The sequence below is a fragment of the Scleropages formosus genome, chromosome 21 (assembly GCF_900964775.1).
Source record: "Scleropages formosus chromosome 21, fSclFor1.1, whole genome shotgun sequence".
NCBI lineage: Eukaryota > Metazoa > Chordata > Actinopteri > Osteoglossiformes > Osteoglossidae > Scleropages > Scleropages formosus.
Window position 1 is genome coordinate 11,981,214 of NC_041826.1, and position 137,598 is coordinate 12,118,811.

The 137,598-nt window shown below is 41.0% G+C and overlaps 12 protein-coding genes and 1 pseudogene across 20 annotated transcripts; 3 read left to right on the top strand and 10 right to left on the bottom strand.

Moving 5' to 3' along the window:
- Positions 1-2,411: 2,411 nt before the first annotated feature.
- On the bottom strand, positions 2,412-4,519 carry hoxb2a (homeobox B2a). Its single transcript, XM_018726369.1, has 2 exons — positions 4,108-4,519; positions 2,412-3,336 (listed from the first exon to the last, which is right to left on the bottom strand). The coding sequence occupies exons 1-2, from the start codon at positions 4,517-4,519 to the stop codon at positions 2,624-2,626; spliced, it is 1,125 nt and encodes a 374-aa protein (XP_018581885.1). The 3' UTR covers positions 2,412-2,623.
- Positions 4,520-7,393: 2,874 nt separating this feature from the next.
- Positions 7,394-15,739, bottom strand: hoxb3a (homeobox B3a). Of its 2 annotated transcripts, none has more exons than XM_018726367.2 (3): positions 15,697-15,739; positions 10,062-10,644; positions 7,394-9,232 (listed from the first exon to the last, which is right to left on the bottom strand). In XM_018726367.2, the coding sequence occupies exons 2-3, from the start codon at positions 10,534-10,536 to the stop codon at positions 8,469-8,471; spliced, it is 1,239 nt and encodes a 412-aa protein (XP_018581883.2). In that variant the 5' UTR covers positions 10,537-10,644; positions 15,697-15,739; the 3' UTR covers positions 7,394-8,468. The 2 variants fall into 2 exon arrangements, with proteins under 2 accessions (XP_018581883.2, XP_018581884.2); XM_018726368.2 differs by lacking the exon at positions 15,697-15,739 and adding an exon at positions 10,751-10,912.
- A 12,169-nt stretch (positions 15,740-27,908) lies between these two features.
- hoxb4a (homeobox B4a) lies at positions 27,909-35,468 on the bottom strand. 3 transcript variants are annotated; one of them, XM_018726096.1, is made up of 4 exons: positions 35,445-35,468; positions 31,638-32,021; positions 30,419-30,787; positions 29,690-30,122 (listed from the first exon to the last, which is right to left on the bottom strand). In XM_018726096.1, the coding sequence occupies exons 1-3, from the start codon at positions 35,461-35,463 to the stop codon at positions 30,468-30,470; spliced, it is 723 nt and encodes a 240-aa protein (XP_018581612.1). In that variant the 5' UTR covers positions 35,464-35,468; the 3' UTR covers positions 29,690-30,122; positions 30,419-30,467. The 3 variants fall into 3 exon arrangements, with proteins under 3 accessions (XP_018581611.1, XP_018581612.1, XP_018581610.1); XM_018726095.1 differs by lacking the exons at positions 29,690-30,122; positions 35,445-35,468 and adding an exon at positions 27,909-28,005 and having other exon boundaries at positions 31,638-33,241; XM_018726094.1 differs by lacking the exon at positions 35,445-35,468 and having other exon boundaries at positions 31,638-33,241.
- An 8,959-nt stretch (positions 35,469-44,427) lies between these two features.
- On the bottom strand, positions 44,428-46,483 carry hoxb5a (homeobox B5a). The gene is made up of 2 exons (XM_018726353.2): positions 45,437-46,483; positions 44,428-44,765 (listed from the first exon to the last, which is right to left on the bottom strand). Exons 1-2 carry the CDS (start codon positions 46,050-46,052, stop codon positions 44,518-44,520), a joined length of 864 nt encoding a protein of 287 aa, XP_018581869.2. The 5' UTR covers positions 46,053-46,483; the 3' UTR covers positions 44,428-44,517.
- Positions 46,484-46,695: 212 nt separating this feature from the next.
- Positions 46,696-55,322, bottom strand: LOC108918799 (homeobox protein Hox-B6a-like). 3 transcript variants are annotated; one of them, XM_018726351.2, is made up of 3 exons: positions 54,876-55,322; positions 49,725-49,971; positions 46,696-48,664 (listed from the first exon to the last, which is right to left on the bottom strand). In XM_018726351.2, exons 1-3 carry the CDS (start codon positions 55,131-55,133, stop codon positions 48,408-48,410), a joined length of 762 nt encoding a protein of 253 aa, XP_018581867.1. In that variant the 5' UTR covers positions 55,134-55,322; the 3' UTR covers positions 46,696-48,407. The 3 variants fall into 3 exon arrangements, with proteins under 3 accessions (XP_018581867.1, XP_018581866.1, XP_018581868.1); XM_018726350.2 differs by having other exon boundaries at positions 49,725-50,100; positions 54,876-55,316; XM_018726352.2 differs by lacking the exon at positions 54,876-55,322 and having other exon boundaries at positions 49,725-52,317.
- A 1,564-nt stretch (positions 55,323-56,886) lies between these two features.
- On the bottom strand, positions 56,887-61,318 carry hoxb7a (homeobox B7a). The gene is made up of 2 exons (XM_018726116.1): positions 60,795-61,318; positions 56,887-57,497 (listed from the first exon to the last, which is right to left on the bottom strand). Exons 1-2 carry the CDS (start codon positions 61,210-61,212, stop codon positions 57,214-57,216), a joined length of 702 nt encoding a protein of 233 aa, XP_018581632.1. The 5' UTR covers positions 61,213-61,318; the 3' UTR covers positions 56,887-57,213.
- Positions 61,319-62,212: 894 nt separating this feature from the next.
- LOC108918649 (homeobox protein Hox-B8a-like) lies at positions 62,213-64,471 on the bottom strand. Of its 2 annotated transcripts, none has more exons than XM_018726115.1 (2): positions 63,687-64,471; positions 62,213-63,088 (listed from the first exon to the last, which is right to left on the bottom strand). In XM_018726115.1, exons 1-2 carry the CDS (start codon positions 64,111-64,113, stop codon positions 62,772-62,774), a joined length of 744 nt encoding a protein of 247 aa, XP_018581631.1. In that variant the 5' UTR covers positions 64,114-64,471; the 3' UTR covers positions 62,213-62,771. The 2 variants fall into 2 exon arrangements, with proteins under 2 accessions (XP_018581631.1, XP_018581630.1); XM_018726114.1 differs by having other exon boundaries at positions 62,213-63,091.
- Positions 64,472-69,629: 5,158 nt separating this feature from the next.
- Positions 69,630-73,857, bottom strand: LOC108918715 (homeobox protein Hox-B9a). The gene is made up of 4 exons (XM_018726196.2): positions 73,806-73,857; positions 73,396-73,489; positions 72,436-73,112; positions 69,630-70,458 (listed from the first exon to the last, which is right to left on the bottom strand). Exons 3-4 carry the CDS (start codon positions 72,950-72,952, stop codon positions 70,223-70,225), a joined length of 753 nt encoding a protein of 250 aa, XP_018581712.1. The 5' UTR covers positions 72,953-73,112; positions 73,396-73,489; positions 73,806-73,857; the 3' UTR covers positions 69,630-70,222.
- A 21,189-nt stretch (positions 73,858-95,046) lies between these two features.
- LOC108918676 (homeobox protein Hox-B13a-like) lies at positions 95,047-96,378 on the bottom strand. The gene is made up of 2 exons (XM_018726156.2): positions 95,709-96,378; positions 95,047-95,294 (listed from the first exon to the last, which is right to left on the bottom strand). Exons 1-2 carry the CDS (start codon positions 96,376-96,378, stop codon positions 95,047-95,049), a joined length of 918 nt encoding a protein of 305 aa, XP_018581672.2.
- Positions 96,379-106,381: 10,003 nt separating this feature from the next.
- On the top strand, positions 106,382-106,560 carry LOC114909306 (uncharacterized; annotated as a pseudogene).
- A 558-nt stretch (positions 106,561-107,118) lies between these two features.
- Positions 107,119-115,831, top strand: calcoco2 (calcium binding and coiled-coil domain 2). Of its 3 annotated transcripts, none has more exons than XM_018726375.2 (14): positions 107,119-107,285; positions 108,151-108,356; positions 110,045-110,147; positions 111,391-111,551; positions 111,649-111,774; positions 111,883-112,074; positions 112,260-112,387; positions 113,135-113,225; positions 113,323-113,475; positions 113,556-113,744; positions 113,912-114,007; positions 114,087-114,264; positions 114,574-114,599; positions 114,900-115,831. In XM_018726375.2, exons 2-14 carry the CDS (start codon positions 108,177-108,179, stop codon positions 115,053-115,055), a joined length of 1,779 nt encoding a protein of 592 aa, XP_018581891.1. In that variant the 5' UTR covers positions 107,119-107,285; positions 108,151-108,176; the 3' UTR covers positions 115,056-115,831. The 3 variants fall into 3 exon arrangements, with proteins under 3 accessions (XP_018581891.1, XP_018581889.1, XP_018581890.1); XM_018726373.2 differs by having other exon boundaries at positions 107,120-107,285; positions 114,897-115,831; XM_018726374.2 differs by having other exon boundaries at positions 107,120-107,285; positions 108,163-108,356; positions 114,897-115,831.
- Positions 115,832-117,432: 1,601 nt separating this feature from the next.
- ube2z (ubiquitin-conjugating enzyme E2Z) lies at positions 117,433-123,135 on the top strand. Its single transcript, XM_018726111.2, has 7 exons — positions 117,433-118,020; positions 119,681-119,753; positions 120,001-120,188; positions 120,774-120,885; positions 121,025-121,137; positions 121,667-121,757; positions 122,226-123,135. Exons 1-7 carry the CDS (start codon positions 117,686-117,688, stop codon positions 122,400-122,402), a joined length of 1,089 nt encoding a protein of 362 aa, XP_018581627.2. The 5' UTR covers positions 117,433-117,685; the 3' UTR covers positions 122,403-123,135.
- A 1,813-nt stretch (positions 123,136-124,948) lies between these two features.
- Positions 124,949-128,776, bottom strand: snf8 (SNF8 subunit of ESCRT-II). The gene is made up of 8 exons (XM_018726198.1): positions 128,534-128,776; positions 128,011-128,061; positions 127,400-127,538; positions 127,056-127,160; positions 126,710-126,782; positions 126,237-126,378; positions 126,056-126,130; positions 124,949-125,863 (listed from the first exon to the last, which is right to left on the bottom strand). Exons 1-8 carry the CDS (start codon positions 128,585-128,587, stop codon positions 125,726-125,728), a joined length of 777 nt encoding a protein of 258 aa, XP_018581714.1. The 5' UTR covers positions 128,588-128,776; the 3' UTR covers positions 124,949-125,725.
- Positions 128,777-137,598: the final 8,822 nt, after the last annotated feature.

A 137,598-nucleotide genomic window follows, 5' to 3' on the forward strand; every position in this document is an offset into this window, starting at 1 on the left:
CAGGAATGTTTAGAAGCATTTGCTTCTTCTCTTAGTTAGACTACCCAACTCAGATCATATATACCATTTCACTTTTGCTATGTACACATTAATTCACAGTCAAAAGTTATATACAGTGATAATAGAATAACAATACCAATGATACAGTGAAATTCCATATTGGATTTGACTAATACTGTTAAATTCATATTGGTATTTTAAATCAAAACTGAAACAGTATATGCAGATTGTTGGTCTAGGTTCTCCATCTTAGTTGTAATCCTCTCTTCTGCTCTTTTTATCAGCTGAAAGCAAACTAAATCTTTTTAAGAAGAAATGTATAGGCATAAGCAGGCCTAAATTATTCTTGTCAGGTCTTGGCAGACATAAGGAAGGCCACTCAGTATAACAATCACATCCTTCCCTTTTAGATTTTTCAGAGTATAGTGCACAGTAGTCAGTCTAAAAGGAATTGAGTTGATCGAACTCTTTGGTCACTTCATTTGGTTTCTTTGGACTTTTATTGATTCAAATCTGTCACTGACAATGGAAAAAGCCTAGGATGTTTCTATTGATAACATGTCAGTGGGTTTATTGGAGTGAAGTTAGCCAATTCCCTCTATCATTAATTAGTCTTCTGCCAATGTTTGAAGGTATTTGCCCCCTACTGAACCTTGTTTTGGTAACCGCTTACCTGCTCTCAGACTCATCTTCATCAAGCACAACAGAGTAACAGGGTAACTGCCAGTTTTTTGCATACTTTTGGGAAGAGGCAATCAGCCTAAACAATTAGTTACTTTATATTTCCAAATCATCATGATGCACCAGGCTAATGAAATTCTTTCCTATCCCATACAGCTTTTCCATTTCTCTTCCAAAAAATCTCCTAATCTTATTCAACATATATTTATGCAGGTGACTCAATATTCTTATCTTTATTGTCTATATGCTATTATGTGCATTTGACAAGCAACATCCCTTTATTGAACATTTAATATTAAAACATATTTTAATTATATATTATGTCTGTGACTTTTCACCTGATTCTCAACGAAGCTCATTCTATTATTAAAATATTATAATGATAACATCACACAGTACACTATCCTGTATAGTAATCTGAAGAAACGATATTAATGTGCAAGCATGTATATATATGGATATATGATGTATGAAATGTGCTTGCAGTCTCAGGTGGTGAGCTAGATTGTTCAATGGGCTGTAAGCACTCTTGAATGCACAGACTGGTGACTGAAGGGCCTTCAGCCTCGTGCAAGTTGCAGGGTTCCATCATGGCGGCTCGCGCCGCTCCCGCCGCCGGCTGTGGTCGCTGCGCCATTTTGCGCGAGACGGCGGCGGCGCATATTGGACGAAACGAGTCCACAGCCACTTTCACTTCGAGCCAAACAGGCACTAGGAACTTAACAAAGATGTACTTTGATTTATTTTCGGTGTCACCGCGGCTGCTTCCTCGACTGACCTCCTTCCCATTCATAAAGTGCTTTGATACATGGGCTGTGCGAGCTCGAACTGGAACGCTTTTTCTCGCGTGGCACGCGGACAGCGGCACTGTTTGCAGCAGAATTATAAACGCCTCCCTAGGATCATTCACTTTTTCCGTGCTTATATTTCGCCTGTAGATATTCGTTTACTTTTAGGTGCTTTATTCGTTCAAGGTTCAGATACTCGCATATACAGCAACAAACATGATCTGAGCCCTTTAAAATGCCATTACACGTTGATTCAGATGATTTTAGTACCGTAGTCAAATATCGTAATGCTTAACTGAATCACAAGAGAGCCAATTAAAGAGAACAAATATTGAAATATAATGAACAGCGTGTTATTAATGAGATTAAAGCCACTATAGCGGAAGTAACAATTTAAGAAACATTACAATAAAAGCTCATTGTCACAGGGCCACACAAGAATACTGTGTCAGCGTGATTGTTTAATTAATAAAAAAAATTAAATCAGAAATTCTGAGGTGTAGGTTGACTTAAGACGAGTGTGAACTACTATTAAATTCTATAAATCTCGTTGGGGATGGCACTGATATAACACTGATGTCTAGTAAACATTTTAATTCGTTGTCTGTAACAAAACACACACTTTCGATATTATAAACGCTTTATTTCGTTCACCTATGAAAATAATGTACAATAAATAATTTCCCCATTTACTATTAAAGAATCTCAATAAATATACTAATTCTAAAACTCGTAGAGAAGGAGGACACCCTTCTTGCAAGAATTTCTAAAAGCAGTTAATACAGCAGTTCCTGAGATTTAAACGATTGAGTTTAGTCTACTGTGACCATTCCCAGTATGTTATCTATTAACAATACCCTAAATTACTTCAAAAACTTAACGATAGAAAATTAAAAAAAAAAAAAAATCATTTCAGTACCTTACATTGGGACAGGTCAGCCCTGATGGGAGAGCAATATAGTAAAATACTATCTTTAATAAACTTTCCGTGCGTTTTAAATCGTACTTTTAATACTGGTACGGAATTACAGTATTTTTTTTTCCTTAAGATAGAGCAAATAAAATAAACAAAAGAGCACAAGAGCAGTAACTGAAGGTGTACTCTAGCTGAGAAAAATGGCTGTAGTGTTCTTGGGGGCTTGGATTACTTTTGGTTAGAACTGCAGATGCTGTAAATCTATGGTGCACAGGGTGCTGGTGAACAAGTCCAAGTCTTCTTCGGAGAAATCCACCGGGCTGTCCAGGGAGCTCCTCAAGCTGGGAGACAGAGCATCACACATCTGCAGACTCGCATCGGACGAATAAAGATTCAAATCGGAGAGCGGGGCCACATCCCGGGGCTCTACCAGCGAGTTCTCGGGCTCACATGGAGCTCCATCGCCCATTGTTGGCAGGGCAGCTGCCGTGGGCGTCGGGTACCGCGGACACCCTGCGCCTTTGTCGGGTGAAGCTGCAGCTTTCTGCCTCAGTGGTTGCGTCTTCTCGAACGTGGGCTGCTTTTTGTCATTCCTTTTGGAATAGGGAGAGGTTTCATTTTCCGACGCCCCACAGCCAGATGCTTCTAGAAGCTGGTGAGAAGAGGGAGAATTCGCATCGCCGCCGTCCGTGGGCTCAAAGCCGCGGTGGTCGCTCTCTTGGCCGTCCTTATAATGCGTGGTCTGCCTCTTGTGCTTCATCCTGCGGTTCTGGAACCACACTTTGACTTGTCTCTCGGTTAGATCCAGCAGAGCCGCGATCTCCACCCTTCGAGGGCGACATAAATATTTGTTGAAGTGGAATTCTTTCTCGAGCTCCAGCAGCTGCGTGTTTGTGTAAGCTGTCCGTAAGCGCCTCGAACTGTTCCCGCTATCTGCTCCACTTGCTGCTTCTGCAAAAAACCACATTTCATTTGTTTATAACAAATAGACTATACTATAAAAAGAACAAAAGGCCACCCCATTGTTTCCAAAAAGTGCTGAATCCAGATTACCTTCCACGTATTTGCATTAATAAATTTAACGTGTAGCAGTTCACCCCGAGATATTTCTTCTCTTTTCCGATAGACGGTCTCCTTCCCTAGTCCATATTTTGCATGTAAACGTTCAAAATGGCCACTAAGTACATTAAGAAAAATGTTAATAAATATATTTTAATCTACAGATGACAGAGTTACAGCATTCAATACACGTTATTCATTTACACCCTAGGTGTTAAACTGTCATTTATAGGCGTGCGTGGATTCAGATCTTTTATGAGGTGTACCAGCGAGACATTCACAAAGCCATTTTAGAGAATAAAGATATATATCTCAATGTTTCAGAAAATAAATATGTGCGATAGCTGCAGCACGAGTGCTACTGAAAGCCAAAAACAATCAATATGTTAGCTCAAGCATAATTACATGAGAAATTCTGCATTGGTAACAAAAAGCTACAGCTTCATTTAGTTTATTTAGACTAATAAAAAAAAATAAATCACGATTTTTTAATTCCCGTCAAACGAATACAATTAAGCGCGAGATGAGCGCGTCCTTCACCGTTTAAAATTGAAATAACCGAATTAGGAAGCTACGACTTATGGTGTGAAATGAGTTTAAAAAAAAAGAATTCAAAAGCAATAATAACAATAATAATAATAATAATGCAAATCGTGCACGGACCTGTTGGAGATTCAAGCCCCGTCACGACGAAGCCAGACGAGGCTGAAGGAGGAGAGGAGGTGGCGGAAGGCTGCCCGTGCTGCTGGAGCTTCTTGGAGGACTTCTTCTCCTTCATCCACGGGAACTCGGGTGCCAGGGAGCCGTTGCCCGGCGGCGGTGGGTGGCCTTGCGGTGGCGGGGTCCGGACCAGGAGGCCATTTGAAATCCGTTTCTGGCTTCTGGGTCGCGCCTGGCTGCTAGAGCAAGGATTCAGGCTGGGGATAGTGTGCTCGAAAGGAGGAGGAATTAATGTCGAGTCCTTGATTGATGAAGTTTGAAATGACTCCAGTACAGCGGGAAAAGACGTCAGGCACTCTGCAAGGGAAGGCTGACTGTTTATGAACCCAATTTCCCTCTCACACTCAAAATTCATCGCTTCTTTTTTATCGCAACACAACTTGGGTAATAAAATAAGATTTTTTTTTAAAAAAAAGTAAAAATTGCGCCACAAGCTGTTTATTTGTGGGCTTTTATAATTGTGTTTAATAGTGATATTACAGGCGTATGGGGACCTTGGTCTACTAAACTGAAGACCAGGGCGAAATTGCAGCCAATTCCTGGTCACATGGTACAAATGGACCAATGGCAATTCGGGGCCTGGTGAAAAAGAAGAGCGTTATTTTCTTAAATTGCCCGAAAATCAGCATATTAAATGTCTCCAGGTTGTTAATTGATTTTATTTTCATAAAGAAAAGATTTTTATAGCGTTTTGATGTGTGGGAAGATGAAGGTGTGATGCTTCCTTCACTGATTGTACACATCTCACCATCCAGTCCTCCAATACTGCACCTATATGGCTGATCGTACAAATCAGACACAATATGGCTAACACGGTATATATGAAGGCAGGTCATTAATCTTACAATTTGTGACAAGACGAACAGGCATTTATAGTAAAAAAAAAATAAGAATTTCATACAGACTGAGCGGTTGTCCCTTCCAGGAAGAGATTAAATCTGTTGCTAAAATAGCCAAACACTGGACCCGTCCGATGTAGTGTGCGATGTTCTGCATTTTCTCTGCTCTTACGTTTCTTAAAAGACCGAACGTAAAACTGGAGATTGCATGGACAGCCAAAACTGCTGTAAGTGCCTAAGTCAGTCTTACCAACCGAGCTCATCATCTTATTCCTTTTTGTATGGTCTCAGTGAATCATCTGTGATTGAGATCGGTACATGATTTATTTGAAGCATTGCAGACTGGCAAGAGCTCTTGTGATTTCAGTTTATATTCAGGTAAAACCTATGGTTTACTTTTAGGACAGCCATAAGCACATTCGAGCTGTGTCTCCCTTGTTCCCAGAAATAATCGTGAACTGTAGATTCATTTTTGTTTTACAACAAATATTAAAACGTATTTTGCATTAAAACGCGTTGTGTGTAATTACAGTTTGCATGAGCAGGTCTGTGAAATTTTAAAAAGAGAAGTCTACTTTGAGATATTTTTAGAAACGAGCTGGTATAATGACAACGATCAATCTTTTTCTGGGCAAAGCGCTTGACAGCCAGAGCAGCAGCCACCCTCAAGAATTTGTCTCCGTTGCTCCTGTCCAAAACAAAGGAAAACCTTTCCCTCGCCTCATGGAGGGAGAGCTTTGTTTCTGCAAAGTAAATGTTCCCCAAGACGGGTAACGAGACACATTAATACATCTCAAGGTAAGTATAGCCGTTTGTTTGTGGGGAATTAAATTAATAAGCTGTACAGTCGCCTGCACAGCTGATGCGTTCGCACAATAATATGGCTAAAAACGAAGAGAAGAAGAAGAAAATGTGTGGGTGTGCACAAAGCTGGCGTTTCAGAGGCACAAAGCAGACGCCAGCCGCTATTCCATTAACCGCGAAACACTGAGAACTTAAGAAATGTAGGGGTTTCTGGGATTTATTCCCATGCGTAGCTCTTATAGTTCTGTCGTTAGATTTATTCCTCGCATATGAAAAATGAGCTATATTTTGGGGGCTTATCCAACGGGCTGTATAAAAGGATCATAAGGAATACAACTGTAAATATCTGAATAATTAAAATACATTTTTTTGTTAGATGACATAATTCAAAATCAAAATGTTTAGGTTTCAATAATCGTTGATTTTATGCCAGAATGCGTGATAACAGGTGTGAAACGGCAGTATTTATCATCTTTTAATAAGTAGGCCTGGTTGTAATTAGTATTGCGACCATCTAAAAAAAAAAAAATCATTGTCTTTGTCTGCAGGTGGACTCAGGAAATTTATTCCCAGTGATTAGGTGCATCTTAGTGATTTGCATTTTGTATACGGAGATTTCCAAGAAATAAAGAATAAAAGAATGCATTTCTCAAAAATATATCTTCAACTATGGCAGTTAATCCTGGAAATTAACAAGCAAATGAGAGGTTTTTGTTTTTGTGGAAAATAAACTGGGCAGGGAAGCATTGCAATAAAAAATAATACATTGCCTGTTTTGCACAAAGAGCGATTCGGTTTGTGTTTCGGTCATGTCCTATTTTATAGAGGCTACCATAGGCTAACCCTCATATTTAAAAGAACTAGCAAGTCGGCGCTGTGATTTACAACAACCCTTAAATTATGGAATTATGTATTGAAATAACACAGCATTTGACTCTAATGGTTACGGCTTGTATTATGTTCAAGAGAATTTGTGTCAACCATATATTTTCTTTGTATATTTCCCTTGCAGACTGCACCACGTGATCACAGACGACCGAAAGGGGGCTTTCAACGCCTGTGGGGGCTGCCTTGACTAAAAGCAGTGCCATGAGGAAAAATACAGCTCATGCTCGCAGGGATTTGAGCTTCAGTTAGCGTGAGAATGAGCGAGTAAAAGCCTGCCTGCGGTAGCCTGTCCGTGTTTTACTGGCACTCCAGTGTGAAGGATTTGGGAAACTATGCCATATATTCTTCTTTGTAATGCTCAAAAGACCAAATGGAACTGCATAACAGAAATTTTTATTCAAGAATTGTTCCACAGACAACTCTTAGCGAGGAAATAAACGTGTCTACCAAGAACAAAGGTTGTCAAACAAAGATTTTGCTAAGTCTCGACTATGCAGTAACAGTCAGCTTGATCCCATCCTCATGCCTCCAGCATAACTCAATACATTAATTTTTATGTACAAGGGTAACATAAACTACTAACTTCTAGAATACAATAACTAAAATAAATGTGCTTACAATAACAAGAACACATCTTTTGTAACAGGTAAATACTAAAAAAGTACATTTTCTTGATATAAATACATAATATTGAGGGGATAAATAATACAAAAAAGAAATATTGGCTATAACAAATAAATATATATTTATGAATGCTCACTCTAACACACATACGAAGACACCCACGATTGAGCTGATTGGGGTCTTCTATTTCAAAATAAGTTTTTTTTCTAACCTTTAAAATGTAAACTCTAAGTGCAACAATGATGCCCAAATGAGAAAGCTTTAGTGAATATCAGGAGGCCTTCACTTTAGCTTAATTTTTTGGACATTTTTGTTCAAATATACCCTGTTTTCACGATAAGTCAAGAGAGGAGAGAGTACTGGATTTTAGAAAATATGGACTTCTGAATCAGCATTGCGTATGTATGTTAACACTAACGACAGAGAAGAAACTTCATACAAAGGGGGAAATAAAAATAATACGTACTTAGAGTTTATAACTCTTGAACACTGTGCTTAAGACAAGGTAAATATTTGTTTTGCGTATCCAATTTTGTTGGAGGTTAACGTATTGTGAACAGCAATGCCACAGTATAAACATGGAGTAACTAGCATTCAGTGATGCTAGGAAATACATGACCTTTCCCTCCTTGTGTTAACACAGCAGAGTTTATGCTTCAGTACACAGTTGGTTAGTTAAGGTGATGGGTTTAGGTAAAGAGGTAATGTGACAGGGAAACTAACCAAAATAATCCAGTGGTTTTCCAGGTGGAGTAGCTATAGAAATTGAAATTAGTGTACTGATTTTTTTTGGGGGAAATCCTCAATGTTTTTACATTGTACATTAACCTAATTAATGGCAAGACAGACATTTTCAATCATTAAAGATGCCTAGCCTCAACAAACTTTTACAGTGAATGACCATCATTGCTGTTTGTACATGTTTCCCTAATTTAGGATTGCTTCATTACTTTGTGTTGGGCCTTAAGAAGATTTAAATAATTACAAATTGGTATGCAACTGAAAATAGCATCAATTTACTTAAAAGTAAAATTATGGCAACATTGCCAAGGTACTTTTTTTATTTTATGTAAAAAAAAAACCACTGGATCATTTATTAAATCCCATTGTAGCGCCCCATGTGTTAGTATTATTTTGTTTCCAAACCTGCTACAGATGCGTTAACTTGGGTGCCTCCTGGATTCTACCCTGAGAAGGATGGTGCGCTGAAAGGTCTGTGTATGTCGGGTGGGAGTCACATGGTCCATGATGTTGGCTGCTTGGCATCTGTGCTGCACCATTGTAGTCAATGTTGTTAGACTGGTGATGTGGCAGGTGATTCAGGCCATATAAAGATGGCCCCGATGTGGGCATTGAATCCACATAGTTGCCTCCAACATACACAGGGCTACCCTGGATATTCGGAGTCCCATAATTACCCCCATTACCCTGTAGACCATGAGGGTCATATTCTGGCGCTGTGTTGCCATACTTCTGCTGGGAGGGGCAAGGTTTCATAGGGTTTTGGTAGGCTGTAGACATGGCATAAGCATTTTGATGAGGTTTATTAAAAGACGGTGGGGAAGGGTCTTCGTAAGTACCACTCATTGAATGCATGGGGTTCATAAAACCAGCTGAGGACTGCATGGGAAGAGGTGGGCTTCCAGTTGGAGATGGCCCCCCAGAGGAGGAGCCCATGCCCTTCAATTTTTGATCCTTTTTGTACTTCATTCTTCGGTTCTGGAACCATATTTTAATCTGTCGTTCGCTAAGGTTGAGCAGATTGGCCATCTCCACGCGGCGTGGCCTGCACAGGTACCGGTTGAAGTGGAACTCCTTCTCGAGCTCCACCAGCTGAGCGCTCGTGTAGGCTGTACGCGCTCTTTTGGAAGCTGCCGAACCCGGAGGGCTTTTCTCACCACTGCAGCTCTCCGCTGGGTGGAAATGAAATAAAACATAATTACTACCTTCAGAAATTGAATGCACTGTTTCCTAATAAACCATGGACTTAACCTCTGTATATTAGGCTTTTTATTTCATAACTGTCATTTATTAAGAGAACTGAGCCCAACACTGACCTGCTGTATACAAATCGCATCAGCCGCCTTGGTGCTGCGCACAGATTTACTTACGAGCATAAAATTAATTGTCTTTAATAAGTAAAGCCAACAGTATAAAACAAATCTTTTAATCCGCTCGGATTTGTTCAGTCTTTATTTCAGAATGCAACGTGCGTTCAATCTATCTATCTATTTATCTGAAATCATTAGCAATTTGGTAAAATCATACGTTTAGAAACACCTTTCAAACAGCGTGAAAGGAGAATAAATGTACTCAAAACCTCAACTATAGCTAGTTGAAGAGCAATAAGTACAGTATTTTAGTATTTTTACACTTGTGACATCTCGTGGCTTTGTGAAGATGGACCTAGTAGCAGCGAAAAAATACGAAGTGACATTTTGCGCTTGATTTATCCACTTTGTACTGACTGGGACATTTTCCTGTGTCCGCCGGTAGCCTGATCTCACAAACAAATCTATTTACGGATCAACTGGCGAGACTGAGCATATTTATAATAATAATAATAATAATAATAATAATAATAATGCTCTTATTACGTGGATCACAATTAATGAGATTATTTTGTGCAGAAGTTCCAAACACGCTCATATCATATGTGCGTGTATTGTCCATATACACCCACATATATGAATATGGATGTGTTGATGTACAGAGAAAAAAGAAGCAAACGAGCACACACACCATTAGCTGCACTTGTGCATGGGGAGCTGTTTTTCTGTTTGGAGTTCTGCCTCGACTCTTTCATCCAGGGGAATATCTGCTTGGTGAGGGCGGGGTTTGAAGGGACACTGGAGGATTTGGTGGGGGCTGCTTTTGCGCTGCCGCCGCCGCCGCCGCCGCTGCTCGCCGGCTGTTGCGTTGTACTGCTGTTAGTGCTATTAGGGGGGTTCTGGGGAGGGGAGACGGGGGCTGTCTGATGATGTTCAGGTGGTAGGCTGTGGCGCATACAGCTCCCATTGATTTCTTTCGTCTTGGCTTGCTGCGGCGCTGCGCTGTTGCCAAGGGACTGCAGCGAGCAAGCGGACCTCTGGTAGTCGCTCTCCAGGTGCCCCGAGGACTGGTAGACCGGTTGTGCGGATTCATAGCCAAACCCATTGGTCTGGTACGAGTAGCCTCCGAAAAGCGTAGAGTTGTCGTAATAGGACGTCTTCTGCATTTCCGTAAAAGATTTCACCAGCTACCAAGGTCCTGACGACCTTCTGGAAGAACATTGGCACCAGAGGTCACGTGACAGTCTCTTCCCAATGGCCTCTTGGAAGCTGACCTGAAAGGTTATAAGAATCACATAAAAAGAGCGGCTCGGGCATAAATCCATCTTCACCACTGAAAAGCGCCGTGACATGAATAGCGCCGTACCAATCCTGGCTTACATTGTCAGCTCGCGAGGAATCTGTTTTATTCCCCTTCCTCCTTGCGCTTGTGTCTCACAAACACGGACATCAGACCAGTACAGCAATCTTCACCAATAAATCTCGGGTAAATGGTGTACAGCAGAGAAATGTTCAAATTTGCATTATCTCCACTCTGACCTTTATCTAATACCCCCCAATAATATTGTCCCGTTTGGATGTTCTATTTAAGATTAGGCCATTACGTTTTAAAAATACCATCATATTGATTTCGAAGAACGTAAGAGTAACTTTTCCAGTACCAAACATTAAATAAAAAAGCAGCACTTGCATTATGTGTTCTTTGAATAGTGAAGGCATCATCATATCGAACAAATGTGAAATGCACAACAATGGCAAAAACACTGTGAAAAGAACATGCCACAATAACACACATCCATACATCCATACACATATAAATCAGCATATATGTGTAATGTGCAGATTTATAAACAGCGTGTCAGAAACAGATGTCAGTTTATACATTAAGATGACAAAATGGAAAAATAATGCAAATGCACCGAATTATAAATAATTAATGAACGCCCAAATAGTTGCGCAATAAACGCTTCCGCCACGCTTTCGTTCTGTTTATATACACGTTGAAAAGTTTTTTGCATGCTTTTTTCCCGTTTTTCCTCCGGATATAAAATTATTTTTGTGTAAGCACAAAACCTGAGCTCAAATCTCTGTTCATTTGTGTCTGAGGTTTGTTTGGACTCCAGTGAAGGAAGACCGAATAATGGAGCCCGTCTTGTACGCACCCAGGCATTTTGATGCATGGGGGTCATTCGGCCAAAGAAGCTACCCTTCCAAAAGTTAACATTTGCTCGCTAGGTGAGGATCGGGTATCTCAGTATCCAGGGCAAGAGGCATCTTTACAATGTCTTCCCTGCACCTGGATTTTATTTGAACCGCACGAAGAGGCAGGGTGTGAACATAAAGTTTGAAAATCACACCGTGGCCTTTTAGGAATGGACTCGAACCATTTGCAGAATGATTCACTATCCTTTAGCCGATAAATATGAAAACTCAAATTAATACGTTGTACTCAGTTTAACTGTCTTTCCTGCTGGTGCAAATTGCAGGGGATGGCGAAAAGAAAACACATTCTTCATTAACCTTTTGATAGTGTTGTATGTATTTAGACCAAGACATCAAAATATAAACAATTAAATAGACAAAAAGTTGCATACATTTCGTGCAAGAACTTTGAAACTTACGACACATTTTATGTCAGACTATAACATATTTTCAATGTTTTAGCGATAATATCAAATGTATCATTATAGTGCCTAGGAAAACAAAAATATTTTACCACATTAAAAAAAACAACTTTCCTTTCAAAAATTTCACATCCAACGATGCCACGTACTCTAAATAAAGCTTAGCTCAAAAGAAACGCACATTTTTCTCATTAAATTAACAGGACTCTGTTAGACTGCGAATATAAATTCGACAATGTGGGCTGACATTTTTTTATAGTCTATGAAATACAAAGAGTACGAAAAAATAATATTGTCAGTGAAATTAAAATAAAGCTACTTATATCTGGTTGCGGGAGATCCCAGAGCTTTTGTATATCAAATCCAAACACGTCACAAATGTCGGTCATTTATCTTTCCTGCAGACGGCTGGAATCCTAATTATTTACTCCAAGGAATTGCAGGGAAAAAAATCGCAGCAGGAATAATAAATGTTAAACAATATCATTTTGCAATTAACCTACACACAGCCATCCTCGGTTTGTTTATTAGCCCAAGGTATCAAAGTTATAGTACATTTCTTTTAACGCAATTATGAAGGTAAAAGAAACACAGTTCGGATGGTCTGCAACAACAACGGCAGCGAGCAGGAAAAGGACAATGACTTTATCTGTGGAACTGCTGAAATTAATACAAGAACATTGCAGAATACCATCTGAAACATGAATGTGTTCTGCATTTTAAGAGCTGGCACTGGCTACCTCAGATTTCATTAGGCAATAAAAATATTGTAATTCTGCACCCATTTTTGCTCCGGGACCATCGTGCAATAAGGTCTGTGGCAAATCGGATGCAAATAAGAGCCCTTCAGAGTACTTAAATAGCACGTGTGAAAGTATTAAACGCAAAAAGCAGGCAAAACGGAAGAAGTGCACAGATGAACATAATCTAATTTATGGTGAGAGCTCAGCTCTATGCGGGACGTGGGAGAACGTGCTCCTTGGCGAACATCAGGCGCTGAAAAGCTGCTAAAAATGATTGCCCAGCTCTACGCAAATAAACGCGGCTATTAGAACGAGTTCGTCGTGCAGAGGTGCAAAGAAAAAGAGAAGGAGTAGCAGCGAGGAAGGAAGCTTAAAGCATTGTGAACTCTTCTTGAACCGCGGTTGGAGTCATATGGTCATAAATCACCGGGACATACACTCCGCCATTCACAAACTGATAGCCTGTTTCAGTCCAGCTTACCTTAGCCTCTGACGAGGAGAGCACGGCCACGCATAATATATTTCCACATCCACATTCGCTGCAATCAATAAGGCAGAGTAATGTCCTCCTTTTTAAAAACGGTGACAAACACACATTCGCTATCTTTAGCGCGGCCGTCCGCTGCCACACCGGGGGCTTTTCTCGTACGGATCGCCTCGGTTTGGAAAGGCGAGATGGTTCAGCATCAGAGATGTGAGAGGAGAGCTCAGGCGCTGAGATCCGGGCTGCCCCGTCCACTGGTACGCCCTGCTCGCTGATAACAATGGCCTCACATTTCCCCCCTTCTTTTCACGGCGCAAATCTTAACAACATAATCCCGGCATAATCCGAAGGAGCCCTGCGAAGAAGCCTCGCTTTTTCGCGTGCACAAGGCTGACGGTTGTGTTGTCAACACAAGGCCTTTGTGCTATTTTAAAACGGCGGGGCTGTTTGGAGCACCGGGCAGGAGTGCTAATCCCCATCAAACAGCGTCACTAGTGAAAAATTATGCTAATTGCAGACGTGGTGGACAGAGGCCTCCGATGGATATGGCAAGGCAGTGATTTTCTGATTCACGTGTTTCACAGTTAAGTGTCAATCTATGCTAATGCTGTTTGGTATGGAGGCAAAGCTTCAAATTGCCCCTCTCCAGTTACATTACTCGCACTGTATTTCCTTTAATGGCCCGCTATTGACTAATGGTAGAAACATGGTACTATCTGTATTGTTTATGTTTCAAGGGATCTCCTTCCACACACAAGCAACTCCTGTCATAATTAATGCTCGGCATCGAGAGGGGAAAAAAAAAGTTTTGGTGAGCACACAACAAGGGACCACAAAGGTGGGGGAGTGGTGTAAACAATGAAGAAACGAAAAATAATTTGTAATATCTCAGAGCTATGGACATGTTGTTAGTCCACGTGTCTTAAAAAAACTGGACTAAAAAGTGATTCGGGAAAGGAGTTGGGTAGTTCAGGGTCAGATCAACATTTCAAAAAAGGTAAATGAGGATGACACCTATGGGGGATTGAAAATAAAAAGAAGGCAAGGAGGCGTTTTAACGTGTTTTGGTGTTCTCTTTAACTTTTCTTATCTCACACGTTTTTTTTCTGCTTTATTATTCAGTGTGCTACCCCTGTCGTTGGGAGCAACGCAAGATTTATGACTTGTACCACGTGTAGCAGCTGTAAACAGCAACTTCCTAAGATGCATTTGGTGTAGGTACTCGAATAGAAAGGATCCCTTCCGACGTAGGAGGAGAACAGGGGAGAAAAATGTAGGTGCTTGCAACTTTTTCCTTCACAAAATTGTTTGGGATTTTGCAGCAATGCCGAAGAAGAAAAAGGCTAAACGTACAACTGAAAAAAATGCTATGTATCCTCAAGTTACCGAAAGTGGACTATTGGGAATGAAGAGCTGGACATTTACAAACATTTACCTATACATTTTACGCAAGGTGTCGTCATCTTGTAGTCCTGCTTATGAGCGCGTTTCTTTACTGCTTCTTGTTGGTCGACTCTTTGGAGTATTTCACTTTTTTTCCACACACACAAGCCTCGCAGGGTGGTCTTATGCTACTACTCTAAATGTGTCGGACCCAGCAGATATTTGAAGACACACCTTTTTGCCTTTGTCGAAAAAGTGATGAAGGACCAACGACGTGTCCCAGTAATTCATTACGTGGACGTAAGCGATACTGAAGTGCATCAAAAGATATTTACTTTTTTAAATCATAAAGCTTCGTGCAGTAGAAGTAGGTGTTTTACTTTTAAAATGCGTAAATGGTGGCAATTTTCTTGTGTGCTTGCGCATGTTTATACGTTTTACGCTCACGGTGATCTCGACCCCCAGTTTGGGGTGCGCAGTTCATCGGAGTTCATTACCTGATCTGTGTTGCAGCTATAACTCATATTCACTATTCCCCTTTCTACTGTGGTACCCTTGATTAAGATACTTACCCTGAATAGCTTCAGTAAGAACACCCTCGTGTATACATGGGTAAACCACTGTACATTGAAACATTGTAAGCCGCCTTGGACAGAGACGTAAGCCAAATAAATAAATGTAAAAGTGACAATTTGCTTTTTGTTTATGTAATATTTACATGGAAAAGTACCTTGAAAATCTTTTTTTTTCCCATTGGTGAAGAATTATCAGGCCTGTAATATACAGCCTAACTATTAATTAAATCTTTTAAATATGTTGTAAGCATTAACTTTTTTTCAGAGGACTGCTATAAAAAGGCTTAAAATAAACGCCTCTGTTAAAGCACACCATTCCGAAGGAAATTACAATAGGTTGCTATTTTACATCAATTTAGAAAAACACAAGAGCATTCATAGAAATGCATTTTGAAAATACATTACACAAAAAGTTATTGCAATGCTACGATAATTCCTCAAATCAACGAATGGATTCACGAAAAATAAATAAATCATGCAGTGAAAGTTGTTTAACAAATATAACTGGCCCACTCACCGCTTACACGTCCTTTATCACCACAAGTGCTTATGCAAGAAAATATCTTGAGTTCTATGACCTAGACGAAAATGGAAAAGATTTAATAAAACGAAATACAGGAAAATTATACCTAATATAAACAAACTCTAAGAAGTCCAAACTATAATTCTCTTGAGCTGTTCCGATAATATTCAATATTGAAACAACATCAAGCAAAAATGTTTTCAGTAAAATGTATTTGAGTTGTATTTGTATTTTTCTCCTGAAGTGTATTGATTCTATCCATACACAGGCCTATTCATTTTGCTCCAGTTCCCTTTTCTCAAAATTCCTTCCATGCGTCTCAAAATATTCAAGAATTAAAATATTTTTGAAGCTCGTCCTACTTTTTTGTATTTGCTTTTTATATTTCACTTGACTTTGAAGCTGGTTGTTTTAATATGCAGCTTAAAACCAAAGCGCAGAACAGAGCTTCAAATAATTTATATATAACAACATAAATTTACTAAATAATTTACAGAAAATTTACTGCTCACGTTTAACGTGAGATTCGAAACACCAACAAATAAAATAAACCAACAATAACTAAAGTACCAGAACGAAAAATATATACTATTTAACTGAAGCAATAAATGTACTAATAAATTAAAATGAATCATTATGCTATGCTTTAGTTTCATAATGATAATATGAATTGGCACAACTAACATTTCTGAGTTTTGAGGAACGCATAATGTCGAACGAAACAAGGGTGTATAATGATGTAAAAACATACCAAATGTAAGGTATACACGAAGAGTATGTATACAACATCATAGGACGTTCCGGATAAAAGTTCTTAACAAGCGTCTTACTTTAGTGTACAAACGCAGAAACTGTGGAGAGTGCGAAAGCCAGCAACACAAATCTCGACCCAATAGATATAAGAAATAAATCTGAATAGTGATAGAATCAAATGGCTGTGGCACTTTGCATACATGCTCTTATTAAACTAAAATAAAACGTTAAACACAGTCGCTTGCTCGGCTCATGACAGCTACCCAAACACATAAATCACACAGAGGATTCCCTGACCTCCTCAGCTCTGCGGCCTACAGTGCTATAAAGTTATTTATTGCCTCCACGCGCCCGCAACCTCACAACCTGATGTGGCTCGACTCGATCCACCTTGTCCAGCTCTAACGCATGTAGGGTTCCTCATGGAGCCCACAGCGCGCGGAAGACCTACCGACTTAGAGCCGAGCTGGGAGAAATAAGTTACCTATAAAGTGTGGGCTGCTACATCCCTGAGCTTGCAGAAGACAGAACAAAGAGAGGGAGACCCTTACGGAGAAAAGCTGATCAGCCAGTTTCTCTCTCTCACACACATACACACACACATACACACACACACACAAAACAGGAGCAAATTAACGGCAGTCAACACTAACTGAAGTACAAGTCAAACCAAAAAGCCACAAGTCTGGAAATGATAGCAAAAAAGCTTGTTTATTTCTGCAAAACTCAAAAGGCCCTGCGCAAACTCTCCAAACACACGTTTAATACATACACGTGATGTAGATTTTTTGTTTGCAAATTCGATTGCGTTTAATGTGGCAATGTGTGAACAAGCAACAGAAGAAATTTCCGAAAACCAGTTTAACTGTTATTTCATTGCTTATTTCCTACATGTTTCGACTTTTTTCAGAAGCGATACACAACCTAGTATATTTTTATGTCATGAGAAATCTAAACAGAAGCATCTCCGAAATATACATGCTCGTTTAAAGCGAGCTCCGTGGTTCAAAAATACAAGGGGAGGTATGCTGTATGACTGGCTCCAGTTGACCATTGCATTGGATAGTAGAAACTCACCAGGTTAATGGTCAATCAAATGAAGTACTTTTGAATGGTGTCCCGACATATTACAAGTATCTGACTGAATCTCAGCCCGCTTCCCCGAGCTTTTAAAGCACCCGCATACTGTCTTCTTTTACATCAGGCGGTTGTGCGACACCCCGATCTCATCCTACTTGGTCTTTCATGGCCAAAGCAGCCGTTAATAGCCGAGTTAGCGACTGGCTGAAACACCGCCGCCAGACAGCAGGGCCCTTTCCGTCCAAATGCCAAAATAACGCGTGGAATTATGAGCTCACGTGACCGCACGCGCCAACCCGTTTTAAAGGCCGTTCTCAAAGGAAGCGCCTCACGTGCGTTTAAACTCCTACGTTTAAACCTTTTTTAACTATTTAGAGTTCTCCCGTTTTCACCCGTGCGGAAGTGTACAATAGCTGATACAGCGTGTTATATTTTGTATTTGGTGTTAGTATGACGTTGCTTTGGATTTTCACTTGGCGTTATTATAACATTTCCGAGTTCCACCCTGCAGAGAACACAAAAACTGTTATGTAGAAGATCAGATGGCATTGCCATCAAATGCCGTTTTTATTTAATAGGTGACCGTCCAGCGCCTTGCAAAGCTCGTGAGTACGAGGGAAGGTGCGGGACGTTTGGCTACAGTCCTGCCTGATAAGACGCATTCCTGCGTTTTTACTGCAGCTCGAGGAACAGAGTGCTGTTCACACCGACGCACACAGCCAGTGTCTTTGAAAATCTGACTTATTTCATACTTGACTAGTTTCAGCAGGATATGTTTCATAGAGCTAGTTCATACTATTTGTGTCCTCGTTAACATGTGTCACCTTGTAAGATTTACCGCAGTCACGAGTAATGGTATACAAAATAGAAAAGTGGAACTTTTCATTTTACTTAATAATCAGTGGTTATATTGCAGCCATCTGCTCCGTGACCTTCTGTTGGTGATATTTATAATAGATTATTTGAATCCGAGAGGAGAAAGTAGAGGAATGCTACTCACAGATTGCTTCTCAAAAGATCAATTGCCCATCAGAGCAGTGGGCATAGACCTTTGATCTTCCATGCTCATCCCACCGAAAAATTCCACAATCCCCTTGTTAGATACTTCTTTGGAAAACGGGGTTAATTTTTAATTGAAGAGTCTGCAACATATGTAATCTTTAACGTGTTCGAAGCGGAAAGAGGCAAAATTGGATGAAAGCGCTCAACTACCCTATGACCTGGGGACGTCGAAAGTGCTGACTCCACTAAACCTTACGCTGAAGGGGAAAAAATAAAATCAAATTTTAAGATGAAATAAAATAAAATAAAACCTTGAAAACTCACAGTCGGGACCTTTAAGGGTATTTCGTTTCGTCACAGGTAACGAGAATGTGTTTTTAGACATTCAAATATCTGAACGGTTTACAGGGCGAGTTAAGACAACCTACTACCTTCAGACACAGAAAGTAGTAGATTTTCGATGTTGCAAAATACGGATATACCATGCTTGATTCACGGTACATATTTCGTGTCTAGATCTCGCCAAATTTTATTGTGCCCTTGCTCAATATTCTCATCAGTCTTTCCATAGTTCTGAACCTCAGATGACTTTACTACGATTTGTACAGCTAATCATTAAATTCAATAAGGAAAAATGGTACATACCTGTGTTAGTTACGTGTTTTAGTTCATTATGTATCCCACATAAATGGCTGCGTTGTCTTCTCCAGTCTATGCTTGAATTTAGAATTTTTAGGAAAGTAATATTTTGGATTGTAGGGACTGGAGTCTGAATTCTAAAAAACAATGAATGTAAATACATGACAAACAGTTAGATTGGTTTACAGTATTTTGTAAGATCGATATCAGCATTAGTATGCACACCAAAACACACCGGTCCTCACGAACTCTGATAACTGTATGACGCAGTGTAACAAACACTGAATTATTAATCCCTTGTTTAATTTTATCTGAATGCAAGTTTTATTCCAAGAATTCAAATACATTTTAAATGCAGTCCCTTACTAAACACAAACTGGGCCACTACACAGCTGTGCAGAGGTTTGTTTACTAAAGAATGAGTTGCGAACAAGCAAGAAAGAGAGAGAGAGCTGGAGAGAGACAGAAGAGAGAGAGACGTAAAGAAAAAAGCGGAGTGAGAGAGGGAGCTGGCTATCCTTTAACCTCTCAATTACCTATTTGAATGGATCTGTCTTAAACCACAAGACAAAAAATTCTGCTTAGTCTCCAGCGCCTACGGATGGCTCGTGCACAGGTCACACAACCTTTAACTAATTGTTCCTTACTTCTGAAACACATAAAGTCCTAATCAGTCTGTTCGGAAAGCCTTACCTGCCTTGCAGCAGTCGAGTGTGTGTCACACACACAAGACAAGGGCTGGCCAATTCTACGAAGCAGCTGCTAAAAGCCACATCGCTTTAAAAAGATCTTTTTTTTTTTTTTTACAACATCTGGATGTCAGTGCAAAAGCTGCAGAGGGGATTACGGAGAAGGTGCATCGTTATTCGACTTCTTCAGCCAAATAAAAATCGCCTACTTGCAGGCAGAGTTCGTCCGAGGCGCAAGAGGAACCGACCGCACACACACACGAACACTCACACTCACTCACATGTATCCAGCGGCGGGGAGCAGAGAAACGGCCTTTTCTGAAAGACTGTTTTCCAGAGAGTAACATTTGGATCGAACAAAGCGGACCGCGAACCCTCCATTGCCGCTTTTCTTCTCTGACAAGTTGGACTTGTGGGTCCGAGACCCTCGGACAAGCCTGCAGAGAGCCTACAGGGCTTCTCCAGCAGCGGCATGAAGGGTCGGCACTGCGCCCATATGGTGGCTGCATCCTACGGAATTGTGAAGGGTCCAAATGGTTGTGTAGGTGTTCTTACGTCCGTTTTTTTTTATTGTATTTTAATGTTAATAAAGACGCTAGAGAGGAAGGTTTCTATGTGTTCATCTAAGAATGAGGCTGCATCTTACCCAATGCAGATTAATTCAAGGTGCATGATTGGTTGGGAAAACCGTGGTTCCATTACGCGTAAAACGACCTCTAAACTAAGCATAAAACTGAAGCAATAATGCAAAGTGCCTTAAATACTTTAAATAATGAAAAAGTTTCGTTAAATGGGCTGTTTGTGAGGGGTGCACTTGGCTTTGGTTATTGTGTGTCGCACTTGTGTGTTGTGTATGTGCAATCCGCACACAAAGACACGCACACACAGCCGCCCACACATACGTGCGCCTCCACAGAGAAGAAAGCGCGACTGACAAATTGTAAGGTGTAAACGCATTTGCAGTTGCTATTTGGTATTTACCTTGACGCGGTTTTAAAAGCTGCTCTATGACCACATGACGATGTGATCCTTTGTTGTATTTACCCAAACATGTCGAGTCAGTTTTGTGACATTATCCAGGCTGCAGCAGATTATTTTTTGATATTTTGTGATTTCATGTTTTTTTGTAAAGATTTATAAAATAAAACTATTTGCAATGTTACTACTAGTATGGCAACATTTTGATTCACAGAGGGAAGAGATCAGTGTTAAATTAAAGCTCAATCTGCTACCCAGTAATACAAAATCGTTATTATTGCTGTTTGTAAATTAAAACTGAAAAAGAGCCGTGTGAAAGTGTCCTCCTCTATAAAACTAAACATTTCTTAACCTTTTCAGGCTTTTTTTACATTGCTTAAGAGACGCTGTCCAGCAAGTAGAACTGCATTCAGTGAACGCTGTTAAATATCCTTCATAATAAAAAGACAATATTACAAAAAAACACAAGTTGCGGTTTAAAAGTTAAAAATGTATTTATGGACTTATACGCCAGCTAAATTGCTATAATTTCATATTATAGCTGAAATGCTCGATATAATAAGCAAATGAAAACGGGAATTTCAAGAAGAAAATTAGACGAAATCTAGACGCGAAATATGCTTGTTTTTCTGGAAGGCCCATGGCTTCCACTTGGCTTTTTTGCACTTAGTCCATGACAATAAACAGCTACACTTACATACACAGAATATAGAACAAGGGACACCACAAAAATAAAAGCATAAACTACGAGCGACTACGACGTGGTGGCTGACCTTAATGTAATTGCCTACGTAAAGCGCAACTTTACAGCCCAATTTTCGAAGTGAATCTATTAAAAAACGCTGATCCTCAGTCAGGTAAAATCTGAGAAAGAGTCAAAACATTCCTAAACACAACAGCACCGACTTCATCCCTGCGATCATGTCGATTGACGTGCAAACAGCGGAATAATCATTGTCTGTACCGTTTGACTGTATTGAACTAAAAGAAACGACAGTGATTACAGCAACAATGAGTATGCTGGTGAGATGATTATTATTATTTTTATTATTGCTATTATCATTGTTGCTGTTGCTGTTGATATCTTCTAACTAAAATTGTTAACATTGTTCAACTGGTATGTGAATTCTGAATCCTATCAAAGTTGCTAGACTCAAACATGGTGTGAATACCACAGAATTTCCTCTGTGTGAAATGATGCTGTCTTTACCATCTATTTTGTGAAATGAGTTCACATAGTTTTTGACAAAGCTCCTGACACTTCTGAGGACAGACAGAATATATATTTTAGCTATGCTGTGCCGTATTGCTGCTCCCATTCTTACATGCAGGAAGTTGAGTGGTTAATGTTATCATCTTATATGGAGGTTTTTACTCAACGTGTAAAAGAGTTGCACTGTTTAAAAGATTTCAAAGTTCCAGCCACCGCCTAGAATTTAAAACAAATGTTCTTATATTGATAGTTGAAGACTCGCAAACACATCTAGGAAATAAATTTCCTAAAGTGTACACAACAAACTACCCTGACTTGAAGAAAGGTCTCAGGCTGTCTTTGTCATCCACTGTAATGAAATAATGCAACATCGTACCCAGCATAGTAAAATTACATCAGAAAGTCATAGTAGGAGAACGATGCTTTCCTCTCTCACCGCCATTTGCACATGGATTCATTAAAAACCCAACGATTTAAGTACACAGCTTGGACTCCTGTTGCTTAGTCACGATACGGAATTCTTTAGTCGGGAAAAACTGAAGCATTCAATAAAAGTGACTATTCCTGCTCTACGCGGCTTCTAACAAAACTCCTCTCGTTGATCTTTTGATCCACCTCCTTAACATTAGTCGTCGAAATTAGTAGTCCTACAGCGGACACGCTTGTTCTAATATCCCAGAATTTGATCTAAAAGAAAAAAGGAAAGAGGAAAAAAATCCACAAAACACACATGGACACTGGCTCCGTTAACAAGACCCGAGGAAGACATTCGGTATTCAGTGTATCTTGCAGTCTAAATTTCTTATAAATCCACTCTCTCCCCCCTCTAAGCCTAATTTTCACGGAAGCTTTATTTCAGATCAAAATAAATCAAAGTCCGGAAAAAAAGCCAGAGAGAGAATATCTGTCTTGGACCCTAAGTTAAACTTCTAAGATTAGATCCTGCTGTTATTCGAGATTTATATGGCAACGAGGCGTTCCCGTTCCCCGAAATTTAAACAAATCTTCCCTTAATTGGTAGTCGCACAAGCTGTAATTCAAGACCTGGAGCCGCAGAGCCTTCATATTAGTCGCTGATCCATTAATGTAAATGGTCCACAGTGATGAACCTGAGCGGCAGAGTGGACTGCACAGGAGAAGCCAGTGAGCAGAGAGGATCAGAGAATCTCTTCCTCATTCCACTGTATCATCGCTTCTGCATCATTTTCTCAGAGAAATGATTTATCGCGGACACGGCTATAAACAACACAACTCTCTCACAAACACACAATGGCAGCCGCGCTGCTGCTGACACACATATCACTATAAATCAAAGCAAGTGTTGGTGAAGAAAGAGAGAGAGGGGAAGAGAGGGGGAATATGAGTGAGGAGCGGAACAGAGCAAAATGTAACGGTACACAACATAACATGTACACATTCATGGATGTGTATGGATATAAACATGAATTTAAACGGTGCGTACATGTGCACTATGCATAGGCTTCCTTTGAACTGTATGCATATAGAGAGTTTTGTATGAATGGTGGCATGTGACTGTGCCAGCCAAGACTAAAACTAAACAATGGAAAAATGAAATGAATACAAAACACGAAACGGCACAAAACGTAAAAGGAAGGTAAGACCACTATGTGCACAACAAAATCAAAGCGAGTAACTCATGTGAATGGACACATCGCACAGCAGGCACTTGCACAGATGCAGCATCTCATCTTTTCGCCATACTTACAATATCCACACGGTGAGACTCTATCCCCTCCAAATTTGTTTTATTGCAGCCTCTCTGTGCCTCTCCCTCTCTTTTTTTCCTCTGCTATAAGCTTGTTTTTAAAAGGACAGTTGAATTTCACGTCAGACACAGGGAGACCATGTCTGCGATTATCCTGACGAATACATATCTATTCTGCAACCTCTGCATTAATTATTTAATGAATCACGTGACTGCAAGGGGGAAGGGGGTCTTCACCGTGCACGCTCGCGGGACCACTCTGACCTAACAGTCGGGTTTACAGCACCAACAAACACTAACGCCTAAGCGTGCAGGCATATTTCTATATTAACACGAATTTATGCAATATTGCAGGAGCATTTCTTTACATGCGTGGGACCCACAGCGGCACCATCAACACAGGAATGATGTCTAGTGTAAAATTAAGCGCTCAGCGACACAGGTTGGGGTTTTTCTGTCAGTTTCTTATGAGAACAACTCAGTTCAGTGGTTGACGTTAAGGAGACGAAATCTGAAAAAGTCCAATTATTTTGTAAAAACATATAAATCAGAGAGCTCTTGTAGTTAGTTTCTGAAGAGACACCTTCCAAATTATGATTTAAAACATGAACATGGTTATAGTATTACTACTGGTTGTAACGCTACTATGGGTTGCGACTACAATTTATAACAATAATAATAACAATAATTTAAGTGCTGAATCGCTAATAACAAATCGGTGAAGCGGTCATCTAACGACAAAGACCAGAATAGTTGTAAAGTATATTTACTTTTTAATTACGAGCGAAATAAAAACAACCCAGCGAAAATAATGCAAGAACAAATAATAACCCGACACTGAGCGCTAAGAAACAATGGAATATACTGTACCGCTCCTTTAGTGTGAGCAGTGAAGCCTTGGCATCCCCGAACAATAGAACTGAGACCGTGTCAAAGAACGTGTCTGGAGGAGAACGAAGGTCAAATAATAGCTGGATGTGCTTTTGCTTCCAAGAATTTGAACAGAAAATGAAGCGCTCACTTTCATACCACCATTTACAGCACGAAACATGAATATTAAAAGGAAGAAGCATGTGGAAAAGATAATATGAATTTAGTATGACTACTAAGAACAAAAATATTATAGCCAGTAATTATTAGAGCTACATAGGCAAATTAAAAACTAACACTTTTTTTACCCAGTCTCGGAAGTAAACGGATTTATGATCATTTTAATTTCGCGCTACTTTGACGTCTAGTATGTATACAAAAGACTAACAAATGATTATAGTAAACACGTAAAACTGTACAAAACACAAAAACGGGCAGCATCTCAATGACTGAAAACACAAAGAACACCGTGTGGATGAAGAACAATAAAAACAGCACCAAAGAAAAAGAATAATTTTTTATTACTCAAAATTGTTTCCGTTCATCAATATGGATGTAGGAATAATATATTTGATAGAATATCAATATAAACGTAAATTTCAAAAAGAAAATATTTTTATTGCTGTTGTTTGTTTTGTTTTATTGTTATATTGAAAATAATAAAAAGCTTTTCAGAACTCGAAAGAAATTTGTAATTATTGCATTTCAGATTAAAGTTTTCTGGAGTGTTACATGACAAAAAAAATGTAGAACGTACTGTATAAAAAGAGGAAACACCGTGAAAAAGTCTCGACAAAATCAGAATGAAGAGAACATACGATAACTACGTTCTGTCACTTATAGAAAAGTATTATTACTGTTATTATTATTATTATTATTATTATTATTATTATTATTATTATTATTATTATTATGTGTGATTAATGAAAATATGATTTTGGCATTAAAGAATAGGTAAATTCAGGTAGCAATAAAGTTACATAAACATTGAACACGGTGCTATGTAAGTTTTTGTAAGCGGTTATGAGATTGATTTACGGTGCCGAACATTAGCGCTTTTATTGGGTTCCATAAATCTGTCCAATCTGGTCTGGAGTGCCGAATCTATTTAAAGGAAAGCCATTTTGCTGGATCTACGATACATACCCAGATTCTTTATTCTTTTAAACAGTTGTAGAAATTACAAGCAGCTTCATCCAGCTGCAGAAGTGTGCTTGAGAGGCTCGCCAACATAAAATCGTCAGAAAGTATTTTCTGATTCGACTCCGTCACTCCGTCTCGTGTAACTCTTCAAATTGCAAATAGTAATAATTTCAGCCGCTGAAATTCTGTTGCGTGTTTCAATGTAAAATTGTGCAACAAACAATGATACAGGATTAAATTTGTTTTTAAATGTTAAGGTCAAAGTTTCGTTAAAACAAATCTTTTTTTTTTGTAATTTCGGATAATTTCTGTCTCTTTTGTCTACTGTGGGAGGTAAAACTAAAACAGTCATAGTATCTCAGTATATATTTACTCCTAACTTGCATGTGATGTCTAAATGAGCGGATATAAAGACGACACTGTGGAAAATGAGCATGTAGAAACGACCTAAAGAGTAGAGGACCTGGCCCAATAAAGGCCACTGTCGCAGCTGGTCCGTCAACCTTCCGGTCTTTTGCCAAGGAAATTATTATGGGTGCTCTGAATCTCAAACACACACACGCCGCAGTGTACTCATCTGTCGAACCGCAGGCGCACGATGACCTCCCCTCTGCAGATTATAGGGGCTGTGATTTAACCAAATGGCAGCTTCATTTTTTCCCAATTAGCGGTGTGATCGAACACAGGCAGCGCAGCGGAGGAGACATACAACTGTAAGGGCAAGTCAGACAGTTCTCTAAACATCTCTGGAAAGGAGGAGTTTCCCACAATGCAAGACACAATTCGAGGCGTCGGCAGTCCATGCGGCCACCCCTCTCCACGCACAGAAATCTATTATGTAAATTAAAGACAGACGTAATCCTGTTCTGAACATTTCTGAGCCGCACCAATTGCTACAGCGTTTAACTAAATAGCATCAGCTGCATGTCACAAAAAGGTGGACTGCTGGACACCTTCGGCCACAGGGCTTGTCACAGCTCCACCATGGTCTGCTGCGGAACAATGAGAACACATTAAAGTGTAACTAGGCATTCTTGCGCAAATGCATCGCATAGTGTTTAAATACTAGTGTACAGAACAAGCGGGAGATGTGTGTGCGTGTGTTTAGCAAGTAGGACAGCACAAACATCTTACACCGGCTCCTCCAGGGTTATGAGGATCGCCGGAGACAGGCCCTGCCCCGGGGTCGCGCAGCGCTGGATGCGCTGTTATGACTAACGGGCTCCTGGTTTATATTGGGAATGTAACACAGAGCGGTGTCCAGTCTGAGAGAGGTCAAGGGTTCCGGGGGTCAGTCTGTGACTTCACAACGGACCTAATCGCTTAGAAAACGTGTCCCTTCGTTGAACCCAGTTCCTTCAGCTCTTGTGTCCATTTCTTACACTGATTTTCTTCTCACCATCACTGCTGTCTTTCTGTATCTGTGCCATAACACACACCTTTTCCAGTTGTGTAATATTTTTTTTTTTCATTCAGCAGATGCTCTTATCGCAGAAAGAAAAAGTATATCAATGAATCTGTGTGAAAGGCCGCACGGAGATTTTTGTGTTCTAAGACAGTTAAGTGTTCCATGGGTAATAATAATAATAATAATAATAATAATAATAATAATACATATTTACCATAGCAGCATTACATCATTTAGTAAATGTCCATCTTTTTCACATTTTCAACACAAGCAATATTTTAGACTTGGGAAGTTTCAAGTTATACTACAATACTTCTTTAGTGCTGTAGTCCTGCTTACAACATGGTCAAACCCAGACGTTGAAATAACGCGCTTCATCCGGTTTCACAACAAATCAAGCAAGATAAACATAACACTGAGCTGAGAAACAAGATTCACTCTGATCCTCCTTAAAGACATACAACAGCAGCACCGCAAAAGTGTTCTATCAAAGCAGTCATAAAACTCGAACAATCAACAACAACAAATGTGTCTTTTGTGCCCGACTGCGAAGGAAGGTCCATAAAGCAATAAAACTCAGCAATTAACCAACACTGGCCATTACCTTTTTCGAAACCATCTTCCTTTCTCTGAAGTCTCCCGCTCCCGTGTGAACTGAAGATGATTTTATTAACAACAAAAAATAAAGTTTTCTCGTCGCAGGGCTTGAAGAGTAAGGAAAAAAGAAGAAAAGGGGGAAGAATCTTCAAGTGTCCTCCAAGAACTCTCCCCCTCCCAGCAGAAGGTCCGTACAGATTTGCTGCTGAATAACAATAGAAGAGAATGAGTATTTAAAGAAAAGAAGTGATTAATGATTTTCTGTATAATTCTCGCATTTTTCTTGGCGTCTGTCTACAAATAATGGCTGTGAACTTTGGGCTCTTTAGAAATCTGTTCTCTCTCATTCATTGGGTTGAGGCTGAAGCTCTGATACGGAGATTAAGAATAGAATTCCTAGGTGCATATTGTATTTGATGCCACACACATTCATTTATTTCACGACCTATGTGATAGTGGACCCATTGTGCCATGATGTGCGTGGAGAACATTCCTGCAGCTGTATGTCCATATGGTTATAAATGGAGGACCGTTATAATAACGCAACGTAATCCGTTGCTTTTGCAGATGTGAGAAATACTTGTACACATCTGAAGCAACCAACGGAATACGCAAGGAAACAGGTTTCTTTGTTTGGAGATGATTATTTGGACTTCAGATATCACAGAACCTTAGACCGACCATATGTGAGATGTTCAGCTAATATCATTTCACATCAACACGATTTACGTGAGCACAGATAAGTCACATATGTTAAACGTTGCATGAATTTTCGCCCAACAATTCTTCCTTAAAAAGTCGGCCAAGAAAAAGAGGAGAGCAGCGGACAAATGGGCTGCCGAAGATGACCATCCCTGTAGCTCGTCTCAGTGATTACAGACACTGGTGTAATAGAAAATCTTCTCTGAACCATAGAGCAATTTTAGAGAAAAATTCTGTTTAAAGTTCTGCACTGCAAATGGAAAGTTATTTTCATCTGTTCTATATTTCCAATACTTGTGTTAAGAAAGAAAATTAAAATTAATACAAGAGCTACTCCTCACAAAAGAAGCCATTTGTCTTCTTGATTATCTATTTGGTTGTCAGGGTTTGAGCTATGGCACCGACCCATTCCTTTGTGAAATAAAAAATAAACACAAAATGTAGAAACAAGGGGGGAAAACAGCCAAATTACATTCATTAATACACTAAATGTTTGCATCTCTGCATCACAAGACCGCACTTGCGAGGACTTAAATAAGTAGAAGGTGGGCTGGAAGAAAGGGCTGTAATTTAAAAAAGAAATTACAAGATTTAACACACCCGAATTACTTTTGACCGTGTGGTATAAATCTGGAAGCAGAAGAAAAGTGATGTTTAAATGCATGCACACCAATGTTAAACTGTTACACATAACAAAAGTGTGTTTCATAAATTTCTAGCCATTGCGTAACTATAATACTTGCAAAACAGGGACAGAGGAAAGAACACAAGGGATAATAACGTTTCAGTATTTCGTTTTATTCATTCTATCTCTATTTACAAATATTACGTCGTAGATACAGAGTATAAGAAATAAAAAGTCGACCTAAAATAGAGGAAAAAAAAAAACTTAAAAAACATTTGCCACATATTTAATGGGAAAGTTGGATTTAAAGGGGGTTAAGAAGCGAACTGCCCACAACGGCACAATGTGAACTTGTCATGTGTCTTTATGTTTTACCCAAATTACGAAAATAAAAAGCCTTTGTATGCAATCATGCATATACCCACCTTTGCTCTTTTTTAATCGAGGACACACATTTACTGTAATAACATTTGGCTTACAAGAAAAAAAATTAAACACTGGAAAATTTCAACGCAAAATATATGGAACGAAAAGGTTCTATTTGACATCCACACGTTTAAGACAAAATGGGACAACAAAACCACATCAGACGTAACAAAAAGTATGTCACTGCGACAAAATGCATCTTTTAATCAAGGGATTTTTGTTTTTACTCTTTTGGGTGAGTTGCATTTTTGCAAATTATGCCGTCTTTCACTTCAGACATTGTGATGAATAATATACCCTCATTCAATTCGTGGTTTGTTTGGAAACCTAAAGCAATAATAAGTTCTCAAAATAACCAACGTTTTCAGTCTTCTTCACGGACGGTGTGCTGTAGTGATCAAGCATTTTATGCAAACTGACAGAAAAATCAAGAATGTTGGTCTTTGAGATTTTAAATAAAGACGGTTAAAGAAGTTTAAAAACGTCATTTATCGCAGAAAGCGGGAATCATTTATTCGGGACAATGTTGGCCGTCGAGGTAATGGCAGGCCCACGGTTCATCCTTTGTACTGCAGAGTAAACATGACAAATGAGGCCGAGTTTGGCATGATTAAAGATGAAACACGGATCCATCTTCACCAAATCTGAAAACCACTATCTACAACCCTCCTCTGTAATGGAGGGGGGAGCAAAAATGAAATGGGAACAAAGAATCAGAGGGGCACAGGAAACAGGTATCCGAACCTTCACAAGTCTTCGTATTTTTATAAATAAAATGCCATTTCATGATTCTTTTTAACTTTCTTCAACGTGATATTGTCTTCATCCAGGAAAAAAAAAAAAAAACACAAAATATAACGCGTACCCTTGGAGAGGCTGAGGTCTAAGTGGTGCGTGGACAGGCGTGCATAGGGCTATAGGCTTGGCGGGGGCCCACTGGTTCGGTTCTGAGAGCTCCCCAGCACCTGGCTGCTGTTTGAGTTTGTGCTACTTGAAGCAGTGGATCTGACTTTGGTGTTGGGCAGCTTGTGGTCTTTTTTCCACTTCATCCGTCGGTTCTGAAACCATATTTTGATCTGACGCTCAGAGAGACACAGGGTGTGGGCAATCTCCACTCTGCGTCTCCGGGTCAAATAGCGGTTGTAGTGGAACTCCTTCTCCAGCTCCAAAACCTGCTGCCTCGTGTAGGCTGTCCGCGAGCGCTTTGGTTCCCCTCCCGAGTAATTTGGGTTCACTGCGTGCACAACAGGAGAGTACAACGTTTCAGTAACACGTTTTATGGTAAAGGCACAATTCACGAAAATACACAGAGCCAAAGATGAATAAATAATGAGCTGGTACACATTTTAACTGCCTCTGAGTGTTTGTGTCTTGAGTGTTATGAAAGCACACGAGGACTGTCTTAAGCACGTGCGCACGAAGCCGGAGGTGTTCGCAGCACTTGATAGGTTACAAGTTGTATGATTTCATAGACCGTACGAACTTCCAAGAAAACCATGAAATGTTTCACACTCGGCGGAAAAGATCGCCATCGGTGACGCCTAAGTGTAATATTGCTCATCAGTCCTGTATTTAACTTTCCGAGAACTGCACAGTTCAAATGCGCACTACTGAAAGTTGTTAGGAAACAATATTTTATTGACACAACCTTTGCTGCTGTTTAAGTGTTTTTTATTGTATTTTTTGTTACCCCACCCCACCCCCCCCCAAAAAAAAAAAACAAGAAAAAGATACCAAAAGACAGAGACTGAGGGTATAACGCACTCGACATTGAGGGATTTCGGAACACGTAAAAGCATTAAAGTTAACATTTGGGTCACCGCAGAAAATGAAAAACAAAAAACACTTCACTAGAGGAAATTATAACGGCCATGCTGCAAAGACTTCAAAGCGCTTGTACAAGGGAGCACAATAAAAATTTATTGAGGATGTAATTATAGTGGCTCGAAAACAAGCGATCGTAAATCTCAGCCAAGGGCTACTTCGCGACGGGAGCAAAGATTTAACACCAGACAGACACTTCTACACACGAGGTGAAATAATCGGGGCGAACACCCGCAGTAATACAAGTTAGAAGCACTTACTGATGTTTACATGGACTTTCTTCATCCAGGGGTAAACCACGGGCTCCTTGCAAGAACTGGACGAAGAAGTGCTTTGGCTCACGGAGTTTTGGACGCAGACGGGCGGAGGACTCGGAGTTACAGAGTCGCAGTGGTGGTTCGTCTCGGGGAGCGGAGTGGGGAGCCCGTTCGCGGGCAGGACGTGACCCCGCGGAGACATGACCACCGTGGGCTCCCCGGGACCCTGGCACGAGGAGTACGGAGGGTCGGCGCAGCCCGAGCGCTGGTGGTACATCGCCTCATGCTGGAAAACAGAGTCTCGCCTCTGGGCGCTGTAGTAGTCTGGAGAATGGCTGGGTAGGTAGTCATTCTGCGAATATTCTTCGCACGGTGGAAACTTCGGGTCTACATAGTTGGAGTTTATCAAGAAGGAACTCATGGCCATTAATTTCTCTGAATTGCACCACAAAAAATACACGAAAAAATTTATTTCTATCCCTTCACTCGTTTTCCTGTTTCATAAAACCCTCCTACCATCTGTCAAGTGAACAAAGTTAAAAGTCCATGTGACACCAAGAGCCAATGGCGTGGATCCCAGCGATTCCCGGATAAGGAAATGGGATTAGACCCAGCGCAGCCGAAGCATCATCTGTGTTGTGTATGGTGTACGATGTTCGATTATCAGCTGCATACTTTTCATATGCCTGCTCGCACACTGTAAACACACGACAGAATCGCACCAATAACAGGGATCATTTTAACGGAGCAGGCAGCAGCAGGGTGCTCCAGGTGCGAGGCTGTGTGAGCTTTGCTCTACTTGCTAGTTCATCATGACATGATCTCGTTCCTCTTTCTTTCCCCTCAATATTTAAACTTGTTTAGAGCAAGCAGGGGAGTCTTCGTCTATCAGTCAAATTTTAATTTGGACAAATTTTGGCTTGCACTCATGAAAATGAATGCGACATGATGATGATGCAATCTTCTGCGGACTTTGAATGTATTTACTAATAGAAGTGAGAGGATAAGACTGAGCGTGTAACAGACAGCCAAACATTGTCAGAGATAAATCTAGCCTTGTTTTGGATCGATAGAAAATTCATCAACTAATTCGGGTTACCAAGCCTCCTAAATCACAGTTAGACCTCTGCATTAAAATGAACCCCTAGCCAATGCTTTATAAGGGCCAAGGTAATGGCGCTCAAAAATTTACACACATTGCATACTAAACCCATGTTAATACTCAAGATCCTGTTAACATTTTGGCTGTCTCTCGGAATGATTTCACATTAGTCAATTCCCGAGCATAAATTTAATTTTAATTAAACAGTATGACTCTATAAAGTGGCGTAGCTATTGATTTCCCAACTTTTTTCCCCAAATCACGACCTGAGTAGAACAATCCAAAAGAGGTTGCCAGACGTGTAAATAATTAACCATCACGTCTTACGAGGTAAAGGGAAGAGTTTTCCTTTACAAACGAGAGGTAAACGTAAAATTCATGTATGAACTTAAAACGAGCACTAATTGAAGCCTGGTGCTGCCATTTTCAACAAGCAACAACTATGAACAGTTTCAAAGGTTGTGTCTCAAATGACGCCTTCACATCTTCACATCTCTGAGGTGGCGATGCGTTTACATCAACTACATACTCCCCTAGGTACGAATTTGTGACCAATTGTCTTTTCACACAAATTCGGATCTACAGGGTATATATAGATGACAGGTATTCTCTGCCACCTGACAGGCACGTGCAGGCACCTCCAGTGCGCACTCTTTCCAGCATATATCTGACATGAATACACTTTCGCCAAAAAAACCTGATCTTCACAACCCCCATTACCGGTCAGAATTCAGACAAACAGTACATCACGTTATGTCATTAAATATTATACATTACATATTTGACAACGTATTAAAATCAAAAGGAACAGTTTTAAATAGAAGCATATCCCTGGTGTTCTGCGTCACGGAATGTGAAATGTGTCAACAATGACTACAGCAAAGCGTAGAAAAATAAAAGTGAAATTATAAGCAACATAAACAAGTTACTTTACAATTTTTGCTGGTAGGTTATTTCTGTTTGAAGTTTTCAGCCCTTCCCCAAGCCTCTGATATCTGGGACTGGGAGGCATAATAAAACAATAAAATATGCAGACCGGAAAAATCAGAGACTTCACATCCTGACACAATTTACGACTTTTTACAGTTTCCTTCTCACTTAAAGCAAGCAACGTGCCCTTTGTCTTATTTAAACGCTCAGAAAAGAGTCACTATTTCATTCTTTTTCAGAATCTCCACCCAGGAAGATGCTGAAAAAAATCATTAGAAATGGCTGGTAAAAGCCTTCTGAAACACTTCAGAATTACGGTAAGGACATTTTCTCTTTCCCATAATTAACAAAATACTTGTAAACCTAGAGTTTTTACCGGCAACATAAGATATGTTAAACTAAAGTACAACAAGAACTCGGTTTATGTAGCTAAGATATTGTATAACAGAATAGTATTAGGGAAATGTAAGATGATCTAGTATTTTAAAAAACATCGTTAATTCAAGTAATCACATTTTTTGCTCAGATTTTATGTACGAAGGTGTGCTACACGATAAATTATAATCCTTCAAAAAAACTGTACTAGTAAATAATGACCTCGACATGAAAGTGTATTATTTCGTCTCATTTTAGAAAAGTGCTTGCATTATTGCTGAGCTTAATGATGCAACTAATTGCTGTAAACTGAAGGTCCGACCATTTTTAAATGAATGAAATGATTTAAACCTTTCAAATCCATGCTGTGAGCTATTATTACTCTTCAATCAAAACATAAATTTATTTGAGAAGTAACAGTTAATTCTTTTTCAATAACACCGATGTTATAGTTTTACTTTTTTCAAACTGTCTTTCCTGACCCCCAGATTAAAGTATTAAACACCTAAGAAATTTCCAATTGTTTACTTTTCTCAGACATTATTTTTATTCTAAAATATATCACCATCTCTCAAAAATAACTACAGTTTCGTCGTTTCGTCTTTATTGTGAGAGAACAAAATAAATGCTTTTTCGTGGCAAACACAAAATAATATTTTTATAGTTAGTTTATTTGCCTTATTCTGAGAATTATGCTAATTGATTTTGAAAACAAAGAGACATTATGAAAATCAAGAGCACCCCTAGCGTTTAAAGGAAAACTACGGCCCGTTACTTCGGACCTTGTCAATATACTTCCAACTATTTTTTCTGGTCTGCAGTTCTTGCCGCTCTCGCTAGGTCTTTTGTTCTGTTTTTTTTTTTCTCTCTCTTAATCGTCATTTGTCAGTATGCTCATCCCGTATTGAAATATTTTAGAATAACCGAAGTAAGCATTTTATCTTTACATTTCAACGTGGCTTTTCTTATTTCAAAGGCAAGGAAAATGCAATTGGTTTATTCCATAGAAACGAGGGAAAACCACACCGCTCTAGCGTATCCAACCCATAATATACCAGCTATAAAGAATCCTCGACTTTCATTCATTCATTCATTCATTCATTCATTCGTTGAATCGTTCATTGCCAGCCTCCTCCGTTATGTACCAAGTGCCATATGGTTTAATACAGTACATTCGTTGAGGAAGAGCGGACAAGTCGTCAGAAATAAATGCTGAAAAAAAATGAAAACGACGACGTGCCTTATATATACAGATCGGTAATTTACTCACTCTAAACTCATTTACATGGGAGAAGATAAACTCCTGTAGGTCTAAGCACGTGGTCAACCCAGGCAAGCACCTGCTAGACCCTTTGGTGAAATGCATTAGGCGAGAGTTACATCTTAATCAAGCTTTTACTTACTTTGCTCTTCCCTTCGCATCCGTGGGCAGCTTTGCACAGTTCACCTGCTTTTGAACCCCATTTCATTTCCTCACACGCACTATGCGGTCCTTCTTCGGTTATTACACCTTCCCATCCTTTCTTTTTTTACCCGTACTGAGCCGTACCCCCTTTTCCGTTTCTCTCGCGCCACAGGTTGAGTCCGTGACCTCTCCGTGATACCTTCCGCACACCGACCACCCTCTTCGCCTCCTAAAAATTTAACACCAGCGCCGCTTTTGCACAGCTCCACGGATGCGGCGCGTGCACGCGAGTACAGTGCAGTGCAGCGATCAGTCGTCGAAGTATGGAGAAGCATAACAAGATGAAAAGAAGATGAAAACGATAAGGACATAACACAGCGAGAGATTACATTCATGAGCCCCGGCGCTTTTAACGGCGCCATTGTCGCTTTAACCTTGTGGCAGAGGCGCACTGAGCGCTCTCTCCCAAGGCGCAGCAGCATCTCCCCCAAGACATCTAAAACACACAATGCTCTACTACTGTTATAAATGTCGCGAACCAGCAGCTCCTCCAAAGCATTGTTGTGAACTCGCAAGTTTTTCGTCTTTCTCTCATACTTTGGCAGTCTTTGTTAAACAGCTAGGCGTGTAAGTCCCGCTACATTTTAATATTTGTTAGACGCTTTGACCTGCGTTTCACCCCGTCTCCGGGTCTCTCCCACTTGCAGCTTCCACGGTAATATATGCATGGCTTGCTTGTCTATATTGAATTGTGGCCAGGTCATTACTTTGAAGAGAAGTGAAGGGGTCCCATTCGATACAGACACAAGAACCCCCAAACCAGCTCGAGCAAGACTTCTTTCTTCGTTGCGTCGCCGTGTTAAATAAATATTTATCAATTAAACTATTCCAGCTAGTTTTAAAAAATCACGTGTGCTCTACTATTACATTTCTGATTTTAATCGGGTTGTGACGCCAACTTGGTGCAGCATAAACAAAGCGATTGTAAACGTAAACGTACGGTTTAATCGCGGTTATGAGACAGGTTTTATCAAGTTTCTCAGATTATCACTTTTTGTTTTTCGTCATGTGTTCTTACGTCTGATTTTGGTTTTCTGCAAAATTGGTATTATTTATACAACAGTAAATCAAGAAAAATTCTGTTGCAGAAAATGTAATTACACTGGTCAGTTTCCCTCTTTTTCTTTTGTTATGAGTACGTAAAATATCTTAAGACTTAACACACAGGATTTTTATAGGACTGTATATTTCTATAACACAAATTATGTGCTCCATTGTTGATACCCCTCAAGTATATGACAGAATAAATGACATACTGGGGATATAACTTTTTTTTAACCGTGAGGTTATTGCACATACTGAAATACATGCGACATTTTGCCAGGCAACAGCACAAGACTCACAGAAATTAATTCAGTGACCTCAGGATGAACCCTGTTCTACACACACGTTTTTCACAACTTCTATACCAGATTTTTTAAAATAGTTTTGCGAAAATCAAAGGAACAATAACTTCATATCACAACTTAGTTTAAATGACTGTTGATTTACACATATTTCGTAAACATTATGTTATTTCAAGTTTCTTCCTACCATTGAGCATCCAGAAAAAAAAGAACGTTGTTAAATTAAAACTAGTATCTCCCATTATAGATAGGTCTGTATTTAACAGAATGTACATTTATGATGAACAGCTTTGAAGATGAATAGAATGAATTAAAACTGATGTTAAATTTACAATCATATGTTCACGTGTAACTATGATTTTAAAACATGTCACATAATTTAACACATGAAGACATGAAATAATTTTAATGTTGTGACACAAAAAAAGACACATCATCTTAGAATAAAATTTCACATTATCCTTGTTATTTCTGACTCTCACCTGATGTAATTTATTCAGTCAGGGTGGATAGTAACACCTGACAACTTATGTTATCCTCATGTCACAATAGGATATTGCAAAAATTTTTAAAACTGAAAAGGACCTTTTAACCCAGACATGTAACTTAACGGAGAAAACCAACATCTCGAAGGGAACTCTTTGGCTCAAATATAACTAACATTTTCTTTAATTTACAGTTGTCTTGGCCATTTCCTGTGACCTTGGTGTATAGTTGTTTCAGCTGAAAGGTAAACATATTTCTGACGGTAACTGTAGATAAGTGTAGAAAAGATACCGAGGGAGGGATCCACCTCAAGAACAGATTAAATTTGTGTGTCTTGAGTTTATCTAATTTGTATCAATTTATTATTTTTTAAAATACTGGCAGCATTTTAATGACCGATAAGGATTAGATCAGTATTTAGAATTCTCTCTAAATAAATAAATACATACCATGTTTGTTTCTAGCATTCGAGATATTCCACAGTCTGTTTTATGTATAGCATAACACATCACCAAATGACTTTAATTCGAATGGAAGAACAGCCTATTTTCAAATACCGAGCTGAAAATTTTTAAATAAAAACAAGAAAATCCTGTCTTTTAATTTTTTCTGGTTATGTATCCAGCAGACAAAGGTCAAGAAATTATGTTTTATTACTGCTGGAACGAAATTTATTTTCATGACCGGTAAATGCATACGGTTAAAGTGGTTTGACTTAGGAAACTTAAGGTCTAACTAAACCCCATGTGCTGTTTGAATGAGATAACCTAATTTTTTGGGGCCCCGCCTCCTTCCAGGACCATCTGAAGCTCTTCCCATTTGGCCACTTTGTCCATTTTTCACTCTCCACGGCAGAGGTTGTTACCATGTGAAGGTTGGCACTGCAGTTCCCCGCTTGCCTCAAAATCATTTCTCTGGTCTGTGCGCACACTGCATCCGACCACCCTCTCTTTCTCTCTCCCTCTTTCTCCTTTTGTTCCTCCTTTTTGCCATTGACATCCAGCAATTGGTCTACAATTCATAGTGGACTGCCGACAGAGTTACGCACGACGTGAACTTTTGACCCTCAACTTCTTGACCTCGCTGGCAGCCGCGCTAACGAGTTCATTTCACGCTCAACGTTTCCAAACGGAGCAGCCGCTCCATTCTGATGTTTTATATTTTATGGGTACGGCGGGGCGCGCAAATATTCCAACATTTTCACAAAAATGAAAAGTGCATTTTGTAACACAGCCACGATGGCAAGTATTTCAGAACTCGATCGACCAAACGGATAGAAAGATATTGCGCCTTTTGTATCGTTAGCCTTTCATGAGACACTTATGGTGGGTTATGCAAATACTAAATGTTAAGTTATATTAGGTACACACAGAGTGAAGTCTGAACGCTCGATGGCAAAAAATAAGAACAAAAGGATGGTGAAGGAGGTGAAGGAACTGACAGACTGCATGTCTGTGAACTTGGCCTAAAGCGGGCTCTGCTGGCCATGAAAGGACATAACATCCTTCAATTTAATCCCTGAAATAAAACTGACAAATTAAAATATCTATATTAATTTTTATTATTGTTCATATGGAAATCATCGTCGGTGTCTATCTTACAGTGCTTCATTGACATAACACAAAAAGTCTATGAAAAACGCGGTAAAATGTTTTAAAAGTTGACTTGAACACCTCGCCAATTTAAATGTTAAATGAACACCAGCGTAAAACGGACAGAAGTATGCGGCACATGTACGTTGGCTCAGCAGTGAACTAATTCCACTGATTATAAATTTGTGCACCAGTTAGATTTAAGAAACAACAATCTCGAACAATCTTAAAGCGGCAGCACGAGCGCATCCTGGTGCAGACACTTGATTTCATATTTGACGTCGTTTTTGTTTCTCTGAAAAATTTTGGGAGATTATTTTTGGAAAAAAAAAAAATCTCTAAGACACGCAGGCAAACCCTGAAAAATAATTTTGAAAATATGCACAAAAAAGAAGATTAACATGTCTAAAATCGGCTTAGCTTCATCAAAATGTTTCCTGACATGTGAATTTTAGGTTTTAATTTATATATTTGATAGTAACATTCATAAGGCAAAAGCATAAGCGTAAAAAGAAGAAACTTCTAAACAGTCCCAAAACGTTGTATATGGATTAATTGTAATAATACTGCTGAATCACAAAAAAAACAAACTGCAGTACAATTAGTACTGAGTATATACGACTGTTTCAATAATAAAGACCAACCCACAGTATAATTTCAAATTTATTTACTTGTACACTATTGATGTTATTTTTTAACACGGCTAATATCAAGAGTTATGTACTGTCACCGTGCTTGTTCTACAATGTAACTCTTTTTAAAGAATAAATACGACTTTCCTGTATGCATTTCAGGATAAAGTTTTATAAATAAAATTAAAATTATCCAGCACACCGACACGCCTCAGAAATCTGTCTGGACTATGCAGATCCGAAAAAGATATGAAAAGTAATTAAATGTGACTTGTTACGTGAAAGATATAAACAGAATAAAAACATTATTTAAAAAATTAGATCAGCAAAATACCTTAATTAGGAGCATGTAAGAACGAAATATATATGTTTATGTGTGTGTGTATATATATATATGTGTGTGTGTGTGTGTGTGTGTGTATATCCGAGACAAACGGCTGATACAGGAAAGAACAAGCTAAATACATGTAGAAAAAAAGTGAATTTTTTTTCAGGTTGTGTTGACATGCAAGGGAAGGCGTAATTGTGTGGGATAAACTCATTGTATTGTACGGAGCCTTCCTTCTCCACGGAATAGAGGCCTTTGCAGCACTCGTCTGCTGACCTCGCCATGATCCCATCCCTATGAATTATTGATGAGATCTGTGCACAGATTACTCCTATCAATATGCAAAACGCATTACACTGTTAAAATGGCAATTTAATCGCTTGGAATCGTTGTGCTGAAAATGTTTAAAACCCGTGTCAGTTTGGCTACACCTAGCTTGATTTTAAAGAGCAAAATAATGATCCCACGTCTAATACGTTGCTATAGTCTTGAAAATTCAAAATAACCATAGAGGTTTGATGCTAGGGAACATGCATCAATAGTGTTCCGCCTAAGTACGAATGTTGTCGTTTTACACACCGCATCTTCCTTTTATTGCGCATTTTTTTCTTTTCAGTTTTCTTGCAGCCCAGATTTTGAGCCTTATTTTGGAATAACTTTGATTCATAATAAGTAAATGTTATGAAATTTCTACCACCTTCAAATTACACATTGATAGTAATTTTCACCTTTATACTACTACATTTTCCACATAGCTGTTTACCAAAATATGAATCTGACAATGTAATGCGTAAGTTTTAAAGGTGTAACATGCAACAGACAAATAGACTTACAATTAATCCCAAAACCTCTAAAGATGAGGGCAAATGGGAGAAAGACTTGGTTAAACTGCACTTTTACACTTTGAGACGTCTGATTTGTAGAGACATTTGTCCTGAAGATCAGGGTGAAGGACTGAAGCTCTCGGTATGAGAGGAAACCGGTGAAAAATGAAATGGAAGTCCTCGCCTTTCTTCAGTCAGAGCTTCGCTTTCCTGTTTACTCCCTTAAACTTCCTTAGTTTATTACACTTGAGAAGAAGAAAAAAATTCGTAGGACACCCTGTTAGATTGCACTACAACCTTACAAGCGACATCAGAGGATGGCTCGAAGCGCACGTCATAAAATACTGAGCACACCTTGAAATTTCAAATTGCTAAACGTTAAAAAACTTGACTGCTATAAAGAAAGATTTTCTTTCAGAAAAAAATATTTACAGGAAACAAACATATCTGGTCACCTTCCACACAGATTACACTGTCCATTAGGTTCTGTGGGAAGTAAATAATCTGCGTTTGCGCTATTTTATTTATATTTTGACGAGTTTAAAATTTATTGTGATGAAGATTATTGCGACCTGCGTTTAGTCAATTAGACATTTTTTCTGAAATCATACCTGTTTTCAAAAGTTTTCAAGTAACATTGTATTTGTCAAGCGGAAAAGCTGTAAAACAAACAAAAAAAATCAGTATAAAATTAAATGTTATTCAAACGATTTCTTAAAATGACAATGCACTCTGTAGGGTCTTTCTTTCTTTTCTTAAATGTGTTTTTCCAATACAGCCGTATTGTATTTCCAAAGAAGTTCAAAACACTCTGATTCCAGAGTATTGAAGTTAGGATACAAAGTTATAAACAATACGTTTGAGCACTAAGAGCCTGGGTTATCTACTTCAAGTTCGAAGCAGGTTCGCTGGGACTGAAGTTTCCTGAAAAAAATAGTTCTTTTGCAAGCTGAATAAGAAAATTTTCCCTAAACCTTTTGTTCCCTAAACTGTTGTATCGCCTCAACTCTGTAGTATGATTTAGCAAGAACAAATTCTAACGTCTAACTCCAAACATATTCTTGTGACATTTTTTTAAACAATTTATACGGCATATATTATTTCATAGCACCAGATTTTCCATTGTCATTCTTTTCAGATTCTTTTCTCTTTTTCAGTATCAAATGTACGTTGCGATCAGGAAATATGAACGACTGGGTATTTCCAGTGTTGGAGATTCTGGATCTGAATGTGTCGGAAAGTGCACAGCTCACACTTCTGAACTTCTGGACTATTAATATTATGCTAAATTGTAATATGTTTAATACAAATATTAGTCAGGGCATGCTCTACGATTTCAGAAGAACTTTATTGTTGTGCTCTTACGTTTCAGCGTTGTGTTATAGGTTAAAGCATCAGAAATCTCAGCACGTTTCCTGGTGAACCTACTGTGACCATCTCTGAAAGCTGCTTTCAAATTAAGTGTAATTCGTTCTGTCCTTGGACTCAGACATGCAATTAAATAATTAGAATGAGTCTATACAATGAAAATCAGCAGTACAGTTAACTTTCTGTCAAGTGCCTACAATGGGAAGTAAAACATTGTGATAAAATCAAATCATATAAAGTCAATCAAATAAATCAATCATATAAAAACAGCATTATATCTGTTAATACAATGATCAAGGACGGACACACAGACAAGCTGAGTACGTGCATACAGAAATGCGCACATTAACAATGAAAACATTGTTTGTAATAAAAAAATGGCTAGAAATGATATAATTGCATGGACTCACCACCACTGCAATCAACTGGGAAGGAGAGTCAATCGGGCTATTAGACGTGACACCACGATTGGTTAGGCTCATCCCGCCTTCCTTCCTCGCCCGAGAAAGAGTCATCAAGAAATTTGGATTGTGGAGGAACTGTTCTTACTTTAAAGTGAAAATGTCCTTTCTCATTAGGCTGCCGCTTTAAAATGTAACCCAGTGGCCGAATCGTATGGTAGCCACCGCAACAACCAAGAGCAGGACAAGTATTGGGACAGGCTTTGCAGTGTCCTCAGCAGTTACTGACCCTTTAGAATCCCTTCGACGCAGTTAAACCGTCACTTTCATTCTAGAATGTGAAATATATAGTACATTGTCAACTCCCCAAAACCATAAAACTAACTTTATGGATCCCACGTGACTTTTGAGAGCCAGTGAGGGGTATCTGTCTATGGCCTGGGTAATTTTTACGATCTTACTTCAAGATAAAACCCTCATCCATTTGACATGTAAATGTCATAGCTACTTTTGGTATAGTTTGGCAAAGCAAAATTGCCAAAGGGACGCAGCGTTCAGGCACACGGCTACAGGTTTCTTGGCAGAACTGCTGATCAGCTCTGAAAAGTAGCATGAGAAGTATCATAAGATTGGTGGGATTATTGGTAAGTTTACAAGTTCAAAGTTTGTTTATTGTGAAGGAGACCTCAACTAGATACGAGCGCAGTTTTAACTGTGACAGTCGTTCAGACTGAGAAGGAAATCCTGTTGAAACCGAAGCGTTTGACAGGAATGGGTGGCGCAAGTGAACTTTTTAGTGTGTCCAGTGTTGTCTGTTTTTACAGTTCTTTCTGTTATTTGTTGTGACTTTGAATATTGGCACGTTTCGGTCAGAGATTTTGTTTTGCCGTGAGAGAGAATTGTGTTCGATTCTGTCCGATTACACCTGCAAACGAAGCTGTTTGTGTGTTTTCAGATAGAGACCTTTTCATGCGATACCTTGAAGTTAAACAGTTTTTTTTTTTTCAAAACACATTAATGTGTACTTTTTCATGGACGCACGCGCACGCACACACACACACACACACACACACACCTAGACACACAAATGCATGAACATATTTGTCTGCGGCACTCAGCTGATACACCACAGTGTTATGAGTCGTGATTTGATGCAGGCGTAGAACAAAAACTGAAGAAACGTGGAGACTCACTACACAAATGAAAACATTAGGTCTAAATCAGAGAAACTTTATTTTTTGTTATTTTCACTTCATGTTAAGCTACAAACAAATACAAAAAGCTTACTGGCAAAATGCTTACAAGCAGTCCGACGTGATAGATGCCATTTTTCACAGAACGTCTGTCATTCACTCCGTCCACTACAAATAGTCTATTGGTCACTATATAAATGTGAAATATGTACATCTGGTGTGGGACATCAGAGTGATCCAGTAATATACAGTTGCCATTTTCACTGAATTTTACACACGTATGTACGGACACAAGAAGCCAGTGCTTACAATTATTTTCTTCTCTTTTTTTCAAAAATAACTGAACGATCTGTTAGCATGGCAAAAATATATTAAATGAACAACAGTATATAACAGCATATAATGTAACCAGGATGTGGAACACAGAACGAAGCTCCTGCAGAAGCACTGACATTACGACTAGTCTAATTTCATTTAACTTCATATTATTGCAAACTTAAAACTATACATTTGTTATAGATCGTAAATAAGTTATAACATTTAAGAGCTCACGTGAAACATGCTAACCTTCAAGAAAGCTTCATCATGGCACTTCACACATAAACTATACTCATAACAATAGCAACAGGCATTGGAGAGCATTCTTCTCGTCCAGATAATATTTACCATTGTAATAAAAACAGCAACAGTTAAACACACGTTATGTGTTAGCAGTACCACAGTGGAATCTTAAGATGTCTAAAACATCAAGGACATACCGAGAGGGGCTGCACTGTACAGTACTCAGAGGAATAGTGTTTTATTTTCTCGTTTACTTCTCATTGTACTCTTTGAGTGATAATCAGGGCTGGAAGGCGCTGCCCGCAGTTGCAAGGCTCATGCTTTTCAGTTTATTGTCTTTCTTCCATTTCATCCTCCGGTTCTGGAACCAGATCTTAATTTGGCGTTCCGAGAGACACAGCGCGTGGGCTATCTCTATCCTCCTCCTGCGGGTTAGATATCTATTGAAATGGAACTCTTTTTCCAGCTCTAGCGTCTGGTAGCGGGTGTATGCAGTTCGGGCCCTTTTCCCATCTGGTCCAGTCATATCTGAATAGCGTGGACAAAACGTAGGGATAACCGTTATTAAAACGCAGACTCATTTTATCACACAGCGCAACCAAAAAAAATGGCCATCTTAGGTACGGCACGCATGCACACACAATGGAACAATTTTGACACAGATCGATGCCTTTACAACACATGTCAGAATTAATGCTGAACGTTGCGGTTCACAAAAGACTGAATTCGGCTTTTTGCGCGTGCGGAAAAACCGAGCTCAGTCAAAGTTGCACCTTCTCGGTAAAACTGCAAGCTCCGCTGTTTTCCATTTTATTATAGCTTCTCTTCTCTCCTCAGCTGCTGTGTGTGTGTGTGTGTGTGTAGCACAGCCCGGAACTTTTTCCTTTACATGTTTCACGCTGCCTCCGCTCCCTCCATTTTACGACTGTTTTTCTTACTCTAAATATAAACAAGTCCTCGCACGTAATAAGGAGAAGTTTCCAAAGGAATTGGAACTTCACAAGTCTGCCCGCTATTGCCCTCTGTTCACCTCCTCTTTCCCTTTGAGTTCCAGAGGCTACGCGTGAAAGATTTATGGTGCTTTTGGGGAACTGCCTCAAATAAACCCTGATCCAGGCTATATAACGTCAGCTCAACACAAAACACTACACCGTTTAAAAAAGAGCAAAGGCAAATTTGCAGAGCGTCGGCATATATACCATGGCTGATATGTAGCTTCCGCATCCAGGGGAATATTTGCGGCGCCTGCCCATCGCCCGATGCTGTGGTCGAGGTCGCCGTGGATTCTTGCTGCTGCTGCTGCTGCTGCTGCTGCTGTTGCTGTTGCTGCTGCTGCTGCTGTGTCCGGGCGATGGGGTTGCTGCTTCTGTTCGTACCCTCCTCAGTCTCGGAAGAAGCGCTCGTTTCGTCTAATTCTGTGAAATGCGCGCTGCTGCTGCTGCCGGTCGTGGTGTTGTTCTGGTCCGAAGGGGAAGCGGAGCTTTTCAGTCCCAGAGTTTCGGTGGTGCTCGCGCAGGGATGGGAGTCGGGAGACGAGAGCGAGCAGCTCGACGGCTGCCTGAACCGAGACTCGGGGGCCGACGGCTGGAACGCCCGGGAGTTGTCACCAACAGCCCCAAAGTGGTTGTTGGCCGTTGAACGATTGACGCTCAAGTCCATTCCATTGTAGCTGTAGCCATAAGAGCCCGAGTGCATGGTGCCGGAGTCCCTGTACGAGCCGCTCATAGCGCTGCTGCTACTTCCATAATTTAGTAACTGGTAGTCGGGGCCATTTGGGTAGCGCCCTGAGAACGAGTTTACAAAGTAAGAGCTCATTTAGCTTATTGTGGAGGGCTTGATTTGTAGATCTCGCTCGTTATAACGCCGTGTTTTCACGATTTATGATGTATTAATGAATTATAGCAATGCACTGTACTTCGTTTTTGCTATGTATGCAGCCAAATATGGGGGGGTGGGGGTGCGTTTGGGAATCACGTGCTTTTGTTGACCAGTCGTAAATTCTCACTGATGACTTCAAGAGGTAATTCATGCTCTGTGGTTACAAATGATGACGAGATGAGAATCGTTAAGCTCGACTCAGTGTGCGCCTTTCCTCGGCAAGGTTGTGCTCCGTGTTGGCAGAGAGCGTCACCTACCGGGAGCTTAATTTATTGCACAGAAGAGAGGATTTCTTTTTCCGTTTTATTCAGGGCTTTTATCTAATTTCCCTTCCTACATTCTGCTTTTCGCCAAACATACCCTTATAGTTAATATTAACCTATGGGTCGTCTTCACACCAAATAATAAGTAATAAACTAACATACTGTACTGCCCATAGTGATGACAGAAATATGCATGGAACAAAAAAGAAAAAATACTGAACCTTTAACAAAAGTAAAAACGCAAAGGCGAATACTGCGATGCTGATTATTATTAATATTATTTAAAATAACCGTTCGTTTTTGGATAATACTGCGGCTTCGTGCATGTAAGCATTTTAGTTATGCTAGAAAGCGGAGGGATTTGGGATCAATAATCAGAACATCAAAACTGATACAATGTAAATACCCATCATTAAGGACGTCTTTTTTATTCTTTTATTTTTTACTCTATGCACCTCAGGTGCGTCGTTACTCTATTCCCATACTGGTTTTACTGAGAAAATCAGCGTTTTTAAGTCTTTATTCTTGCAACAGCAGTGCGTCAAGGAAAGGTTAAGTGCAAAACAAACACATTTTTCGCCACCTTATTGGAAATTGTTGATATTGCTGAAAATTTGCAATTTTGGAGTCATGCTGTAAGTGATTTTTTTTATTATTAAATTAAAAATGCCTTGTTTATACGGGCTTATAACAAACTCTAATCGATTTTTCCCTGGTTGCTTCAGTTTCTGAGCGCTTTCCACCATAATATTCCATTTAATTGCTGTACTTGAAAACGCTTGGCAGCAGGTGAAGGGAGCTGGGCGTTGGTGGGGGAGGGGGCGTCTCATGTGTTAAATGTCAATAAAAATGCGTAACTGCCCACTAACTGCGTAATATGTTAACTTTCGGTATTTGCTCTTTTGTATGGACGTTTCTGAAAATATGTCATAAAGTACTTGAACAAGTGCGATTTGTAGATCCTCAGCAGAGATGCGCCTGATTAATTAAAACAACGCCAGGTTATACTCAAGGACAGACACTCAAGGAATGCGGGCCAGTTCCAACCGAAAATATATCTAGTATGTTCAGCTGTACTAAGTAATGTAGCACAATCGTCCCGGAGGGTTTCTTCTAAACTGTCTAAAATACCGCTTAAAGATATTTTCCGGACCTCCGTTTTGATGGAGCTCCTGTGAGGACGGTTATACCGCCACTCCTGTAAAAAGTTATTGCTTTATATGCTGTTGATGCATGCCTGGATAATGCCTGAATCTTTCTCCATTTTCCGTCACTATGAAACACAAACAGGACTTCTGTGGCATAATCGTGTCAGTACTCAATAAATGAACAGGATGTCAGTGTTGTGATCAGGGGGGCCTTGGTTCGTTTAATAAGACAGAACAGTTTAGTGCTCAACTAACTGCTACTAAAATAAAAAATATATATATATGTATATATTAACTAGACTTGACTGTTTTTATTGGACAGAGCATCGTCTGACAATCATTTTTATGACATTTACAGCACAAGTTGCCTAGCGCTTTAAAATACAAGAAAAACACATTGTGTGATTCCTCTATTAGATACCTTCCGCCACAAATGTACAAACACAATCATGTATAAAGTTAAACGTTAAAATATAAACATTATCATCAGTCTATGTACTTCTGAGTTATCCTCTGACTCGGTTTTACTCCTAAATTTTTCCAGAAACTCAACATGTCGACGCCCGGTATTTAACGTATGAAGGAAAAACGACATTTGAACGTGCAGGAAACCATTTCCCGTAAAGTATGTACAGTTTAAATATGAACATGAATCTGACATGTTTATCAAGTAGTTGTTTGACATGAGACGAGGCACAAACATAGTCATAGTCCAGAAATAGTATTAAAAATCACACTTGGAAAATACGATGGACGCCAGGAATGCTACAACAGAACCACTGAAGGACCACTATACTGGTGCACATTTTTAAGGAGTCGAGTCTGTGTTTTATTCAACTGCACAGTAGTCATGTGTGTGTCTTCTTCTCTTTTCCTATCCCTTATTCCGTCCTCTTTTCTTCTTCCTCCTCGGCCGTGCTCTGTGACGAGTTGATCAGTTTGTTCTCTTTTTTCCACTTCATCCTGCGGTTCTGGAACCAGATCTTTATTTGGCGCTCGGTGAGGCACAGTGCGTGCGCGATCTCGATGCGGCGCCTCCTGGTCAGGTACCTGTTAAAGTGGAACTCTTTCTCCAACTCCAGGGTCTGGTACCGTGTGTAGGTCTGACGACCCCTGCGGCCGGTGCTGCCGAAGCCCCCTGTCAAAAAGCAGAATGAGAAGAATCATTGAGGGCTCCGTTCCCCTGGAAAAGCACAGCCTCAGCTTGTTTCACTTTCTTTTACCACTATCATGCTTCTGGCAAACGGAGCTTCAGATGGAGAAGTTTATGACAAAGACAAATGTGTCCGAAATCATTCAGCGCGTGTGTTTTCAAGCCAAGCGCGACATGAGACGAAGCTTTTTCTCAGACCCAACAAGATAACTGTCTAAATTTTGTGACTCAAAAAAAGAGCCATAATTGAAACACTTTGTAAATAACTATTAATGCACATCGGGTACAGTGGCACAGTAGCAGTGAAGTAACACAACCATGCTACTTCTACTCTTACAACAAATAATAATAATAATAATAATAATAATAATAAGCAGGATTTTTTTTACATTTTAACAGTTTCAGTCCTTCACAGTTTCATGAAAAGAAGGTCACATTACAAATCAAGAGAGATTATGCTGTTGGCAGTCCTTCCTTTGTGAAAAAGGAAAATAGAGACCGTATGGTATTTAAACTGCTTTTACTGCTTGCCCTTAGTACACAGGCAAAACCCTGTCTTTTGCCTGCCTGAGTTTGAAATGACATTTGATTTGCTCTGTTAATTGTAAGCACAATTAATCGGTCATAAATCAGAAAACCTTCGACCAAAAAAACGACAGTATAAACTGGCAAGTGCATTCAGATATACACGCCGTGTGTACTTTGTGTGTGACATAAATGATCGGAAACTTTGCGACGCCATATGGTGGAATGAAAATTCAATTTATATACATCTCTCAGTTTTGCAAGCGCAGTTAACTGGTTAAAAAATGTAAATGCGGCCGTAACCTAATAGTCACTTCTGGGGCGAAATAAAGGTGAGCTGCAGAGGAAAGCCGAGCAACGTTACACTCACTCTGCCTCTAGCTTGAGCGCCGGACATGGTGCTGCCTCACTGCTACTGTATCATGTGCAGCCTGTGCGCAGTTTCTGCACAAGCCACGCGCTGCATGAAAACGACCTGAGAAGCCGGGGAGAGGGAAAAGGAGCGAAGACACGAACTCACCATTGCACGAGTTCATCCTCTGCATCCACGGGTAGACTGGAGCGCTGGACTTGAGCTCCTCGCTGTCAGAGAAAATACTTTTTAAGTGTCCCGAGGAGTCAGACTTGCGCTGCTCCGGGTTCAGGAGGAGAGGGTGCTCGTCCAGGCTGCCGAGCGCACAGGCGGGCTCCTTCTCTCTGTAGAAGCTGCCCGCTGGGTAATCGCACGCACCGGCGGCGGTGCTGGTCCGCCCGTAGCCGCTGCTGCTCTGGTGGTGGTAGTAAGATGGGTAAGACTTGTCTTGGACACCGCTGGCTCCATAGGCAGCTCCAGAATAGTGTCTAATAGGATCCGTGTATCCCGAGGAGTATAACGGTATCTGTCCCAGGAAAGACTCCTGTCCGCCGGGCAGAGTCACGGGGAAAGTTGAGTTTACAAAATAGGAACTCATTGGGAGGGCACGCTTCTTTCCCCCGCTTTATGATTTGTTGTGTTATATATTCCAAGTGGTTTAGCTATTAGTAGTTTATCGGAGATTGGGTTTTAGCTGAAGGGGGGTGGCGAGGTGCCAGTGCGGGACAGAGGGGAACTGTACCATCTGATCAGAGGCTGACCAATCACGAACGCCCGTGATGGCAAAACAGCACCCACGAGGGGGTTCTGCGTGCACGCGCACGGGGGACCCCCGCACGAACCAGAAAGCTCAGACGTTTTGCTCCGTCTGGCCTCCGCTTCCAATGAAATCACGCAGTCTGACTCATTTTAAGTGTTACATTGAATATTTATTCACATTTATAAACGTGCGTCACAATAAATATATTTCACCCTGCAGTGAGCGTTTCAGCAGCTCTTCGAATCTGGTGAATTTCTTAATTACGTTTTGCATTTTGTTTCTTTTACATGCTGTAAATGAAATATTGCGAATACGAATTTCTATATAATATTGCCTTTGTGGTTTCCATTTGTTTACGTGGGAGAGCGACATGCCAGTCTATACTTTCTGTGAGTTGACATAGATTTATAAAAATGAATTCTTGGCATTTCAAAGATATCCATAACAAACTAATCAAAACACCAGCAGTAATATATGTCAGCAACAATTACAGCAGATGAGATATAGGTTAAAATTTACAAACGGGTACAGCATGGCGTGTTTTGTTTTATAGTGACAGTGTGTCGAACATGATGCAGACGTCACAGTGCTACAAAATATTTTTCTAGGTGACCTTGTTTTGAAGGAAATTATTAAAGTATTTAATTCAACTTTTCTTTTTCGGTATTCTGTCTCATGACACACAGAGCAGTGTATGATGACTGTTTTTATTAATTGCGTCTTCCAGCAAAGCACTTCATTCACACGCTGTGCTTTCAAATTTAAAGAAAATTGAGTGAGAAAAAAAGTAAAAAGCTGCAGACATGTATTCCCCAGTTTCCACACCTTTCTTACCCTTCGGAAATAAATTTAACACACTTACATTTGCAACGAGGGAAAAATTGAAATTAAAAACGGGAAAAAATGATTTCAGTGGACTTGTTAAATTTCTGTTTCTAATGTTCATTTGATACTAATGGAAGTTCTCCCTTATTTGGGTCTCGTTCTTAAGTTTCTGCTATTTAAAATACACGTTGGTGTTTTGGTAATGTAAATATTATCCAGTGTATTTCTTACTTGGTTTTTCTGGCGACCCCTTTGTGAGACGCACAATAAATTTAGGGAGAGAACAGTTCAAGGAAACGGTATTTCCCGACAGATATGTTGTATTTATTCGAGTTTTTCTCCTCGCAGAGCCTCCGTTTGCGCACCGGTTGTACCCAGAGCCGCGGAGAACACTTGTGGAGGGCTGAGAAAACATGTACTGTAAGGGAAAAAAGGTGGAAGGTAAAGTTTGGAAGAGGAAACAAGTGGACGGCGGAAACTGCAGCCAGGATGCGTATCTGGGAGGAAGACATTTTAAGTTCAGCTGTGCAGAATGAGCCAAGAGTGTGTAGCTGTGGCTAATGTTGAAAATCTTCGTGTGCCAACTATCTTTTGCCTTGTAAGTATAAACCACTGTATTCCTGTTCGAGTAAACGGGTAACTCTGCGTGCGCGCGCACGAAAATAGTTGTTCAAATACTCGTTTTTCCTTCATAGTCCACGAACGTGTATAAGGCCGAAATGCTATTAGTTTTACTATTTCTATAATATTCCTCTTTGTACTGTTGTTTTTTTATACTGCCAAATGGCTTTCAAGTTTTTTATTTGAGATTTTCAATTATGCTTTTCTACGTGTATTATTAATATTATACTTTTCCTCACAAATGCATGTTGTATGTTGTTCTTTTAAGAATTTTTAACGTTTAAGAACATGCGGTTATGTTGCAGAAAATATTATTAAAACTCATAATAAAAATGAGTTCGTGTGTCTGCTGTGTTTTCAGTGGTTTAACCAAATAATATTGTTAATTTAGTATGCAGACATAATATGTGAAAAGTTTAGGCACAAGCTTACTTACATACTCCTTTATTTTTTTTGTATCAACAAAAACCATGCGATTTGGAGAAAGCAAAACGATTAACCTATTTATGTGTTTCTTAGTAAAACGAAGAAATGAGGAACTAATGTTCCGAAAGTAACGTGAATTAAAGTCGAAGAAAAACTGTCCACCCAAATGACAAATTTTCACTTTAAAGTGTCGGGGAATATGCAAATAGGCACGTATCACAGGTACTATTCTTAAGAGGGGAAAAATAGAAATTTACCGGAATATTAAAGTGTTATTGGCGTGAAATGAGTCGTTCTATAATGAGGTATTCATAAGTTTTTACTAGAGAGTCCTCCATAGCAGAGATTGCTTTAGCTGCTCTAGACACAAATGGAGCAACTATTAAGGCCTCCGTGGCAAACGGAGAAGGGTTGCGCTGCTGAGAACCTCCAAGCAGTTAAGGAGAAACTGAATGCGGATCGCACCTTCCTCTCGTTCCTTCGTTATTTCTGGAGAAAGACCTCCTGTTCACAGCTATTCACACACATTCAGAGGCTGCTCAGCTAGTCGCAGCGCTAACTCGTCTAATGCTCTTCCCCACTCTAATGTGCAGACTAAGAGGTCAACATTTTATTGCTTTGCCTGCTTTACCTCCTTTTTCAGCTGCAGGGCTACAAATTTATAATGTCTGGAATCTACAAATGGAGACATCGTCACTCGTCCAGTGGAACACTGCGTTTCAGACAATGACAGTTTTACAGCTCCTTAAAATCAACATCGTTTTTTAGAATTTTTAGAGAATAAACCACAACAGCAACAAAACAGCAGCAAGAGCAGCAGCAACAACAACAACAATAATAATAATAATAATAATAATAATAATAATAATAATAATATAGCCGATAAAAGTATACATCCTACAAAACCTGTTTTGCGAAAATGAAACACATAAATAAAGGTGGAAATGCAGAAAAGTAGAGCGGAGTGCAGATCGCAGGCTGAATGAACACAGAAACCCATTCGGTTAACCTTGGAAAGGTCAGTTGTCGATGCTGCCGACAGTCGAACAAAGACACTCAAGGGAAGGGTAACAGTAACCTGGATGAGCCAGATTCAGACCAACCAAAGTGTTCGTACACAGCAGGAATGTACAGTACAGCATTTCTGTTATTTTGTATTTTTTTATGACCCCCGCACAGGACCTCCCCCCACTTCCCTCGAGGTGGTGCCGCTATCACAGCTGCTTTTCTATTGTTTCTTTTTTTCCAACCTCAAAACAAGGTAACAGTTCTCGTTCACAAAAGGACACACAAGAACATTTTGTTCATCCACCACCATTTGTGTGTGACCCGCCACCTCGGGCCTGGACACAATTTTCCCTTATTTCGAAGTGAACGCTAGATGGCCCCACAGAGCGGAAAAAGAGCAGACTGCTGCAGAGCGACTGCAGTGGTTTAAATCTGGCGATACTACGACCTCAGTCATTTTGTGGAAGTTTGAAACTTCATAATGCATTATTCAACTTAATAAGTACACAGTGTGAAAACCGCTCTGTTTCATTATTATTCTTATTATTATTGCCATTCCTTTTCATTATCAACTGGTTACGTTACATTAAACAATTACATCGCTATAAATATAGCTATATACTCCATTGAGCAGTAATTTCACTTTAAAGTACAGTTCATTTCATCTGAAACGGTTTGCAATAATGAACACGTTCTAAAGAAACAAACTGTTAAAATACAACTAAACTTAAAACTTGTGATCTACCGTTATTAGTTATACTGAATAACTCTAACTGTATTTAAATAATTTCAAGGTGACTCAGAAATGGAACATGCAGAATATCAAGGAATTACTTCAATACATCACTGGTAAAATGTTTGTGGCAATAGCAGAAAATACAGGCCAGTGCGGAGAGGAGGAGGCAGAAGGAGTAAATGGTATGAGTATTATCTTTGTTAAATTTTCGAAAGTTCTCCAGCTAACCTATGAGCTAGATCAATATGAAAAATGATAGAATGTAATGAGGTGATCAGGTTAAGGCAAGAGAAAGCAAGTCAAGATTCTTTCCTGAAATCTGGAAATAATAATTCATTTAAAAAAAAATTTAAAAATATGTTTTTTTTTTTTAGATCTGGCACCAACGTGCTTTAACGTTAGGGACCTGAAAGATATTTCAGGTACAGCCCTTTGCATTGATTTTTCTCCACAGTGCAGAGCGCAGCAGTAACAGTGGTGTCGCATAGTGGTTTTGCTCCATTTTAAAAGCGACCAAGAACACACACACACACATTTTCAGAACCGTTTCTCCAAAATCTTGCTGGCAAGAGAAGAGCTCCGGTCAGCACCTCAGCCGCACCCGGACCGGATACCACCAACATTTCAAAGGAAAGAACCGTCAAACAAATCGATTGAGCTGCGCGTTTCACTTTCGAGTGTCATATACACACCAGAATCGATTCGCACCCCTGCAGCACATCTTACATCACCACCGTGACACACGGAGTCAGTGACACGGTGAAAATGAGCACGAATAACACTAAATGTACAGTATGGAGCGGAAAGCAAACGCACGCGTCTGAGCAGAGCAGCGCGGCCACATTCGTGACTGCGCGCTTTCGTTACGCACACATGTGATATGGATGCGTTTCGCTTTCAGTCCCAGGGCTTGAAGGAAAAGGCGAATGACAGCCAATCCTACCTTTGTTGACCATTCTTCATCATGCCCCTCGACGGCCTGGAGGAAATCATTAAGTTCTTGTTTTTTGTCTGACCTTATTGTTGCTCCAATCTGTCCCGCCATTAGCGCGAGGAACCGTCCACTTCCATCTCTGTCATTTACATTAGCAAAGTGAGCAGGATCCCCGTATGAAAAATGAGATGATCTCCATCGAGCCCAGATTTCGTGTTCACCCCTCATTGCAGCGGAAATCCTAATCAGACTCGGCCACATTAGCATAGCAGGACGGAGCGGGCTCGTTCGTTGCAATCACGCACAGCAGAAACCATAACAGTAATCATATGTGTATTTTTCATTTATACAAAAAGAAGAGGAGCCAAGAACCTTTAAGGAGGACAGTGTTGCTACAGAAGGCGTGGTGGCCGAAAGAATGCTCCAATATAACCACTTGGGAAATCATAAAAAGTTCATGTTCACGGTTAACTATCCACATGACCATCCTCGGCCAATCCCAGGACCCAGCCACTCATAAAGTTCTATCACAAAGTTGTAAATTTTCATAAAACAACAAGGAATTTATTGCATTTCTTCGCGAGTGCTTTAGCAGCAGTCATCTCTCCGTCGCCATCTTTTCGCTGCGAAAACCGAGAGGAACGGAGGAACCGCGTGGCTTTGGACGGTGTTTAGTGATCCTGCTTATGCTGCCCGATGTGTGAGAAATATCATGTGTGTGAAACCGCAGCGATGGATAGAGCGACTGTCCGAGCGCTGACACTGTTTCATTGTGACACTGTAGCTTCGGTACATTCATGGAAATATCCCACACTATTGCATATAAAGGAATTTTACATTTCTACCTTCAAGACTTTACTCAAATTAATGGGGAAAACAACAATTCACATTTGAGTTCTGAAATAAACGTCCAAGTGTTTTTCTTATATAATTATTATTTTGGGTAATTGATATATTACCTAAAGCTCACAGTAAGCAGGCCGCGTGTATAAAAGAGAGCTGTTTCTTGTATACCTGTGCATTATCAGTTGACATTAGTGCATGTGTGCGGTACTTTGATGGTTTGTGTAATTTGTACTTTCCACAAAGTATTAAACAGTGAATATTACATTTCCGAGGCCAAAAAACCCATTTGTGCGCTCGGCAGTTTTTAACGAGAACAAGTACGGCATCAAAGTGAAGATAATTATTTTTTAGATTTTTGAGTTTTTTTAACAACACACAAACACAAAATATGCCTTTGAAAGACATACTGCAGCCGAAGGTAGATTTCGTTTGGACCTTATGAAACCAAAGACACTACACTTTACATAGAAAAAAAGAAAAACATACATGTACATACATGTAAGAATACAAAAACGTCGTGCATTTACGTGCATTTCATTTCTTATTACGTGATCTTGCTTTCGGGAGTTAAAAATACGTTAAAACAGAAAAAACGATAGTCGCTGGTTTCACTGGCTCAATTTGGCCGATCGAGACATCGAGTAAAATTACAAGCTTCGCTATAAACACCTTAGATTTACAGAAATTCTATGAAATTTTCAAAAGTAGAAAGAAAAGACAAGAAAATCGGCCAGAAAAGGTAAACTACACAATGAAATAATAATAATAATAATAATAATAATAATAATAATAATAAAGAAGGAAGACTGTACTACGTATTTTTTTTAATAAAATATCCGAATAAAGCGATCAGGCAGTTTATGGTGCTGTCTGGGTGGTGGTCTGGAGTCTATAACGCAGTACAATAGATACTATAATAGATGTAAAATGTACATTTCTGGAAATGTATTCTTAAGTAAATCTCTGATGTAATTATACAATGCTGTCCTTAAAAAATAAAGCATATTCAAAAATCATCAACTCGAAAATGCATACCTGTTACAGCCTGTGCTCGACTGTAAAGCCACTGAGGCGCACATAAACATCAAGAGAAGGGTTTCTACAATTAGGACATTTTTAGACTATTATGTGCAAACTTAATTTAAATATACAAAAAATGCAATTGCATGCAGAATAATCCCTTAATATTTATTATGACATTTTATGACATAGAAAAGCTTGCAACACAATACTGACATACACATCAACATATTCAGTTCCAGGTATGTTAGGGTACGAGATGAGTCACATATTTTTAAGACAAAACACAAAAATAGACAAAAATTAAATGTCTTATTGTTTTCATCTCATAAAAAGTAATTAACAGACCTACGTCACAAAATCATCATAATAGACAATGGGGTTTGATATACTCAGTGTCATACAAAATAGAGGATGGGACCCAACATTCGGTTTGAAATCAGTCTAGTATTCTCTGCCACACGAAGGTGAAGCGGCTCTTTCACTGTTCTTCTTCTTCTTCCTCCTCCTCCTCATCCTCATCCTCCCCACCACCACCAGGCCTGTCCTCGGCGGCGGAGCTCCGCTCAGTGGACTTGTTCTCCTTCTTCCATTTCATGCGACGGTTCTGGAACCAGATTTTGATCTGTCGCTCGCTGAGACAGAGCGCGTGCGCGATCTCGAGGCGTCTCCGCCTGGTCAGGTAGCGGCTGAAGTGGAATTCCTTCTCGAGCTCCAGCGTCTGGAAGCGCGTGTACGTCTGTCGGCCGCGTTTCCGCTCAGCTCCTGTGTAAAAACAGGATATATTCTTCTTTTATTCATGCACATTAAACGAAGCAATGCAAAAGTCAATAAACTATAAAAAAAAAACCTTTTTTTTTGTTTTCAAAAGTCTGTAGTTACAAACTTCTCATTTTAGATTCATATATTTAAAAAATTTGATTTTCTTATATATATATATATATGCAGGCAAGCGTTGCAGTTTTTGAGTGTGGAACTGCACTGCAGTTTTTCAGTCATTAAAGGTCTTAACTCCCAAAATTCCCGACAGTTCTTTAAATTTCTATTAAATGTGCTTTAAACAATGACATTCTGTTGTTAAATGGTAGTAGCACTACGACAAATGTAAATAATATCTTACATTAACATTTATTTATTTAGCAGATTCTTTTCTCCAAAGCGACTTCCAATGAACTTTATGTAGTGTTATCAGTCCCCTCTCTATCACTCACACACTATGGGGTAATTAATTAATTAATTAATTTTAAATATATCTTAAAGAAATTAAAAAAAATCAGTAATCGTAGTAGTTAAACTCCACGGGGCCTATTAGAATGTATAAGTCCTGTGCAAACCATTTTTGCATTTATATGTGGAATAGACTGAAGAGCCCACAACAGGTCTGTTACGCACTCGCCGTGCCCACTGCTGCCGCTGTGTTACATTACGCTCTTTGGACCTGATGTATGTTCTTTGTTCTGCTACGAACACCTACGTGACAACATTTTATTGGTAAATAAAAACCGACAACAAAGGTTTCTACTGTTGAAAACCATCTTCCTTAAAGTTTCATTTTAAACGTTGAAGGGACTAACGTAATCTTAAAACATATCAAATACCAAAAACACTCATGTTAAGACTTTATGGAGCTATATATCGGCAATGTTTATGATAAATGACATTATTTAAGGTAGCATGCACAGGGTTCATAAAATGTGAATTAAAATGACAAATGTGATCTTAACAGCAACTATTTATAAACCCATATTTACCTTGTTTTTATACATGTTCAATTTACGATGAAATACATCAACGTTTTTAACATTTCTGCAGCAATCCGAAAAAAATATGTGATCTTTGTCGCTACAGCCCACTTACATTGCATTTACATTTATTTATTTAGGAAACCTTTTTCTCCAAAGCGATGCACGGTGATTATTAACTAGTATTTACCTTTAATCAAGGTGACTTTCACTATTAGATACACTGCAGTAAACTGCCTACAGTCATTCTGACTTTTATACAGCAGAGCTATGTAACGCACACACACAAACACACACACACGGGATATAATTAGTCATTAGAATTTCATTATTAGTATATTACACATATAAATAAAATTATGATCAAAACTGTTCTCTATTGAACTCACTAATCTTCAAAATAACGGTGGAGGTACACCCAAGAATTTAGTACCTTTTTTCTTTCTCAGACAAGAAAGTTATCGGAACAAAGGCTGACCACTGAATGGGACTATTTCGTCTACATTCCTTATTGTAAAGAAAAGGATCCGTTTTAAAGCATTTATCCGTTTTCTCATTTCTCAGGTAGAACGCTAGCTGTATAATTACAGACATACGCAGTAGGTAGTTTATGCTTAGTCACGTGCAACTCTTTCCGACGGGATGATGTTGGTTTGTCATCGTCATTGTTATTCCATTGAGGGACAAACGCGTGTGTTTGCGTTCGTGTTCGTCTTCCTGTTGGATGTTTTATGTTATTACTCACACTGTAATGCACCTTTCTTCTAAACATAACATGTTTATTTCTAACTAAAAGCAGAACACGAATTAGTTAGAACGATTCTTAGTTCTGATTTCTATGTGCTGGAATGATCCCCTCACAACTGCTGAATCTCTCTCCACATTTAAGAAGGTTCTCAAAACTCGCCTCTTTCTGACTCACTTCTCTCCAGATCTTCTAAATGCTGGATCAACGTGTAATAATTTTTAATAACAATTAGTTTCATAATGGGAAAGCCTATATGCACCTACTCGTGTAATGTATATTGGTTTTTCTGTGGTATGAGAGAAATCCATTGTAGACAAGAATCACGTATCTGCTTCCAAATCTCTCCTCCTGTTGATGTGATACATTTTTGGTATTGTTCTCTGAGATGTACGTCGCTTTGGATAAGAGGTTTGCATGTAAATATAAAAGCATATGATAGAAAACATCTTCGATCCTTAATAGATGTTAATGTCTATGATTAAGGCATAAATTGAATTAAACATGCCCAAATAAAAGGCCCTATGTTAGGCCTACGTAGCCTAATAATAAGCATATGTTTAAAATGAATGTCATTTAAACAGGAAGTGGGTAGCCTGCGAAGTAAGTATTTAAAAATCAGTTAAAAGTGAACTTTGCTAAATGTGACAATAAGTAATTGTGTAATTACTGTATGTGTAATAATAAGTTTTGTTCCGAGAAAAGAGGACGAGGCCTGTCTAAAACATGAATTCATTTGCGCTTTCGGTGGAAAATTATATTTTGCAGTATCAATCCTGAGGTTCCCCAGTGTCTGCGCGCACTCAAGTGCAACTAAAAGTGTCTGAATACGTGAGCTGCGAAGGACGTTAAATTATTGTTGATTGCCGTTTACTTTCCAAGGGTTTTATAAACATCCCATTTCAGTTGCACGTGTGGAGTCATATGGACGGAATTCTGAAAAGCTCAAACCATCTTACGAACACCGAGACACAAATTTAAAACCTGCAGCCTTTCGAAGTAGCTGTTCGCAAAAAAATGGCTGAGAAAAGAGACACAGAGGTAACTTGGCTCCAGTTGAGAAAGATGGACGTCACCTGGCTTTCTGCGCAACCTGGTACAAGGCGAAGACCTGCCCTTCATGTTCCACCTAATTTAAATTTATGCGCGTATAATTCTTCGCCCTTTTTTTTACAATCTGCTGCTTATTTTCACTAATCTACTGAATCCTTTTCTCACTGAAACAAAAGTGATTAGTAGATTAGTCAAGCGCTTTTCTGTCAAACGCGTGACAGTAGAGTAAAACAGGCACAATAATAATAAAACCCTGCTTTTCACAGACGACGCTGTACATCAGCGCAGTATATCGCACATCTCGATTTTGACGCGAAGCCCAAGAGGACGCGCGGTGAGTATTTCCCGTGAAGGCCGGTGTAGTGCTAATGTCTGAGAAACAAACATACATACATTACAACGCGTGGAAGAGCAGGGCACAAAGTTGACTGCGCCCCTTTGGCAAAGTAGTGCAGTCATCTGAAACTGGGACTGCCTCCCATCTTTCCAGTCCTCCAGGACTCAGTGTGTGCGGTCACGTACCTGAGCTCCTCATCCATGGGTAGATGCGGAAGTTTCCTTCGTTCTGCTGCTGGATGTCACGCTCGCCTGCCCTGGCGCAGCCGAGCTGCTTCGACGTGCCTCCGGCCGACGCCACGGGCATGTCTTGGTCAAAGGGGGAGCAGTGGCTATGGACGGAGCCGCTGTGGACACCATACCTGGCGGAATGCACGCTCTGGTGCTGCGGGTGCGCGTCCCCGCTGCTACTGGTGCTAGTATAGAGCCCCGGTAGAGAGGAGCAGAAGGCGGTGGTCCCGGAGCCGGACACATAGCCGCCAGGCCGGCGAGAACTGGACGCAAAAGCGCAAGAAGTTTGCTCGACAATGACCCCAGATGGAAACGCAGAACTCGCAGCTTGGTATTTGGAAAACAGAGCATTCGCATAATACAATGAACTCATAGTTCGAGAGGGTGATTTGTAGGTCGGGACGTTTTACTGTCGGTTTTACGAGGTACCGTGATAAATTATGGAATTGCAGTCCAGATTTACACCAAAAGAACCCCCTTTTTCCTTCTGAGCCACGTGACTGCAGCCACGTGATTTACTGTGGCCCTATGGCACGTAGGCTTCGAGCCGCACTGTACAGCTAATGAGGAAAGTGGGATGCGCGGCCCTGATTTAAAAATAAAATATTTACGTTCACTTAAGGTACATGCACACATCACAGGGCTAGTCGAGTCAATTAGAGCTAAAAAAAACCCTGGGAATATCCTTTTCTTTATATAGCTACATATTGCTGCTTATATTTTCACAGTATATTTCAGAATTGCGGGTATTTTGTTCCTGGCACTTGACGGTTTGCGCTGTTCTCTGTGATTTCTGCACCAAGTCCACTGTTCTGCGTTTGACAGGAGCTAGAAACTGAGAGACCTTTAGTATCAGACTCGGTCCTGGATGCTTGTGCTTCCATTCTGGAGAACAGTACAGTCCCTGTATGTCAAAAGACCAAATATAAACCAAAAAATCTGATTCAAACAACGTAAAATGTTAACCATGAGACTTATCAAAATTAGTAATTTCAGCCTTTTCCGTATCTTCACTTTCTCTTGCGTCGATTGTAAGTAACCTCATGTTTATCAATGACAAATCCATTTTTATTGCTGTCCCATTTATATTTACCTAATTCGTAATTCATAGAATTTCAAAACAATGAGAAAGACTTTACAGCCCAGCAGCCTTTCATGTATTTCTGAGGGTTTCAGTGTGACACAATATGACACACTAAGAGTTATGCCCCGGGGTCGGGGACAACCTTCCTGGTCTTGAAAATAAATGTTTCCAAATCTTTCTTGTAAACTTTATTTTCCCTCTTTTCCTCAGTGCTTCCATCTTCAAACCAAAGACAAAGAGTGAAGAACAACAAAGCATGACATCAAGTCTTCAGAAAAGAATTCACGAGTACAGTATCTATACTGTGTCACAGTCAACGAAGCCTTTTTATTTATTTTGCCCTGTGCGCATGCCTATCCAAGAATAGAAAATACAATACCATCAACTAAACATACTATCAAAGGATCAACGTAAAAAGAGCACCTACAGCATAAATAGGCAGTTTCATGTTGTTGGAATTAATCATTTGCTACGTCTTCATAAGATTAACGGGAACAGTAAAAAGTGCACCAATTAACTTAATAAAATCTACACAGCTGCCAAAGTATTTTTTAGAATAATATTCTAACATCAAAAATGTTTCACATTAATTGTTCCACAGATAAAGGTAGCTACTTTGTCACTATGTTTCCCAGCTTTGGGTAAAAAGTGGAAACGCTTTATCTCCCTGTGTAAAACAGTTGAAGCTCCTCAGACACTTTACACTTGATTCTGCTTCTCCGGGTCTGCTTCTCCTCACCGTTTCGAACAACGCACAATAACCACATGAACGCAATGTTTCTTAAGCCAAAGTTCAAATTAGTGACTTCTCCAAAGCAATCGGGATGTTGAGCTCCAGGTTTGTAATCCTATATTTGTTTTACTTTCTCGCAGTCTTCTTCACCCGTCTCCTGCGCCTCCTCGTCTCGCTCGTTCTCCTTTTTCTGTTTTTCTATTTCTTCTTGCTCTGATTTGCTGCTGGGGAATTTGTCTTTGTTGTTCTCCTTTTTCCACTTCATCCGCCTGTTCTGGAACCAGATTTTGACCTGCCTCTCGGTCAGCCCCAGGGCGTGGGACACCTCAATCCGCCTCTTGCGGGTCAGGTAGGGGTTGAACAGAAACTCCTTTTCCAGCTCCAGCGTCTGGTAGCGGCTGTAGGTCTGGCGGCCTCTCCTCCGTCCGGCAGCTACTGGCAAAACAAGGGCATTCTAGTTTCAGACAAGCATACACACACACACACACACACACACACACACACACACACACACACACACACACACACAGTACGGGCATAAATCACCAGGTGTCACCAGCCCCTCAGCCTGCAGGCGTGCGATACAATGTTGCTAATGGTAATATGTACAAATAAATTGGTGAGGTACACACTTCAGTGAAGATGTGTATGTATTCATATCATATTCCACGCGCACACACGTACACACGCGCACACTGCCACCGGTAGCCTGCACACACAATGCCTGGTTTACAGCATACAGCGCACCGAGAAATAATTCCAAGGTACTAATAATAAGTCATAAAAGAAGCAATAAAACTTTAACTGGGGAAAGACTTTCAATGCACCGAGCCGCCGGTTTTCACAGGGTCATTAAACTATAAAGTAATTCACAAGTGTGAACATCAAAAAAAACAGTAAAAGGCCTTTTCTCGCCACCCACGCGGGAGAATTTGCCTCTTGCCGGATTGCTGCGCGTTTTGTTCCACGGCTACACAGTAGCGCGTCCCCGGGCAGAGCAGCTCGCTGTTTTTATTCCGTGTGGTCTCACCTTGGGGTCTCATCCACGGAAAGAGCTGTGTGGGAGAGGGGCTCAGCTCTGTGCTCTCCGCTTCCTCGCCGACGTTGCTGGAGGTCAGCTTGCAGTCGCTGTACTGGACCAGGTCTGTTTCTTGGGTTCCGAACAGACTTTGTCTCTGCAGCGCGTCGTACCCGTAGAAGTTGCCTGGTTCCCCGTGGCAGGTCACCGCGCAGGGGTTCTGCTGGTAAGGGGTGGTGGACAGCGTGGACGCGCCGTGGTGGTAGAACTCCTGGATCTGACCTGGGTGTTGGAAAGTACCTCCAGAACCGGGTCCATAAACTACAGTTGGTCTGCTTCCCAGATCTTGTGCGAAACCAGCGCATTCGTAATAATTAGGGCGTAAAGAATCACTACTTTTGTATTTGGAGAAGAGAGAATTGACGAAATAGGAACTCATTTTTGTTGTTGTCACCGTGGCAAAACTCGATTGTTCCGCAGAAACAAAACAAAGCCCGTTGTTTTTCCAGAAGATGCTCTCGGTAATTTCCAGCGTTTGCGTGTTTGTTGTATTTCAAGAAACCCTTGCTTCGAAATGTTCAAGCCACAGTCATGTCGATTCCATGAAATCTCATCCTCGGATGTAGTCTTGCATTACAATTCCGGTACAAGGTGCCAGTCCGTAAACAGTTTTCTGTGATTTACTCCGCAGCAAATGAGTTTTTTCATATTTTGCAGTGTCTTTTCACGACAATTTGCATCTATTATGGAATCCTCATCCCATTGGCTTTGGCATTTCCACACGGACACTGCACAGCGGGCTTGTGATATGGAGAGAGTGAGAGAATGAAAAAGGGAGAAAGAAGAAGGGGAGAGGGAGTGAGAGAGAAAGGGGGTGAGAGAGGAGGGGAGAATATGCGCAATAATATATTGAAGCTTGTAGTTAATGAGATATCTGCCGCTCTACATCAGATCAGCTGCACACCTACTCGTTTTAAAAGATCACTTTTAGGGTGCAGGTAATAGGGGAGCGAAAATAAGGCAGTCTTAGCAGTTAAATCGGAATTTCAGCGGCATGAATATTTTCACAGTTGCATTAGCAAATTGTGAGAGTACACGAGTTAATTGGTATCGGTTGCACTAGGTCATATAAATGTAATGGCCAGTTTTAAACAACTTGTCACAACACCTAACTCACTGGATGGAAGCCTAATGAAGACGGACGAGATAGGAATATCCTTATATTTTTATGACCATACTTTTTATAGCGTATTAATACGCGTTTTTAAAGCCAAGGAAAGGAAAGCCCGTGCGGTTATGACAGAAAAGCGGGCTGTAAACGCGGCAGCAAACTATAAAATACCATAAAAGGTCGTCTGCGGCTCATAGGAGGCACACAACTGCGTTACTACGAATTAAACAAATAAGACACTTTAACAATTTAATGTAAGATCTTTGTAATTAATTGTTTTCTTCTCTCAGGAAAAAGACGTTCCGGTTTTTTACATTAACATGTAATTCTGTTGTGTTTTCGCTCCAGCACTGGATTGTTGTCTGCTGTCAAAATAAGCTCCAGATATGATTTTTTACCACTAAAGAGAAAATATCTTTACTAAACTGAAAACTGACAGACTAGCGGGGGTTTCTCGTGCTGGAACTCAACTGGCAGTTATTATTTAGTGTACTCATTGCTCTTCTTACTGTACTGCTTTAAATATATTTCATTTGGATTTTCTTGTGATGTACTTTTAGTTTTAGACTGCATATGCTGAGATTTGTTGATTTATAATTCCACGATATGAGACTTTCGAAACCTTATGAAGTCTGTCTATGAATGTTTGTACTAGTAACAAGCCCCTGCTGGATGTTTAAAAGTTTATTTCTTTCTGTCATCCTCTGATAAATAAATGTCTTGAAAACGGCTTATCTGTCTTGACTGCTGAATTACAACAGAAACTCATGGTAATACAAATTTCAGCAAAGAGCCCAATCATATTTTCATGATCTTTTGTTTTTTTATTGCGGGTATGTGTGGTACGTGTAGGTAAAAATTATATATAATTGATGTAAGAGCTAGAGATTGCTGATCTTAAGGTACAACATATAACATAAACCAGATGTTCATTTATATATATATATATATATATGCTTCTGGATAATGTCCGAAAAGGAAATTGAAGAAAACACATTATTTTTGGGATGTTTAATTCAATCAGCGAAATGGAAAAAAAAAATCTTAAAGTTTTTCTTTGTCTACTGGAATAATACAGAGGCACCATTTAGTCGTAATAGGTTCTATACTTTCAGTAAACACTAGCAAGAATACCAAATGCTAACTTCGAAGTTTAAAAAATATACCGAATGAAAGTCCACAAGATTTCAGCGACGCGTCTATTAAATTACATAGAATTAGTAAAAGTAACAGCAAAAACACAGACTGAAAGCAATGATGTGCTTAAAGAACTGTTGAAGCAGATTATATGTGACTTACTTAGTTGGTAAAATCAGTGTGAAGCACCCTGTTCCTCCACTTCAAAGACCTGCTGAGAGAACAAAGAGTTTCCAGATTTTGGTGGAGCAACACTGCCACCTTTCGGCCAGTCTTGGACACTGCGACTGGAATAATCGTACTGAAGTGAAGTCGAAAGACGAAACATTTTTTGAACATATTGTATGTAGAAATAATACCAGCAAGTGCTGAAAGAATGATAGAAGACATGCAAACATTTTGCTTACATTGAATACCTCTTAAATGTCTAATTTTTTCTTAGAAAAATACGTGGGGATTTTTTTAATTAAAAAAAGCTATTTGTTTACTGATGTTTTGTTGCATTTAGGATTCTTAGACGCTCTAGTAAAACAAGTCAAAATGTAGCAAGTCATTACAAGATTGTATAGAAATACTATGCACTCTATATATCATTTATTGCATTCAGCTTTTGATATACAGTTATTACAATATTATAGTTAGTGTTAAAAATTTAAATGAGGCATATTTACGTTACATTTAATAACCATACTAGGTGAAAATATGCCTGAATTTATGGAAAATGTGTACAAAATTTTCACTTTTTGATGTTAATTTCTGTTTGTTCTATGCGTCTTTAATCTTGATTATTTGCATGTGTATTTTACTGGTCTTATTGATATTTCGTACAGCTTTACTGATATAATAATAGATGCGAGTTCTAAAGTAACAAATGTGTTTACATTTTGTGTAGATAGCGCACAAAAACAAGCAGCTCCAGCGACAAACGATATAGAAAAATATTAGAATAATTATTATTTTAAAAAAATCACAGAGAAAAACAATGGTGTGTTGCCAGTTTTACCGTAAAAAGTAATGGAATTAGGAGCGAACAGTGCCGCAAAAACACGTCCGTTTCAGTCAGAGAAATGAGGGAAAGCAGCTACATTTTTATCACATTCGCGTCAAAACAACCGCCTTCCTTTCTCGCAAAACGTAATAATGGCGCAAGGCTGTAAACACGTGAAGGCTCTCGGATCGATCCAGACGCCTCGCCGCAGCATTTTTGTTGGGTTTTATGGGCCGTTATCTGGCAGGCTGGGAGAGTTCGGAAACGGAACAAAGGAAAGCGTCCCAAACATCTGAATGAGACAGCCAGGCATATGGAGGTGCAGGGCCCGCCACGCAGTCCCCCACCCCACAAAGAATGCGCAAACAAACGCTGGACAAACGAAATGAAAAAAACACTCCCTACGCAGAGCGCCGATGGCCCTATGGGCTACCCGTTATTTAGGAGGTCTTGAAACTTTTCTGTTTCCCGTGTTTGCTTTACAGCCGTTTAATTCTTAACCTTCAGAAATTTATACCCTATAAACTTTTATTGCAGTCATATTCTTTTATTGCAGCACACCGCATTGAATTTACTTTCCCTTTTTTATAACAGTCTACTTCCCATCCCCTCCTCCAAAGCAAGCGTCAGCCTCTTCTTTGCTTTTTCCCGTCGGAAAAGCAGAACAAAGGCCAGTCGGATAAAAAGATGCGTAAAACATGTACAGTACTCACTACGCGTTGGTATCTTGCAGAACAATCGAAATAAATGCATATATAAGAATTCACCAATATAGATTTTGTAACAAGGTGTACGTGCTGACATCGTGACGTTCAGTTGTTTTATATATTTATTTATCCGCCATGAATACCGCTGGCATTGCGTGTTTTAAGGATAATTATACACGTTAAAAACACAGAACACATTGAACGAAAATTAAAACAATGGACCACGGGCTCCCGGGGCTTACTGTTCTGGCTATGGCTTGTGAAACAAAATAAACTAGAGACAATACTTTCCTAACATTTAAGCAACATTTAATTTCTAATAAAGCAATCAAGGTGGGTTTTTTAAAAAAAACATTCTCTCTCGTGACCGTATACAGCCAAAATCGCAAAATAGCCCACTGAGAAAATGAACAGTGTGTTGTAAAAAGAGGTTATAAAAGATATTACAGCGAAAACTGTATATGGCTGCGTAATCACAATCCGATACGTCTTAGATGAGCTTTATTATATGTTGTTCTTCAAAAGGTCCATGTGTTTATCACCCTCTATCTTTCCCTTTATTCGCAGTTGGAGACAAATGTTTGAGAGCACTACGTCATATTTTCAACACATGTCCTTCATTAGGATTAAATAACTGTTGCTGAAAACGCAGTGACCAACTGAACGAGGGCGCGCTGCAGCCTGCGCGCACAACTTGCGCTTTACCCCACGCCGTGGGTAATAATGGACAAAAGTAACGTAACACCATTTCATTTTACACAAAAGAAAACTACAAATTTGGACATAGCTTCTACATTAAACTCTTTAATGTGAATCCAAGATTAACCGTAACTTTACAATCCGTTTTTATTAATTACAAGGCCTGTGCTGGAAAGTGAACGTTTCTACTATAGTTTCTTGAACAGAACCGCGCCAAGCAGCGCAGAAATAGTTCATGTAGTAACGAGCAGTCATGCAGAATGAATGTGGAATAAAATTTGGTAACAATGCAAATGTCTTAAGTAACGACGGAGTCCTTGTGTTCCACACATTCAATGCGGATGATGTCACATAACATACAAGAGACACATGCAACGGGCAGATAAAGCAATGTAACATGTCTAGAAAAACAAAATATTTTGTGTAAAATTACATACACTGTTTCATTGTGAATAATAATAATAATAATAATAATAATAATAATAATAATAATAATAATAATAATACGTGAATAAATAAATACATTTCTCTACCCAATATTTAAAACACATTTACAATTTCAATTTTTCAGGTGATCAGACTCAGCGCTTCTGTGCGGCGAAATCAGACAGACCTGACTTATAATGCAGTGGCAAAAATGCATGTTAATAACTTAATGATAAGGATGGCTAATGGTTATTGTCGAAAGAAAGTTTCCCAACGCTAGATAACGAGGAGTCCCTTTTACAACACAAAGCCTACGTTCCACCGTTTCGAGTGAGAAAAACCCGTCCTGCAGTAAGACGGAGGGGCGCCGAAAACGACATGGAAACACCTTTTTTGGCTAAACCATGACAGTGCGCGTATGGTATGTGGAATCACTTTCTTCGTATATCCGCGTTATCTGAATGTACCTTTCAACAATAATCATTTTCTTCTGTAGAATAATCCAAGTTAAACAGACTACACTTGTCGATATGTTGCAAGTACTTCACAATACACATTTTTGCAATAATTTATCGGTAAAATGTTTTCTGAAAAAATACGCCAGTGAATATACTCTTCCTAAGCATTAAGTATTTCGCATGCTAAATATATTAAGTGGTAATGTAAATGTAAAGTGGTAGATGCCCAGTATAATCATTTATCTCAAAAACTAAGAGACACCCAATTGTCTTTTTTTAAAAAAAAAATCTAGAAGATCTCGCGTTGGTAAAATCAATTACTAATACTTTAAAAGTTCATAATAGTCTGTAAAGTGAGGCAAAACTTCAGGATTTAGTGGGATCAACAAATATTAGCAACAGTGCACAGTGGAGTCAAGTAGTCTGCGGGCATTAGACTTACTTGAACATTTGTGTGTGGTGTGTGTGTGTGTGTGTGTGTGTGTGTGTGTGTGTGTGTGTGTGTCGGGGGGGCATGGCTATGCCTATAGTGTCGTAGGGATATTTCCTACACAAATATTGTGCACAGTGATAAAATTATGATTATACACTCAGATACTATTTTACACTTCGCACTCATTTATTCGTAACAACACAGAAACAGTAAACAAAATGAAACATAACTGCATTAGAGAAACGGACCTATGAAATATGTGCTGCACAACAATGAGGCAAAATACACTTCGCACATTGCACTTTACTAAGTGTTGTTACATTTTTTAAAGATTATTCGGATTTTAGCTCAGTTAGTAACTGCTATCGACATAAATGGACATGGTGGTCCACACAAGAAAGGAAACACTGCATATATTAAAACATTTTTAAAAGCCTATATTAACCTCTTTAGGAATGGACAAAAAGAAAATGCCGGACAAATGCAAGGCTATCCACGTGTTTTCTTTTTTATTTCATTACGCTCCTCTCTAATCTTTAGCTTGGTCTTTATTCATTTTCTTCATTTTCATCCGTCGATTCTGGAACCAGATTTTGACTTGCCTCTCTGTCAAGTTCAAGAGGCGGGCGACCTCATGTCTCCTGTCCCGCGTGAGGTACATGTTAAACAAGAACTCCTTCTCGAGCTCCAGTGTTTGGTACTTGGTGTAAGGACACCTCTTCTTCCTTGTGGAGCGGGCCTGCAGCCAGTTGGCCGAGGGGTCGTCTGAGAATAGAATTGGGGGAGAGGTTTGCAAACGGAATTAATACTTAAAAAGAAGCATAGGCCCCTGTACAATAAAACATGTGTGATCTTCCCATTGTTTGATTTCAACATCTATTATAAATTACAATGTTAACCTTCCACAAAGGTAATTCATTCATGTGTACTTTGCTTTTACATCAATATACTCCAGATCAAAGTTGTGAATGTAGCATCGCAACATATACAAACACTGACTGAGAGATTAAAACACCGGATAAAGCACAGAATGCTTATCCAAATCCAATATCCAAAGTACACTTTTTCATCATTTCTAGCATGTACAGAGAATTGTACTTGGTGGTATATTGTGTCCAAGACTTGAAGCGAGTTTACTGCAATTTCATTCCCTCTTACTATAACATGTAAATAATTTTAGGTTTGAACACACAATTTAACATGCTAAACCTCCGAGCTATTATTCCCTGTACGAGAAAGGATGGAGTGGTTTATGTTTGGGTAGGCTGAGATTTTTATTCCCTATGTAGAATTCATGAATGAACTATATTATGCCAAGTGCAAAGCCTTTGGGTATGATTCTAAATATGAGATATGAGGTTTTCATAAAACTTATTTCCCACTAGCGTTTGGGGCCTGAGCATCCTGATGTGCTTTGCTATCACTAGCCTTTCCATTTATTGACCTTAAATAAAAAGCGGTAAAAAGCACAATATTAGAAGCCTTACAATGCATAAGATGTGTTAGGAAATAATTACTCCATTATTTACTCCAGCAGTTTTAACTTGTAATATTTCAGGCTTCTACATAGATTGGTTATTTTAGTAGACATGAAAAGGTTTCAAATATCACATATGAAAAAGGAAACACCCTCACTCTGTCTTTTCCAGTGATGCAATATGGTAAATTGTCCTAGACAGAAACTTATTTATTGGCATTTTTATAACATATTTTAGTATCTAGCTGAAGATGTGTTACATATGATCAGCACAAAAACCCAAGTTTCCTCTTTCACCAGTGTTACACTACAGTTTATTTCATTCATGCACTCCTCACTGTGGCAAATGCTACTTCCTTTAGCACTGGGCACTCGTTCTCCTCCCAGTTACAAAGGAAATGTTTATTTACTGTCATCCATTCAGAATTTTATCAAATGACTTTCATTATAATAACCTGGTAGCCAGCCTTCATTGGCTGGGATGCACTGTAAAACGTAGTAAGACGCTTCATCATAAATAGGTACCAGGCAAGCAGAGCGCCAGGCCTGATGAATCATACATTGTTATGTTAGAGAACCATGCTGCCGTGGAAGAAAGAAAAAACATCAGGCTGTTCTCAGCTTGTAAACTGGTAACTTCGAGCGCCCAGTTGACCAGTAGCACTGGAAGGACCTAAGATGAGTTGCATATGAGTTCGGTGTTTCGTTTTATATCTTCCCAGGAGTTACGCCCAAGGATCAATTGTTCACATAAAATAACACATTCTGGATGAATCGGGGGAAAATTTCTACTGGGATTGCAGTAGAAACTGGGAACAGTTAAGCAACTCTTTTCAGCTCAATGGAAAATCTGCACTCGCCAAAATCATTATTAGTAATTAGGATTTTAATTTTTTTGTCAGCCAAACTCTTCAATGAATGCAGTGTTCAGATATAGACAGGGTCTTTAATGGGAACTGAAACAGCACTAGGATCCAAAATTAAGAGTAAAAGAAGCCCTTTAAAGCCTATTTAGTCAAAGCAGGAATAAACATTCGTAAACTAGAAAACTGCTCACGTGCTGCAACAACATGGAACACAGGTGATGCTAAACCTAGAACCCCAGAAAGCCGGATCTGACACAAATACCGATAGAAATGTGAAGATATGAGCTCTCTACAGCTAGACTTCTCATTATGTGTTTGTGCTGCGCGTCTTCTTTGTTCCTACTTTATGACAGCCTTAAACGCTTTAGAGACTGTTTACTTCCTCCTTTTATAACTTACTTTGATCTGGCCCTTCTTTGTCCTCGTTGCTTTCACAAATGTCCTTATTGTCCTCGAAACCGGTACCGGCTTGATTTGAGGAGTTCTCCCTGGCAGAAGACGATTCCAAATTGTACTCATGTCCCCCAAGGTTCGAGGACTCTCCGAGGTGTCCAAGCAGGGGCTCTACTTTGACATGGTCCTGTCCGCCCAGTGACTCAGCTCTCGGCGGAGGATCGAGCCAAGTGCGAAGGTACCTGGCGTCCGACGAAGGAGGAGGCTCAGTCGGGACGTAAGCGTGGTAAACCGAAGGTAAACTGCTAGAGGAGTAGGACGCGAAAGGACTCCAAGGTGCGCCGAAAACGGCCGTTTTGGGCTGGAAGCTGCAGGAGGGGAACTCGCCGTGGTCACTCTGTCCTCCGGCTTGTCTGTAACTCGAGCACTGTATGTTGGAGAACTTGGCTGAAGTAGGATCTTCATTTTCATGACTTATGAGGGAATCGACATAGTAACTGCTAAGTGTTCCAGAAACTGACATTATGAGACATCATACAAGTAACGGTTCAGTGCGGGGAAAAGTGTGGAAGCGCTCGGCAAGATTTGCACGCTGGTCCTTCCGACTCCTGAGGCTGCGAGGTGGAGCGGGGCTCTGGTGCTGGAGCTCCCAGCCAAATGATTGGTCCGACTTTTTCCTGAGCCTGATAAAGCGTCAATGAGGCATAAATCAGTCCACCAAGGGCAACCTCTACGGCTCCTTCTGGGGCGCAAGATTTTTCAAATAGTAAATAATATTTTATTAAGTTTGCTGCGCACGCAAAATGGACATTAAACTCGACAAATGCGAATATACTGAAGATAAGCGCATCCAGAAGAAAATGTTCATCTGAGGAGAACAGTTTTCTACACCTGCATTAGTCTTACTACCAGAGGTCTTCATAGCGCATCGCACTTTATCTTTTATTCTTATTTCAATCGGTTTACCTTGGTTTTTATGAACGTGGTAATTTCTCGAAGCGAACAGAAACTCTTTGCAAGGGGCTGGATGTCATAATATAGTTCATACAAAGCTGAGTCTCTGCCAGGGGAAAAAAAAATACGTGTTAATCACTACTACTGCGTGGCCTCCTCGCCAGCATTTATAAAGAGATGCTTCTTTGCTGAAACACCGTAGTAAAACGTACAACAGGCAGCTTTAAATTTATGTAGCTGATAAACTCCCACTGGCGAACACTGCAAATGGATCTCATAAAGCATCCACTGCGTTCACACACACACTAATGCAAACAATGTAAAAACCTTAAATTCATTCGAAAGTGAAGTGAAGAAACATGACTGCTCAAGACATACGGAGACAGTGAGAGACACTCGGGCGAAAAGAGATTCAAACCCACTCCGGACCTCTGGATCCGTTCCCCACAGAACGTGTTTACAGCATGAGAGCCGCGTCCCTTTCCTGCAGCTAAGAGTAGTTCCCCACTTTTGGTCCTGCGTTCATAAATGCATGAACAGCTCATTTAAAAACTGAAATTCAAAGCTCTGTGATCTCTACCATGTTTTACTATAATAAGGAGCTTGGTTAAATGTGCTCGTTCGGTTGAATTCCAAAGTTTCTGATATAAATCATATAGTCGGGATACTTGAGAAAAAAAATCTGAAAATAACAGAACGTGTGGTTTCGTAACAAAGATTATTATACTGTAATATAACGGTATAAAGTTGCAGTTACTACCATGCACTGGACTTCTGTCCTATAGTACAGTTTACCAAAGGCCACAAGAGATCTAGGGATGCAATATTTAAAATGGATGCACTGCCATTTATGACATGTTCGTTACCTTGTAATTTCAGGGTTAAAATTTGTATATATTTAAATTATTCGTAATATTCGTAAGCATGTTTTGTTTACTTAAGAAAACCAAACAGCATTACAAACACTTTTCCGTTTTTACATCGAAGTGGTTTTAAAAGTCCCGGAACAGGCAGTGAAACCTACAGAGCTCATTTGTGTTCTTCTAGCACATTTAGTACAAAGTACGTAGTGTGCGTGAGCCTGTGGTCTGTGTTACTCTGATATTTGGTCAGTTTCCATGAGTAGCTGCCCACAAAAATCTGAGCTAGAACTAATTTAATATCCAAACTGAAACAAGTCCGCAAACGTCTTTGTAAACAGGCTGTACGAGAGCTGCATGTTGAATTGAACTAAAGAGACAACAGTTGTTGTCTGCATGACTGTACGAGCTTACTGTTTTAAAATCAAATGTATTCTTTAAATGAAATATTTTCCGCAATATATCAGTCACTTCAAAAATTGTTACATCATCAGTGCGTATGGTTAAAAGCTCGCACATCCAAATGGTCACACTTTACAACAATTTTGTCATAATAATATCAGTTATGGAATGATAATGTCAGTCACGTTCAATTGTTTTTCGGAATGCATTGAATAATGTAAATATACAGTATAGTCATAATAATCATCACGAAGTGGTGTTACATTTGGAATTTCTACTACCTTAAGGAATTCATTATGTGAAATGAATGCACCGTGAAACAGTGCATGGGCAGTGCGCTGAAATAGACACTATTACAGTACCTTACAAGTTTTTGATGTCTTTATGATCTTTTCCAGTTGCACGAAGCCCAGGTCCAAAAACAAGAAAGGGCAACACTTTCGGGGTTAACAAGCACGGGCACGAATTTCTAATATACATTCTGAATATTCCCATATGGCGAACCCATATGACTGCACCACACCGTGAAGGTATGGGACGTGAAAATGAACTTCCGAAGCAGCACTGCAGAGCTGTGTGATCGGACTGTTCACTCATCACATCGCCGTTATTCTGTCTGGGAAATACAAGCCCTTCACAATGTTTATGTTTGTTTTCAAAACACTGCACACATATTTACATTTATTTTTAAGCAATTTATTACACATTTAGCGTTCCCATATGCAAACCCTCTTCACTTTTAAAACAAACAAATAAATGAATAACTCCAAAATGACCAGTGCTGGATAAATTAATTTTTTGGCCGAGACAAGAAGTTGAATTGTGCTCGCAGCTCAGAGCAAAAACAGCTTTAGAGTTTATCTTTGGCAGTTTTCTTTGGCATTCCCGATGACGGAAAATAGTCAGAAGTTGTTGTATTAATTGCTCGTTTGAGAAATGGCTCTGTTGAACAGGGAAAAGTACTGAACAAAAATCCAGCAATGTCAAAGTGTGAGGCCAACATAGGATACGAATACTGCAATATTGTAACGGTAAAGTTCGCCGGGTTCACAGGTGACGATTAACGGTTTGTATAAATTGAGCTGCGCCAAGGAACCTATAACAGAAACCCCAGGAATGACATCATCAACATCCTCTCGTGTTAGACGGGAAACGGTTGCTAGGAAACGCCGGAGCGAAGGACAAAATCCCACAACATGGCTGGTAACATTAGGGAACGAAACAAGCCGTGGTGCAGTGTTTCGGTGTTTCAGTACTGCGCCACTGCACTTTCACACACCTTTCTCTGCCTTCTGGATGTCCTAACATCAACATGTACAGGCAGTAGTGACAGGCATATCAAACTTGAAACAAACATGGTATAACAAACAATAGCAGAAGAATCCAGAGTGTTGCGACCCCATTGGCTTGGGGAGACCATACTGATTCGCATTGTACATTATTTACTCTGCCACAGCTCGTTCCAAATAATTCAGTGGTTTAGTTAAATGTTTCTGCTGCAGCACCACAGAGGTAAAAAACTCAAACCCCACCTCCTACTGTAGTACAGAACCCCCATGCAAGGTCCTTCTCCAACACTGCTCCAGTAAAAAATGCACAAAGGTATGAGTGTGTAAAGTCACTGTAAGTAACTTCAGAGTGTCACTCACTTTGGAGAACAGTGTGAGCCACGAGTAGATGCTGATACGTGCAGTGCTCCGCCAACATCTCACATTTTACACGATCCAGGAGAGCCGTGAGAGCCGCCACACTGTTTCACAGAGCAACGTGCTTTTCATTACTAGAGTTCAGTGCACAGAACTAACAAACTAATATATTTGCACACTGGCCTAACAATAAAGGTAGAATTGCATCCTGGATTTTTCAGAGATTGTTATTTCCACCTTTTTTTTTCACATGATGATATTTAACTGGCTGCTGATTTGCAGCCTTTTAGGGCAGGACCATCTTTACAATTTAGGTAAGTCCTCTCTTACACACTTTACAAACAAAACTGAGCTACTAATAATGAACAAACTAGTTTTTTTTATAAACTGCCATTTCTTTCTTTTATTTTTCAGATTTAACCAGATTTTTTCTTAATATATGTTGTGCCTTCCATTTTATAACAAACTACATAATTTGAAGGGTAAACACATTTCAGGTGGTTGTATAGAATATAAAATATACCAGCATACAGTTACCAAAACATTTTTGTTGCATCAGCTATGTGAGTTTTGTAAAAAAAAAAAGAAAGAAAAAAAAGGATTAAATTATTCCAGTGATACCTATGCCATCCATATTGGTCAACACTTGCTAGAGAGTTAAACAAAAACCTCAGAATTATTTAAAATCCAGTATGCTGGGCATTTGTACCAGATTTATACTCCATCAGAAGACACACCCTGTATATTGAACTTTCGACTCTTAAGTGAAATGGTTTGCCTGGGTTCCATGTTGAAATTTTGAATTTTCATTTGCTTGATATAGGGCCACCATGTGGCCAATCGAAACAAATTACTGGTGAGCACACTTACCTTCACCCCAACTACATAGCACATGCCTTTTTTCAATAAAAATGAGCCAGTTGTTTGGGGGATAAAATAGGGGGTAGAAAAGCTGGAATAAATTACACAACCATCGTAGTGGTGCAATCTGTGTGATGTGTTAGTGTGGTTGTGTGTTGCCACAAGCATTTCTCTGCCTCGATAATTTAATGACATTAGGTTTTACAGCAAGGCTTTAAATGCATTTTATAGCAATTTCAACATATTGCACTTTCATTAGCTTCTGGAAGCTTTTCTGGTTCTAGCAGGCACAAAACCCTCGAATGCAGCCCTTTCCAAACAATAATTTAGTGACATTTTTTTCTGTCAAAAGTGGAAAAGCTGGAATTTTAAAGATACAGCAAGGTAACCTTTACGTACATATTGTTTTTCTTATCAATTTGGATAAGTTTACAGTTTGGATTACTTTTGCATCACATTTACAGAGGTTATTGCAAAATAATTAAAAGGTGTATGTTTACAGGCCTGGAGTGGTCTGTAAGGTGTGTTTTTGTGTTCTGTATCAGTTCATTTGGCTGCAGCAATCATGATTTTTTCCAGCAGCTCAGGTCTGGTGTACATTACTGATTTTTTAAAAAAAAAGTAAAATATGAATATATATAAAAATTTTCCAACTGCAACTTGCAACTGCAACTTACAACTGCAAAATTCTGCAAATACTGAAAATTCTTTGCCATATGACTGCCATGTTTATCAATAATCATATACTGTTTCATAATACTTGAAGAACATCTTCAGCACATCATACAAACTTGATTTGTGCCATTTCAGTCAAATAGTTTATGAGGGGATTATTTTTGAATTACCCCTGAGCAGACAGAAAAAGGAGCAATTTAAAATAATAAAATATGTTTTAAAAATGAAGGTATAACTATTTACAAAAATATAGTTGATTTAGGTTCCGGAACTCCACATCAAACTGGCCTTTAGAAAAGATTGTTTTAAATAAGAAAACTAAAAAAATTTGTATGTTCAGTTGCTGTTGCTGAAGTCAAAATTTCTGTGTGTGTGTTTTTGTTAAAAATGTATACATTTTAGGATATGCAGGAGCAGAGAGTAAGAAAAAATTTCCATGTGATTTATTTGCTATTCACAGATGGACTAAATTGTTTCATCATGTTATGGTGTTTGCTTTACCTAAATCTGAAATTTTTGCAGAGTTATGGATCACCAGCAAATTAGGTGTTTTTTTGTTAATTTCTGAACCATTCATGTTCTGGGCATTTTACTATATAAAGTGGTACAAGACAAAAGGGTGAATCATTTAATTCTGAATGGAAAAATTTAGGATTAAGGATTTTTAAGTTATTGCACCAAGTTTTATAATGAGTATCACTTACAATTTGACACTTTTTTTTTATGTTTGGTCCAGCGACTTCGACAGACACCAGTTTTGTTCTGAGAGAAACATACTTTTGAAGCTTGCGGGTACAGAATGGTTGAGGCACAATGCCTTGCAATCTGAAGGTTGAGGGTACAACTTCACCCCCTGCGCTGCAGCAGTGGTCTCGAGGAAGGTGTGCACCCTGAATTGCTGGCAGTAAAAAAGATTCACCTATTCTATTTTTCTCTGCTGTTTTCTTCTCTTAAATGATGCAGTTGGTTCAGAAGCTGTGGCCCACAATAATAAAAGGTAACAAAAACTGTGGGGCTTCAATAGTTTTGCTGTACCTCCCTTAACAGTCAGGAACTACTTATAATTCAGAATTTATGAATTAAGATGTAGAATAAAAAATTTTACTTGAACAGTACTGCATTTGATTTTTTTCATTGTACCCTTACATATAATTTTTGATTATTTATATCAAATATGGTGACAAACTCTTCAATCAATAACTATGACATTCACCATTATTCTGATGTTCTGATGTTATACATTAAGATATTATGTAATAAATGGATATTTTTCAGTAGTGTCCTCTTACAGTTGATTAACTATGTTCATATATGATCCCAATGTTATCAGACTTGGTTTGGCACATCAGCAACATGCAGATTATTTTAAATGAATACTTTAATTCTATTAATTGTCCAGTACAGGTTGTTTTTGCTGATTTTTCTTGGTTAGGGGCCCCGAGGTAAGTATCCGTTCAAGAAAACATGAGGCATTAGCATTACTGTTGGATTAGGTTGTATTTTGAAACGGTAAATTTAAGCATTGTTCCATGTGAATGCTCAGTCTGCGTGGAGTTGGCCTGTTATCCCTGTGTTCGCTCCGGTTTCCTTCTGCAGTCCTAAGACATGGCCTGGAGTACAAGGAAGAAGGCAACAGTAAACCACTTCTGTACCCCAATTTACCATGAAAACCACACAAGGAGTCGCAAAGAGTCAAACTGCTGGCACTTACCCTAAACTGAACTATGCCAATAAGGCAAAAAGCATGTGATTCAAGAGGTAATCAGATTAATATGATTGATTACATAACGTCACACTCATGTAAATGACGCATTTTTCGCAGACCTGCTCTTCTCTGATAACTTTTGCAACACAGTGTCACGTGTCTGTACCCAGACCTCTCCATCCAGATGTTAGTGCAATACTCTTTTCGCGCTCTTCTCTGAGATGTGCGTCGCTGTGGTTAAAGGCGTCTGCTAAATAGTAATTAATAAGTAATCCATATCATGAAAGATTCTTTATCATTTTTGGAGAGAAATCAATAAGCATCATCTTATCTAAGGATCTGCGACAAAATGCTAAAAAGTCTCGACGGAACTCGCCTTAGATTGTTCACGGAGCCCAAAATGATGGTTGTATGGACGAGTCCCTGCGCCCAATGGAAGCATCATCAAAACTGTCAAACTGAAGTTTCGTTGCTCAAGTTTTTTCCGAACTCCGGGAAATAAAATAATAAAAAGACATTTAAAAGCAAAAAAAAGAAAGAAAGAAATATTCCAGGAAAAAATAAATATTCCAGAACGTTTAGCCCAACGCTGAAAACACAAAGAAGGCAGTAGGGTTCGAGTAGCTTCGACGCTGTTGGTATGAACAACGCGGTTTTACGAAAAAGTGGAATACGCTAAAATAATGTCTGTGAGTTAATAACTGGAAGGGTCACAGATGACTCCTTTAAGTACGATACGTCATACAGAAAAAAGTCCTTTATTGATCCGGATGAAATACTGAATACGTGGGTGTCTCAGAAGTCGGTGTGTTGCACATATGGCGGTTGGACCTTCACCAGCCACAGCCTTTTTTTTTTAACATAAAAACATCAACCAGATGTTCCAAGTTAACGTACGTGTTTCACATTATTCCTGCACATATCACACGTCTTTTACAAATGTGTTGTTTTTATATTAGTATAATATTCCGTATGAAGCAGAGAATAATTCATGCATTTATTTAAACTATAAGATGTTAACCTTTTTAAATTTAAATATATATATATACATTTTAAAATCAATAAGACTTGTCCGATAATATTTTTTAAATTAGCGAAAATACTTTGTTATTTTTGGAAGTGAGCAAATAGGTCAATATTCAATTTTCTTCCCCTTTGCACAGGATGAGGCAGAAAAAAAACCCTGCTCTAATTCCAAGACTGCTTCAGCTCAGTATAATCTATTGTTCCATAACTAATAATCGAGTAGCGTCATCCGCACGAGCCCTTCTTTTAGTACGAAAAATGACTAATTTCAAGTCTTTCTTAACGGACATTGAAGGGAAAGATAAACTTTTAGACATCATTTGTACACTGAACGAGTGAATTTTCAGAGTGAAACGAAGAGAATTTGCGTTTTTTTTCTTCTTTTTTTTGCATTCCAGAACATTCATGCTGAAATAATTTGTACTTCTACACGTGCGTTCTAAAATTTGAATGCCAAACGTATGAAAACAAAGTACAGCTCGACATTTCCCTTCGTGTTCCCCGTTGCTCTCCTTCAAACAGTACCTTTCATTTTTCTGCAAGACAGTTTAAATTCTGGAAGAGTTTTTTCGAAAGCGAATGCTGCGCTAACGGCTCGCTATGGGCAAACTTTGGAAATAAAGGAGCTTTAAAGATCCACGGTGCTGAGCGACGAACGGAACACAAATACGCGGCAACGGAAACAAATTAATCTTCAAAGGCACGATGAAACGTTGAGCCCCTAAAACACGTGTGCCAGACCCGAGGTCCATTTCATTACTATATTTCAAGAGATCTGAACTTAAAAATCATAATACAGGAAAGATAGCCGTCAAATATTTCCTGCTGCTGAACCGTTTTTTATAAGTAATTTGTTATTTATGATAGAGGTGAAACAAGACATGTTTTTACTTAGATCGACTGAAATCTTTTCAGAATATTGTTTTAAGCACACTTTAAACTGAGCTTCCATAATTAATATGGATCATAATAACTCCTTGGCTGTATCTCCAGCAGGACGCAAAAGCTGACGTTATTTATCATCTCAGGAACATGATTACATTGCAGTTAAATGCATTAAAACTAATTTAGTAAATGAGAGAAATACAGAAAAACTGGAGCACAGCCCATGGAAAGAGACCTGTCCTGAGAAAATCGCTGTGTTCTTCAGAGCCCGTGGAACTGCTAAACAAAGACTCGGTATAACCGACAAAAGCAGCGCGAAGAGACGGAGTCCCGCGTCTGTCCGTCCGTCCGTCCGTCCGTCGGACGGTCTCCGCTCGGACAGTTCCCATAACCCCCTCCAGCTGCGTGTGCCCACCTTTGCTAAACATGTCCGTTTCTTCTTACACAATTGCTTCGCCATAATAAATCCGCTACTTTAGCGCCGATATTGGTTCCCGGGTCATTTTAAGTTGTATCCGGCAGTTCTGGAAAAAAAAAGAAAAAAACATTTGGACTTTCCTAATACTGCTGTCGACCAGAAGGCGGCGCCATCGAGTTAGACGCATTTTTGAAGAGGAATTGTTTTTCTTCCAGGGTTTCCCCAAACGTTGCGCTGCCATACATTTCAGCATAAGAAAAGGTAGCCATACATTCAGTTATAACCTTCTGCGTTTTACCTGTTGTGGATTTACTATGGTGCTGCACACTATCCTGTAAGACTCTTAATATGTTATAAGGTACAAAAGACTCCCAGTATGAAGTTTTGTGTGTGTTGAGGGCGGCAGCGGGGTTGTGACGGGTGTCGACAACATACTTACAACAACTATGTGTTTACCTTCCTCCTGCTCTGCTATACAATTACATACATTTTCAGAAATGTTGAATATACGTTCATAAGTCAAATTATGTTATGCATTTATAATTAGGATATATTCTATAAATTTAACTTTCAGGTTACACATTTGAGGTAATAGAGAAGTATACCTTTCATTTTTAGAATCAGTCAACAGTTTCAAGTGAAATCTGAACGTCATTACTGACATTATTCACAAACAAGAGAAATTAATTCAAACAAATTTATGTTCTTGTTCATATATAATGAACGTATATGTAATGTATATATGTGTATGTATACAGCAATATAATGAGAAAAAAATTGTAAAACATCGTTCAGACCACTTATAGATGTAGTACCTTTTTTCTTATGACTAATTTTGTGAGACAGGAGTTTAAATCTATGCTCCTTCATACTTTGGCGACTTGCACACCACAGCCGTTTGCTAAGAGTCACTTTCCGTTATTTTAGTGATATAAATAACAGCGCACACAGAACGCAAATTGGCGTGGAGAACAGATTTCTGCACAGGCCTTCAATTAATGCCCAGCGCAGAGTTTTTAATTACATTTTTATGAAATAATGACGTTTCGGTGGACAGGGACTCCTTTTCTTGCCGTGAACATGGGTAAACACGGGTCTTCGCCGTGCGCCTTCTCACACGCTGTTGCGTCGTTCCAGGACGCTTGCCGACGCTGCTCGGTCTCGTGCGGTGGGACACACTCCGTTTCAGTGTGTTTAGCGTTAGCAAACGTCCGTGAAGGAGACCTGGCTGCTCTTATGGGGCAGTTTAAAGTCAGGAGCCCGACTTTTCTCAAGGGAAATCTAAAGGGATGTGGAGGAGATCGGAGCTGGAAAACACAGATCCACCTCTGCGCTGCAGCGCTTTTCTAGGTGCGGCGGAGCGTTCAAGCGCAGGTGCCCATATGCGTGTAACACCAAGAGCCTCCAGCTGTTTCTCAGTCTAATATGTTTCTCAGAACAATGCTAGTGTTGCTGGTTTACTGCCCAGAACGGACTTGTTCCGTTGGACTCGGATCTCAAAGCGTTCTGGGTTCTGTGTGCTGGCTGAGCAGAGCGCACCATTGAGGGATGAGGCCGAAGAGCGTTTCTGCAGTGATGGAAAAGAACTTTTAAGAGCAATTTTGAATGTGTCTTGTTTCTTTGTTTGTCTGTTTCAGTATGTCGAATCCTGATTTGAAAGGAATAGGCTGGAAAAAAGGATAAATAACTGATTTGACAACAGAAAAGTCTAGACGGACGGTAGCTGTTTCTTGAGGAGTGACTTCATTCATCTGGGGTTTTTCCCTCTGCATCGCCATTTTTTTCAGGATAAGCGAAAATTCAAGATAATATAGAAAGGAAAACACAAATTAAGGTTTCAGAGTTCAGAGTTTTTCAAGGGTTTGGGAATTACTTTTTATTACTCAGTAGATTTCTTGTTTTACACATAATATCTAGCTAAACTTTTTCGGAATAGACACTGAATTTATTTTCCGAATGACCGGGTAACAGCTGTTGCAATTGTGAACATACAGTCGTATGTTCATCCAGCATTCCGAGTTTACTTGGGATTCATTAGTATACTCACATTACATGTGTAAGTGTGAATCACGGAAACCAGAGGAGGAATGTTTATTTTTTCACAAAAAAAGTTGTCTGAAATAACTAAGATTAAATTAACATCTTTCAATAAAATTCATCAGACGTGGAATAAATACGAAACACCGTCCATTTCTGTCCAACTTGACATTCTGAAAAACGTTTAAATACTAACCCTGCCGGGTGCTTTGTTTCATATTTTGTCCATTTTCGTTTTTCACCTGTTTAAATGTGCTTCTTTTCCTGTAATATGGACTGAAATGGACAACCGGCTGATAAATTTCCCATGGATTCCTTCTTCTTGAGATGAGAAGAGAACGAGAGTCCAGGTGTTATACTGATGATCTGCATCTGATCATTCGCTCACATGAACCAGATTTCTTTACACTTCAGCAGGTCAAATATTTTCAGGCTTCTCGCGTATATCAGTAATGGAAAAGTGACGAAAACCTTTTTAATAATCGTTTAGAACTCGTGCAATGCATTCGAAATCAAAAGCATGTAGGTGTACAGTGTAACAGCAAAAATCACATAACCCTCCTATTAGTATTTTCGTTTTCTGATGTATGAATGTTGCACATTTTTAAACTTAACATGAACTAAACTGACCTAGAAGTGGTCACGCAAACCGCAAAGAGTTACATCACTGAGTAATGTATGAGACACCTAATAATGTCTTATTAAAGGTCTTGTGGAACGCCAGCTATTAGTCATAAATATTCAGGCTATTATCGCCACAGCCGCAGTAAGTTCACAGCACTACTGTTAACACAACTGCGCAGCATAACAGTTATATGAAAAGGCATTCGATATACTGTCTTACAAAGATAGAATTTTAAATATCTGTTTCAAGATATTCGTTATAATACATTATAAGTGAACTGAGCTATATTTTTACGTGCATCAACTGTACAAGATATGGTATTCCATTTTCATAGTATTGTTTTATGTTTATTGTTGTTGTAAATATTTCCCTGTATGCTTATAATCATAATGGAATATCAGAACAAACCTGGGTTAATAGAAGAATGCTCTAAATTTAACCAGTCAGCAGAGTAACTTCCATGAAGACATTTGCTTAAATTAATGTATATCGTTACGCTGTGGTGTCACACTCTGCCTATATTTATGCACTTGTGTTCTAAAATCCACGAAATATAACTTATAACAATAAAGTCTGGGACAACTCCTTCATGGAACTACGGACAAAGGAGGGCAAAGTACTAATTTGTGCGGTAAAGAGAAATTGAAGGAGAAAGTGACGCTGCTAACACGCACAGTAAACGCTAGGGGTCGCTGTGACATCATTTCAACTCCATTCGACTGCACTCTTTTGCTGTTAGAACTCGATTGCGACGTTTTGCGACATGCGATTTAATTGCAACTGAAGGCGCGAGTCCTTTAAAAACTTTAACGGTATTTAAAATTGCTACCGGAACATGTGCGGTGTATTTTATAATTTCCATATATTTGTTGTACAATCCTGTTAGTGTTTTTCGCACTTGCTAATTAGAATGGCGATCATATTTGCATTATTATTTCAACCAGAGGGGCGATTCTCATAATGATGAATATGATGATTTTGTGATGAAGGATGATCATTTCACGAAAATCGTGACACAGAAGATATTTTATATTTCTTGTACAGTCAGTTAAATAAATAAAAGTACAACGTTTCCCCTCTGACCATGTTTTTCAAGAAAAATTATCGGACACTATCGGCACTATATCTTTTTTTTTTTCTTGGATTATAATTTGAAAGCAGTTTCCTCCGTGTTTTTCATCCTATTTTTTCATCTTTTGGTGTTTTCAGTTTTGTTCTTATGGCTGTTCCACACACAACGTATAGTATCTGCACCCTCTTTATAGTAAGCCAATAAACAGTTTTTGACCTCTTTCTAATTAAGCAAATGTACAAATGTTGACCCCTTTCCTCACAATGCACAGGATTCGGCTGTCATACTTGAGTGGGGTATTTATAGACTTCTTAGATTTTTGCACTGAATGGTTTATCAATATTTATTTCATCAAAGTTTTCTATCCAAGACAGTAAATTGTGCTATTAAAATGGATTTACATTAAAAGTGATATCATGAATCAGCATTACATTACCTCTGTTGATTTTACTAATCTAAATAAATGTAGAATTGTTGTCCAATAGGATTGCTCGACTTAAAGACTGACAAAAAGATGCAGCTTTGGGTAAAACGTTGAAGATCATTAGCAGCTAATGGAAGGTTACCTTGTGAGACAGGAAGCCTCTACAAGTGTGACTGGAAGGAGTATAAGAGATTTTGATCGACTTTCTCCTCTGTTCTTATAATAAAGTCTTGGGGGGAATGCGTTTGTAGTCTTCTTTCTGTAGTGGCGACAGCAGACAAAAATATGCGATTTAAAGAAGTTGACAATGCATCTGAAAGAGACTCAAACCCTCAGCTCTGCTGCCCTAGCAGAGAAGTTGTCAGACTTGACATTAGCTGTCTTTTAAATGAAGCAGTATGAACGCAGTTGTGATCCGTTCAAGAGAGCAGAAGCTGCATCCTTTCCGTGGTTGGTGAACCGCACGAGGCCAACAGGCAACACTCTGGCTGTGTGAACGTGAGGCTTGTCAGTGCCGAGAACACACCCCTGCTGACAGAGCTGAGGAGAAGTCGATGACCGAGGCGCAAAACAAAGGTGCGAGCAGGAAGGAGACTGCCGGGGGTCGAGCTTCTGCTCAGTCTCTGTCTCCAGAGATGCTGAAAAGACCATTACTGTTGACAGCTCGGACCCTTTCAAAACCCGAGGCATCAAACAGTAGTTGAAACAGGATGAGAGCTAAAAACTGTTTTAAAGAGTGCGACACAGTATTCGGTATTTATCCATTATCAATAACCCAATGTCCGGTGCAGGGTCGCAATGGTCTGGAGCCTATCCGCAAAGCACAGGACGCAAGGCAGGTTACACCCGAACTAGATGTCAGTCCACCACAGGGCAGTCTCTCTCTCTCTCACACACACACACACACACACACACACACACACACACGTGAACCCAGAGAGACCAGTTCACCTGAAACACATGCCTTTGGATAGTGGGAAGAAACCAACGTGAACACTGATGTACAAGCTCTACTGTACAAAGACCAACTCAAGCTTTCAGACCTGGCGCTGTGAGGCACCGCCGCTACCCACTGAAGCGCTGCGCTGCCAGACAATCAATTTCAATCCAGTTCACACACACACACACATTTTCTGAACCGCTTGTCCCATACGGGGTCGCAGGGAACCGGAGCCTACCCGGCAACACAGGGCGTAAGGCCGGAGGGGGAGGGGACACACCCAGGACGGGACGCCAGTCCGTCGCAAGGCACCCCAAGCAGGACTCGAACTCCAGACCCACTGGAGAGCAGGACCCGGTCCAACCCACTGCGCCACCGTGCCCCCCTCAAGCCAGTTCAATGAAACTTAATTTCTTTTTATAGAGCGCTCTTCTGGCCAGTGACACAGAGCCCTGAACATGGTTGTAATGCTAAACAAGGTTACTGAATTATAGGTGCAACTCTTATTATTAGCAACAGAGTGAGGCAGCTGGCAATAGTGGAGAGGAAAACAAAAAAGTCCCAAGCAAAAAAATAACCCCCTGAGGTTCCAATATGGAGACAGCAATATATAAGTACAAATATGAGAAAGCTGAAGTAGACATTACCTGCAGCGGGGAACTTGTCAAATTCTGCTGAGAAGACGTGGAAATGACACCGCAGCTTCAACAACGTGGAGTTCGCTACAGTACTACACCGGACATAGGTGAAAGATTTAATACACAAAAAAAGTTACGGCCTGTGCTGCGTCTGAATTTCCTGCACATTCAACGATTTTGACGGAAATAAGTCAATTTTTCAAATTGTGAGCATACACAAGTATCCTGGCCAGGATGCTGTGTGTCTGGTTACCTTTCCATACAAGTAATGAGTACAGTCCTAAAGTATAAGCAAAGGTTACGTTGCCATGTCTTTTGAACACAACATGGTGAGATCATATGTTTGAAGGTGTTTTGCAAAAAATATACATGAACTAGTTAACAGGAAGGAAGCCAGTAAGATTAAAAAAACTAGGTATTTGTAGGCCACAGTTACAGTTATTAAGTATTTGGAATAAATAAATAAGGGGAAGCTTTTTCTTCCTTGATTTGTTGTCGTTACATATATTGTAGTACAACAATACTGCAGCTGAAGTTGTACGCACCTACACACAGGTGTGTTCACCTCGTAGCGAGGAGAGATTTAACTTGTCATGTGGTATTGTCACACTTGTGCACTATTGCAGGGACACTGATGAGCGGAAACCAATGCTCTTTACACTTATACATCAAGTTTTAAAATTGACTTTTTTCAAAGGCAGTTCCTGGACGAGGCATGTTCCAGTTTTTACTGACATCAAAAATCTGCACAAATCCCCTCTCGTTATGTTTTCAATGGCCATTTTGCCCTGAAGCACATGCCAAATGTTCACCAGTCACTGCTCAAAATCACTGTCCCTCCTTGCAGTCTTTGCTCACTTAAATTAGCACAGGACATGGAGATATTGATACTGAGAGTGTGACACCGCAAGTGTACCGCCGTCACCAGTCATTGTATTTGTTCCAGTCTGACTTCTGCGTTGGCCCATTCCTTACATTTACAAGGCACTGGCTTTAAGATCGTTACGGTCCTCAGTCGAACATCTCAAGCTGTTTACCTGAATTTTTCCAACACCATACCATGCATTTCACCGAACACACACACACACACACACACATTTTCTGAACCGCTTATCCCTTACGGGGTCACGGGGAACCGGAGCCTACCCGGCAACACAGGGCGTAAGGCCAGAGGGGGAAGGGGACACACCCAGGACGGGACGCCAGTCCGCCACAAGGCACCCCAAGCGGGACTTGAACCCCAGACCCACCGGAGAGCAGGACTGCAGCCCAACCCACTGCGCCACCGCACCCCCCACCGAACACACACCGAATCCAAATTATGCTTCACCGGTACTCTTTTCAAAGTAATGAGAAAATGCATGAAACACACTTCACAATAAGTGCCGTGGCCTAGCAATTCATGTTGAATTACACACGTCTTCAGAAACTCAGTGAAGTGTGTTCCATGGGTGGTTTTACTGTAGTGCTGCAGGAGCCATTTGTCTTCAGATGCCACCCGCTGCCAACATCTGGTACGAACAATGTGGATCATAAAGCGGTGACCCGTGCCTGGTCACGAAGTGTTAACGAACCGCATTTCTTCGCACAGCACAGATACTGAGATTTTACTTCAGTGAAAAAAATTGCACCGCACACTGAAAGAATTGGGGGGGGCAGTGGCCCTTCACTTCTGGGCGCCACGTTCGCACCCGCAGCACCGCTTTCCAACAGCCATTTGCGCTTATTGAACGTGTTCGTTGCCTAATTGAGATGCCTAAGAAAATCGAGTTTTCATTCACTGTCTCTTACGTTCATCTTATAACAGATCAAATGCAGCCTGTTTGGGGGCGGGTGTCCCTGACACACTGTCTTTATGTTTTGTGTGGTGTTTTACACCAAGAACGAATCCTTGAGAGTTTTGTAAAAGAAAGGTTCCTGCCCGCCTGTAGGGTGTAAGTTGACAAAGGGTAATTGTCATTGGTTAGTTCCTAAAAGAAGCGGGAACCGTTATTGGCGGCACTATATATATCGGGGGTGTTTTCGCGCAAAGAAGCAGATGAGGTTCCGCGGTGTGAAGTGAGTTTGCGACGCGAGCTACTGTTCTTAATAAACTCTTTGTTTTGCACACTTCAAGTGTTCCAGTGCTTTGTTTCAGGGAAACCTCCAAAGAACGGTGTACCTTCCTTTTCGGACACCGCATTTTGTCCGGTTTTTCCCTTTATTAATTTCAAAGTTTCACATACTGCTCCCAATGGTGTCGAATTAGAATTTCAGGATTAAAAAGTGAATTTCACTAGTAAGGCCAAGATTTTTTCACCAAAATGCAATTCGGAATATTTAGCATTCTGGCGACGGGCATAAGGGAAAGAGAAACATGCGGCATAAGGGCGAACGTACAGAGCACATTTTCACATTTTTAAATGTCTCTCTGCGAAGGATGTGACAGTGTGTCAGGTACGGAGGCACCACAATTATTTGCAAAAATATTTCGAGGATTTTTAGGCTACAGATATACTGGGGTCACCGTAGGCTTCAAGGTACGTTCGTGAGACCTTTGGACTGGACGATGGCTAAACAGACAAAACAGATTTGATCGGTTTTGAGCTTCTCCAGTAACCAGACTGTTTTTCAGAAAGAGGTCAAACGTGGGGAAAACCGGCCCCTAGTGCTGGGACTCCATCGTCTTTCCATGCAGTCAAGTGAGCAGCACTGTAAATTTCATGTAATTTATTTCACCTCATTTCTGCAAGCACCTGCTCCGTGTACCTTCAATACCACATTAATTTTGATGGTAAAAACAGGGTTCGTTACTTAGCTGGAAATGGCAAAGTAATAACTCATTTTGTTCTTCGTCGTTTATTCATTTTTCTGTCGCTTTTCTCCAAAATGACTTACAGTGTAAGCTGCTTAGTATCATTTACCCATTTTATACAGCGGCAATGTTAAGGTAAGTATCTTACCTGCTCAACAGTACTACATCTAGAAATACTATTCGAACCTGCAACCCTTGGATCCAAAAACAGCCCCTTTAACCCCTACTGTAAACCTAGACATCGGCAACCGGAGCGAAATTTGGCTGAACCATGAAATAACTCTGACTTTGGAGTGGAAATGTAGTAACTGTTACACTTTCCACTACATATCTACACGTTTTCATAACATTGCCGTTGACAATATGAATTAAAAAATAACATAATAGTGTTATACACTGTATTCAAGGAACATGGTAAAAAGCTACGTTTTGATGTGCTTACCTGTCACGGCATAGTCGAAAGAGAAAAATACTGTAATTTATAATTTGTTACCATCTTTTACACGGTATAAGGGCTGCGGTATATATATAGCTACAATTTAAAGTAATGTGGCAGTGCTTAAAAGACTGTAAAATATAATCCGTTGTGCCGGATTTCATGGTTTATTTCTTCATTTTGAGGTATAACTTCACTTTTTGCTTTTGAACTTTTAGGAGCAGAGCTGTACCATACTCCAATAAAATATTTGTCTCACTCGCCTTAGTTTTCAACTTCCAAATCACCACGGCTCTAAATTACTCAAACACTGACTGAGTTTGACCGACATTTGTTTTAATGAAGTCTGTAGAAATTGTTTTATTGGTCTCGATTTTCATAAGCTCGGGTTATTTGTAACATTTCGTCCTTTAAATACCCACTTCCACAAAGATACATTTCTGCGCCTATATGTCATAATACAGTTTCACAGCAGATCTGAAAACTCTCCCGTATTTTCTCTGAACTTGACCATTCCTGCTTCGTTCAAACTATATTCGCGATTTTATTAAGAGCTCCATGTGCAGCTTTAAGAGTGGTAAAAAGGGACAAAAAAACGGAAACGCAAAGGCCTGAGTTACCATACCTTACACCTTCATCCAATGCACTTTTATCGGAGCTCTCCGATCGGATAATTGCTTCCACTTTTTAATGACAGGAGCGGATTGCTGCTTATTTTGTTGCAGACTTGTTTCTTTGCTGTTGTTGTTGTTGTTGACTGGATCGACACGCCAGTCCCCAAGTTCATTCATCCCAGTCCAGACAGTCCAGACTACTAATTGTTTACAAGGTGTCTCAAGTTCAACTGCAAAGTCAGTCATGTAACAAAAGAATAGCCGCAATGCAGACAGCCGGAAGGGGGAGGAGGGGGGTGGGGGTGGAGAGGTGGTGGGGGTGCAGCCGCGAGGTGGGAGGAAGGAGGGCCGCGCACGTGAACTTGGTGGGTCCAGTGCTGACACTAATCCAGACAACCCAAACGACCCGTAACTGGTCGGAGGGACTGAAAACCTGTGTACATTCGCATGGAAAAACCGTAAGGCAGAAAGTTTAATAAATCCATAACTGTCTTATGCATCTCGGGAAATGATTAGTGACAGAGCCAACTCTACACTCCAGCTCTTGGTTTCAGAGGCTCTTTTTCTGCAGGGAAGTACAGGCCAGCGCTCACACACTGAGATCATATTTTTAGTACGTTTACGTAAATATGTAAAAACAGAAACGCGAATTTCAGTGAAATTCAGATATATAAATAGGTGTTTTGTGACCGCTCGCTGGACCAAACGTATTATTTTCGGTTTATACAACATTTTGTTCAGATCACATTACTGCGTTCCTGAACTTTTTTAATACCAAACCCTATAAAGATTTATCCGAACCTGCAGGACCATTCGGAACATTCCAGTAAGAAAATAATTTTAACCAGCTTTCAACAAAAACTGCACATTTGACAAAATGGAAGATGCGTAAAGATGAAATCTCTGAAGGGGAATAATCAATGAAAACCCCCTTTGTCTGAGGGCGAACAGGTCGTGTGCAATTATTAAGAGAACGAGTATTTTTCTGCATTTCTCTCTGCTTTGTGTAAAAGTTCTTTTCCTTCCACATCCATTTGCATGACAGACAGAATTTCACTGAAAGATTTGCGGAACAAAGCTTATGAAAGCTTAAGTACTCATTTCTAACAGTAAAACGGGGCGCTACGGTAAGTATTCGGGAGCGCCAAACTTTACTGACTATTCTGAGTGTTTGTCACGATCCACATTAATGTTTAAGTACGTTTATTGTATCCTCAGCTTTTTCCGCTTTTATTTCTATAATATTGTCTGATTGCAGTAATTTTACCCCAAAATGAAATGCTAATTTATGCGGACGTCCTCAGTTGGAATCCTAAAATACCTGTAAGGTCACTAACGAAAGTTCCTTTTGATCACGAGAACAATCTGACACATTGTTTGGCTCGGTGTTTTAAATGTGCTCCTATATCATGTCGCCGAGTAAAAGGTACATATCGGTGATGCCTCGTGCCGTGGGATCGCGCCACTGTGTTGCAGGCTGCGCGTCCTGGAGAAAGAAGTAAATTCCTTAAATCCGCTCCGCTATGCCAAGGTCAACGTAAATAAACTGTTACCACGCGTGTAAGTGTTAAGTACACTGCAATGTCCTCCATAAAGTCATGCCGCACAAATTATGTATTTGGTAAATGTAAACACGTTTATGAAAAACTACGCACTGAAAGGTTCCTGACTGTAATTTGCATTTTCTTCCAGTCGTTCCAAATATACCAGTGTACTTAAGCCCATAGATCATGAAGAGAATATCCGTGGTTACCTACAACTGAACTGTGAGGGAAACGTTTAATAAAGCAGGATTATGTGCAGATTATTATAAAGTCTTTGGAATCAGACTAGCCATTTATCTGGGAGGGACATGATCACGATTACGCCGCTGTTACTTTCCTGCCCGTCAGTGAAACTGCTAATTCCGCGAGATGTGCAAATGACAAAAAGAGAATAAAGGCCAAATACGGACTCTGATGGATACATCAAGGTGAAATGACGAGAAGAGTCAATCAAGCGAAGTGTGCGCGTGAAAAGGTTGCATGTTGGACCCACGGTTTCTCTACCAGCTCCAGGAGTCGAGGTTCAGTTGTAAGCGGTCCCTGCTTCACTATTCATGAATATTGGCAATCGAGGTTATTGGTTATCTAGTACGCACGTGACGCTGAAGGTCAAGGTTAAGAGCCGATTTAGTGGGGCTACCAGTGGTCTACCATGTACTTTCTTTGGAACAGCAAGCATTCTTCGTGCCCTGCTGAGAGCATGAATCCTCGGTAGTGAAATATTTGAATTTTTACATGAACTACTTGAAACATAAGCTGTGCAAGGATGTGAAAGGACGTGGACAAACTGGAATAGCTTCAGTTATTAAAGGGAATTATGTCTTGACTGTTGACTGAATTGTTTTTAAGAGTTGACATCCGAAAACAGTCTTTTTAACAAATGTGTTTTATTGGAAGAAACATAAAGTACACTTACAATATTTAATCCTTTAAAATACAGTTTTATATGCTGTCATTCCCTTAATACTTCTTACGGAAGATAAGCATTTGAAAATGTACATAATGCATATATGAAAACTGCTCAAAAACACACATAGCATAACTAATAGCCCTAGTATATTTGTACAGACATGTAAATATGTCTTCTACGAAGTAAAATCGTATTACATCATATACTGGATTATATGTAATATATTTTGGATGCCATTTTCCAATACATAGTGCATTTCTATTCCATGTGGGATGAACATTTTATGATAACATATTATGGCATTTACCTTTTAAGGGTTTAAGCCGTTACTTCTTCACTTAAATGACAGTTATAGTGAATTTAGCACTAATGACCATTCAAACTAATTGTCATTATGGGATCCATAATTAAGTGTAAGACATACATGCTTTAAACAGGACACAAAGTATAACAAGGCGTGAGTTGTCATGCACTGGGGAAAATATGATACAAATATTTTTTTCATGCGACTAAAAGATTCAAATTTCAAACAAAGACACGGAAAAAACTGACCCTATAGGCGATAATTCCCCTGATTTTCATGCATTATTTATAAATGAATTCCATGCCATAGAAAACAGGGTCTTCTCAGACTCTGATCTTCCACTGAAATTACATTAATGTCATTCCATAGAATTTAATGTGTCAGATTAACAGTATGCATATCTCTCAGGACACCCAGATCCATGCTTTCTTTAACATTCATTAGAGATTTCAGGCAAACTCTAAACCAAACAAACGTTAAACCACAGATTGAAAACTTGGGAGCCAAAAGAAATGAGTTTGATTTTATAAAAAAAATGCGAAGTTTGCTAAATAATCAGCTTCATACTCCATGTTTTATGTGACAGCAGTTATAATTTCATACAATTATTAGGTGACAAAAAAGTGGAAACATGATTAAATTGAATCTGTCGCACCTGATATGGAGAAATATGATGTAATCTTTACCATCGATAAATTCTCCTCGTGGTACCACGCTTTCTAATGAGGTCATTTCAGCGACTTCACAGAAAAACAACACGATTTAAATAGCAAGGAATGCATATCAAAGAAATAAAGAGGGAAATACAAAAAAATGTCAATAATGAACTTAATTTCATTGGCCGTTGTTACGGAGGAGCGGGGTTCTTGACTTTTGCCACGAATTTCTTTTCCTTCACCCTCCTGTTTTGAAACCAGATTGTTATCTGTCTTTCAGTGAGATTCGTAATGGCAGAAATTTTCCTTCTTTTGTCTTTCGTGATGAATTTGTTGGCGGAATATTCCCTCTCCAGTTCCTTTAGCTGCACCTTCGTGTAAGGTATCCGCTTCTTCCTCCCGCGGCGAAAGGAGGCGCCGTCCTGCTGGGCCACCACGTCTGCGAATGATAGCAAGAGGGTATCTGAAGGGCCGGATTTCCTGAGATGCTTTATTATATCTGACATATACACTTGATTTGAACGTTTCAAGTCAGTGCTGTACCCGAAAAATAAAATAATGCAGCAACAGCGAAACAATGAATGAATGGCGGATTTTTTTTTTTTTTTTTTTTGGAAAAGTGGTTACAAAAATAAAAAATAATTGTAAAGCGAAACAGAAAACCAGAGTTAAAAACGGAATTTTCTTGTTTTGCATCGAAATTTGATGGTAGCCTGAAGGTCCAGCCTCTAACAATAGGAGGTGTTATTTTGATGAGTCGATCTCAACTGCAAATCCTGATACCTGTTTTTAATGCCATGATCAGTTACAGACAAGACTACAGTTAATGAAGATGTGCGGCAGGTTGATTTACCTGTGAGCGCAGACTTCCAGAAATGCCCAGCCTGACTCTGGTCCTTGGAGCAGTACATCTGGCTGCCCCATCCGTTGGTCAGCGCCCACGGCTGAAAGCTGTCCATTGGCAGCAGGGTCTCGTGGCGAGCTTCTCCCGGCGCGATCGTCTGCACCACCGACACGTCCAGGTAGCTCGCCATCGGCTGGTAAGGACTGGGATACCCATGGTAAAATGCGAACTCCTTCGGTCTGCTCGAATATTCGTCGGAGGGCACTGACGTGTCCATGTATTTCTCCGCAGCCGAGTAGCTGGAGAGGCCGCTGGACTGCGTGCAAGACTTCAGTGACCCCCTCCCCATTCTGCAAGAGTAGTAGCCGTTGCCGAAGTAGCCATAGGGAAGGGGCGTCGTGGAGGAAGCCTGGGGAACTGCCTGGCAGGGGGGGCACTGTTTTGCCGCTTCCCCCGAACCCGAAGCGGAAACATCCACGGAGTAGCCCGAGGTGTGCACCAGGCTCGAGGGGTGACCTCCCAAGGCCGAATGAGCTACCAGGTTTCTGCACTGGTTGCTCGCGAAGCTGCCTGCACCCACCAAGCCCTCCATGTTCTTGTTGAGCTCATCCAAGTTGTTTTCGTACACAAACATCACCGTATCCGTCCAGTGGGAATTTAACACCAAAGAGGTGGTCATATCCTACGAACCACCAGCCAAAGGAATTGAGTCAAAGACTGAAACGCTGCGGGGCGAAACTCGACTACATTCATTGACTTGCCTTGACGCAAGGAACGGACTCAAGGCTCTGGGTTCCATTGGCTGGACCGCGGTCACGTGGCGTGCGAGCGGCGACCTCGCGCCCGTCAGTCAGAAATGGCATTTCAGAGCTTCGGGGTAATAATGTGTACCTGCATGAGGAGTCTGCATGTTGTTGCGCCTTTCAGGTGCGTCTCACGCAGCGCTGCAGTCTGTGAATGTAAGGAAGAAATTGTAAATATCCAGCAGGATTTCATTTCTGGCCCTTGGGTACACTGCGGGTGATATATGTGGGCGCGTAATTCGGATCACAATTCGCAGTTTTTCCGAAATATTTTTAAATAGATGTATGGTATTCACATCTGAGCCCGCAGAGAGAAGTGAGGAGGATTTACGCGATGCGCGAATACACGCAATGCCAAATCCAATAGAAAAAATCTTGAAATATCAAAACACTATGATGAAGGTATGCCAAAAAAAATCCTCATTTAGAAAAAAATTCCATAAATAAATATCTACGTTTAAATCTCACTAATAGATGGTTTTCAAACCGCCTTTACATTACAGATGCTCTCTAAAATGTCATTGATTCGTCTTTTACGCACTGGCCACTCCAAATACTGGCCTTATTAATTAACAGATAAGGCCCGCGCGCGCTCACCGTACCGTCGACGAAAAAAAAATTAATAAAACTGAATTTATACGACTGAAAATATAATGTACAGTTTTTTTTACAATAAAACTATTTTGAAAATACCTTATTTTGTAATTTTATGCAGAACACGTCGACCTATCCAAAAGATCTCGAAAAAATGTGAACAACAAAATTCACTGGTTGTGAGTGGAGTATTTTGTGCGCAGCCAACGTAAACTCAGGGCAAAAATCTGTTCTTATTAATCAACAGGATAGCCCAGAGTACAAAATATAAAAATGCTTGGTACTTTGGGCAATTTAATTTGAGATTACCTGTTAAAAAAAGTAGAAAATTTTAAAGCAGTAAAAACTATGCATGACATTCATCTTAACTACAAAACATAACAGCCCTGTACTCTGCAACCAACAAGACAGAAAAAAATCTGATGGCATCTTATTTTTTTCAAAAAAAGCATGGCTTTCATAGATAATTTTAATATGTGCAGAGTCCATGGAGATATATTTCTATTGCAACATATAAACTGCTTCTACTGTGGCAAGGAAGTAGTGCCAACCACCCATCCTGACATGGCCTCCTTCATAAGGACCCCCCTCCCCCCAGGTTCTCCCTATCCCCAGCTCCCTTTCCTTAGTTTTTTGCATAGAGGTCAGACACAGCCCTCAAGGTCAAGGCCAAGTGTAACGTGAAGAGTCTGGATGCCTTAAAGGTTTCAGCAAGGAAGACCACAGAACAGCCAGACAGCAACTGTAGCAAGAAGGTCAAGTTTGTCCAACAAAGATATAATCAAAATATTTCTATATACTCACTAAATCCCAAAAAAGTGCCTCAGGGGATGTTGCCCTTTCTGCATTCTGGACATTCAATGGACACGATTCCCCAGATAATCAAGTATATGATGTCTGACATTAAGCAGAAAATGTTCTGTACTAGGGGGGTGCGGTGGCGCAATGGGTTGGACCGGGTCCTGCTCTCCAGTGGGTCTGAGGTTTGAGTCCCGCTTGGGGTGCCTTGCGACGGACTGGCGTCCCATCCTGGGTGTGTCCCCTCACTCTCTGACCTTACGCCCTGTGTTGCCGGGTAGGCTCTGGCTCCCCGCGACCCTGTATGGGACAAGCGGTTCAGAATGTGTGTGTGTGTGTGTTCTGTACTGTTTGATTTATTTACAGTGTTATCTATACTGTTGCACCTTAAAGCCTTCCGTTACACATACCAGACAAGAAAAGATCACATTTTGGTTTCCCCTCAGCACACATTAAGTCAAATTCCTGTTAAGACCAAAAAATCATTTAGTTCTTCCTTAATTCAAATTAAATTCCACAAATGAGGAAATGTTTCAAAGCGGGCGCTATGCCATTCACACTGTTGCTTATCATACCCACACTAATTATGCAATTCGGTGTTGGGTTTTATGAGTCCCGGGGCAGTTTTGTTCTCTTTTGTCAAATAGAAAAGTTTTGAACATGGATTTCCCAATGACACACCGGTAAAATGCTGTGCGTCCCGTGCGAAAGGACATCATCTCACCTTAACCTCTAAAATACGATGGCTGCACCAGGCACCATAGTGTTTAGGGTTGTCCTTTGATAGTCCGAAGGTTTGTGGTTCGGATCCCACTTTTGCTGTAGTACCCTTGAACAAGGTACCATGAGTTGCTCCATTAAATACCCCGCTATATAAATGGGCAATTTACCGAGAAGTTGCCGCGTTAGACAAAGATAACACAACCAGGATGGTGATAATAATTCCTGTCTCCACAATTATTGCAGAAATGAGCACAAATGCCAGTTGTGTGAATGCCCTTGGTTTAGATGTGAAAGCGAGACCTCAACCATTCCAATCTGCGTGGATTAAATCAGTGCCGTAACAATATGAAATAAAAATATTACCATTATGATTAATACTCAGTGGAGTTAGAGACCAATGTTGGAGAAAAAAATAGTGTTGCTTGGACAGCAGGTAACACACATCCTCCTCGTTACAGCTATAGGTTTTAAGAAATCCTGTGTGTGTTCTGTCCGAATGCGAACAGCGCATGTACGATGAACGTGTACTCTAAACGTGTTGTTTTTATCGTAGGAGACGTGGTCGGTTTGTTTAAGGATGAGAACCGATTGTCTGTGCTCCACAATCGAAAAGCGTGGAGCACACACTCTCTGCAGAACTGCGCCAGTATCACGGGAATGACTGTGCGTAAAAAAAAAAAAAAAACTATTTGCACTGATTTGTGACACATGCGGAGTGGCTCTGCCGCAAGTCACCGAACGGGAAACAGCCTTTGTGAAATATGTGTGATATATATTTATTCCCAGCCGGGAAAGAGACGAATACGACGAATAAGATATTTCAGGTGAGCAAATTTAAAGTGAACAACGGCTCTTGCTGACTTTCTGAAGCAGCATCACAGCATCACTACCCAACACCAGCAACGATGCTTTAAACAGCCCCGTCAACTCGGAGAACTGTGTCAAGGGACAAATAGGTAAGATAAAAAGTACTCGAAATAAGCACAAATTGGATATTTTTGCTTGCTGCTGGGCACAAAGGCGCGGAATATGAGCGCTAGAACGAATAAGCACTGGTTGATAGGGTGACACACACACACAAGCATAAACAGAAAAATCGGGGAAAACACTGATAGATTGTTTGACTCCTGTCTATTCAAATTTATTCTTTCGATCAAAATGTTTACTTTTATTAAACGCATTTGTATGCACTTTAGTTTGTTTTCTGAGGAAACAAACTCGTTTTCGTGTAAGACTGTCGAGATTTAATTCGAAAGAGCGGCGTTTCCTATTCACATAGCGCACGTGCGTCAATCAATGGGTTTCGCTGCAAGTTTACCAGGTAGAGCGGCAGTGGTTTGTGGGTAACAGAAAAATTATGCAGTTAGTCTGCAAGAAAACTACACGCAGTAATTTTTGTAAAACGTGCAATTTTCCGATTAAATAATACTTTAAATTGCACAAACTGCCTGCAAATTTAAGTTAACAAAGATATGGAATATCTTTTATCTTTAAAATATCTTTTAAACCTTTTATCTACTTTGTTACTGTTATTAGGTTAAACCTCAGCTGCTGATCATGATAGTCATTGACCAGCTTTTTGAGCTTCTACAGCTGTTGACCTTTTAGGAAAGTTATTTTAGGAAAAGAGTATTTTGGGCAGGGATTTCGCTTCCTAGACGAAGTTTTTCAATTAATTTAACAAATAATACAGCAGATTCTCGTGGGTACAACGTGCTTTACTTCAAACGATGCCAAGTCCCTTGTCAGTAAGCAGATGCTCAGAACAAAGCTTTGAAGTGGGTGCACACTCTTAAATTTGAAGCAGTAGTTTTGAAAAATTGAATTTCCATAAAATGAAAAGCATTTACTGACTTGGTTAACATTTACATTTACATTTATTTATTTAGCAGTCATGTGAATTAATTTCGCCGTCATATGAATTAACAGTCATATGAATTAAAAGGATAAGCCCTAGTAGTGAAAAGATGAGTGTGTCTCTCCTCACATGCATACAGTTCGTAGTACTTACTGTGGTACAAAGCGTAATGAAAGGATGCTCCTGATTCGGACACCCAGACGTAATTTACTACTTACATATACAGCCACTCATAAATTGTACAGCTTACCATCTTACCTCTTTCTAAACTGATGTTTAAATACTTTCAGCAAGTAGTGACCGCTCCGTCCTGCATGGTTTTAATTACTGAATTTGTACACAAACCTGTGTCTTTGGAGGTAAATGGCCTAAATCCCAGTGAGAGGAAACATCATCGTATTTGCTTTCAAATTCAATACAAGGATTCTGCACTTTGTTTTATTTTTTATCGATCTACCTTAAAAATAGAATTATTCCTTATGGAACAATACAATTTTATGGAGCAAGATCTTTCAGAAGAAGTATCTGACAGAGGATGATAATGTAATTTTGAACAGTATAATATTTTGATTATAATGTAATTACATATTTTAAATAATAACCAAATAAACTAATAACAAATGAAGACCAAGACCTCATTTTTCACATAAGAGTTAATTCCTTTCATGAAATCAACCAGTAAGGTGAACTTTAATTGTGATGGAGTCCAATTAACATAATTTCTTAGGGAAAAATAATATGTTGCCCAGAATTAAAGAGTAAACTTAAGTGTATGTTTATAGATTATAGAAATATTTCTAACAAAAGCATTATTTCATTAAACATTAAAATTATTATAAGTAGTTTGAATGTGCTGAAAGTGCACAATCAGGCTGGTCGAGCAGTCTAAGGTGCTGCATCCAGGTTGCGATGTGGAGACCGCAGTTTGAATCCCACTCCTGACAGACCGGAAACTTTTCCTCACATAACGCCTTCTGACTTTCTGGCATCTCTGCTTCGGTGTCGGATCACCACCCCGAAGTCAGCCTCTCCAAAACAGAGACCCTTCATCTCCCAGCTGCTCCATCCTCTTCTCTTTCAAACTGAACAACTCGAGTCCATTTTGCCTACCTCATCAGCTAAGACCCTGGAGTAACGATTGACTCAAGCCTGGCCTTCTTTCAATATATCAAACTCACAATGTGCTCCTGCATAACATCCGCAGGATCCGCCCTATCTCAGAACAAACTCTACATGAATCCTGGCCTGCAGCCACTTGGTAGTCCCATGCACAAGAGGTCTAAATTCAAAAGCACCAGAGTATTCTTTTCTGGCTCCACTGTGGTCAAATGATCTCCCTTGGTCCCTCAGAACTGCTGAATCTCTCTCAACATTCAAGAAGGGTTTCAGAACACATCTACTCTGGTCTCAATCCCCTGATCTCCATTCTGCTCAATAAACATGGTAAATTACACACACACATTGTCCGAAACCACTTGTTCCAAGCGGGGTTGCAGCGAGCCAGAGCCTAACCCAGCAACACAGGGCATAAGGTTGGAGGGGGGAGGGGACACACCCAGGACATGATGCCAATCCGTCACAAGGCACCCCAAGCAGGACTCAAACCCCAGACCTGCCAGAGAGCAGGATCCGGCCAAACCCGCTGCACCACCGCGCCCCCTGTTGGTACATTACATGTTTAAAAAAAACCTTTATGGAACTACTTGTGTAATGCAAACTAGTTTGTATGATGGTGTGAGACAGATTGACTGTACTCAAGAATCACCTATTTGCATCCAGAACTTTCCATCGGTTGGTGTGTTGCACTGCTTTATTGTTTTCTGAGATGTACTGTATGTTGCTTTGGAAGAAAGTGTCTGCTAAAGGAATACATGCACACATAAATCACACACACACACACACACACACACACACACACACACACACACACTTACTGACCCGCTTGTCCCAAAATTATAAAAGCCTGCAGTTGAGAGTTCCTTAAGAAGAACCCTCAGATCATCAAAATCAGCTGAGGTCAGATACACCAGCGACACATCTTACATGTAAAACAATTCAGAGAAAATCTACTATTTCCTTCACCCTTGATTTTCTGATATCCATCCCTTTATTGTAATCCGTCCTCTATTATGAGTTTTTTAATCACCAAAATCCAACTGGAAAAGCACTCCTGGAAAGCACCTTGTGACCTCTGACCTCTGAGCTGTAATACAGTTTAAGATCTACTATCACCATTTTCCTGATTAGCATGGTTTTGCACATGTACGATTTCCATGTTTACATTCATTGCGCACTGCACACTTTATATGCGTATATAGCTTCGTTTCTTGGATTTTTGCACTAATAATTTTTGTAAATGTGTGATTTTGCACTAATAGTAATTTTAGTAAATTTGTGATTTCCGCCTTGTGTTTTTCTTTCCTTTTTTCTTTTTTCTTTCCTTATGTCCTTACAATTTATGTCATAGGCTGCTGAGAGGATTCACAGAGTAAGAATTTCATTGTATGGTGTAACGAACTGTTTACTGTACACATGACAATAAACACTTGAATCTTGAATGGTTTACTCCTGGGGCCGCCACACCTTCTGGGGCACAGCAGAAGAGCAGTTACACTGGTGCCTCACAGCTCCCGAGCGATTCAGTGGGTGTGTGGATGCAATCCAGCTCAAAGTGTGCTTAGTTTGCATGTTCTTACCAAGTTTGGGTAGAAGGCACAGAAGAGGGGAATGGTAAACACCTCCTTAGGTTGAAAACCACCGGTGTTTCTGCTGTGAGTCAGATTCAACTCAGTGGCACTTCCATCTGTCCTGCCTCACCTTCTGGTGGGTGGCACACCAAGCAGTGCTTCTGTCTCACAGTGCCTGGGCAGTGCAAGAAGACATTGGTTTCATTCCTGCTCAGTCTGTGTGGAGTTTGCATGTTCTCCTGGTGTCTGTGTGGGTTTCCTCTCACAATCCAAAGACATGCTGTTCGGGTTCCCCATAGTGTGTGAGTGTCACAGAGAGAGTGTGTTCCACTGGTGTATGGATGAGTGACCCAGTGTAAGTAGTGTATGTAGCAGTGTAAGTCACCACGGTGAATAAGGTGTGTGGGCTGATAACGCTACATACAGTTCATTGGAAGTTGCTTTGGAGAAAAGCATCTGCAAAATAAATAAATGTAATGTAAATATAACTGTGATGGCTCTCCCATCAGTATAAGGGGTACTTGCTGAAATGTTTACTATACTTTGTACATACACCATCAGCACTTTGCTCTGACTCAGCAAAAGCAGCATTAATCATATAACATTTATCTGTATACTCATTGGCAGAGCACTGGAGGGGCAATTGCCAATATGTTGCTGGGACAGGATCCAGGAAACCACCTGCTAGAACTTTGATAAGGGCAATGGTCAACAGCTGATGTGTTAGAGCTTCACGCTTTGGCAAGCGGATGGAATGAATGTCCGTCACCTCCACACATTGCAGAAGTCTCAGCGAGAGTCTCCTTTCTGAGTTGATCTAGAAGAAGGACCAGTTATGTCCCTGCCAAGTAATTCCACTTTGAATTTGGGCAGACAATCTCACTCAGAATGGAGGACAAAAGGAGATGCCTGGGTTGTTATTTGTTAACTTTAGTGCAGTGTCCAAATTGTGGTCACATGAAGATAGCGCTCAAAAAGCTCCATTAGTTTTCAGAGCTATCAGTGCTATCTGTTACTAGGCCAGATTACAAAAAAAATGTATTTTAACCATTAATGACGTTATACCACTATTCAGTTTTCTAGGAGTTCCTAGGAATTATGATCCTTGCAAACCCGGTGTCGTTAAATTTGTGTGAAATATTGAAGGGTTTGCTGTACATTAGTTGTACTGAATAAATGTCAGTGAGTCATTCCAACAACCAACTCTGTTTGTTTACGGCACAGCTGATCAGGTACGTGCACATATTGTCCTGGGGAGGGAAAGGGTTGTCTGGCGACTTGGAGGGGGGGCAGGAAACACAATAGATTCACTGCATTTGTATGTGGAAGTGTTGCCAGGCAGATGTTTATGACTGCAATAAACTCTACAGCCTTAATTCAGGGTCACCTAGGCTTGAAAGGGATTTTGGAAACACAAATGTGGGAAAGCAAGGTCACTGTTATTAGCAGAAGAATTGGGGGAAGGAAGATGCTATTGCAGAAAACAGAACTACGGCAAAAGCAGGCAGCAAAACCCAAATGTATTAAACCCAGTCTATTAAAATGCTTTTAATAATATCACATGCATTTATAAGACAGTATTACATCATCATGGTCTTCTCAACCCCTGAAGGTTTCACTTTTTGTTCTGATACACACTAAAATTTGAATCCATAGAACGATTTTTCATTTTCAGAGTACGTCTGCAAGAGCTTTATGCAGCATTTTGGGTCTCACACACACACACACACACACACACACACACACACACACACGCACACACACGCACTTTCAGAACCGCTTGTCCCATACGGGGTCGCGGGGAACCGGAGCCAACCCGGCAACACAGGGCGTAAGGCCGGAGGGGGAAGGGACACACCCAGGACGGGACGCCAGTCCGTCGCAAGGCACCCCAAGTGGGACTCGAACCCCAGACCCACTGGAGAGCAGGACTGTAGTCCAACCCACTGCGCCACCGCACCCCCCGTTTTGGGTCATTCCAATTTCAAAGGAAATTAAGTATGGGCTATTCCAGAATGCTGGCCTGCTGGGTTTTAAGTTATTGCTTTGTTGTTTTTGCCACATGTTTTAGTGCTGCTGTAGCAAAAATCATTGCCCTAAACACAGGTCTGTTACTTACTGAAACCATTCCTTCAACAGGGCTTGCCTGTATTTGGTTATGATCATTGTGCTCTTGACAGCAGACATACCATCTGGTGAGAAATAATGTCACAGCGTAATGCTGCCTCCACCATACTGAAAGAGGTTATTGTTACCAGAAGGTCCTTCCACACTACAGATTTTCATAAGGAAAAATGGGTGATATTCTGCAAACTACAAGTACACATTTGTACTGTGTGAAAAATATTCCATATATAGATACTCCAGATTTGTTTGTATTAATAAAAGGCTCAGAATTAAACTTCCTAAGCTTTGCCAGTGCAGAGAGATGGGTGGGGCTTCTCTATCAAATATGGTACTTGATTTTTTTTGCACAGAGCAAATCAAGCACATGGTTAGCTGATTCCAGGTGAGGGTGGACTCATAGCGGGTTGGCATGGAGTCATTGTTCTGCTAACCTACAATGTGAGCATTGATGAATTGATGTGAAAAGGGTGGGTGGACATATTTTCCCTAGGCAGACACCAAACAGTCATGCTCTTTGACCATCTCAGGAATAACTTGGGTTGTACCACTTACATTTACTCAGTTGATGCTTTTCTCCAAAGCAATTTACAGTATTAAACTATTGATACTTATTTATACAGCTGGTCAATTTTACTGAAATAATTCACTTCAGCTGGGGTTTGAACCTGCAACTTTTGGGTCCAAAGGGAGGAGCTCTGACACTACATTATGCTGCAGGAAACTGACAGACATGCTTTAGGGACTTGTCAGTCTTCTTAGAGCACATCCAGAGGGAGCTGGAAATGACCGGAACACATTGTCCTGAGGGACCCTAACTCATACTGGGGATGATGCTCAATGCTTTTCTGAAGGACTTGTACTGTCACCCACTGGTGTAAACGCTGCATTGCACCATATCCCAAGCTTTTTTAGGTTCACACAGGAACTTTTTAACAACATGAACTTCAACACACCCTTTATTATGCAAAAAACGGTTCAGGACTGTATCTCTGGAATTCCGGGGTTTTAACCACCATGGCAGCAGGTACTGCAGTAGTTAAGGATCTTTATGTCTTTTTAGTACCAGGAGGGGGCCTGCTACCTTGAAGAGGGGTTTTTTTCAGGGGGGGATACCGTAATCAGAAAGGCGGTTCGTCCAGGGCGAGGCTCAGCTATTGCATAAGGGGTTGCGCTGATCTCTGCGAATTCACCAAACGCGGGAATCTCGACTGCACAATTTCTGGTAGTGGGGGGGCTGCGTTCGCGCTCAAAAAAAGAAAAAAAGTCCCCTTTTATATTTTGAAGCCAGGATGGGGGATTGTTATGGGAATACTTTGTCACTGTCTTCACAATGTATTTTATGTAACGGCTATTTAGTAAGTTTTGTTGACCAACTGCAGGAAAAATGTTTTTGGGTTTGTTTGATCGTGGATTTTGTTTGTTTTTGGTTGTGTATTGTATTGATAACTTTATCAATAAAGTTTGAAGGAAAAAAAACGTCCCCTTATGAATATGACACTTTGCTAGGAAGGTAAGATGATGAATCGAATAGCATTAATTTCCTCCCTCCTTATCGGTGTTACAAACCAGGCAGAGAAGAAAATCATACCTGGTCATGAGTATGTTACTATGTAAAATAATTTCAAAACAGACGAAAAGCAGTTTCTGAGCAGGTTTATTTCCATATTTTCCTTTCTCTCCTAGCGGGATGAACCGTATCGATTAGTTTACGCGGTATTGAATTCCCCTAGCCTCCTTTACCCCTGGCATGGTCCAGCTTTTTCCGCTGGAACAGTGGAAGGGATCCAACTTAGACACGATACCACGAGACTCGCAGGAGGTCGTCTCTCCCCTCCAGTGTCGCGTGTCCTGCGTCACGCGCGACGAGGGAGGAGACTCTGGCCTCGAGCGCCTTTAGCTTTCACTTTCCCAGATCAACAAAGCGTCTCCCCACCGCTTGTTGACTGTGTTGCTGGAAGGGTGTCGGATTCTCTGGACGGAAAGTTTCGATCGAAAGGTACGTTTCGTGTCGTCCTCAGGTAGCGCCGCCGCCGCCGTTTGTTGTTGATAACCGCGTTCGGGGAATCACGTCGTGGGCACGTGACGAGCGCACAGCCACAGGTGAGCTGCTCGGAACAGCCAGGTATTTCCAGCGGCTCAACGGCGCTTCAGCTGTGATCTGCGGACACTGAGAGTTGGATAAATAACACGTATGAGGAGTGCATCGTGGTCGCACTTTTCAGCCAGGCTCACCAGAACCACGCAGGCCGCTCCGCCTCGATGCAACCGAAAGTGAAAGAGAAACAATCACTGCTTTCCAGAGTCGGACGAGAACAGGAAAATAAATATTATTTGCTCAGTTCGATAGGTACCCTTACCATAGTAATCGATCAAATGTGAAATCATTTCAGAAATGGAAAACTTTTATCGAACAGTACCTGATGGGTGTCGTCATATTTCCAAGTGCGCACCTAAGTAAAGTACGGAGCCTGAGGTTCTCGGTTCTGCTCCATTGGTGGAACGACCTTCCCCTCTTACTCAGAACTGCAGAAACTCTGTCTACATTCAAGAAGGGTCTGAAAACTCACCTTTTCCGTACTCACTTTGCCTAAGATCTCTCCAGCTCATGTATGATGTGAATGTTCATGCACCGTAACTTCATGATCATCCCCAGATATCCCTTACAGAGCCACTAGTCCGGCACTGTATGTGATTGTTTGTTTACCTTCTTAAAAAAAAAAAATTGTAGGAAGCTTATCAGGATTCATCTATCCTGCGTTTCATAGTATTGTTGTTGTTTTTATTATTATTAAGAACCATCGCTCCATAGTTTACTACATGTGTGCGCGCTTTTATTTCGCATCTGTTTGTTTATTTCTTAGTTTTCTCAGCAGCTGCAGAGCTCAAAATGAACGAGATGGATGAGGGGCCTCCAACATCCACCATCACGGAGATGTGCACCACGTACTCGCAGGTAGTCTTCAGCCAGGTGCCCCGAAGCTTCCCACCAAACATCCCGGTGAGGTGTCACTACACAGTGACCTCGACCCTGCAGCCGCACCGCAGGGACTGGGTCGGCATTTTCAAGGTAAGGCACTGGGCTGTATTTTCTGTATTTTGTACTCTAATGGTGAGTAATGTAATTAATAAATAGTGACATAATCCAATCCTACATATATTTTCATTAACACTTTGTCCTGGCCAGGGAGCCTATCCCAGAATCACTGAGCAAAAGGCTGAGGGGGGTGAACCTTGGACAGGACACCAGTCCATTGCAGGGTTTTCTCACACACACACACAATTAACTTCTCTGCACTGTGGGAGGAAACCCACACAGGCACAGGGAGAACATGCAAATGCCACACAGATTGATCCAGATTCAAACCTACTCCCAGATAGCCCAGACACTGTGATGTGGCAGTGCTACTCGTTGCACCACCATGTCCTAGTAATATAGTTTATAATATAATAAAAGAAGCTCAACCCCCAAAAAATACCAGTAAGGAAGCAGAATTTTAATTGCTAATAGTTGCACTTTGTAGTTTCCTGAAGGCCAAAGATAGACCATGAAGAATTACTAATGCAGCACATGTAATATTAATGTTGGTGTGCACACAGTTGGTGGGACAGGAGTTATGAGATAAACTGTACTGATTGTTAAATGCAGTACTGATCCATACATCTTTAGTTGTAGTGTTTTACTTACTTTGTACAAGTGTGGTTTGAAGATACAGGTGTGGCACAGTTGCACCACCACATTCTTTCTTAGATATGCTGATTCACAGAAACATCTGTGCTGTTGATAGTATGTTTTGCCTCTATGCTGGCAATAACAATGAAAGTAATTTTGTTTTTTTAATGTTCACTTTAAAGCTTCACATCTTTTTATTATGAATATGAAGTATTTGTCCTAGTCTGAAAGTAATAAACCTGTTCTTAGATAATCATAACCATTGTTGCCATCAGGCAGAACTTAAATTCTTAATTTGTGTGAGCTTTTCAATACCTGGATATTTAAAATTGTGAACTGACTTATTATCTGTAAAGTGTAGTGTGTTAGTTTTAAAAAAAAAAAAAAAACAACCAATGAAGCAGATGAAGGATCTATTTTTAATATTTTCAAAGGCTTGAACCTGGACTTGGGTGTATGGTTTTTACCCTAGTATTTGTGACTGCAACATGTCTTATCTGATTGTTGAGTGCTTTCATCTGTCACCATTTTGTTGTGTCCTTGTGATTCACTTTCTGTTTACCAGTTTGTCGCTCTGAGTCATGCAGCAGATTATTTTCAGTGCACCCTCTGCCGAAATGCCAAGGCTAAAAGGCAAAGTGTCAGAGAAACTCTGCTCTGCTGGATGCAGGGTGTTCAGCCCTGGTTCTGGAAAGGTCTCATGTTCACTGATTTCTGGCACAAGGACTCAGTTATTGCCTTTAATTTAATTGGGAATTTTAGCTTAAAAATTCTCAAAATAATGGTAGTGTGGACTTGCTGGATGCAGTATCATTTTAACCTGCATTTAACTGGACTGCTTGTAGAAATGAACAAAGCTCTTCCAGCAAAGAATCTTTCTTGACTGAAAAAAGCACTCTGAGTTGTACACGTTTCATTCAGTCAGGTCTAAGGATGCAGCACATTTAATCAGCAGTGGTAATGGGAAATGATTACGTGCTAAGATAAAATAAAAGCGGAAAAAATAAAGACAAACTGAAAAACGTATACATGTATTTGGAGGAAAAGTGTACTGTGTGTCATTTGGGCTCCTGTGGGTTGGGCAGGTTGGATGGAGCACCACAAAGGACTACTACACCTTTGTGTGGGCAAATCCCACACCTGACTCTGCAGACGAGGAACATCTGGGGCCATACGTGATCTTTGACGGTATGTCTCCAGCATTAAGTTTCTAATTACTGTTCTAGGTAAATGATCGTGGTGTTTAGGAGCGTTGGTACGCTCTTCCACATCTGCTCGCTTGGTGGTCCCACGCACAAAAGGCAAAGCATGGAGGTTCTCTGTTCTGGCACCATTGTGGTGGAACGACCTCCCCATCTTGCTCAGAACTGCTGAATCTTTGTCCACATTTAACAAGGGTCTTAAAACTCATCTCTTCCAACTCACTTCGTCCATGATATCTGAAGTTCATGTAAGGTGTGAATGTTCATGGCCGTAAGGTATACGTGTTCGTATCACGCTTGGATCAACCCTTTAGAGAGCCACTCCTGCAATGTATCGTCAATGTTTATATGTATCTCAATAAAAAACTAGCAGGAAGGTGATTAGGAATCGGCGATATTCTGGTAAAGTTTTATGCAGCTACTGGTATGATGAACGCCGGTTCATATTGTGAAGGAAACAAACTAACTGTACTTAAGAATCACACATCTGCAGCTATGTCTCTTTCTCCTAATGTAATCCACAAACTGTGTTTTCTGTGAGATGTACTTCGCTTTGGAGAAAAGCATCTGCCAAATGAATAAATGTAAATGTTTATGCACCTGCAGCCTGCTTAATAAATAGGTCAGTTAGGGTTAGGGCTAGGGTAAGTTAGGTTAGGCTTCAGTGTTGTGAGCTGTTATGGGCACATCCACATACCATTTTAATTAAAAACAAACAAATTCTGACTGTGGGGCTATAAAAAGACCTCAGCCATAATAAGAAATATATATTTTTTTGCTGTTGGATGCGAGTTGTACTGTATTCTGTATTGTGTTTGTGGACACATGAACATATTATGAGTATCATGCTTTGTTATGTCATATATATTATATATATAGCTATATACTGTGTGTGTGTGTGTATATTATATATACACACACATGATTTAAAATTACTTGGTCGCTTCCTTTTACACCAAATGACTGGACATTTGAAACAACAATACTGTATTCATGATATTATTTAAGATGTATTAAATTTTTCACTATGTTATTAAAGATTAAACAGGGAATCCAAAACGGGATTTAAACCACAGTGATTTATACAGTGTTCAGGTGTATGTTTTCTACGTATATACTCTTTTAATGTCATGCATTAACTTTTGTGTTTAACATGACAGAAATTTCTCTGTAAAATAAGACCCAGACGATTTCGTAGCACAGATGACTTCTGTCTGTTGCTGTTCCAGCCTATTACCTGCCCAAGGAGGATGGAGAGTTCTACCAGTTTTGCTATGTGGATAGCAGTGGCCAGGTACGCGGTGCAAGCACCCCCTTTTGCTTCGAGAGCCCGGTGGAGTGTAGCCCAGAGTACAGCTTTGAGAAGGACCTTCTGGTCATCACAACCCAGGTACACTCAGACATTCTTGGCCTTTCTGTGGGGGGAAAAAGACACTACAGTGGATTATGCATCATGTACATCAGTACATGCCTCTCTGCAAGCGCAGGAGCAGGTGGAACAGGTGGAGAAGGAGAAGCTGGAGCTTCAGAAGGAGATGGAGGAGCAGAGAGAAGCCACTGAAATCCTGAGAGCTGAACTGGACGAGAGGCTGCTGGAGATTCGACGGCTCAGGGTCCGTCGGCATGTCCCTCACAACTTTTCGTTCTTGCTATTGTCCGGCTTGAGACCTCTGGTGAAGTGTTTCGCTGACAAAAGGGTGCTGGCAATCTGTGTCCTTCAGGAGTACAATGCAGACCTCGTGAACGAGATGGGCACCCTCAAGCAGCAACACACCGAGAAGGAGATGGCGCAGGAGCAGAAGGTTGAGCAGGTTGACTTGACGGAGATACAAACACAAACGGAGATGCTGCTCACCCAGCCGGAGCAGCTGGCCCACCACCTTGAGGTGGACAGCTTGTACAAAGAGAAAGAGGTGTTCTCATCTCTCACTGCACATGGATACTCGGGTCATGTTTGGCACTAGGTCTTTTAGACACCTTCAGTGGTTTGTCCTTTCACTCAAGTGTCATCCATCTGTCTGCAGTTTAATCTATTTCTGTCAAATTTTCTTTGCAAAGACCTCCCTTGGTTCACTAACACCCTTCAGTTTCGTCCTAGGACCTCGAGGAGACTGTGTCCTCTTTGAACGAGAGATATGAAAAGACAATAATGAAGGTCAATCATCTGAAGCTTGAACAAGAAGACCTGAAAACGAGGGCTGAGGCCCAGGAAGAGGAAATCCTACAGTGAGTTCATCCAGAACATCCCAGATGGGACACTTCCTTCACCGGGTCCACATTGTGCCCTTAGAGAGCATGGACCACATGGTCCAGTCTGCAGATGGTCAAAGGCAGGGAGATGATGGCACTCATGTGTTCACAGTCTGATTTCATTTTTTTTTTAATTTCTTTGTGAAAATTTAAAGTTTTTGTGTCTTGAAGTTCGATAATGAGTTTCCACGTACAGTGGAGTGGGGAACGTTTCTGTCTGAGGTTCCACTGTACACCATTTAACGTTACCATCTTTTGACAGAAGGAAAACTCAATCTTGTTCATGTTGAACCAGAGACTAAACAATATCATCTCTGTTCTCACCGCAGCCCTGAGTAATTCAGTGTAAAATCATTTGTTTACAAACAATTGTATTGTGACACATGGTCAGGATAATCTGAGTCAATATTTGAAACATTGCCATCATCTTTGTCCGTCCAGTCTGTAGCGACATTTGATAACCTTCTTGCCATCTGGCAGACAATAACAATGCAAAACAAGGGACAGGAAGTGTGTGTTTATATTAGTGACAATCATATCTGGAAAAGGCAGCAATGCCTATAAATTATCCAAACAGTAAGGCACAGAGACCCAACAGCACATTGTTCAGTTATGAATGATACTGCAAAAACCAACACTGGGGCACAAAATACTCCCCACGTTCATGTCCAAGGGGTATAATGTGGTGTGAACCAAGTTTTTCCCTGATCTGTGTCTCTCCAGACTGAACCTTAGGATTCGGGAGCTCGAGCAGGAGGGGCTGCAATGGCAGGAAAAGCAGAGCAGGCTGCAGGATCAGATTCAGCTGCTACAGGTTAGAAGGTGCTCACACTGTGAAATGTGCGCCGTCTGTCTCAAACATGAGACATTTCTGCTTTCCTGGGCGTCCCTTCAGCTGTTGCTTTCACCAGGTGGACCTCCAGAGCAGTCAGAAGGAGAACATGAAGCTGTGTGGAGAGCTTCTGGAGCTGCGTGCACAAGGACAGCAGGTGCAGGCACTGCAGAGCGAGAACCAGGTGCTACGCAGGAGCCTGTCAGGGCAGGAGCAGGAGAAGAAAACTGAGGTGCGACAGCAAGCACACAAAGTTGGAAGTGTGGAAGATATCGGTGTGTGCTCTTCCAACAGTGTTTGTGCCCGTTTTAGACCCACAGCAGGGTGTTGGACAAGCAGCTTCAGGAGGCAAAAGAGCAGCTGCAGCAAGAGAGGCAAAGATGTGAGGACATGCAAAGACAAGTTGGTCGGCTGCAGGAGGAACTGCAGCAGGTCCAGATGCAGCTCACAAGAACCTCCAGGTCCCTCGCAGAGAAGGAACAGATGAGCAGTAAACTGGAGGTGCCGCCCATGTGACACAAGCCTTCTCAAAGCCAAAAACCGTTTTTCAAGTCCAATGTCTACAAATTGTGCCCTGCAAGGCACAGGCTTCCACTGTTGATGTGATTGATTATTTTATTGATGGTGTTGTCAGCTGAAGTGCTGCTGTTGCCTTTGTCTGCATTTAGTGTCAGCTGTTGGAAGCACGCAGAGCCGCAGAGGAGCAAATGTGCATGGCAGAGCTTCAGAAAGCAGAGAAGGAGGAACTTTTGAAGGAGAATGAGGTAAGGGCTGGAAATTTGGTTAATAACTCTCAGAGCACCAGGGCTCACCGATGTTCAACAATGTATTTGTTTTCCTCAGAAACTGACAGAAGACATCCAGAGGCTCCGTGAAAAGCTCGCCCAGGTCCACATGGTGCCCCCCAGCACCCCGGCATCGCTGCAGAACCCCAACTCTTACTTCCCTTCGGCAGCCACCCCTGGAACCCAGAACTCCGTGGCAAGCTCTCTCTTTTTCGGGAACCCTTTTCAAACACAAGGTATCTGTACACCTCCGACTTCCGCAGAACAAGATCATCCTCTGACTTCCCAAACTGGACTTTGAGTGTGAAAGCCCTCAGAAGAACAGAGAGGAAACGCTCAGTGTGAATGTGACAGCATTGCTTACTTTTATGAATTCTTTTATAAAGTTGTTTCCCTTCAGCCTTAAAGGTACATTATTCCCTCCTTCAGTCAATAGGAGTTTACCGTACCTGCAGTTGATTTTCTACTGTATTTGTACTGTATATCATTGCTGTTTGTGGTCATGCTCTTCAGTCCACTAATATAACTGCCTATTGTTGTTCCAGACGACAGCACAGATACCAGGGAGGAGGTAAGAATCGTTGACATGTTAACTGGAATGGCATGAAGTCCCCTTCTTGTGTCACTTAACTTCATTTTTATGTACTACAACGTCCTTCCAAACCCCATACTGGGCAGTGTTTCGCTTTTTTACTGGGCCATTTGATGGGTGATCATGAAGTTCTAAAAAGCTCATTGACTGGTCAAACATGAGTGTACATTTAGTTTAAGTTGGAGCGTTTTCGTTACCAAGGAAATTTACTGTACACATAATAATGCTGGCGTATGGTCCACAGAGGTGTGTTTCTCAATTTTATTCTTTGTTTAGAAGGTGTGCTGCTACTGCAAGGAGGCCTTCCCTGACTTGACCGCGGCCGAACTGGAGCAGCATGAGCAGAACCACAAGGTGTGTCCCTTCTGCGCCTGTATCTGTGATTCCATGGAGCAAGCAGAGTTTGAGGAACACGTTTACAAGCATGAGGATTAACAGCGCCTTCTGAAGCCCAGGATCTGAAGAAGCATCGCCAAGGAGCCTTATATGGGAGTGTCCAGAAAGAGCATCCATGAGGTTGAGGAGGGCAGGATTTGCAAAACTCTTCTTACTAACGTCTCATTCGTACACCAAGTGGGACAAATGACCAAATCTAGTTACCTCAATAAAGCAACTAAGAGCTGAAGTGATGCAAAAGCCAACATAGAAAGTAGCCTCCAAGGGACACTTAAACATGATCTTAACAATCTGAACTGCAGTGTCAGTAAACAAAATTAAAATTAAATTTAACCATTTTTTTTAAAGTATATCTAAATTTTAAGTGCTCTAGCATATATTGGTAATGGTTCTTTTCTGACTGATTTCTTTTTGAATGTCTTTCACATCATCTTTAACAATATTATTTATGGAAAACAAAGTATACTTGCATTTTTAAATTTGTCATATTTACTTGCATATAACAACTTTTAACCATTGTTTAAACAGGGACATGTTATTTCTAGTCATTATATTAATTCTTCTTATAATGTTTCAATTAATGATAAAATCCATATCACATTAAATTAAGAGAGGAATGTCTGTAATTCTCATCTGGTTTTTCGTAGGCAAAGCAAGGATTTGGTATGTTTTTGCTTGTTTGTAAATGGAAGCAATGTCCAGCAACATTACTTTCAGCCCGAAATATTGCTAGCCTGTTTGAATTAGCATACGTATACAAGTATACAAACTGTTATATGTATGAAGAAATGTAATAAATGAATAAGCTGAATGTGTTTCATTGTAAGATATTACATTAAATATATTGTGTACTACAAATCGGGGGCGCAGTGGCACAGTGGGTTGGACCGGGTCCTGCTCTCTGGGGGGTCTGGGGTTCGAATCCCGCTTGGGGTGCCTTGCGACGGACTGGTGTCCCGTCCTGGGTGTGTCTCCTCCCCCTCCAGCCTTATGCCCTGTGTTGCTGGGTTAGGCTCTGGCTCCCTGTGACCTTGTATGGGACAAGCGGTTCAGAAATGTGTGTGTGTGTGTGTGTGTATACTACAATATATTATAATGTAGTATTTTGGGAAGGAGACCCAAGTCCTCTGTCCAAGTAGCGACCCCCTGTGGTATACGGTGAAAAAACCACGGAAAGTTACAGGAAAATGTACAATCCTGGAAATGTCTTTATTTTCAATGCCGAAAGTTGTGTAAATTGTGCTTTCATTTCATTAGCTTCAAGTATCACATGTGGAAACAAACTAAGAATTATTTTGAAATACTGTTATGTGGGCCACAGAATTATTGCCATATAAGTGTTGTAAAAAAAAAAAAAAGCACTATACGTTTCTCTGCTTACTATACAAATATGGGAATAGAGGTTTTTGTACTCAGCAGTACCATTCATTGTGGACATTAACTGAAAAACAATGTCTGTGCTACAGTGTGCTCAATATTAAAGCAAAATTAACATTTTTTTCATACATGTAATCTGTTATTTAAAAACTGGTTTAGCAGAGAACTGAATTTATAAAAACTGACTAGAAATATTTGCGGTGGTGCAGGGGGCTGGACCACAGTCCATCTCTGGTGGGTCTGGGGTTCGAGTCCCACTTGGGGTGCCTTGCAGCGGACTGGCGTCCCATCCTGGGTATTTCCCCTCCCCCTCTGGTCTTCGCCCTGTGTTACCAGGTAGGCTCCGGTTCTCCGCGGCCCCGTATGGGACGAGCGGTTCTGAAAATGTGCGTGTGTGTGTGTGTTTCAGTTCCACAGTTTGAACATTACAGATGCATTCCAGTGTTGGTACAGTAATTCCAGTTCCAGCAGGAGGGGGGCACTGTAGTGAAACTGATCCTCGACAAACAGCACAGGGCCTAGTGCAACTGGGCTGTGGGTTCTGACATGGTTTGAATCGGGCTCAGCCTTTGTGGAGTTTGTATGTTCTCTTTGTATTTCTGTAAGTTTCCTCCAGGTGCTCTGGTTTCCTCCCACACTCCAAAGACATGTGTTTCAAGTGGACTGGTGACTAAATTGCCCCGTGTGTGTGTGTGTGGGTGGGGTGACGGGAGGGTGCATAGCTGTACTATATAGATTGGTGCGTGACAGTAGGTCGTGCAGTGTATTATAAACCACTTCGGATTAAAAATCCCCTTCGGTATCAGGATAATAATAATAATTACGTCACTTCGGGTTAAAGCGCGTGAGTGGCGCGAAACGAATCTTTCGTGCGGGCAAACTTTGAGTTTGTGTCGACTGTACTGATTTAGATAACAGCAATTATTATTTTCATGATGTTACGTCACCTCGCCTATAAATACGCAGGAACGCGCGAAAAAGCGAACGAGCTGCAATGTCGCTTTAAAGAGCCCGCACGTCGCCGCACTCCCACTGTTCGCCGCTGGGGGGCGCCGTTGCTCCGGGAGGAGGAAGTGAACGCTGGGGTAAAAAAGGCACAGAAAGAGAAAGTAACGCTGGTTTGTGAGCGAACGCACTTGTGCGACTCGAGTGGATTTTTGACCATGTCAAACTGCTTCCCATGTTGCTTCCTCTGAGAAGAACTCGTCGGGTTCCCATTTCGCCGAGCGGACAAGCGGGAGCGCCGCGGGACCTGTCCTTCCGTTCCCCGTGCGCCGCGACCAGGCGTCACAATGGCGGAGAGCGCCGCCGCGGAGGCCCCCAGCGGAGCGGCCCAGGTCAGCGAGCCCCCGCTGTCCGCCGACCCGAGCGCGGAGAGTCCGGCCTCGCCGCCCCCCGCCACCGCCGCGGAGACGGGCTTGAGCGTGGGGGAGCCGGCGCTCGCCCCCGTGGCCGACACGGCCATCCTGACGTCCCCGAACGCGCCCCCAGCTGTGAGCGGCGCGGCCCTGGGCATGGCTGGCGCGGGGCTCCTCTCGCACATCCAGTCCACGTTCTGGGACCCGAGTCTGAGCGCCGACTGGGACAGCGAGAAGCCGTCGCAACAGTGCATTCTCCGCATCAAGAGGTGCGGGACCGGACCGAGCCGCGTCGAGCCGCGTCCGCCTCGCGGTAACCAGTGTCTGTCTCTGTGCGCGGTGGAACACGGTAAAACAGTGTGTAGCACCTCCAGCGGGAGAAGCGGGACCGAGCGGTGGTAATGTTCGTAAGACGTAAAGTCCAGCTTCCGCTCAAAGTACTTTGGTTCTTATTATTATTAGAGACATGATTCGTTGTCGCCTTATAATGAGTGAGTGATCGCTTCGCTCTGAAGCGCCTCTTTCCTTCCACAAGCAGCACTGGGTCACAAGAGAAGCACGAGGAGGAGGAGGAACTGCATATATTTTATGTCCACAATACATTATTAAACAGGGCTGAAGGTAAAATCTCGTAGGTGTTGTTATGACGTCGTAGCGCGAGCTAAAAAAGTTGCAGAATTCCTCTGCGTTGTTGTGCGGGTCAAATGTTAATTTTTCTTGCGGAAGAAAATTAAACAATTGTCCGCTCCTTTATTATAAAGCGTCTAGTAAAAGCTGTACCCGCGTACAGCTGTATGACTCAGCCTGTCCGCTTGATCATGGGTTCGACTGCAAGGCCCATTTTGGGACTGGACCCAGCAGCCTTTGGCCTTCCCATATGGCATCAGGTTGTGCCCTTCACACAGTTTCCTCAAGTCCAGTGGCCGTCCCCATGGTGCTCACTCACCTGTGAACGCACCTTCACGTCTCTCTGGCTTCATACAGAACCCGAAAGGCCAGTACAGCGTGTTTCTGAGGGTCCCCAATGCCTGGCACCGTGGTATACCCTGTTTCGAAGATGTGGCACGTTGCAACGTCTCAACGTCGGACGGGCTGTTGTTCTGTCACTTGCCCTGAGAACTGATGCATCTCGGCTCAAAATTTGTCACACGAGCTAAAATGTGCTGAAGTGGTTTTTTTTTTTTTTTTTTATTTTTTAAATTTAATACTGCTGGTATGCAGAGTATGAAGCTGTGATTCCCACCCACTAAGCGAGATGGAACTCTCACTTAAAGTAACAGTACACCCTTGATGTCAAATGTAATAAAAAATGGGACCTCACAGAGCAGGTTACACGTAAACATCATTTACAGTTCAGCTCTTTCTGTAACACTTGAAGATGCGATTCATTCTCGGTGCTAAAGTACTTCACATACAGTGCCCTAAATTACTCTTACTTATTAAATCAATTATAGCTTACAAGTAAATCAGTAAAATAACTAAGAGTAGGAATGGATCACATAGAGGCCCAATTAGACAGGAAGTGTAAAGATGAATATGAAATGCAGTTGATGCTCTGCATGTGGCACCTTTTCCACATCAGTGGCGTATCAGTTTGCTCTTTCCTCTTGGTGTGTGTGTGTCCCCCTCGCCACCTGTGGAAGGTGGGATTTGTGCGGTACATCACATATATTGTCAGTTTTCATTTGCATATTTATTTTTCTCATATCTTAAAGAGAGCAAACAGAATCAAACGCGTCCCCAGCAACCAGATGAAAGTTCAAATATGTTTGCATGTTGTTCAGTCCTTGGATTGCGTCACATCGGTCATCGTGGCTATGGATTATACTGTTAGGTGTGACATAGCATCATGGTGGGGAGCAGAGGACACTGGTGACTTCTAGTAAAAAATGTTAAATAACCCAGCAGTATATGTCATGTTTTCTACAGGGATATAATGTCCATTTACAAGGAGCCCCCTCCAGGCATGTTCGTGGTCCCTGATCCTCACGACATGACAAAGGTAAACTTGTGTTCAGTGTTCCACGGCCTTCGAGGGTGTGCGAGGATCGTCTTGTGTGATGACACGCTCATTTTCCAACTGGTAACGTGTCGCCAGCCTGGCACCGAGCGCGGAAGTGATTCTGGCTGTGTTTGGAGTGTGCGGTGCTGCGTAACGCTCTGCTTCCGCTCTGTTGACCTTACTTTCCAGCGTAACTCTTTGCTTGCGCTGTGTTAAGTGGCATGTGCGCTGTTTACATTTTGACCAGATCCATGCAATGATCACGGGCCCCTTCGACACCCCCTACGAAGGGGGCTTCTTCCTGTTCCTGTTCCGCTGCCCGCCTGACTACCCGATCCATCCTCCACGGGTTAAACTGATCACCACGGGCAACAACACTGTGCGCTTCAACCCAAACTTCTATCGCAACGGCAAAGTGTGCCTCAGCATCTTGGGGTGAGTCAAATCCATAATAATAATATCGGGTCACAATGGACCGAAGAGTCTGTGAGCTCTTGTGTTGAACAGGCAGGTGGCACAGCAGGTAGTGCTGGTGCCCCGAGATGCCCGAGTATCGGTTCAAATCGGGCTCAGGGTGTGGGGAGTTTTCGTGTCCCCCACAGTCCAGAGAGATGTGTGGGAAGAAGGCCTTGGTAAACCACTCCCGTATCCTGCTTTACCACGAAAGCCACTCGACCGGTTGCCATGATTCGAAGTGCACTTGGCGCCACTTACTCAGCATTTGTCCTGTTGGTGATCTGCAGCCTAGTTTTAAATGTTTTCTCTCTGAGCCACCAGTGTCTCTCACAGTGTGGGAGGAGCTTATAGACATGTGTGGTGCCTGTCACCTGGATCCTCTTTGTTGTCCCACACTGGAAAAGTGCAGTGAAGCTGAACAGAATCACTAAAAGTATAGATTAAAGAAACGTTAATTACTGTTGGTGACACTTTTAACCAGGAAAAGTTCATTTCATGACTAAATGAGTTTACTGTAACACCTACTTTTTTTTTTTTTTTTTCTTTTTTTGTGTGGTTCTGCAGGACCTGGACGGGCCCCGCATGGAGCCCAGCCCAAAGCATCTCCTCCGTGCTCATTTCCATCCAGTCTCTGATGACAGAGAACCCGTACCACAACGAGCCCGGGTTCGAGCAGGTGTGCTAACCTGGCTAGTGCCACACCGGAGCAGTGTGCTGGGGCTTGTTATGGTCTTTCTCTCACTCACTCGTTGCTCTTGAACCCGTTCGATTTTGCACACTTGTTGAACCTGCGCGTGTCTGTGCGTTTATTCCAGGAGAGGCACCCAGGGGACAGCAAGAACTACAACGAGTGTATCCGCCACGAAACGATGCGTGTGGCCGTGTGCGACATGCTGGATGGGAAGTGCCCGTGTCCGGAAGCGCTCTCGTAAGTCCTGCCTCGGGCCTGGGGGTTAAGGTTATGGTAGGGATTACGGTTAAGGCACTGCTTCCAGATGCAGTATGTCTTTTAGCCATTTGGCCAAATAAAAGGCTGTTTTTGAGCTGTTTGCTTTCAATAAGAGGGGGGCGCGGTGGTGCAGTGGGTTGGACCGGGTCCTGCTCTCCGCTGGGTCTGGGGTTCGGGTCCTGCTTGGGGTGCCTTGCGACGGACTGGCGTCCCGTCCTGGGTGTGTCCCCTCCCCCTCCAGCCCTACGCCCTGAGTTGCCGGGTTAGGCTCTGGCTCCCCGCGACCCTGTATGGGACAAGCGGTTCAGAAAATGTGTGTGTTTGTGTGGATTTCAATAAGAGCTCCTTCTTGAGAGATGTCAGCCCGACATTTTCAGTGACACTGTGTGGCTCTAATTGTTTGTGCGTGTATACAACGTATGCTGTGAGGGCATCAAGGCTCACAAGACACCTGCCCCTTAGTACAGACATGTGCTTTGACACGTGACACACATGTCTGTCCTTACAGGAGTGTGATGGAGAAGTCTTTCCTGGAATACTACGACTTTTACGAGGGCGTCTGTAAGGAGCGCCTGCATCTTCAGGGACAAACCATGCAGGTAGTGGTGCGCTGTGGTTTGAGCGTGTGTTAAAGACCGGGTCTCAGATGCTCCGCTTTGGTGGCGTGTTAAACACAGACCCAGGCAGCACTGCACTGCACTGCACTCATCCCTCACAGTGATAACTGCAGTAACTCCTAGAGGAAACGCACACCCGACACTCATACGACACGCTGTTCACTTGAGCACGTAATGCAGTCATTTAACCTCAATGTGCTTCATGTAATCCTTGCAGTGGTGTGACAGGCAGCATGTCCACCATACGTATGTAGTAAACGCATGTATGTGATTCCACCCCTGCTTATGGGTTTGTTCTCCACAATGCAGTAAATGTGGAGTAAAGACGCAGGAATGCTGTAGGCGATGGTTTGAGCAGCCTGAGCACACGGTGTCGCTCGTCTCCGGGACTCGGGCGTGGAGCTGTGTCACCGACCGCCCCCCCACCGCTATAATGTGTTTGTGCCTTAGGACCCATTTGGAGAGAAACGAGGCCACTTTGACTACCAGAGCCTCCTGGTGCGACTGCAGGCCATCCAGCAGCGGGTGCGAGAGAAGTGCCAGCTGGAGGAGAACGACGCCGACACGGACTCGGACACCAGCTCATCGGGCACGGACCCCGACAGCCAGGGCAGCGCCAAGCTCTAACTCTTCTAACTCTTCCCCCACTCCCTCCCCCACCCCATTCGGAGCTCTTTGCGCTGAGTCAAGACACTTTTCTTCACCTTTACGGACGCTCTAACAAAGGCGGAGCCACAGGTTGGGGGTCATCGGCTTGCGGGGAATGGGCAGACGTGGACACTCGCCGCTGCAGCCCTGCGTGAGCCTCACTTGTTCGATTTGTCTCTTTTCGTTCGGTGCCTGCTCTGTCCGCTCGTCTCACTCGCACCTTTTGCGGCACTTTGTCCAGCTGGGGACTACTTGGGTGCTGTGGAGATGCCAGATGTTCTGTGGCCTCTTCTCACTCTGCTCTGTGGCCTCCGGTGCTGGAGCTGCTCTTCTCCGTGCACTGCTTTCAGCTCCATGGTAACGGAGAAGGAGCGCGAGCAGCTCGAAGCGTTCGACTTGGATTAAAAAGGCCGTTGTCCCCAGTAGCATGTGGTCTGTCTTCAGCTCCTTGTCCACAGACGTCCCTCTTGCGTCTCCGCACCCTTCTGCCTCTATTTCTGCGTAGGAACTGACCATTTGTAACCGGTTTGAGTCAGAGGGTAAAGTGCTGTAAATTAAATGGAATCACAAATCAAATAATGGCATAGCAATGTGTGTGTGTGTGTGTGTGTGTGTGTGTATGGAAATATAGTAAAAGAGGTGGTGCCTGAATGATTCTTGTTAAAATTCCTGTTTTAAAAACTGATTTGATAAAAAAAAAAAAAAAACTCTTGATACTTGCAGCGTCTTGGTTTGTCACCCCTCTGCCCAGTTAGTGGTGTAAATGGTGGTAAAAATGTGTAAATGCAAAACCAAGATCCTGCTCAGCCCCTCATGGTTACATTTGCTTGGACAGGAAGCTCTCGCAGCACAGCTTCATCCCGTGCGTTCGGTTTGTGAGGGCCACTGTGCTTCCTGCCTATGGTTCCAGATGTCATCCTCGTTCTGTTTCTGAACATGGTACCGCCCTTTTTTTTTTTTTTTTTTTTTTTAAATACCTGAAGTGCAAAGCATCTCACTGACAGCAGGTGACCAAAGTACTGAATACACTTCCTTTTTACCTTCAGTACATGGGTCCAGTAGGGCATTGAGACACCATTTGCCCACTTCCTCCTGTCCATGCCAGGCCGTTGCCCCCTTTCTCCATCGCGATGTGTGAGCTCTTCAGACCAGAGGCAACATCCTGGTTTTTTATTCTCCAGTTTGATGGCCAGGTTGGCTTCCGTGCAGAGAAGCTGCTGGGGAAACGACTGTCTCTCCATGCTTTGACTCCAAGACAGGTTCCTGTTAGTGGGGGACGTGGACATCGGCTCCTGAATGTCGCCATATAGGTTGTACCGGGCTCCTGCCTGTCCCTGAGAAGGTATGTACAGCATGGGAGAAGCTCACTGGGACACAGGGCTTCCGGGAAGGGCATCCCAGCAGTGGGCCACCAACATGGCTCCATTTTTCACGAGAGACAAAGTGGAATCGGGGCCCTTTGTTTTAGTAAAAGCACCACCCTTGGCCTATTAGTTTTACTCACCAACACATGACTGAATGATCTAACTGGCACTCCTGCGGGTCTTCCTCTGAGTTTCCCACTGTTACATGGTTGAAATGGTCATGGGACATAAACACTCATTGACGGAACCCACTTGTCCCGAGCAGGGTCATGGCAAGCTGTAGCCTAACCTGATAACAGAGGGCGCAAGGCTGGAGGGGGAGGGGACACAGCCAGGACGGGACCCTAGTCCCTCACAAGGCCCCCAAAGCGGGACTTGAACCCAGACCCACCAGAGCAGGCACAAGCCATACCCGCTGCGCAAGGACACACAGAGAAAGTAAAAACTTGTTTCCAGGAGGTTGACACACTCTTAGGCCTGTACCCTTATTTTTCTCTTTGCGCATAAAGTGCTGAAAAGTAGCGAGCTCCCCGCCGCCCCCACGTTTCCTTACTCGGCCAATGGGCTCAGCAGAGCAGTTTCTATCACTGGGTCAATGGGACTCTTAATCCCTTGTTTGGTTAATATCCTCACAGGCCGGCGCTCACTTCTGCTGGAATACATAAAAGATGATAAAAATGATACAACAGACCACAGTGCTGTATGTGAGAGCATATACAGTAAGACCCTGTTGTACTGTGTTATTACACTGCTTCTGGCTGAGCACACAGTTGTGTTCATGAGGGAATACCATAGCTGCTGTCCGTTCACATCCGTCCAGTTCTCCTGCTTCAGGAACTCACGTATGCTTCGTGCTGTGCTTATTGTACTAGCCTAAAAGACTGACAAGGTAAAAGACTGTTTTAAACTGTGGTTTCCCATTTCATATGGGGTGTAAAGTCCATATTGTGTGTAACCGTACACACGTTGCTCTCTAACACTACTGTTTGCTGCTCCAACGTTTAAAACTACCTGTAGTTAAAATATTGCTTGTTTTTATTTACTGCAGTCCAGTAGCTTTTAAAGCGAAGTGCTACAAATCCTAATCCTATATGTGTTTTCCATCTTGGGACTATAAATTATTTTTAGTGTTACATTATGGAATAATCACACTTAATGTCATGCAGTACACAGATGTATTTAATCTTTAATTTCATACAGTGAGTCACACAGTGGACCCTTGGATGAGTGCTTTACAAACAGACATAACCTGATGTGAAATGTCCCATGTCAGTTGGGAGCCTGGGACAAGTCCAGCTGTGTCACTCTAGACCTTTCCAGCATTTTCCAGATGTGATACAGCCTGTACCGTCTCTGGTGCATTTCTTTTGTGCTGCTTTACAAACGCATAGCAGTGTGTGTGTGCTGGAAAGAACAAGTGCTACAATGCTTTGCAAAGTAGAAATAAATGCAGGAGGAAAAATAAACAGTGCCTGTGCTTTTCACACAGAGTTACGGTAGTACACTATTTGACCATAAAATAAATTTAGGCTTAAAAACAGAGCTCAATGCTCCCGGGATGAACTCCAGACCACCAGGACCTATAAAAATCAGTTCAATAAAAAAGTAAATTATGGTGGGGAATGTTTTTGCATAAGCACCACCACTTTTGCATTTTCTGATGTATATATATTTAATGCCAGCACTTTGTTCAGTAAAAAAAAAAAAAGGTCATGTTTGATATCCCAGTTGCTCAGGGCTCACAGTAGGATAAGCATAGAGGTGGTTGGAGCTCAACCATAACATAACACAGTCATTATTGTTTCTTCTTTCGCCTGTGGACACCCACATGTTGTTTATCATTCACTCAGTGTAAACAAACCTTGCAGCACAAAATTATCATGCTCCCTGCTTTGACAGCAAGTAAAATCCCTCCGCAGGCAGCAAAGAGGCTCCTCTTCAAGGCACCATCTGACTGGCCTCATCTGGCGTTATGTCCCGAGCAGAGAGCTCGGAGAAAAGGGCTGGCAGCCAGTACTGAGGATCTCCGTAGGCCTGTGTGTCCAGCCAGGCGAGGCCCTCCTTCAGCAGGTGTTCCTAGGAAGAGTACAGCATCATATGGGGTCACATGAGTGCCAGTAAACCACTCTGTGTAGCTCAGCTCTACCGGTCCCTTCACGTTGTCACCCATGCCTCCTTCTTCCCCTATAATGCCTTGCTCTCCAAGATCATCCTCCTCAGAGCATCTCCTGCTGCCCCACCCACATGCAGATACACACTAACACTCACCAGCACATGACCAGCCCGTTCCCGCTCCCACTTGAGGCTTTCCTTAATCTCGCCCACTGTGACGTAGCCCTTCTTCTGTAGGAGAAAAGAACAGCTGACCCAGTGCTGCTGGTTCCCACCGCACCTCTGAGCGCATACTGTACTGTGCTCTAAACAGCACCTGCCATCACATATGTTTTACCTCAGCCAGCTGCAGCACCACAGTGTGGTCCATGTTCAGTTCAGCCGGGACAGACTGCACCAGGTAAGAGCCTCCAACAGGAATCATTCCAAAACCGTTTCCCATGGCCTTCAGCTTCTTGATCGCCCGAACCAGGTCATCTCTGTGTGCAAATGGCTGTCATCGGTTTTGCGTGCATAAGCATGAGTGCTCGTCATCTCTCTCAGTTCATCAGTGTGCTTCTGAAAGTACCTTCACATGGAATACTGTAACGGTGGCATTTAAAGCTCTACAACTTTAATGCAGGACTTTCAGTTCCCAACATCCCTGTGCTCCTGATCTGTGTGCCACTGAAGGAGACAGCACTCTGAACCCCCCGCCATGATCCCGCTACCTTGGCTATTACTTGACACATCACACCCAGTTGTCTTAAAGGAACTGTATTCCCCACCCCAAGGTGCCATTAATGAAAGCAATGAACGTGTGGTACTCACTGACTGACATCCTGAGCAAACTTTCCCCTTCCCTTCAACACTCGCTGGTGCAGCTCATCGAGAGTTATCAGTCCTGCAGTAGAACCCAACAGAGCACAACCGTTATCACACAGATGCAGCTCTATATGCCCTGTCATGTCTACATCCGTCCTGCTCTATGGACAGGTTGACCAGGCCAGTGTGCCCATTTCTTAAAATCTGAAGATCGTGCCTGATCAATAAGTAATAAATTATTTAAATTGCACTGAAACACTGAAAAACCAAGCACTGCCAAGATTCATTAAGATAAATCTTTTTTGTTCATTATACATAAACTAAACAAATACAGGTCAAGCAAAGAGCTCACCTCCATTTCTGTGCTTCAAGGCAAGGCACACCTCTATAATCTGCACGCCCAGCTCATAGTAGAAATCTCCCACACCGAGCATCTCGGACCAGAAGCCCTTCCCAGCTGTCAGAGGCACATAAATATTCATCTAAATACATCAAATATCAGTTCATATTTCTCTTGCAATGCAGCTGGATGAAGAGTGTGCTGAATGTTTTCACTCAAAACATTGAAATCCTACTGAATTGGTGTTAAGTCTGAATTAATCCTGCTATAATATGAAAATTGCACATTAATGTGGAATTCTGATTTTGACATCCATTGTGAACAATCACACAAACACACAGGAATAGATGTCTTACAGGCTAGTGGGTCCACGCCAATGGTGGCACACATTTCCTGGAACTGCACACGGAACTGTGAGTTCTTCCGGATCTCCTGCTTATGCTTACTGGCAAACTCCTCCAGGTGAGTTTTGAAGGTTTCCAGCTGTTTGGACATCTAGAGAGCAACACACACACACACACACGAGTGCTACTAGACATTTTCCCATTTGCTTTTTAGTTGTACTAAATTGCACTTTCCATGAGTACATATGTAAAGCTTAAATCCTAAAGAACACATCATGCTAAAGCTGGTAATTCTAAAGCAGTATATCACGGTTCAGGAAATCTGTTAAGTACAGTGTGAACCAGCAGTTATGTGTACACATGAAAAGTTTAATATTGATCTTTTGTTCTCTCTATGTCACACTCATACAATACAATCTGTAGTCTGTATGTGTGTCCATAACCTCAGCACCTTACTGGGACTCAGTGTGTCGCTAACTACTCATCCAATTACTCACCAACAGATCGCTCTCGCCTCACCCAGCATATTCATATTTTTCCTCATGGTGTTCTTTAACCCCCAGAATTGCTTGTAAATGTTTTGTGTGTGTATATATTACATATTGCTGGACATAAAGACCTACCTGTATGATCTGGTCTTCTGCAAGGACTGTGCCTCTTTCTTTATACTTGGCCTGAAAAATTTGAACAAAACGTGTCCATCATCTTAGGTTAGTGTCAATGACAGGAGTGAGTCTCCAGACTGACTAACAAATGTGCAGACACACACACACACACTAGCTTAAACCACTTATGCTGAACGGGGTCACGGTGAGCCGGAGCCTAACCCGACAACACCACCGTGACCCCAAGTTTATGTGCAGACAGTTATGCCAAAATAAACACATAGGAAATGTTCATTTGCACCGTACCTGAAGGTTTAACTCAGTGCGACCTGGATCACTTGACCTATTATGTAGAATATTTACTACACTGATCTGGGGAGAGCACCCTGTTCAAGATTCCTTGACCTTAACCACTGCGCCACCTGCTGTAAATTTGCAGAACAACTTTGTTGGCTGGAAGAAAAGTTTGCAGAAAGTGTGTTTACAGAAGAGAGCACTGCAGCAGGCCAGTATGACTGAGAACAACAACATTACTAAGTACCTCTGCTAGCTTCTTCTTGGCGATGGCACCGGCACCCACTCCCCGGCGGTGCATGATGGCGAAGCGAAGGTTCCGCTGCACAGTCGTACGTCCGCAAGTCGCAACGACACTGTTTCTTCACTGCTCCTTTACTTCACGCCAATTTTTTTAAATAATATTTCGCCACGGGTTTCATACCTCTGAGCTCTTCTCTCAAATTATGTCCCGTAAACAAGGCGTGAAGCCGCTTCCTCCTTCCGCGCCATCCACTTCCTGTTTTGTGGGGGCTTCCGGTTCTGTGCGCCTCCAACCGGCCGCTGTTTTTGATGGCGCCCCCTTGTGGCCAATATGGTTATTTCATCTTCTTTTACCTTTTTTCGCTCTTGGCAGAAGTCTTGTGGCAAAATATGCTGCCGATTTGAATCCGCACCCGTCCATTGCACATTTTAAGCAAAGTAACATTTTTGTCCGGGACATGTGTTTAATAAATGCAGCGCTTTTAAAAATAGCTTTGCCGTTAGAGTGAGATCGGATCATCTTAAGCCTTAATTTTAATTAATGTTAACAATTCTAAACCGATGACGAAATTTGACGTCTAGTAAATTGAAATTTCATTTACAATCTCTTTAAAATTCCGTTTTATATTCTATTTTTTTCAGTTTTTCGGTTGCCCTCTCCTTTTGTTTGAAAGCTTGATTTGTACATAAAATGTATCCGAATAGAATGGGGGAAAAACAAAATCTAAAAAACCTTGAATTGATTTCTTCAAAGGCCATTTTTATATTTAAGGAATATTTAATAAGTAAAGTTGCAAAAAATATCTTGAGAGTATATATGATTTAGTGCCCACTGCAATATGACTTTTGGTTTCTAGAAGAAAACGGACGCTGTTGTGCCAGTTAGGAGTTTTTTAGGAAATTAAATAATGTTAAACAAAATTTAAAACGGAAATAGAAAAGTATAAGTTGGACTAAGAGGTCAAAGAAATATGAAAGAACAAAAAGCTGAAATGTATATGTTGTTTTATATGTGGTATCTTTTGAAGAAAAGTGTGTCATACGCCTCACACTCACTCTTTCTGGCTTCTTTAAGGATCAGACCTCTTGTAAAACCGAAATATACCCTGATTACATACATAATGAGAATATATACTCCTCACTATTTGAATTTAAGACCGATATTTATTGGGTTAAACATATGTTATGGCAAAAATTAAATTTTGTAGAAATCCTCTAAATTACAAATTCCTTCATAAATCTTAATTACAGATTGTCGAAACTTGATTTAATAAAAATGTTTTAGCAACAAGCTTTGGCCATTTAAAACTCCTTTTTAACTCTTTGAGGGCAGAAATTCACGTCTTAGTCCAGTTCACTTCGAGGCAGATAATTATACACGCCGTCATTTTTGTGAAAAATACCCGAGTTATATAATAATAATAATAATACGTTTATTTTTCAGGAAACTATTATATTATTCTAGTGTTTATCTATTATTATATTATCTTACTATTCTGATACAAACCCTATCATCAGATGTTTGCATTTGCACAATATAATATACATCATAATCCACAATGCAATAATACATACAATTTAGTCGTTTTTCCAATATTTTCTTTATTATTCATGCATATCAGCCAATATAATCCCAAGGCAGTGAAAAATATTACTCAGAAAGATGTTTTCATGGAAAAAATCCTGCTGTCATTAAGTTCATTTTAAACATTTTGTTTCTATGTGCATTTACTCAAAACACAAAATTAGTTCACTTGTTTCACGTGGTCTGTAGACCTGTGACACCGCAGTTCTTCCATACTGTTAATGTACAGCGTTTCACCCCTACAGTTGGCTTCACTATGGTACTGTTGGCTCTTCCCGTGGAGCAGTAGCATTCCGCAGCAAATCACAGGCTCCTGTGGGGCACAGAGACAGTAAACACTGAGGAAAGCCCTCAACAGTCTTACACAGCAAAAGATTCCACATGTCAGTCCTCTGTATCTTAAGTACATCACTCTTTAATGCAATTTAGTTTTGGGACGAAGACAACAGTGATCTTACGCTCTGACTTCATGCATGCTGTGTGTGAATGCTGTACTTCACCAGTTCAGTTGCACACTCACTTGAGGACAGCACTTACTTGCCCTTGCTGTGGACCAGCTGGCCGAGTCTCTCTTGCAGCAGATTCCAAATGAAGGGAATGTCCAGCTCCTCAGATGTGTCCACAGACCTGTGGAGAAACGGTCACTCTCACTGCCTTCACCGTCCAGCCCATCCATTTCCCAGACTTTTCCCTCCTCGGCTTTAACCGCGATGCTCCAATCATCCTGTGACCCCCCCTGAACTGCGGCTCACTGTTCTTCTGGTTTCCTCACATTGTGCTTCAAGTTTTTTTGCTGCGTCCGTTTCTCCACTTCCCCTCTTCATTTCCATCCCCTTGTCCCCCTGCCCTACTGCGTGCGTCAGTACCTGCTCTTCCCTTTTATTCTGACCATTTCCATTCACCACACACTCTGGTAAAACCTCCTGATGGCCAGACAACTCAGGACAGGTGACTACATAGCAATTTCAATAAAAACACTGTGTCATATTTTTAATATCAGGATCATGGAGCCTGTCAAGGAGGGATGGATGGCAAAGTGGCTTCAATTTACATTTATTCATTTAGCTGACACTTAACTTTTGAACCTGCAACCTTTCGACCCAAAGACAGCAGCTCTAACCAGGGCTGGTAAGACTACATAGTATCCATTGTAAGTCGCTTTGGAGAAAAGTATCTGCTAAGTGAATAAACGTAAATGTAAATGTAAATGTAACCAGTATTCTACCAGCTTTGCCATTATTATGCCCCAAAGGCAGTTCTTCCTCTTACACTCCATTAACAAAACAGTGCATTAATCACATTGCTCCACCCCCCAACTCACTTGCTCTTTTTATCCTGCTGAGTGAGCAGAAATTTCACAAAGTTCTTCTGCAACATGGAGTCCGCAATCTTGCTCATGTCACTGGCGATGGTCGACTCAGCATAGCGGCGCTCATGGCTTTGTCTTCCATTCCCTGTCAAACTGTCCACAAAGACACATTAGGTTGTGCGGTGCTGTGAGGGAACTGGACTGAACTGCCTCTTTAAGCAAATAAACATAAAAACTCATGAAAAATTGTTCTGTTACCATATGGACAAGATGTGGGTAGAGAAATCCTCTCAAATACTCACCAAGTGCTTGCACCACAGTACGACTTTACGGTTCAGTCATTAAATTTAGGATATAAAAATTAGATTAGAAAAATCTTATTGATAATATTAACCAATTTCTGTGAAATTCATGAAAATGAAAAGTTTTTTCTGTAAAAAAACTGAGGTAACAAAAATTGTTGTTCTTTCTTCTTAGCCTATATCTTTCGGAGAGTAAGTTACGTTGCTGTTCTGATGAAGCGCCACAGAGAAGGAACAGTGCTATGGGTTATGGTTAGGGGTAAGTGCTGAAGAAACACTGTACTGTACTGTAGTGTAACCTGAGGCTCACCTGCTCTCCCAAGAGGTTCCCCTGACCGATGGCACGAGCAAACCCCCCGGGATGGAGAAGAGCAGCACGCACACCACTGCATTCATCCTGCGGGTCCTGGGAAATTAAATTGCAATGTGGTGGAGGTGAGCACCGGAAGGAGCGGGTGAGGACCTGAAGGAACAGGTGAGGACATGAAGGAGCAGGTGAGGACCTGAAGGAACAGGTGAAGATCTGAAGGAGCAGGTGAGGACCTGAAGAAGCAGGTGAGGACCTGAAGGAACAGGTGAGGATCTGAAGGAACAGGTGAGGACGTGAAGGAGCAGGTGAGGACCTGAAGGAACAGTGGAGGATGTGAAGGAACAGGTGAGGACGTGAAGGAGCAGGTGAGGACACGCAAGGCACGGCAGCGTTTTCTTTCAGTCTAAGGAGCTCTCACACGCCATATTATTTACATGAGGAAAGGCAGCTGTGACGGAACCAGCAGCGCGGCAACCCGCCACCAAGCGCCGCCAGTTTCTGGTTTTGCCGAAAATGCCGCACGTTCATCACGTCTTACCAGTGTAAACGCCGTACCCTGCTTAGCCTCTCGCTGGAGATCTTCGGCCGTTTTCTGGCCAGGGTGAGATTTGCGCTTTTTATAGCCCGAGGGAGCCGTAGCTCTTATCTTGGCGGAGATGGTGGGGAGGAAAACACTTTAGTGACGCTCAATTAGGGCTCGTAATGAGCTCGCTCGCACACAGCGGACCTGTTTTTAACGCAACATTTCATCGCACAGCCTGCGCAGGGCAAATATAAGCCGCAATTAGTTGCCGGGTTGTTTTAGCGGGGCTTTGCACGGATATCATGCAGCCCCGTCCTGTGAGATACGTACGTGTTCGTACAACGGAGATAAAGCGCGAAATGGGTCATAGGCGGAGTGTAGCCCGTTTCTGTGTGTTCCGCTGCTCTCGCGTCCGTCTCTGCAACCTGACAACCGCAGTCTGTCGATTGTACGAGTCTTTCTCTCATACCTGCGCAGGTGTGCGCGGAGGGGGGAGGGGGGCTCTGTGGTCTTACGGTAAAAGCGGAGCTAATGGCTCATTTTTAGTCATTAATGGGAGACTTTCTGAGGACCTCGTGGAGCGCTATCCCGGCCGGTGGCTCACTGGAGTGTATCATTGTTTTCCAGATTGCTTTACTACACCTGACAGGTACAAATTGACCGCAGAGTGCCTTAAGCATTTCCAAAAGAAAAGAAAAATATCTGTCATTTAATTGAATCATTAGTCATTACTTTTCGTTTGTTACAAATGAAAGTACAAAACACGAAAATAATCCTTTTATTATGGTGTGTTTTTTCAGTTCTCTTCAATTTAACTTGGAATTAAACTGTTTTGCGTAAAGATTTTGTGATTAAAAGTGTTTCGTTCCGTTTCAGTAATCTGAAAACGACTTGTAAACTATAAAAAGTTTAATCGAAAGAGATTCAAATAATTTCGAATAAACGTATAAAGTTCGTTAAATCATTTTACACGGGTGCAGTTATTTAATAGTTTTATATTATATACATACTGAATCTTCTAAAAATGTCAGGAAAGTATCTCGGACATATTCAGAAAGATGGTGATCTGGTTAATAATTAAAGTCTTACAGTGGAGCTTATTAATACTGATTTCAAACTATATTAAATCGAACATAGTTCATTAAAAGTGAGAATAGATTTCCAATACTAATTCGCATAATTTATTTTGTTACAAACCTTATGGTTTTTAGATTTGGAAATGCCTTATTTTAATGTCTATGCATGCCACAAAGTGTGTTTTAAACGAATTATTTTAGTAAATATTGACATAGTAAATGTCGATTTTTCAGATAATCATTACAGGAACTAATTTAAGGAGAGCCGACGTTAAATCGTTAACTGTTTTTATCTTTACTTTCTCTTCAAATTAATATAAGCATAATAATATAATACAAAAGAAAGCATGCCTAGATCTACCACGTTGTTTATCATTTAAAGTATATCTGATTTTTTTATAGAAATTTTCCCTGTCGATCAAACAACAATTTTTTTAAATATTTTAAAATACATTACATTAATTAAATCCATTTTGAATTTGGGGACGTGAAACTTTTTAAATATTTGAAGTTGCTGAGTAATTTTTCACAGAGCAGAATTTAGTTTTCAGAACATTTTTTACAAGTTTTGGTTGCAGTTTAAGAGTTTTTACTTACAGTGGTGAACTGAGAACACCCAGACTGTCTTTTCAAAATCAGTCCCCCCAACACAGGACGCGCGCGTACACGAGCGCGTTCTCCGCGGCTCTCAGTGGAATGTATTATCTTGATTTGTCCACGTGGTGGTAGCAGGAGTGTGCGCAAGGAAACCTCAAGGTATCGAGACTTTTGGGTGAAGATGAAAACTAAGATCAATTTAATTGATTTTAAAATGTAAATTAAAAATGTCCCTGCGGGTGTTTCATTTCAGTTTCTGTGAGCAGAAGGTGTTATTTTCTTATTCTTGCTTTCCCTCTTCGCCTTTTGTTAGCTGTTTATAACTGTGAATTTGTATTTGGATTACTGAAGCTACTGTGCTTCTGCTATCGCTGTAAACCGACATCACACTGACACTTAAGTACAGTAACATACGTCTGGGTAAAAACAGTAAATGTCAGAGTTATTTGCACTCAACGTTTCACAAGGACAATTCAATGTCTTGCCATTGGCAGAAAATGTCTAAATGTCAGAAAATGTAATTCTTAATAAATCGTCTAGCTTTTAGTTTTAAATATCCTGTACAAAATTCACCAGGGAATAAACAAAACAGCTTTCCAGTAACATCATTTTCAGTCTAATAAATACGTAGTGTTGCACAGAAAGCCCGTTTTTTAAAACTATTTTTAACATTCCTCCGTTAAAAAAGCAGTTTAAAAAGCATGTGGTCTCCGGTCTATTAAAATAGAAGAAATGTTAGTTGGAGCTAACTTCAAATCTGAGTCGATGAGAGAAAATTTCGTTTTTCTGTCTTATGAGAACTTGTTTTTAACCTTTAAAATAGTTTCTACGGGGATTTTCGCGCATTTTGTTACATGATTATTGTATTTGCGTTGATATTCTTCAGACCTTCAGCGGCAGGACTCGGTAAGAAATGGTTGCAGCTGTTCTAACGTGCATTATTCATAACTAGTGCTGTGGACACGCTAACTTGTTTAAAAAAAAAACAAACCCCAATTTGAATTTCTTCGCTGTTATTTCTGATCCGCACGTGGGAAGTGCCTTACAAACACATTTTAAACTGAAATCAGAATTTGGAGGACGGGAAAAAGGGAAATGTCGCTATGTCTGCTGAAGTATGTTGAACGAGGACTTATTTCCTGCGCATTACTCATTGCCCCCCCCCCCCCCCCCCCCGTAGCGCTGTAGACCATCCCCCACCCTGCCTATAAACCCCCCACCCGAACACACTCTACATTCCCCATCGCGCTTCAAACACTCCGGCCAACCCCGATTCATTGTAACGATATTAAATCTCCAGATGAGATGGATTCGTGGATACGACGGGAGACGTCCGTTTGCGTCCCAATCATTAAAAGACCGGCTTCTCTTCATAATTGTTCGCACTTATTGCCAACTAGCAGTATCAGACAAAAGCCTGTGAGAGCGAGTCCATATGAGCCAGAGGGAGAGCCGCCTTCGCTCCCGCCCTCACGTTGTCGTCCGGGCTTTAATGCTGATCCTGCCTCGGACAGTTATGCGTTTTTGTGTTGGATTCTATGAAGAATTTCGGAGGGTTGCGCGGCCAGCAGGTGGACGTGAGTTCGGGATTCCCTGCGACTCCTCGCGTTCTCTGAGCAATACTGCTCTGAGCATTCATAATCGTCATAATCATGTCAGGGCACAATAGCGAGCGCGAGGCGGCGGCGGCATTCTCGTTTTCTCTTCCTACTTGTGCTACCGCAAGCATTATTAATACTAATGATAATAAAGTTTAATGGGGGAGTAGGTTTACCTGTTTCGTACTTCCCTACATTTATGCGTTTTTATTGTTTTAGCCGTTCTATGCAAAGTTGCCAAGAATATATAGGATTATATTAAAACAAAGTTTGAAAAAAATAATCACTTCAGTGACTGGCTGTGGTATGAAACTTCTTGTACGGTACCCTGTTTTTCAAGTAATATTTTTAAATGCAAATATCATTACCTCTTCCTGTAGTTGTTAAATGCTGCAATATTTAGTTCTAAGAAAACAATTAGACAGTTTAGAAAGAGAGAACACTATAATTTTCAACACAAAAAACTCAGGGTTCAGCATCTCAGATTCAGATAATTTTGTTTGTTTGAAGAATATGAGCTGTAAACACAAACGTTTACAGTATAATTTCCGAATGCCGAGGTAATCTCTCATGGATTCGTAAAACACAATAATATTGTCAATATAAGATTAAATATATGATAGCATGGCAATAACATGGAATAATCTGGATTAAAAATCCAATTCAACAGTGAAGGCTGATTCGTATTTATTTCTAGAGAGAGAAAGTGAACAAAAAAACTACACACAGTCTAACGAGTAAACTCTTTAAACCAAAACCATACTGACTGAGGTGTTCTTCATACACGTCTGAACACAATAACAGAACCTTAGCATCTGAAAGTCAATAAATATTTCTGAAACTGATTAATGGACTTTGGCCAAGGTGCATCTGTTTTTTATGATTCCACGAAACTTTCATAATCTGATTTTCTAATGTAGGTATACGGTGCTTTAAAATGCTCTCAATGATAGGGGCAATACAGTTATGAAATCCTGAGGCACGCTATTCTTTACACAAACAGTGATAATTAGTATGTAAAAAATCCAGAGGGTCATACTTGAGGAAACAGCAAATTAACAACATTGAACATTTAACAAAGACTGCCTTCACTTTGCGAGTTTACAGAGACACAGTGTTATTACTTCTCAGCCCCCACTGGGATACAATGAAGCAGGACGATTCAGGTAGAGCAGGAATGAAGGCTGTGTCTTCGCCATGACCAGGAATGTTCGAGAAGCGCTGCTGGTACAGAATGGATCCATTCGAACCGAACAGAACTCACACATCTCGTTTCTTTCCAAACGGAGCTGCTGTTTCTTAGCATCGTGCTTTACAACGAGAAACATGTGCAAATGTAACTTTCCCCAAAACAATTATTTTTAAAATTTAAAGTATGAGAAAACACAGGTTGAACACAAGTGCAACGTGTGAGGAGAACGGAAACCAGAAAATGAGAGGTACCAAGAGGATCATTGCTCGCCTATTATTTCTGTAGCCCCCCCCACCCCCCACCCCACACACACACACACACACACACACACACACACACACACACACACACACATACATACACGTCCAGATCGAAAACACCTGAAAATGTATACTTGTACGTGTACAAACACCAGGGGTTACAACACCGCCTATTGGTTTGCATTGCTAATTTGGAGCTCAGCCCTTAAGGACGGAACATACATTTTAGCTGACGGCGTCTCACACATATCGCATCTTTTCCTAAAAGAACCTGTTGCGGAAATCGCTCTCGCGTATTTAGCAGCCCGTCTTTTGAA

Bases quoted from the DNA above. Each gene is read 5' to 3' on its own strand.
- LOC108918799 (XM_018726350.2), bottom strand. From the start codon at position 55,133: ATGCTAATGTGGCCGAGTCTGATTAGGATTTCCGCTGCAATGAGGGGT. The intron at 50,101-54,875 runs GTAGGATTGGCT...CCCGGCGGACAG, and splicing joins ATGAAGAATGGTCAACAAAG to GAGTCTTTCCTGGGACAGAT. The intron at 48,665-49,724 runs GTGAGTTCGTGT...GCTTTTTGACAG, and splicing joins GAGGATGAACTCGTGCAATG to GGGGCTTCGGCAGCACCGGC.
- hoxb7a (XM_018726116.1), bottom strand. From the start codon at position 61,212: ATGAGTTCATTGTATTATGCGAATGCTCTGTTTTCCAAATACCAAGCT. The intron at 57,498-60,794 runs GTACGTGACCGC...GTTTTTACACAG, and splicing joins CCCATGGATGAGGAGCTCAG to GAGCTGAGCGGAAACGCGGC.
- LOC108918676 (XM_018726156.2), bottom strand. From the start codon at position 96,378: ATGACCACCTCTTTGGTGTTAAATTCCCACTGGACGGATACGGTGATG. The intron at 95,295-95,708 runs GTAAATCAACCT...TATCATTCGCAG, and splicing joins CTGGAAGTCTGCGCTCACAG to ACGTGGTGGCCCAGCAGGAC.
- LOC108918715 (XM_018726196.2), bottom strand. From the start codon at position 72,952: ATGTCAGTTTCTGGAACACTTAGCAGTTACTATGTCGATTCCCTCATA. The intron at 70,459-72,435 runs GTAAGTTATAAA...TTCTATTCTCAG, and splicing joins CAAAGAAGGGCCAGATCAAA to ACGACCCCTCGGCCAACTGG.
- hoxb3a (XM_018726367.2), bottom strand. From the start codon at position 10,536: ATGCAGAAGACGTCCTATTACGACAACTCTACGCTTTTCGGAGGCTAC. The intron at 9,233-10,061 runs GTGTGTGTGCTC...ATTTCCACCCAG, and splicing joins ATGCACAAGTGCAGCTAATG to CGGAGAGCTGCAGTGGTGAG.
- calcoco2 (XM_018726373.2), top strand. From the start codon at position 108,177: ATGAACGAGATGGATGAGGGGCCTCCAACATCCACCATCACGGAGATG. The intron at 111,552-111,648 runs GTACACTCAGAC...CTGCAAGCGCAG, and splicing joins TTCTGGTCATCACAACCCAG to GAGCAGGTGGAACAGGTGGA. The intron at 112,075-112,259 runs GTGTTCTCATCT...GTTTCGTCCTAG, and splicing joins GCTTGTACAAAGAGAAAGAG to GACCTCGAGGAGACTGTGTC.
- LOC108918649 (XM_018726114.1), bottom strand. From the start codon at position 64,113: ATGAGTTCCTATTTCGTCAATTCTCTCTTCTCCAAATACAAAAGTAGT. The intron at 63,092-63,686 runs GTGAGACCACAC...TTGTTTTGCCAG, and splicing joins TCCGTGGATGAGACCCCAAG to TAGCTGCCGGACGGAGGAGA.
- hoxb2a (XM_018726369.1), bottom strand. From the start codon at position 4,519: ATGAATTTTGAGTGTGAGAGGGAAATTGGGTTCATAAACAGTCAGCCT. The intron at 3,337-4,107 runs GTCCGTGCACGA...GGTTTTTTGCAG, and splicing joins GGGGCTTGAATCTCCAACAG to AAGCAGCAAGTGGAGCAGAT.
- hoxb5a (XM_018726353.2), bottom strand. From the start codon at position 46,052: ATGAGCTCTTACTTTGTAAACTCGTTCTCAGGGCGCTACCCAAATGGC. The intron at 44,766-45,436 runs GTATATATGCCG...CACGCTATTCAG, and splicing joins GAAGCTACATATCAGCCATG to ATATGACTGGACCAGATGGG.
- hoxb4a (XM_018726095.1), bottom strand. From the start codon at position 32,061: ATGGCCATGAGTTCCTTCTTGATAAACTCCAACTATGTAGACCCGAAG. The intron at 30,788-31,637 runs GTAAGTGCTTCT...TTGTGCACGCAG, and splicing joins GAAAGTCCATGTAAACATCA to TGAACCCAAATTACTCGGGA.
- ube2z (XM_018726111.2), top strand. From the start codon at position 117,686: ATGGCGGAGAGCGCCGCCGCGGAGGCCCCCAGCGGAGCGGCCCAGGTC. The intron at 120,189-120,773 runs GTGAGTCAAATC...GTGGTTCTGCAG, and splicing joins GTGTGCCTCAGCATCTTGGG to GACCTGGACGGGCCCCGCAT. The intron at 121,758-122,225 runs GTAGTGGTGCGC...TTTGTGCCTTAG, and splicing joins TTCAGGGACAAACCATGCAG to GACCCATTTGGAGAGAAACG.
- snf8 (XM_018726198.1), bottom strand. From the start codon at position 128,587: ATGCACCGCCGGGGAGTGGGTGCCGGTGCCATCGCCAAGAAGAAGCTA. The intron at 128,062-128,533 runs GTACTTAGTAAT...CAAATTTTTCAG, and splicing joins CCAAGAAGAAGCTAGCAGAG to GCCAAGTATAAAGAAAGAGG. The intron at 127,161-127,399 runs GTAAGACATCTA...TGCCTCTGACAG, and splicing joins TGGCGTGGACCCACTAGCCT to CTGGGAAGGGCTTCTGGTCC.